General features: G+C 45.9%; 1 protein-coding gene across 2 annotated transcripts; it reads left to right on the top strand.

Moving 5' to 3' along the window:
* Nucleotides 1-37,178: 37,178 nt before the first annotated feature.
* TMEM74B (transmembrane protein 74B) lies at nt 37,179-85,007 on the top strand. 2 transcript variants are annotated; one of them, XM_085619569.1, is made up of 2 exons: nt 37,179-37,261; nt 80,773-85,007. In XM_085619569.1, the coding sequence occupies exon 2, from the start codon at nt 80,837-80,839 to the stop codon at nt 81,569-81,571; it is 735 nt and encodes a 244-aa protein (XP_085475695.1). In that variant the 5' UTR covers nt 37,179-37,261; nt 80,773-80,836; the 3' UTR covers nt 81,572-85,007. The 2 variants fall into 2 exon arrangements, with proteins under 2 accessions (XP_085475695.1, XP_085475694.1); XM_085619568.1 differs by having other exon boundaries at nt 37,203-37,261; nt 80,639-85,007.
* Nucleotides 85,008-129,455: the final 44,448 nt, after the last annotated feature.

Below are 129,455 nucleotides of genomic sequence, written 5' to 3'. Positions count from 1 at the left end.
CTATGCCAATGCTTGTTTTACTTACCTTGGACAAACTGCTTGCTTATGGAAGAATTTTTCACTTACTCCCAGGTACACTTGGGAATTTGGATTGCTTAATCAGGATTTAGTCTGCAAATCAGCTTTTATCAAATATCATTACCTTGGGATGTATGCAAAACCAAATTCATTAAAACCAATTTTTTAAACGATTTTTATGTACCATAACAATCCTTGGGCCTTCCCACTGCAAATAAAGATTTGAAGATCAACATGGTTATTGAAAATTAAATATCATTTGTTTAACTCTTATATGTCACATTAAAAAGCAAGTTAAAGATGCAGTTGCCAACATCTCGAGTAACAGATCTAGAAAAAATCCAGTTAACCAGTCATGCAGAACTAATTAGCAGCTCCTATAAAACACCTAATATGCAATACTATTTTACTAGAGTCAGTAACTAAGATTTGTAGGCCAAGTGAAGTCGATAAAACTTTATTCGGCCACGTTCTAGCAACAAAAGTACAATTACACAGGAAGAGAGCCATAGAAATAGAGTTAAAAACTACTATACATGTGCAAATATCAATACATAATTTGAAGGTTCATTATACAATTTAAAACATTTCTTGTTCAGCCTGATAAAACCTAAGTTATTACTATGGACAATCCATATTTTTCCTTTTACGTCCTGCACCCGACAAAAAGCTAGCAACCACATAGCATATCAGTGGGAATGAGAGCATTTGCAGATAGATCAGGGCTGGTCCTACTTGTGCAAATTGGCAATTTTTTAAAAGAGGTAAAATATGTTTAGATTGTAATTCATTATAAAACCCACCAAAAAATACAAAATGCACCAAATCTTGTTCTGAAAAATTATCAAGGCTTTAGTGTCCCTACCTTTGAGAAACCCTTGGGTACTGTAAGGAGCCAATGAACAAAATTAAATCTAAATATAGATAAAAGGAATGTAGATTATTGATAAAAGACCAAAATGGTTGATCTAAAAGCCCGGGACTTAAAGTCACATAATGTCTACACGTGGGCTTACTGAATTCATGTTTCCCTTTCCATTCCTCTGTTGGTTAGGAACTGATTTTTTTTATGTCTTTCACTCTTCAAACTGCAGCTATCTGGGTTGATTAAAAAGATTTGTAGGCAAAATATATTTAGGGCGCGCTGTATGGTTTTCCCTAATAAGGAGTGTAAAGGCAGATGGAAGAAATTCCTAAATGACCCACAACGTTGTAGAATTTGCAATCACAAGAAGGAATCTCCCTTGCATCTACTATCTACTTTGCTGTTGTCCCGAGTTTAACCAAGAAAGACACAACCTTCTTAAACCAGTGTTTTTAAAAAACTGAAATTTTACTTGTAATGACCCACTAAAAGTCAGTCTGGGCACTAGTAACATAACTGTGCATTTTTAAACATGGATTTTAAAAGAATGAATTTCAGTACCTAGCTAAATAATTTACAATGGAAATAAAAGCTTGCTTTCAGAGTAGGTTATTATGATACTTTCGTGTCATTTTTATGTCTACATTTGTATTAGTGGTGTAACAAATTGTAATGATTCTGTGTAATTATAAACAATAAGTATTAATTCATCCTATAATTCCATCATACACAATTTAGCACTCTGAGAAGGAGAACTGTGTGCCACTGTGGAGGCACAAATCTGCAACACAGCAGAGGGAAACAATTAGGCCTGGGTGTGAAATTCCGCTCTGCTCGCGGAGTTTGCAGTTTTTCCCACACCGCAGAGTTTGCAAAGTACCAAAGAACTGCGCGGAGCAGAGTTTTTTCCCCACTTGCGCTTGCCATCGTTAAGTTGACGAGGGCGAGTGAGGAAAATCTTACTTCAGACCACCTCCCATCAAGCTTTCTCAACGCATGCCGTTGCGGATGATCGCTGATTGCATTGAGAAACCTTCCGTTCACGTTGAGGAAGCTGCAGCTGAGTAGAACATCTAATCGAGCTGCAGAAAGAAGCAGCGGACTCTTGCGCTGCGCATGGTGCTGTTCGTGTTGATTTTACAGCGCGGGGAAACACCCAGTGCTAAAAATCAGCGCAAATGACATGACGTGATGCACTCTGCCACTTGCAGAGCTCTGCATAGCACAGCAGAGTATTTGGGTCACAGCGCAGAACTCCGCAAACTCCGCCCAGGCCTAGAAACAATATGACCCAGTGCTCTTTGGCTGGAAAAGGATATTAGGGACACAAAAAGGGAGAAACCACAGACAGTATACTGTTTGCTAATGGTTAGCCCAAGCAATTCTTGAGACTTCACACATCCCACTTCTTACTTGGTGGGACAGTCTTGATTGGGCTGGCTAGGAATGGCAGACATCGGGTCTTGGCTTTCTGTGTAAAATCAAGCTCTTCACAGCAGCACACTAGACAGCTAGATTCATGTTCTGAGCTGAAGTAAACCTGGTCCGCTGCACACCAAGCAGCCTATCTTCTTCTCTTCTTCAGGCAGCAGTAGAGCGACTTTTACTCAGCTGTCAATTATGTTGCTTACAGTGTCATCTTAAGGATTTTGGGGGCCCTGGGTAAGGCACAGTTTGGGGGCCCCTGTATCGAACGACTTTGAATCTTATTACACATTGTCTTCAAATTCAAACCGACATGATGACAGACAGTGCTAACTTATTTCAACCTTTAACAGGGTCACACAGAAACATGTGAAAATCCTTCAGATGACCCATCATAGACAGAAAAAGTCAGAGGTACAGGTAGGCAGAGAAGGGGCGAGAGGTTTAGACAGACCAATAGAATTGGCAGAGGTCAACCAGCGAGAAGTTTCATTTTTCCAAAGGGCCCCTTAGAGGGAGGGGAGCCTTGGGCAATTGCCCACTTTGACCATGCCTTAAAACTCTGGCTCCTTACTCCATCAGCAAAGGCGACCAAAGTTTCCTGACTTTGATCTCTGCCTTTCTTTGTACAGGTATGCAGAGCTCATCCAAGTAAAAATCTGAATCCTTAATAAACCACGGCGTCTAACTTATAACAAAATGACCACTTAGATTTGAAGTTGTTTGGTTCCAAACCCCACAGAGAGCCAACTATTCAAACATTAATTTCAGGCGTGCCCATGTCCAAACGAACTCTCGTATGCGGCATGAGGGAGGGGAGCATGCACATGATAGGAGGAGCACAGATTAGCAGGAAGCTGCTTGCCGTTCTAATTTTTGCGGCCTGCAACTTCATGCCATCGAGTCACTCACCTGACTTCTGGAATACCCTCCTGGTTCTCTGCGTTCTCCGTCGGTTCCTTCTCGTCTGGGCAGATTTAGTCCTTGGATCATTTGTATCACAGCTTATCCTGGTGCCTTCTTTGCCACTCAGCTACTGGATCGCTCGCTCCACACCTAAAAAAGAAGGAAAAATAAAGCAAAGAATCCGTTGCAACTGACTACGTTTGGGTAACGTGCTAGTGTGCCTCTGCATATATGTTTAAAGACAGCTAAGTCCAATACTTATCTGAGTTGTGCCTGTGCTGTTCCACTCCTATGCCTTGGAGAAAGCTTGTGCTTGATTATTCCTGTGGGGGACACATATGATACAAACTACATTAGTAATCAATAAGAACTGGGCTTTTGCATAAATATCTTGCTGAACTCTCTGCATACCTAATTGTTTCTAGGCTTGTATATTTTTAGGTCTTGCCAAGGCAGCGCTTGCGCTGTCTCTTCGAGACATGCTGTATCCAAGATATGGGCATGAAGCTCCGCCCACTTTCCACCCATCTTTTTAATTGGCAACTGTCGATGTCCTTTGTAAATGGTGGCTTTTCATTGATCAATAGGCTTAGTAGCCCCTTCTTAGTACCGCCTTTTCTCTTCTTGTAACCTCCCATGAGGATACCCCCTGTTAAATGTGTTGTTACTCTGTATGTTTTAATTACAGCCTACAAACAATATTTTCTTTAAGGGCTTTCTCCTGCCTGCTTTTGAAGGCAGGACACGCTCTCACGCAAAGCCTTTTTTAAAATTTATTCAGCGTGGCACCCCTCAGCACTAATAATGTCGGCTGCACTTTTCTTTTCTTACCTGTGATCGCCGAACGCGGTCGCATGCCTTTTTCTCAGTATGATGATTATTGCAGATCAGGGATCAAGTAGCTGGAGTTTCTCCCCATGCTGGTGTGACTCATGCGTCTAACAACATGGGAGGACAGCATCCATCTGCTGGTGCGACCATTAAATCAATCTAATAAGTTTCAGCTGTGCCCTAGGTCTGGACTGACGCGACATGTCCTGATGGGCAATCCAAGCCTCTCCTCTTGTCACCCACCAAAGGGATCCTTGGCCACCAGATGCATATCTCCACACTGCTAGGACAATGTCATTAAGGTGTGAACCAATCATGTACCCCCTCTTAGTCCATCAGGCCAGTTATGGCTGAGTATGTCATACTCCACTGCCTCCAGGAGGTGGATTCGATATGGCTGCCATGTACAATGCTTTTTTGTTCCATATGTCAGACTAGCATAGTATCGGTAGCACCCTTTGCACCTACACCATGCCCTCCCCAACTGCAATTTTTGAGGCCCGCTACCAGGCCGGAGCGACCATGACCACCTCATTGTCCTTGTATTGGCCACTGAGTCATATAAAAAAAAAAAGAGTTATTTTAACTATATCTCTGCCTGGAGCGCTTAGTGCAAACGTAATAAGTGATACAGCGTACTAGGAATTTTCAAAAAGTAGCTACAGTTATCTTTATGTACAATGTAGACATTTGATGATCTGCATGAATGCTTGGGGGCTAGACCCAGATCTGTAATAAATGACAAACTAACTGATAACCCCAATACTGAAATAGCCTTTACACCCAAGAATGTATTTGTTAGTAAAGTTAATGCATTGTAAATGAGCCTTTAAATCAACAGAGCCAAAGTCACACGATTAAAGAACTATATTTTGATATACCTCAGGGTATGAAAGGGCAGTATAGCTGGTATTTGATAATTAGCAAATGATTTCAGAGTTTGGTATTTCTGTGGAGATGCACAAGCTTGGTCACTATCGGGAATTAAACGAAGACACATTGTGGACTTTGATGGCGAAGACTTTCTACTGACATAAGAAACATCCTCCCTAATGTGTCAGCCTCATATTGAAATCCATTGAGGCCTTTTTTGAGTTTAAACCCTTAAGTGCTAGCTGACAGTAGCAGGTGTAAGGCCTTCTTCATGCATTTTCCTTCCACTTTTCCAAAGGCAGGACTGAAGTCTAAAATAAAAGCTGCACAGCCATAAAAGATGATTGATTTCATTTTTGTGCTCATAGATCTTGGTGAGAAGTTTATTTTCTCCTTCGAGTGAGATTACCATTTGAAAGTGCCTCTGAATAATACCTGAATCATAGCTGTGTTGATCCTCAGTGGGATAAGAGTGCAACAAGAAGCTGCCACATAAAGCTGTCTCTGGATGCCTATTCCATTCTGGTTCAAGAGTACCAGATCCTCAGCATAAAGTTAAATACTTGTATGAGAATCTCTCATTTTGAGAGAAAGGGTATTTGCCTTGGAATAAATCTATGGAAGATCTGCAAAAATAATAAAAACAATAATGGAGCAAGGACGCAGCCTTACTTAAGGCCATTTTAAGTCATTAATTTGTCAGACAAATCTTTCTTACTGTCCAACTGGTCCTTGGTCCATTTAAAGTAATGCAACACCTCAGCCAGGTAAAGAAGGGATTGCAGTATGCCATGCAGTTTTTGTGTTTGTTATTTATTAAACCCAAGCATTCACATAGTGGGTATCTTGGCTTCTTAAGTAGCTAATGCTAACTGAAAGATAATTAGCCAATATCACTTATTTATCAAAGATACAAGAGAGAAGCCAGGTCTTCAAAGCTTTCCTTAACTGGACCAAAATGTCAAAAGGTAAGTGCATACAGAGGAAATATAGATTTAGTATTCTTAACTCCACATCTACATATACCTTGAAGACATAAGTGCATACAGAGGAAATATAGATTTAGTATTCTTAACTCCACATCTACATATACCTTGAAGACATAAGTGCATACAGAGGAAATATAGATTTAGTATTCTTAACTCCACATCTACATATACCTTGAAAACATAAGTGCATACAGAGGAAATATAGATTGAGTATTCTTAACTCCACATCTACATATACCTTGAAGAAATATAAATTGTCAAGGTACATATATGTGGAGTTGGGTATAGAAAAACCCTTTGTGCTTCAATATTTTGTCTAGGATATTAAAGACCTACGATGTTTAATACTTGATATTAGGGGTACACACACCCCCTGCATAATATCTCCAGAGATCTTTAAAATGAGTTGTGTGTTGTCTGCATAAATAATCACGGAAAAGCCCAATGATTGGGTAATATACACCAAAGTAACCTTTAAAGATTGAAAACGAGTGGGGACAAAACTGAACCATGTGGAATGGTTTGGCTTTTGAGAGAAAAGGGGACAGAAATGCTTGCTGAGTTCTGTTTGTTACAAAATCATCAAGCCATACAAGGGCACCATCTCTTACATCAATGGCCTCCAGACAATACACGCGCCTGTTTGTCCACAGGGTCAAAGGCCACAGAGTTTGTCCACAGGGTCAAAGGCCACAGAGAGGTCCAGCAGAATAAAAGTGGCTGGAATATCCTTATCAGCAGACTGATTACTTTAAAGCACTTCTGTTTTAGAGCTGCACCTGGTCGGAAACTAGACTGCATTGGGTGAAACAAATTATTCATTGCCACATCTTTAGACAATTCGTTAAAAACTGCTATCTCAAATAGTTTAGCTACGTTTGGGAGTTGGGAAATCATTAAATAATTCGACTAGTTGTCTGGATCCAATACATTTGTGTAGCAATGGTATAGGACGAGCCATCTTAAAATTTACCTGAGTTGTGATATAGGGTAAAGAAGCATTTAGGAGAAATTTCATTAAAGTATGTTCTAACAGTAAAAGGTCTATGTGTAATCTAGCATGCAGGATATTACCTGAAGACCCAGGATGTTTACTGTTTTTCTTCAAAGAGATTAAATCCTCTCTTTCAAGAATGGAAAAGTGAGTCAGGAAGTGTCTGTAGGAATAGGTTGTGTACTGGATAGATGAAAGATTAAGATTAGCTTTGTGCTCAACTAGTCAAATTTGATTACAGATGTCTTATGCTCGAATACGTTTGTGAATCGCGTCAGAGACGAACTAGCAGTTTTTTGTAGATGGATTGGGGTCTTTAAGCTCCTTAATCCTTGAAATTGCTAGGAGTGGAGAAGATCTGAGAACAATAGATATATTTTGCTGCTTTAATGATCAGTTTGTAGCTACAACTAAATACATGCCTTTTAACTTTACTCACTGGTGAGTAATTACACCAACTATGGATATAGTGAATCTTTGGATGAATCAATATTGCCATAACATTAATCCATTGAAAACTGAAATAATGCCCACACACAGTGAAATCAATTTTGGAAAAAGCTCACTATAGCCCCCCTCCATGGGAGACTGCCCCAAAACTGTTTATGCGGTTAGAGATCTGGGCATAATACAGGCCTAAATAAGATAACCAAATCTCACAAGTCACCAAAACCTGCTTAAATCAGATTAGCACCCTATGAAGGATTTTTCTTTTTTTGGACTCTCCTCACAAGGTCATTGTTGCTAAAGTGCTCAGCCAATACAATACTGGCTCTGGCAACTCTGCTTATCGCTATTTCTATATTCTGCCCTCTAATTATTCTGTCACTAACTACCTTCGCCATTTACACTGGCTACCACTGGAAAAGTGCATCCTTTTCAAAGCAGCCTGTATCATGCATAGAATATACCATGACAGGTCTTACATTTCTAGCAGAGAAATTCCATAAATACGTGCCCACGCGTGATCTGAGATCTGGTGATAAAGCCATGTTAGCCATTCCGCCACCAGAGGACTCTAGATGGGGAAGAGAGCCTTTCGAATCCAGGGGTTTTCGCTGTGAAATGTATTTCCCCTGGAAATGCAGACTGAACCCACCCCAGGCAAATTTCGAAAAGCTCTGAAAACTTGGTTGTTTCACATATAAGCAGAGTATGAGTTATCCGCTGATAACTAGAGCCATTCATAAGCGCCAAGAGGATCCAGTTGAATGGAAAGTGTGCTTCGCAGATAGCCTTAAATAAGTCATCAAAATTATGCAAATACATTCCAGTAGATGAAGATTTGGCACATTTTAACCAAATCAGCCTTAAACCAATCATTGGTTGGTTTTGGCCATGTTTAGTGTCTGGCTCTTTTTCCGTAGTCTGCACCGGTCCACCTTGCGGAAAGCTGTTTGCAAGACACCAAAGCGGGCTTATGTTTTCCCCTCTCCACAGAGCCCTGCACAGGACTCCATAGAGCGAGCACCTGAAACAAACTACTAAGATATAGGCAGGCCCACTAGAATTATGCGATTTTGCGTCTGCTGTGGTTTTCGCATAACTATAGATCTTCCACATTTGCTGCATAATCTGCTGACTGTAAGAAAGGAAATGTGTTTCTAGCTCAAATGCTTCTCAAGTTACTAAAAACAAAGAATGCACGTGTTACCGCTCAGTGGAAGGCCTTTTGCAAAGGTTGACTGGTCACCTTTCTTTTGCTTATTGCAATAGTTGGGTATTAAACTGTTGCTAATAAGGTGCACTCAATGGCCAGACAGTGTAAACAAGTGTAAAAAGTTACAAATAATGAAGTAATACTATTAATTATTGTGCCACATTACGCCGCATAATTTGCCTTTTTTTGCCCCATTATTTACTCAACCCTGCCACATAATTTGGCCCTCTCCTGCCACACAATTTCAGTGGCCCTGGATATGGCTGAAAGCCTAAATGCCATGTGGGATTACCTGCAATCCATTGCCCTTTTCTCCAGACACTGGAGCCAGAGATTTGAAAATAAAATTAGAGAGAGATTTCAGGTGTGAAAAAAGTTTACAAGACCCTTGTTCGTTACTTTCTGCCTATTGATATATATTTGTTTTGTGTGCGAACCCACACCAGTTGGAGGGGATTTTACCGTTTAATCCAATATGTTTGAATAGGGTAAAGAATACAGATGCCCAGAATTCAAGAGTCCTTTTCCCACTAATGAACTAGACATTCCATCAGGACCGGAAGCTTTACTGGATTTTAGGGGTTAATTATATGGACCAGATTACAGTGATTTTATAAAAAAAAAAAATATGGACCAGATTACAGTGATTCTATAAAAAAAAAAAAAAAAAGGTGCTCACCAGAGCCAAGCTAATAAAGAGTATTCGCCTTTTGTTTAGAATCTGTAAACAGGCCACTAACAAACACATGCCAAGCCAGCTCCGCAGTGGTTTAGTGCTCGAAGCTTCAAATGTGGGTTTGGTGCCAGCGGCCACCAACGGCAAAAGGAACATGAATTGCGGGAGACCATATACTCTCCTTTAATTCCTTTCCTGTCCGTCAATCTGTTTTTTGGCCTAGATGCAACATTTAGAAGAGCAGTAGGGTTTGGCTCTGCGCTCTCGCTCTCATAGACGTCACTGCCTTTGCGACCCCTAGTGTCAGCAGTGGCAGGAACAGAAGTCCTTTTGAACATCGGTGGGGGCTTCAATCTTCTTGTTTATAATACTAGTATAGAATATTTTCACATTATTCACTATTAGTTCAATAAACAAGCATTTGCAATGCAATTGGTCTCGCCTTTAGGACCTTATATGTATTTAGCTATGCAGCACATTAGCCTGGGTGCTAAACCATCTACTGTTCTTTAACATTGAGGTAACGTAAGCACCCAACTGTTTGCCATGCCAGGTATGGAAACACATGGAGAGAAATATTGCCTTTCAGCGGGAAATGGTATAGACCAAAGCTCTGTTTTTAATATAAAATCAGGGCCTTCGGTGGTCATATTACTGAAGATAAAAGATTTGAAAACATTTTTATTGTCTACGGGTGCTCGTGGAAGACGATTTCAATAGACTGGAATCTAGAGAATGCCAAAGTGATTCTGGTATTTTACTGACCTCTGCTGGTCTTTTTTCTATCAAGAAAGTTAAATAGAGGCAGTTGCCAGAATTTTTTTTTTTTTAAATAAGTCCCTCAGCAGAAAGCAATTCTGGTATTTTACTGACCTCTGCTGGTTGTTTTCTATCAAGACAGTTAAATAGAGACATTTGAACATAAAAAACTCCCTAAGCGGAAGCAGACAAGTCCTAGGGCTGATCTCCAGAGCCCACAAAGTACATACACATATAAGTATATAATAATAAGTATATACTAAAGTATATACAAGAGGTCTCGAATGCTCGACCTAAAAATGGAGTACAGTTAGCTGGAATATGACTTTTCGTGGCAGCTGAGGTAAGTAAAAATAATGCTTCTAAATGTATGTATGTTGTGTGCGTGCTCGCAGTTTTGAGTGTGTATATGTGAATATGTGTAGGCAGAGGGAGTGTGTATGTGTGAGTGTTTGTCATCAGCCGCGGTCCGTGCAGGTAACACCGGTGGGGCTGGGATTTTGAGGGACGATGCAGAGGGAAAATTAATTATTTAATTTCCCCTTGCATCGTCCTTCGAACCCCTCCCCCAGCTTCACTGCCACACCGCAGTTACCGGCATGGACTGCTACTGGTGTGTATGTGTTAATGCGTGTGTATGTATATACGCATATACATGTGTGAGTGAAAGTGAAGGTCAAGGGGCATGTGAAGTCAGTTCCGCTACCCCTGGCCTGTTGGTGAATTGACGTCCATGGTCGCTCTATACTCTGTTGTGGGTCTGCTCTAAAGACAAGCCTGATCTCTCTGCGGAGATCCATTAAGCTTCCGTTCTTGGTCGCACACACACTCCTAATCTTCTAGGAGGCGCAGACAGGTCACATGTTATGACCGACCCCACTCTGTTACCATTGCACAAGTAACCCCTCCCTCAGTGGCGCATCAAAGGTGAGGTGGGCAGCGTCGTCCCCAGGGAGATACAGGCCTAAATGCAAAATCGGAAATTGGGCCCAAGTCCTCTGGTGTGTATTATAAATAAGGCAAAACCAAAGGGATGATGGACGGAGTGTTGAACATTGCAAGCACTCACCCCCAGTCAACTGATCTGGGTTTAATCCATCATCATTCTTTAGCTCACTCCGCCACCCCAGTTCAGACATGGCCATATGCAAATCAGTCTGACCCTGTGCCTCATGGGAACAGTCCAGCCCGAACTGCCAAGCCATGTCTTCCCTGGACCGGTGAAGACATGGCTTGGCAGTGGGCCCCTCACACTTCTGTGCCCCGTACCACTGCACCTGCTGCGGTATTGCTAGCTACCCCCGCTGACATAGAGAAATAGTCTGTTCCGACCCAAAGTTGGGTAGCGACAGAGACGTCATTGGGGGAGCAGTGGGCCCCTCGTGCTCCCGGGTCCCGCGCGCAGCCTGCTGCACTAATGCCAGCCACGCCCCTGTGCTCCCTGTCGCGTGCACTGTTGCCAGTGTGCAGCCACAGCAACGACTGTCAGAAGAGAGTCATCAGGGGGTGTGGTTCAACCACAACCGAGGTTCCCCTGCCAGCACTTAGAGGCCCGGGGGAACTATGATTCACACACGCACTCAACTAATTCACACAGTAAGTGACGCACATACGGCAGCGCAACACATGGACCACTGACACCCGGGAGGGCGCAGGTGAGGAAGGCGCTAGGCACCCTCCCCTGAGCCCCAGCTGGCGGCTGCTTCCAACCAGCAGAGGAGGCAGCGCGCCAAGAAGACGGCGATCGAGGGACTCGAGGAGTGGTTCTTGCCTCCCTCAGGTGATGCGTGTGCCTCAAAAACATCTTTGCGCTTCGAACTGCGACAAGCACGTTGAGCCTTAGTACCAAAAACACCACCCACGCCCCTCCTTATGGATATGCCCAGTCCCGGCTTCGGAAGCAGCTTTTTGAAACCAGGACATGGGACAGACCAGTGTCTCTTCCTGACCATGAGCAGACCAGCGACATTGCATGTCTCCAGGGCACGGTCAGTTTTGGCTGTGTTTACGAGTGTTGAACAGGTGTGTGTGGAAAGGCTGACCGGCATGCTTGTGTGGAATCGTTTTGTTGTGGCATGGGGTTTTCATTTCCATGGTTAGCTGTGGTTGCGATTAATCGGCTCTGTGTGTGGGGCTGTTAGTTAATATGTGTGAGAGGGTGTGAGTGTAGAAGGGTGCGTTTCTGGGCGTTGGTGGTCCTGGGTAACCCATGTATGGTGGGTATAGCGGAGGGATGTAGAGAGTGTGGATTTTCTTTGTGTGGCTTGTGGGTGTGTAAGTGAATAACACTGATTGGACCTAACTTACGTAGGATGTGTGAGTGTTTGGGTTTGTGGTTGACCATTCGTGGTTTGGATTTGTATTGTGTGGTTTAGATTTGTTTTATGTGTTTTTGCATGTATATAGTTTTCGGCGGGAGTCGCTTGGGGTGAGCTGACTTTGGATTGTTGGGTATTTTGGCGAGAGAGAGAGTAAGGGGGTGAAGGTGTTTCTAACCGAATTGGCTATAGTTTATGAAACAGACTTACATACATTACCCAACTCTTAATGTGTAAGCATTTGGCATGAAACGCGTACGCCTTTATTTCTGAGACTATTAGAGTACAAACATCACCGCAAAGAGGGCAGTATTTGTAGTCCAAATACTGGGTTTCCAGGACTTAACACAATAATAACACAAGTGCACATGAATTCTAATATGAGCAAATGACTAGGTTTCAGGATGTGACGCCAGCTGTCAGTGTATGAGATAAAACAAGTACTTTCAAATAATACTTGTTAGTAATATCTAACCACTCTGTACATGGTGCAGACATTTGTATGTCTATGAAAAAGATACTCTCCAAAACTCACCTCTGGAAAATTATAAATCGTGTCATCATGATGCTTCAAGTGACTCCATAAATGACAGCACTTTAGACCCACCTCCTTACTCTCTCAGAGGGACCTCCGGATCCCCATTCTAAATTCAGAAGAAGAAGAAGAATTTATTGTTAGTTAATTAAACCATAACAATATAACATTTGTTAACAGTGCATAATACCAATAAAATCAGTTAAAAAAGTATTATAAAACAGGTACTTTTTTCATTAAGTTTTGAGCCGTTTCCTTGTACAAATAGCCAATATGTCAATAAATTAGGCTATTACCTGAGATTAGTTCTGAAGTGCCGTCATGCTAATAACTTAATGTTAAAACATACACGTTTGCAGTTTGATTATAAATAATGTAAGTTATGTGCAAAAATTTAAGTTTAAAAGAGCATTTGTGTACAACAACAGAGGGGTGGCAGGCAAGTTCATTGTTCATTCAAAGGGGCTTTCTTGTGACTGAGGTTGTAACAAATCTTCCATGCCCCTCAACACTGTTTAATCTGATTCCAAGTGGGCGCTTGCTGTGGCATAATCCTGTTGTAAATAAATGATAATTCCTTGAGGTCTGACTGAGACGGATCCATGTCTCCTTCGGAGTATGGAGAAACGTTGATGATTTTTTGGTCAGTTACAAAGTTTTTTAGCCGTTTTTGTTCAGCAAGCGTTAAAAATTTTACTAGGCGGCAATTTAACTGAGTGTTTTCTGGATTGAAACATGCTAGTACCGCTTGTCTCCTAGTTCGGATACCCTTTATGTTGAATAGGTTTTTTAGGAGTTTCTGCCGGTCTTGAGCCATATTTTTGCATAGGCAGATTAAGTGTAAAATGTCACCTTGCTTAGCTTTGCACAGGCTACAGGAGTCTTGACCTATCCGCCGTTGCCATGGCGGAAGATGTTGGGCACAAGGCAGAAATCCCAATCTAAACCTCATAAAACTCATTTTTACTGCTTTAGAGTACCCCTGATTGAAGTATGTTTGTGGGGTCAAAGACTTATATGTGTTCAGAGTCATCCAGGCGTGGGCTCTATTAGAAAAGGTTGCCTTGTCTTCAATCAGTGACGCTTGTTTAATGACCTTCCAGGCTAGTTTTTTAAAAGCGTAGTATCCAATTTGGGCGTCCCAGAGTTCCTGTAGTTTAGTGTATTCCAGGGCTGACTGGAGGTAAGCTCTGGCTTGGGACGTGTCTCTGTGCTGCAGTTCTCGCCACAGCAAACTGTGAAGCATGTGGGACCGAGAGCTTTTGATCTTAAACCAACAGATGATGTATGCACCTTGTCTGGCAAGATCTTGTCGCAGGAGCCCGAACTCCAACCTAACCTGGGCTGGAGAGGTGTAGTTCGGAAGACAGAACATTTGTTTATAGGCTTTAACCTGAAGGTTGTCTAGTTGCTTAGCGTCTCTACCCAGCATTGCTTCACTACCGTATGCAATTGTGGGAAGAAGTTTCGCCTGGGCTACCCTTACTAAGGGGGGTCAGGAGCAGCCCCGTAAGTTTGTGCGCAAGATTTTTCAGAGTTATGGCCATTAACAGGCCCTTTCTTCTTTCCTCCTTCATCTGAGATTTAAACAAGCCTCCTTTGTCTATTATTACTCCTAAGTATCTATACTCGTCTGCCGCGTAAATGTTTCTATTACCGAAGAACCAATTTCTCTGGCGTATCATTTTGTTGTTTTGGATTGTCATCGTCCGTGTTTTTTGCAGGTTTATCCTTAGATTGTTCTCGTCGGCGTAGTTCTGCATTACCGTCCGGAGGTTCTGTAGTCCGACGTATGTGTGGCTAAGCAGGACTACGTCGTCTGCGTACATTAGGTTGGACAGTGCAATCCCACCTAATCGCGGGGAATGAGAGTTACAGGCATTAAGTACTTTTGGCAGATCAGCCAGATATAGATTAAACAGGGTTGGTGCAAGCACACAACCCTGTTTCAAGCCTTTTGAGGTGTAAATTTTCTTGAAGATGTGGCTACCATCGCCTAGTTTCACCTGCACCCAGGTATTTGTGTGTAAAAGCTTCAGCATATTTACCGTAGGTGCTGGTGCACCCCATTGATCCAGTTTCCTCCACAGTCTGCCTCTATCCACGCTGTCAAAGGCAGCACTAAAGTCAATATAGCACAGGTGTAATGGTTGCTTGGAGATTTTGTCTGCGTCGATTATTAGGGATATTGTAAAGATGTTAGTGGTGGTACTTGTTGATTTACGGAACCCAGTCTGATTCCACGGTATAGTTAGACTAGCCTCTGCCCAGCTTGTTAGTTCTTCAAGTATTTTGCCTGAAAAGTATTTAGCCTCATTGTCAATCAAAGCTATTAGGCGATAGTTGTTAGGATCAGCCTTATCCCCTTTTTTATGGATTGGTGCTATGATTGACCCTTTCCAAAGTTCTGGTATTATTTCCAACCGCCTGATGTCCATGAATAAAGAATGAAAAATATCCACCCAGGGGTCGGACTTAGCTTTGTAAAATGCCGGAGGAATGCCATTTGGGCCTGGTGCTCCTTCTTTCCTTCCTTTTACAATTTGTTTCCTTATTATTACCAGGGGGTGATGGCTGGCGACACCTAGTTGGCTGTTTTCGTTGTATCCAAGTTCTTGGTTGCTCGGGTAGATTGAGGTCTGGCTGATATGTACTTGCGGCGTAAAAATGCTTGTTTGATAATTGCCAGATATTTCAGTGGGGTTGTTAAAATGGCTTGACAGGTAGTTTATCCATGTTGATTCTGTTATGTTTGACCCAATTCCGGTGTGATGTGGACGGATGATTCCGTTAACTGTTTTCCAGAAGCGACTACTGTTGTTGCATTTTATGTCGCTTAGTAATTTTGCCCAGTGGTCATTCTCAGAGTCTCTTTTGATGTGCCATTTCAATTTCTTCAATTTTGCCCTTTGCTCTTTTAAGTTTATTCGAAGAAAAGTATTCCACGGTGAATGTCTTAGGTTGCGCAGGGCTGCATGAATTGTTTTTTTAAGAGACTTTATCTCTACTCGGGTTCTTTTCGAGATGTTGTTCTTATTTCGTATGGACTGTAGCTCCCGGTTGTTGTTGTTGTTTTTTGCTAATTGACTTATGAGTGTATCGGTGAATTTTTCCCAGATTTCTATTTGATTTCCTGGGCTTTCAGCTAGTTTGTTGAAAAGTTGAATTGCAGCATCAGCTTTAGTAGCTATATTTGTTGTTGTGCATTTAATCCTCCGTAGGTTAGAGGTATGAATAATCCCCTGGGTTGCTTCTGGCTTGATTGTTTTTGAGGCTATGCAGGTTATGTAGAATTCTTGTGGGCGATGGTCACTGTCTCCTTTATCCCCCATTCTGAACCCACCGATGTGTTCAAAAAGTGCAAGATTTACAAAGGTGTAATCCAAGATTGAACTAGTTGTTGAGGAGTAATATGAGGATACGGGTGGAATGTCGTCTGAGAATCTGCCGTTTAATGCACGCAGGGTTAAGTGTTCCAGATCATCTAGTAGATGGTTGTTGCACAGGTTCTTCTTCTTCTGCTGTGGAACATGTTGTTTTGGGATATTATAAAGGCCTGTTTGCAGCACTACCTCATATCCCTGAGCCGAGCCTATAAGATGTTGATTAAAATCCCCAGTCAAAATGATCAGAGGATTCTCTGGCGCCATATAAATTTCTGTCACATGTTTCACTAACTCTGTGGCATCTTTTATTTTGCGTTTAGGATGAATGTATGAGTTTATCCAGATCACCTCAGTTTCTTTATCCTCAATGTAAATTGGAGTTTTCACTGTTATAAATGTATTTGAGTTTAAATCCATCGTTGTTACTGATGATATACGGGTTGTTGACATTGTTTAAATTCAGGGATGGTTGTTTTTAACAAAAAGTATGGGAAATGTTTCTGTAACATTAAAAACAAATGGGCACTTTGGTCCCCATACCCCGGGCCAACTTCGACCTCTTTTTATATGCAGATGTCCTCTCAGGTGAGTTCAGAAGTGGCAGGGAGGATGCCAAAATTTAGAGCCCCGATCGCCTGGACCACTGGGGTCTCAGAATAATGACGCAGCAGAAAGGAGCGAAATCCATAAATAGAGTCAAAGAGGTGGCCTAGAGAAGGGAGTGCTATGTGGGGTCTAATTTTTCGTTTACAAATGGACAGACAGGGCTTCTCCACTTCCTCAGAGAGATGTCCTGAAGAAGCTGTTGAGAAATGCGCTCTCTTTTATTTTTATTTTCTTCAAAGGGCCACCACTACCATTAGTGCAGCAGGTGCTTTGGCACTGCAGCAATGATGTGGGGGCCACTGCACCCCCATTATGGAAGTGTTACTAGCACAAAGGGGTTGGGGAGCCATTTTCCTTGTTAACATTGGGTCCATGTCATGAGCAGGGCCACTGTAATTACGCAGCAGGGGAGAGCCAATTTATGCAGCAGGGTTGACTAAATCATGCACAAGGAAAGGCAAATTATGCAGCGCAGTTTGTGATAGCATTATTTCATTATTTTTACACTTATTAACACTGTCCAGGTATAGGTTGCACCTCATTAGTAGCATGTCAATACCTAAATTTTGCATTAAGCAGCAGACTGACTGGTCAACCCTCATAAAGGGCTTTCCACTGTGCGGCAACATGTTTGGAGCTAGAAACACGTTTTTTGTTAAAATCTACAGATAATGGATTATGCGGCAAATGTGGCAAAGCCATAATTATGCAAAAGCACTGCAGCCACAAAACTGCATAATTCCTGTGGCCCTGGTCATAAGCAACAAAGGGGCAAGATGTAGGTATTTACTCCCTTTTTTTACACAAAGAGGAAGACAGTCTGCTTTGGACCTTAGGCAGAGGAGTAGGTATCATTGATGCTACAGGTGCAGAGGCATTGGGGCCCAGGAGTGTGAGGGCCCAACTATACCCCGATTAGGGCTGTTGTACGATCATTCCTTGCTTGTATTGGGCTAAGTGCACCCTAGCTGGGCCAGTGTTGCTTTGGGCATCTGAATAATGGCCCAAGAGATGGTAACACTGAAGCAGAGGAGACACCTTAGCTTAGGCCTCAGAGCAGTGACAGAAAGGAGGACGGGGGAAGGGTGGTTTAATAAGGGGTAGAGGAGACTGCCCACTTCACAAGGCAATAGCTCTTATTATTAAGGCAGATGCAGTGGCACCAGGACCCGGGTGTGTGAATGACCCTCTGCACAGTTATGACTGCCTTGCTTTACAATAGAGGCCTGCAGCAGAGCACTAGTGCGAAGGGCACCCATGCTACAATAAGGGGGGCAGTACAAAAGGGGGTGGTGATGGACGGAGCATCAGAACCAATCAAACACTCACACCCAGTCAACAGATCCGGGTTTGATCCATCACCGTTCTTTAGCCCACTCTGCCACCCCAGTTCAGACATGGCCATATGCAAATCAGTCTGACCCTGTGCCTCATGGGAACAGTCCAGCCCGAACTGCCAAGCCATGTCTTCCCTGGACCGGAAACAAGCTTCCTAGGACCGGTTTCTGGCATTTCAGCCGTCTTCAGCCAGGCTTGCTTGAATCCAGTGGCAAAGTGAGCAAGGGACTCACGTCTGAGCATACCCTGCCAACTTATGGCGAACAAAGCAAAACCAAAGGGGATGATGGACGGAGTGTTGAACATTGCAAGCACTCACCCCCAGTCAACTGATCTGGGTTTAATCCATCACCGTTCTTTAGCCCACTCTGCCACCCCAGTTCAGACATGGTCATATGCAAATCAGTATGACCCTGTGCCTCATGGGAACAGTCCAGCCCGAACTGCCAAGCCATGCCTTCCCTGGACCGGACAAAATAAGGGGGGCAACATGTGGGAGCTCATTTTTTCTGAAAGGGACCGAAAGTCTGTTACAGAATTGGAGTGAATGCCAGCCTTGGTGGAGAAGGTGCAGTTGCATTGCGACCAAGGAGTGTGAGGGGCTCACAATACCACAATTAATGGGAGTAGAGTTTTTTGTATATTTCAGTTTTTTCTGTATTTGCTGTTTCAAAAGTCTCACATGTATTGTGAATTATGAGCTACTGAAAAAAAGTACCCCTAAATTGATCTCATAATCACCGAATTATATTTTTCAATACAAATGTAAAACTATGTATCCGAGTAAGTCACAGTTGTGCACACAGCTGGCTTCAAATTCTAGCCCCTAAACTCTGTGGAACAATCTTCTCACTTTTTTACAAGCCACCACTTTGCAACAGTCAGCTTGGGATCATCAGCAGATCGCAAAGCTCTTCGGTGGAAGTAAATATCTATCTATCGAAGGACTTCCAGCTCTACGAACAGCATTAATTCTCAATAACAAATAACCAATATCCTACTGTATTCTTCTTGTATTTCTGTTACTATGCATTTTCGCTTACTCCATATGTAACTCATGTAATTGCTGCTGTGCCAACTCTCTGTGTCCTCTTCTCCCCAATTATGTAACACCCTACCGTAACTACCTCCAAACTATTTGTCCACATTTCCTACCATGTATTGCATTCTATTTTTATATAGTGTCACTATATATTTTTATTTACTCCACATGTATCTCATGTAATCGATGCTGTGCTATCTCTGCAAAGCACACTGATACCTTTGGGTCTAGTGTGCACTATATAAAACTCGATAAATAAATAAATAGACATAAGACCCTAAAGATAACCTGGTCATTAATCTGAAGTTATCCTAACTAATGACGATGTATCGTAATTTGTTTTGTTTTTTTAGAGCAGAAATGGTTCTGATGACATGGTTTGGACAGCCTGGATTTGGTCCATAGAATGCTAGAATATGTTTCACTACAATGCCAGTAGAAGGTGAGCCTTCACTTCAGCTTCAGCCATCAGAGGTGAAGGTGGCAAGCATATAGCATTGAGACACTGAGTGTATGCTGCTCTGCATTTGAGACTGAGTTTGTGTTGCTCTGCATGTGAGACTCCAAGTGTATGTTGCTCTGTATTTGAGGCTGTGAGTGATTCAGTAATTAAGTTGGCAGAAGCGCAGAGAGGAGAAATGTGGCTTGTGACGGCTACCAATAACTATAATAAACAAAACAAGAGCCAGTGCTGCGTTTAACTCAGTGACGATTTTTGTGTGATGACCTGAATGAAAAAGTGTCTAAAAAAAAACACTTTTTCAGTTAGATTTAATAAAAAAAATCTTTTTCTTTTTCTTATTACATTTAGATTAATTCAATAATAGCAACATTTGTTCATACCAAAATAAGAACAACCAACATTACGACATGTAAAACATCAACATTTTTATACTGACTTTAAACATTTGTGTGACACCACTACATACACACTGCATTCACCCTCAAGTATACTATACAGACATCCTCAATTGACAACAGACATAGTGAAACTTTGATAAACACATACAGGCCATCAATAAACAGAAGCTTAACACAGTTTATAACACTACACTTTTTTTTATTTAAACAGATTGGCCGACAGCGGAAGGATCTACGCGTTTCGATTCCCTTTGTGTACAGGGATTCTCATCAGGACCAACACTTGCTTAATCTAAGTGTTTGAAGCACTGGGCTGCGACGTAATTTCTGAGAGAGCCCATAGCTTGTGAGGTTAAGGTGTAAAAGTCGACAACCGGAATATCCTTTACTCGCTGCGCTTATAGGGGATCGTACGTTGGTTTTGTGTCAAGTCGGGATATCTTTGCATGTCATTACGCAAACAAATTTTGCTATTATTGAATTAATCTAAATGTAATAAGAAAAAGAAAAAGAATTTTTTTGATTAAATCTAACTGAAAAAGTGTTTTTTTTGAGACACTGTTTCATTCAGGTCATCACACAAAAATCGTCACTGAGTTAAACGCAGCACTGGCTCTTGTTTTGTTTATTATTGAATCCCAGGCTTGGCCTTGCTGCCTTTGAGCCTAAACCCGATTTTGCTCTTCAGGCTACCAATAACTGGCAAGTGGGACAGAGTGGTCCTCAACCCAAGAGTGGTCCTCAACCACTCTTGAAACCTCCAAAATGATGATAGACCCCTAGTACGTTGATGTCCCAGAAGTGACTCTGGTTAAACACACTCCATGTACTGAGGACTGGGAGCACTCAAGACAAAAGACATGCGCCCACCCTAACACCGCCTGGTAAGGTATACTGGTGTAGACTCCCCCCTCCTCCCCCACCACCCCCACCACCCCTACCCACACTTCCGAAATTGTGCCCTAACTCTTGACTCAGAACTCGTCTCGGCCATTATTTCAGTTGGCATATGGTTAAAGCTGCAGGGTAAACACAAAGAGATGATGAACGGAGCACTGAAACTTTTCGGACACTCGCCCCCAGTCACAGATATGGGTTGAATCCATCATTGTTCTTTAGCTCACTTCGCCACCCAAGTTCAGACACAGCTATATGCAAATCAGTCTTGACCCTGTGCCTCATGGGAACAGTCCAGCCCGAACTGCCAAGCCATGTCTTCCCTGGACCGGAAACAAGCATCCTGGGACCGGTTTCGGGCTAACAGCCCTAATCAGTCAGGCTAGCTTGAATCCAGTAGCAAAGTGAGCAAGGGACCCACGTCTGGGCATACCCTGCCAACTTAGGGCAAACAAAGCAAACACAAAGAGATGATGGACGGAGCGCTGACACTTTTTAGACACTCGCCCCAGTCACAGATCTGGGTTGAATCCATCATTGTTCTTTAGCTCACTTCGGCACCCCAGTTCAGACACAGCTATATGAAAATCAGTCTTGACCCAGTGCCTCATAGGAACAGTCCCGCCTGAACTGCCAAGCCATGTCTTCCCTGGACCGGAAACAAGCATCCTGGGACTGGTTTCGGGCTAACAGCCCTCATCAGCCAGGCTAGCTTGAATCCAGTGGCAAAGTGAGCATGGGACCCACGTCTGGGCATACCCTACCAACTTAAGGCAAACAAAGCAAACGCAAAGAGAATTATGGACGGAGCGCTGAAACTTTTCAGAAGCTACAGGGTCCCACAGGGAATGGGGGCGGGGTGGTAAGAGGTAAGATTTGTTCCTGTTATTAGAAGAGAGGTATTATTGTTTATGTTTACATCTGTGTATACTGTGCTCAGTACCACTAGACAACGAAGATTGAAAAATGATCTCATCTTGCACTATGTCATATTCAGATGAATGTTTAATACATTTGCTATTCGTTTTAGTAATCACACTCCAGGAAGATGGATTACCAGTGTAACCAAAATGAATAAAAAAAATTTAAAAAGTTGGTGGGTAAAAAGTTGATGTAATTACTACTGCACATGTGTTTTTTGTTATGTGTAGTTATCTTATTTTAATCTAAGAGTGTCATATTGATGGGCAGATTTTTGGTATGCTGGTGGTAAATCACCTTACGTTATTAGTTAGTCATTATATAACAATGTATGATTTTAGCTTGAGTATTATACGCAGGGGTCATTAATGTTCATTAGAGCTTAATAAATCTGGAGCCATTGTTACTAACTTCCAGGGGCCGTTATTGCACAGGATATTAAAGCTCCTTAGTCGATGTGTCTATTTTCGCTTATTAATGGCCAAGATTTCTTACATGCTTAGCCCGTTGATACCGACTGCAACGATGCCATTAATGGTTATTTCTCCCTGGGGACCTAAAAGCTTCTTATTAGTTAAAGCAGTTCATGTTTATGTATGTTTGGTGCAATTATTGATGTTTATTAGTGTCAGGGCACATTACGGCTCATTACTCCCTGAGGATATTCTATCACAATATTGAGAATTTAATATTGTCTTGCAAATATATCGAGTGCAGGATATGGACCACCGAAATATCATCAAGTTAAGGACATATAATTTTGCATTCTTAACTACACATCTATATGCTTTGAAGAGATATATATATATATATACATACACACACACACACACACATACACTGTCGAAGTACTTAGAGGTGCAGTTAAGAAAAAAAACTACATTTACCTTTATATGCTTACCTAGATAGTATATTTATAGTCCATATACTGCATTTGATATTGTTGCAGGATACTTTGTCACCCGATAGTGTGGCATCCATAGAGCCATTAAAATTCATTCCTAGCAAAGAATATTCTTCTTAATTGGGCCTCTTTCCATAGCCCTAATGGGATTTGGTTCTGAAACATAAAAGAACAAGCATTTGCAATGCAGTAGGTCTCGCATTTGCAAGAGTTTGAGCTAGTGGCATTGTAAATGACAATGCCTTTTATTTATGTGTTTTGAAAACCTGCAAGCAGTGCGTAAACTCGCACTTTGTACATGTAGTCCTTGCAAGGCTGGCAGTAAAAGAGACGCAGTTACTGCCAGCCTTGCTTATCGTAAGCAACGACTATCAGTACAAAGTGCGTATTTACGCACCTTGTAAAACACATAATGGGAGACCTATTGAATTGCAAATACTTGTCTAATGTGATAGTTACTGGAAGGTATGTCAAAATAATTGACAATGGGCTAGGCATTTGAAAACCGGGCTGTTTTGGCAATATGGGTTAGAAGAACATTAGTAAAGGAATGACTAACATATATTTGTCAGAACTTGGAAGACAATAGTCTGTTTTGCCTTCAGGGTGAATACACTTTTTTTTATTTCTGCACAAGTTCTGTGCTGTGTAAATTATCCTGCATTGTGTGATTAATGGTGACCTTTGTTTATTATCCTTAGGAGACAGGATGTTTTTATTTTAACACACTTTTATTTGTTTTTTAGAATGAGTGCATTACTCCATAATTTAGAGACCTTATGATTATGCTGCTATTCTTAGAAGTGAGGTTTTTTAAAACATGAAGGGTTATTTGTAAAAACAAAAACGCAAAACAGGCATTAGAAAAATGCAAGTGAAACCAACAAATGCCAATTAAACAGACAGTGAATAATGCCTTGCAAGTAACGTATCATTGGCAAATTGAATGCGATCTAAAAGTTTGTTTTTTGTTTAAATACACACCTAAATACTCCCTGCTATTTATTTATTTTGTTTTACTTGTTGATAAGACGTCCCATTTGTGTTGCAACCAGAGGGATCTTTTCATCATTTCATTCTGGTAACTGCAGCATTTATTTGCTAACATAAAATAATGCGAATAACGCTCCTTTAAACAATGATTTGTAAAAAGGAAGCTTAGGGCAGGGAAAGGGCTGTCCTTATGAAGGAGACTATTCTGGTCACTTTAAAAAGTAGATAGAATCGAAATCCAGGGCGTGCTGAAGCTGTCGCATAACATTGGGCCACTTGCCAGTCACGTCAAATGGTACGATTTATATGTTATTGATGAATCTGACAGCGTGGGGGGGGGGGTTCAACTGGCAAAACAGTGGTGCGGCATAAAAAAGACATAACATTTGTCCACTATAGCACTTATGAGAACAAAGCCCACCGTTAGTGCAAATAAACAAAAGCAAATGGGCTACATTTCCAATTTCACCAATTGTGGAAATGAGATCTTCCCAAAGCTCCACCGTGGAATCCAAATTCTAAAGTAGACATGCTCACTGTGTACACTTCAACATACATAATGACCAATGTCTACGGTACTCACACTCTCTGACCCCCTGTACTCTTATAAAACGACTGTTGCACCGGAAGTGAAAGCAGGAAGGCCATAGACACTCTAGGTGAAAGGAGAGAGATGCAAAAGAAGAGATCTGCAGGGGTTTGTCTAAATATGTAGACAGAGACAAAGGACATAAAAAAAGCACCACAGCACGGTTCAAGCAGTGAAGGGACGTACAAGCCAACCCTGAAAATCAAATAACGGCACCTGGGAAACAGAGGAGAATGGGAAACGATAAAAGCCCATTGGAAATAACTTTGAAAAACGCATTTAAATATTTGTATTATATTCCTGCAGTTCTATTTTTACAGCTCATTGACCGAGAAGTGAGTGTAGCGCGCAGCTGCAGGTATGTCATAGGAGCAAGAAAACAAGTGAAAGAACTCTTCAGCCCCTGCTCTATGTTATCTGATGCACCCCTTTGCAATGTCCGGTCTGTCCACGCCCCCTCTGCAACACCACCATGCTACTAACCCATGAGGGAACTCTATCAATATTGGTTGTAATATTTGAATAAAGAGCCCTGATGACGTCCGGTATAGGATGAAACACGTAGGCTGAAAAGACTTCATGAATATGTGACATATTGATTCATCTGCAACAATTTTGGAATAAAAATTGGAATATTTTATTGGAACTTGGCCTGCTGACTGTTTGCTGAAGAAATACAATAATAAATTGTTGATATGGACATTACTATAAGACGTTCCTTTCCATTGTTGTGATTTAACTGGAGGTGATTCTGAATTACAGATGGACCTCGAGGATTAATATGTCAGAATCTTTACTAAAGGACGTCAGCATTGCTCAGGGTGATCTCACACTGTGAAATGGCTAAGACTGTGCAAAGCCTTTGTACCATCCTAAATAAAAAAACAATAGGTCCCTCTACACGGGCGGAGTCCTGGCTTCTTCCCAGTGGAGGCATTTAAACACTGAAATGGAAGGAATACCAAATGATGGCATTTTGGTATCTCATGATCTATTTGGCCAATGTATCACCTTCAAGATACTAATGAGAGAAATAGTGTTGCTCCCTTCCATCTTCATATCTTCCTTAGTCATTCATTTTAATATGTTTTAAGGTAACGGTGAAGTACCAATAAAGATTAAGAACTCAGTACTTTGAGACTGCAATGGAAAAGTTGAGACAATTCCAACACGAGAAGGGGTTGAGTGATCTTGACGCTCTGTACTGGTACAACTGCCTGTTGGAAAGGACAATTACTCCCTTTCAATGCTCGGTGCTTTATTACTTATCCTTCTCTTGTGAGAGCAAGAAAGGGAAACCGGGGGGTGGGAGGGGGAAGGACTGGTCTGATGCTGACTGTCTTTATCTTAAAAAGTAATTGGTGAAAGGTCTGTGTGCATTAAAATTAAATATTGGAATTGTTACCCTAAAAAAATTAAAAACTAAAGTACAGACAAATTTAGAAAAAAACATTATGTAATACTCTAAACATTTGGAAGCTATGCACAAGGCCATTAATTCTGGAGAGGGGTGATTTTTTTGGATCAGTAAATAATTGTTCAACAATACCTATTAGCCAATCATATAGCAGTTCCACGTGTAGTTTGGATCAGCTAGCTATCCGATATATGTGTGGGGCCGAAAGACTGCAGAGCTGAACACTCCTACTTGCTGGAAAAGTAGCAGCTACTGAGCAGATAAGTGATACATGTGAAAACAAATGTAATAAATTATGACCCTGAATCATACAGCAGGAACAGGTAATGTCCTAGTGGTGATCCTAGTAGTGATTAAATCCAGAGTGGGGTGGTCCTAGCTATATCCTTTTTATGTTGGGTAATAAAGAATGGACTCACACCAACTACTTGTTCCCGAGCAGTCATGAGGTCGGTTTTTCATGAAGGGCCCTAGGTCCAGCCCAGCTTGTCACTGTATTATTTCCTTAATGGATGTCTTTACAAAAATATTTCTGGATTGAGTTGGCTACATGTAAATGATTGGTCTTTTGCTTATAATATAGCCCCAATTGAGCAAGCAGTTCCCCACCTTGTGGTAGATTGCTTAAAGGGCCAGGTCACAGGTGGGAGGGTTGTACTGTTGCTATGTGAACTTCAAAGTGGCCTGTGACTTGATGGGCAGATGGTAACGGTGGCAGATACTCCAAGTTTGAAATGTACCCCGGTCATTTATTCATCGCACAAGTCCTGCATACCAACAATAATAATCCACATTTGTAAAGCGCGAACAATCACCCGTAAGGGTCTCTAGGCGCTGGGGGCCGTCGGGAAGATTAAGCAAACTATTGCCCAGAGTCATATGGTGCTGGGCTAATCTGCCACAGGCGCCGGGGATTGAACCGTGATCCCCGGATTCCGGCATCAGTCGCCCTGGCCGCGGCGCCACACCTCTTCCCTGGGACACGATGACGTATCCAAGCCCAGCAGGCTACCCAGTCAAGGTGAGCAATGGGGTAAACAATGCAGTGCACTTACCCCTGTCCTCTTTTGCCCTTTCCATGGTGACCTGTCTGGGGCGACTGAAGCTTTGTGCTGCTGTTCTCCAGAGGCTGTCGATAGGTATGTTGGCAGTTTCTAACATACTGATGACTTTGCTGTGTTGGATCACACTGCCCTCGGCTGGAGGAGGAAAGCAATGCCCTTCAAGAGTTAAGTCACACTAATAAATGAACAATAAATGATTTTGATCAAATTACAGAGGAAAGTGCTAAAATGAGCTCCCTTTCTCCCCAAGTTGCTTTTTTGTTGATGTTTTTTTAAGGGCGATCATACTAGAACTGGAACTCTGCTCCTGGGCTCTTTTGGCAAACACCAAAAACATATATTATTGAACGATTTAAGGAACATGCACTGAGTAAACTTTCTACCTAATGTTTGAAAATGCTGAGAGAGAACAGATAAAGATGGAAACTCTCCCACTATAAAGGAAATTATATGTTTGGTAAACTTACCAAAGGATTTTATAAGGTTGCTAAAAATTGTCTCTTGCGTAAAGAAATAATACATTTAAGCCCGTGTTAAGACAGCGAATTCACAAAAATAAAAAGCTATGTTACTGCTACATGAGAATATCTGGGACTTGTTTTTAATAGTTTAAATTATCTATCAGAATTCTCTTGTACGCTCAGATACGTACACATATTTTGAAATGGATAGCGAGTTTTCGTCCTGGACGAAATACACAAGGACTTAAACAAATTTCGAGGTTGGAAAAATAAATCTATATGTGAAATGTATTTGAAATACTCAACTCATTTAACTATTTGGATTGACCCTTATTTTAAACCCCTAATAATATGTATCTGTGTCCATTGCGTTCAAAATATAAAGTATAAAATCGCTCTGAAGTCTTAAATCTGTTAGCTCAAACGACATCTCGTGATAGAGCTGTTCGGCTAGGAATATTTTGCTACCAATAAGAAATGTAAAACGGGATTGCTTGAATTGAATCATTCAAATGTTTACAGTGCATCTTGTTGCATTTTTTGTATTGCGTGGTGTGGTTCTGTTGGGCTTTTAGGTTCAAAAAATAAAAACTTAAAACATAAACAATGGTTTTAAACGCTATAGTCCATGGCTCCATATATTAATGTTACTGATATTATAAATTGAGTTATGCGGTATTGTATGGCAAAATAACTTGTGATGTTGTAGATCATGGGTACTCACAAACTTTCTCTCGGGGGCCAAATTTACAGTGTGGTTTGTGGCCGAGGGCCGCACCGGTGGGGGCAGGGTCAGAGGGGGAGGGGAGGGGCTAAAGCAAAAACAATTGTGACCATGAGGTTGAACACAGGTCCCTGCAGCAGACGCCTTCGTTCACTGAGCCACCAGACCCAGCATACACAGATCTCTCTCTCTCTCTCCCTCCCTCTCCCCCCCTCTCTCTCTCTCTCTCTCTCTCTCTCTCTCTCCCTCCCTCTCCCTGTCTCTCTCCCCTGTCTCTCGTCCCCTGTCTCTCTTCCCCTGTCTCTCTCCTCCCTCTGTTGCCCTCCTCCCTCTGTTGCCCTCCTCCCTCTGTCGCCCTCCTCCCTCTGTCGCCCTCCTTCTGTCTCCCTCCTTCTGTCTCCCTCCTTCTGTCTCCCTCCCTCTGTCTCCCTCCCTCTCCCTCCGTCTCCCTCCCTGTCTCCCTCTCTCTCCCTCCGTATGTCTCCCTCCCTCTGTCTCCCTCCCTTTCTCCCTCTGTCTCCCTCTGTCTCTCTCCCTCTGTCTCCCTCCCTCCCTCTGTCTCCCTCCCTCTCCCTCCGTCTCCCTCCCTCCCTCCCTCTCCCTCCATCTCTCTCTACCTCCCTCCGTCTCCCTCTCTCCGTCTCCCTCTCCCTCCCTCCATCTCCCTCTCTCCGTCTCCCTCTCCCTCCTTCCGTCCCCCTCCATCTCCCTCCCTCCGTCTCCCTCCCTCCGTCTCCCTCCCTCTCCCTCCCTCTCCCTCCCTCCCTCTCTCTCCCTCTCCCTCCCTCCCTCTCCCTCCCTCTCTCTCTCTCCCTTTGTCTCTCTCCCTCTGTCTCTCTCCCTCTGTCTCTCTCCCTCTGTCTCCGTCTCCCCTCCGTCTCCCTCCCTCCCTCTCCCTCCCTCTGTCTCCCTCCATCTCCTTCCCTCTCCCTCCCTGTCTCCCTCTCTTTCCCTCCGTATGTCTCCCTCCCTCCGTCTCCCTCCCTGTCTCCCTCCCTCTGTCTCTCTCCCTCTGTCTCCCTCCCTCCCTCCGTCTCCCTCCCTCTCCCTCCGTCTCCCTCCCTCTGACTCCCTCCATCTCACTCTCCCTCTCTCCGTCTCCCTCTCCCTCCCTCCGTCTCCCTCTCCCTCCTTCCGTCCCCCTCCATCTCCCTCCCTCCATCTCCCTCCCTCCCTCTCCCTCCCTCTCCCTCCCTCTCCCTCCCTCCGTCTCCCTCCCTCCCTCTCCCTCCCTCTGTCTCTCTCCCTCTGTCTCTCTCCCTCTGTCTCTCTCCCTGTGTCTCCATCTCCCCTCTGTCTCCCTCCCTCCCTCTCCCTCCCTCTGTATCCCTCCCTCTGTCTCCCTCCATCTCCCTCCCTCTGTCTCCCTCCATCTCACTCTCCCTCTCTCCGTCTCCCTCTCCCTCCTTCCGTCCCTCTCCATCTCCCTCCCTCCATCTCCCTCCCTCTCCCTCCCTCCCTCTGTCTCTCTCCCTCTGTCTCTCTCCCTCTGTCTCTCTCCCTCTGTCTCTCTCCCTCTGTCTCTCTCCCTCTGTCTCCATCTCCCCTCCGTCTCCCTCCCTCCCTCTCCCTCCCTCTGTATCCCTCCCTCTGTCTCCCTCCATCTCCCTCCCTCTGTCTCCCTCCGTCTCCCTCCCTCCCTCCCTCTCTCTCTCTCTCTCTTCCTCCCTCTCTCTCCCTCCCTCTCACTCCCTCTCCCTCCCTCCCCCTCCTTCCGTCCCCCTCCATCTCCCGCCCTCCGTCTCCCTGCCTCCGTCTCCCTGCCCCCGTCTCTCTCCCTCCCTGTCTCCCTCCCTCCATCTCCCTCCGTCTCCCTCCATCTCCCTACTTCTCCCTCTGTCTCCCTCCCTGTCTCCCTCCGTCTCTCTCCCTCCCTCTCTCTCCCTCCCTCCCTCTCTCTCCCTCCCTCTCCCTCCTTCCGTCCCCCTCCATCTCCCGCCCTCCGTCTCCCTCCCTCTGTCTCCCTCCGTCTCCCTCCCTCTCCCTCCCTCTATCTCTCCCTGTCTCTCTCCCTGTCTCTCTCCCTGTCTCTGTCTCCCTCCCTCTCCCTCTGTCTCCCTCTCCCTCTCTCCGTCACCCTCTGTCATCTCACCCGTGTGTGTGTCAGCCCTCAGCCTGGGCTGAGACAGCTTCCCAGTGCACACACACAGCTGCCCTGAGACAGCTTCCCAGCACTCACACGCAGCCACACCAGAGTACTTCACAGGTCTTTAAAAGACCACTTACATGTTAATAAAGCTTTGTTGTATTTCACCTCTTAGGCCCCTGCATCTCCACTTTGACAATCACTGGAATCCCCCGGCCCCCACAGAGCAGAGTCTCAGCGTCTGGGCTGCTGCAACCAGCAGTGTTTACACTATTAATTTTTTTTTAAAATCACATGTAGGATGTCTGCAAGGTCCGCGGGCCGCCGAGGAAGGCTTGCCGGGCCGCTGGTGGCCCGCGGGCCGTACTATGAGTAACCCTGTTGTAGATAGTCTATGAAGGTGGCACCTAAGGTTACATTAGAACCTTAATTGTTCTAGTTCATGTGTTTTGGCTTTGTGATATAGCTTGTGTCTCCCATCAGCCTTAACCTGTAATATGCTATTTATTAACATTATTGAGTGGGGGGGTGTTAAGTAAGTCATGTTGCACTTCCCCTCCCTCGGCAATGGATCTGCGTACGCAGCTTATGCCATGACATTTTGTATGTGTATTTGTTTGAACACAAAGTATTTAACCAAAAGCAGGATGCAAGGGGTTAAATGTGTTCTGCAGGGTAAAATCACAATGAAGAGATATTATGACTATTAGAAGATGTCTGTCCCCTGTGTAAAGTAATTGTTACATGCAGTCTACAGGGCAGTAAAAATAGTTTCTCATGTAAATTTTGCTGTATTGTGGTAATATACTCAAATCTGAACCCTGCACTAAAGTATTAAATGTGTTAATATATGTATATTAGCACATGATAACATGAGCTATTGGACCGCTTTTATTTTCACTAACAGAGCATAAATATATGTTACATATGTGGGTGCTTTTATTGCACAAAATGCAGAGGTATGAAAGCCCATATTTCACAGCAATCCATGAAGTTTGTATTTTAACATCGATACAGCTCCCAAACCACTCTGCAGAGATTTATTTACCAACGTCAAGGATACTTGGATTGTGCGGTATGGAGGGCCAAAATGTGTTGCAAGGTTATCTAAATTATATGTCGGAAAAAGCAAATTCTTTGTGTGTGTGTGTAAGTATATAAAACAGACAGAAATTGCTTTTGTGTCTGATAATCGCGAAGCAGTCTGGGAAGGGGAAGGACGTCCATGCGGCTGAAGGTCTTAAGAGTACAGAGGTCGTTTCATGCAGTAGCAGTGGAAAAGGGTGAACTGAGGTCTGTGAGAGGTGCAGCGCCCTGTCTCGGCCGCTAGAGGGCGTCTAAATACCGTGAAATAAAGCAGTCACTGGCAGGGTCCTGCGTGTAGTTCTTTTGCATGCAATTCAGTAAACACGATCCCGCCACTTGCAGCATCTCTGCTGCCCTCCAGGGACCATCCACATGTTACTGCTACTGTAAGAGGCATATGTGTGCGTGCACAGTAAGTGGGGCACATTGGCGCGCTGCTACCCAGATCCAGAAGATGTAAACATGTAACACATAAGAGGCCCTCGTTTCTATCGCAGGAGACAGCTGCCTGGCGCTTGCTTGCATCATAGGACGGGGTGGTGACGGCCGGGGCCCTTTAAGGGCCCTCATGTGCTCATGCTGTCCCTTGGGGCTGGTGCACGCGAGGGAGGGGCGGGCTGGCTGCTTCTGCCCTGTACCCGTCGCGCTCCGCATTGATCGCCCTCATCGATTCCCAGCCCAGGGCTCGGCCTCGCTGCTTCTCCCCCACTCTCATCAGCAGGATATGGTGTCAGTACAGGGGCAGCCTGCCCTCCGGGGCCCTCGGCTGCTTCGTGTGGTGGGGGCTGAAGTGGGAGAGGGGTTTAGGGTCGGGAGAGAGGATTCGGGGGCTGAACACAATCAATGATCCGGGCAAACCGGGCCTATTTCCTGCCGCGTAGCATGTGTGTCATCATCACGGGCCTTGTGCATGGAAGGAAATAAAACCTCTTATTGCAGTTTCAATTATAAACTACTGCAATAGTCACGGTTGGTTGTATGATAAAGGCATGAATGGTTGAACCACACGTGCCTCTACCACGCAGCCCGAACCACAAATGCGTCTCAACAACGCGTTCCTTTACCACGCAATTTCGTGGTGAAGGGATGTGTAGTAGAGTACATGCCCCTTTCCCTCCATCTTGAGTTCTAAACTCCTGGCCACTGCCCTATAACCCAACCCCCAGCACTAAAAACGACCCCACCCCTAAAACCTTAAACTATCCTGACCCCCCTGCCCTAAAAACGTTCTCCTTGCCCTGGAAACTGCCCTGAGCCCTAAAACTCTGTCCCCCTACTTGAAACCTACCCCGAACCCCCCTTTGCCTTATGCCATAAAAACTGCCCCCCTGCCCTGGAAACTGCCAATTCCGCTCCCCCACGCCCTGAGCCCTAAAACTCTGCCACCTACCTTAACACCTACCCCGACCCCAGCCTCTCGCCCTGAGCCCTAAAATCGCCCCCCTCACTGAAAAACCTACCCCCCCCAGCCCAACTTACCTCATTGCATCCCCGTCCTCTGCGCAGGTCTTCCTTTCCGGTTCCCCTCCTTGCCAGCAGGCAGCTAGAACGCCGACTGCCCCCTCTCATATTTGCCATGCACCCATTAAATCCTGCGCTCAGTGGCTTCAGGCTAAGCCTGCCTGACTTGTCATGCACTTCAGCGACTGTGGTACACTGCACTGACCCCCACTGCCCCACCCCACACAGCTCTACCAAGCTCCTTACAACAGATAACACCCTCCATTCACAGTGCGCCTCTCACCGCTACAGATTCAGTGAATATGCTGCCTACAACCCACCTGTCCTCGCACAATCACTTCTCCTGTTTATACCCTACCCCTCCTGTCTACTGCCTGCCTCCCTGCAACCTACAATACCTCTGCTGTTTACACTCTCACTTCTACACTGGGCCACTTTTAGCGCTGGTGGCGCGCAGTGCAACAACCTTTACTGGTGCCCCACCCATGACCTCCTCCTCGGATTCCCTCACTATCACCCGGCAAAAGTGCCCCTCATCTCTCCTTAGCCCCTATCATGCATACATGTAATATGTTTTAAAGCGCTGGTAACGGCTGGATCTACTAATCCTCTCCAGTATCCACATAATATACAGATCTGTCCTTTGCAGCAGGCATATTAACCCTCTGCGCTACTTTATGGCGAGTCAAAACTGCCACTAGACAATACTCTGATCTCTGTCTCTCTAGCAAGAACCTTAATCACAAGAGTTATCATGACATTTTTATTGCTTGCTGAAAGCTGGAAGCATAAGAAACTTTGCAGTTGGTGCTTTTAAATTGTAAGGTATTGCTAAATTGCTAAACAGAGGGACTCCAGCCCCCCCACCCGAGGTTAGTGCCCCCCTTCAGGTCAGCGCCCAGTGCGGCCGCACAGGTCGCGCCGCCCTAAAGACGGCCCTCCTTCTACAGTCTACCTTGCCGCTCCCACTACAACCAATAGTACTTCTCCCATCTTCATCCTACAGTGCTTCTCCCCACCAAAGGTTGGGACCTTGCTACAACCATCAACACCTACAGTGCTTCTCCCCACCAAAGGTTGGGACCTTGCTACAACCATCAACACCTACAGTGCTTCTCCCCTCCAAAGGTTGGGACCCCGCTACAACCATCAACACCTACAGTGCTTCTCCCCTCCAAAGGTTGGGACCCCGCTTCAACCATCAACACCTACAGTGCTTCTCCCCTCCAAAGTTTGGGACCCCACTACAACCATCAACACCTACAGTGCTTCTCCCCTCCAAAGGTTGGGACCCCGCTACAACCATCAACACCTACAGTGCTTCTCCCCTCCAAAGGTTGGGACCCCGCTTCAACCATCAACACCTACAGTGCTTCTCCCCTCCAAAGTTTGGGACCCCGCTACAACCATCAACACCTACAGTGCTTCTCCCCTCCAAAGGTTGGGACCCCGCTACAACCATCAACACCTACAGTGCTTCTCCCCTCCAAAGGTTGGGACCCCGCTACAACCATCAACACCTACAGTGCTTCTCCCCTTCAAAGGTTGGGACCCTGCTACAACCATCAACACCTACAGTGCTTCTCCCCTCCAAAGGTTGGGACCCCGCTACAACCATCAACACCTACAGTGCTTCTCCCCTCTAGATCCACAGTGACTCTTGCTTCTACAGCCTCCTGTGCTGCTCCCTATACAGCCTACCGTGCTGCTCCCACTACAATCTAGTGCTTCTCCTTCACAGGTAGTGTGTCTTCTACAGCATACACTGTTTCTTCCGTCTACGACCTCCGGTGCTTCTCCCCTCTACAGCACACAGTGCTGCTCCAACTACAACCTACAGAGCTTTTCCCCCCTGCAATCTATGATGCCTCGTAACTTCTACAACCTACAGTGCTTCTCCCCTCTGCAAGCTACGGTGCCTCATAACTTCTACCACCTACAATGCTTCTCTCCTATGCAGGTTGTGTCGCCTCTACAGTGCGTCACTCTATTACAACCAACACTTCTTTTCCCCTCCACAACTTCCATAGCTTTTCCCTTCTGCAACTTTTAGTACCTCGGACTTCTACAACCTACCGTGCTTCTCCCCTCTACAGGCTGTGTCCCCTCTACTTCATGCTATGTTGTGCATCTGTAAATAACACTATCACCTCCGAGAGTGTCCTGGCGCTGAGCAGGTGTGTGTGCCTAGCCCTACCTATGGTAGGTTGGTTAATTGAAAAAAAGAGGTCTTCAGCTTCTTGCGGGATTCAAGAAGAGAAGAGGCTTGGATGTGGAGTGGGAGATTGTTACACAGTTTAGGAGCGATGCAAGAGAAAGTCTGTCCTCCTGATCTGGTTTTGTGTATGCGTGGGATGTGTGTGGAAAGGAGTCCCGGAGAGCGGAGGTGTCTGAGTGGTTGCTGGAAGGAGATGTGACTTGAGATAGGTGGGGCCTAAGTTGTGTAGTGCCTTGAATGTGTGTGCGAGGACTTTGAAATAAGCTGGTTTGTGCTTCGGGAGCCAGTGTTGCTCCCTGAGATGTGGTGTGATGTGAGTTCTGTGTGGGAGGTTGAGGATGAGTCTGGCTGCCGAGTTTTGGATCATTAGTTGTCTTCTACTAAGTTGCCTGTTGATCCTGGCGTAGAGGGTATTCCTGTAGTCTAGTTTGTTGGTGACAAGGGCATGAGTGACAATTTCTGCAGTGTTACTTGTGAGCCATTTGAAGATCTTCCTCTGCATCTTCAGGGTCTGCAAGCAGGATGCAATCATGGCGCTGACTTGTGCGATCATGGCCAGTTTGCTGTTGCTAATGACTCCAGAGTCCCTTGGTGAGGGGTTCTTGCCAAAGATCACTACTGCGGTCATGTTGGTGTTGAGCTTGACACAGTTGGCTTTCATCCAGTTAGTGACTTCGGTCATGCAGGTGGTTAACTTGTTTCTTGTGTTAGGGGTCTTATCTGAGCGCAAGAGTATGAGTTGCGTGTCTACATAGGAGAGGATGTTGATGTTATGTGCTCGTATGATGCTGGACAGCGGGATCATGTATGCATCGAAGACGGTGGGGCTGAACAATGAGCCTTCAGGCACTCTGCAGATGAGTTTGGAGGCTTCAGTGGAGTAAGATGTCTCACTGACAGCTTGTGCTCTCCCCTCTACAGTCTTCAGTGCTTCTCCTCTCTACAACAGAGGCGGCCGGCACAGGTAAGAGCGGGATACGTAATGTTGAATAAAAGAAAAAACACTTCCCTTGCACTCGGGCGAGCGCAAGATAAGTGGTTTATTAATGTTTTTATTTGATGTTACTTATCCTGTTATCTGTCGACCTGCCTGACCTCGCCTCGCCCCCACCCCGGCCCCTACCTATGCCGGACGCTACTGCTCTACAACCTACAGCGCTTCTGCCCTCTACAGACGCTTCCGGGTAGGTCCTTCGTCCACTGTACAAACTACATAACTCTTCCTTCCACAATGCGCCTCTATACGACCTAGGGCCTCTCTCCAGGATATCCTGCAGCGTCTCTACCTTCTATCACCTTAGTCTTCCCTCCACAATATACCTCGCTCCTCGAGAACAGACAATACCTCTCCCATCTACCTCTCCCTATAGCCGCCTGTCCTTTTGCCTCCCTACTTTAACTTCTATATGTTCCCTTTCCTGCCTTTTCTGTCCTCTTGTCACTGCCTCTCCACTGTCTCTGGTCACCCTGCCCTGTTTCTCCTCACCTGTCCTCTTCAGCTCATAAATCTTATCTTCCTTCCTCCCACCTCTAAGCAATAGGACATCAGTGTCTCTGTCACCTGGTGCATCCCCCAGACGGCCTTTGACGCCTCCTCTTCATACCTCTTCTTACCTTTCTATCCCTCTCTTCCCCCAGCTAGGGTTATTCTGCCCGTTTACCTCGCCCCCTCTCTTCACTGCATTTTCTGTCCTCTCTGTCCGCATGATATGTTAATTTTGTAGCGCAGGTGAATACCAAAAAGGCATCTTGTTTGGGTAAAGTAGCCTGCTACTCCTCGAAAAGCGCTTTGATGCCTCATAAGGGGTACCATGCGCTACATAAATGCAAACCCCTCACTTTTCTATACCACCGCTATCCAAATAACAGACTCACGTATCCACCGCTCACATACATTTCCCTTTACTAACTCACCACTAATCCTTTATGGGTTCCGGAGTAGCGTGCTACTTGCCGAAAGGCGCTTCAACGCCTCGTCAGGGGTAGGAAGCGCTATAAAATGCAATTACAATTGTCGTTGAACAGGCAAGCAGAACATTTAAACGGAGGAGCATAAGAGACAGATTTTTAGTTTCTTAAATTTCAGATTAGGTTGTGCGCTGAGACGGCCTCGCATCCTCTTTCAGCTTCCTTTGGCCTTTCTCCTCACCCCGCCTTCCCTCTGTATCTTTCTCCTCACCCGCCTTCCCTCTTTCGTTCCCTCCCCCTCTCCACACCTATCCTCATGTCCCCTCCCCTCTGCCCCCTCCTCTCTGCCGCTGTGCCGTAGGACTCCCTCCCTCGCCCCCTCCCCCGCGCTGGACCGGCCTCCGCAGGGCTCGGGAGATGCTGGGACGCCGATCACCGCCCTGCTCCCAGGTAGGAGCCTCTGCAGCCGGGCCCTGCGGCCGGTGTCTGCTCTCTGCGTCTCGGGGGTCGGGGGCCTGGGGGGGGGGCACAGGTGCAGTGCGTGCTTGCACCCCGTCATTTCCTGCCCTCCTTCTAGCTCGGAGGGCACAGGGAGGCTTGTGGGCGCAGGGCAGTGCCGCGGGTCCCCGTAAGAGGAGACTGGACCTCAGGTTCCCCGCTGAGCCGCTCGCGCCCCCTCCCTTCCCACGGTCCGCTGATGCGGGGGCATCCCTCGCCCAGCTGTGCCACCGTGGGTGGATGGCAGCAGGTGCGGCATGTCTGCGGGGAGCTCGGCTTGTGAATGTAGGGCAGTGTGTGTACTCATGTGCACACGCGGGAACTGGTGGCACGGGGTGCCCACACCGCCACCCTGCACCCCGGAGGATGCCCGTGCCGATGACACCAGCCTGCTTGGAGTTGCTTGTGTGTAACATATAATCCATGACCCATTCCGTAATCCCGCCTCTGGTATATTTATATTTACATAGAGACAGGGAGAGAGAGAGAGAGAGTATATGTGTGTGTGTGATAGAGGTGTGTGTGCGCGCGAGGAAGGGAGACTGTGGGTACGAGTGGTGCGCTCCACTGTAGTAGGAGGTAAACACTGCCTGTTGTATGGCTGAGGTTGGCTGTCTGGTGCACGGGGCGCCTAGAGCCGCCGTGGGAGATATCATACCGAGGGGACGGTGGTGAATGTGTCAGTGCGCGCGGATGTGTTTGCATGCATTTTGTGTGGGGTTTGAGCCAGTGCCTAGATAAGCAGATGTGAGTGTGTGCCTGCGGGGTATACGTGTGTCTGTGGGGATATGCGTGTATCACGCGCCCGTGCGTGTCCTTTTATATATATGTTTCCAAATGCGTGCGTGTCCTTGTGCATTGTATAAGGTGCCTGCCTATACGCCCGAGGGAGTTGTGCACTAGTGAACACGTTCGTGTCTGGGAGTCAAGTGTTGTACATCGACTCTATCTCAGTTTCGATGGACATGTGTCTGGGTGTGTGGTCACCTGTGGGTCCGCGTCATACCCGAGTGTGTCTGTCCGTCGGGGGTCCGCTCTGTCCTTAGTCCACTGCTGTGGCGGTGCTGAAAGGACAGCTCCCGCGGTCAGGCTCTGAGTGCTGTCAGGACTCCGCCCCCAGAGAAGTGGGGCGAGAGGAAGGATGACCTCTGCCCCCTCAGAACAGGCCCTGAAGTTCTACGGCTCGATGACGTCACGAGCGCAGCAGGTAAGTGACGGGAGCAGGGCAGTGGGAGACCGCAGCCCCAGAGGCCGCCCGGCCGCCTCTCCCTTAACTTCTACAGCTGACTGTCTCTGCTGGAGCCTCGCTACCCTCCCTTGAACCTATTTTACTGTCATGGCACCAGCGCTACCCACTGACTGCATCAGTGCTACCCACGGGCAGCAACCTCACTACCCATTAGTGCTACTCACTTACAGCATCAGTACTATCTACTGACAGCAGCAGTACTATCTACTGACGGCAGCAGTAGTACTACTCCACAGGGTTGGACTGGGGCAGAAAATGGGCCCAGCCACCGAAACAAAAGCTAACAAGCATTTGCAATGCAATAGGTCTCGCATCACTGAAAGTTTGAGCTATTGGTGTTGCAAATAATAATGCAATGCCAATAGCTCAAACTTTCAGTAATGTGAGACCTTTTGCATTGCATAAATGCTTGTTAGCATAGTACCCAGTATGATCCAGTTGGTCTATGTAGACATTTTCTTATAAATAACCAAAGTACGAAAGATACTCACACCCTCTCAGAATAACATTGATTCTAACAAACACCTCTGAGACGCAGGCTCAAATTCCACAAGAAAGTGTGAGTAAAGTTAGGATCTTATCCTGAAATTGATTTGAATTACAGTATAAAAGATTTTTCATGATGTGTAATGCATCTCCTTAAACTATATTAAAAGGGGCTAAATCCATCCTTTACAGTTTGAAATGCAGCATTCCCTTCAAAGCTGCAGATGCACAGGAAAACAAAATGCTTTCCGATACCTACAGGAAAATTACCGACTATTTAATAAATGATAAACCTGCATCTCCCAATCAATTAATCAATCATTTGTAAAGCACACTACATACCCGCAGGGGTCTCAAGGCGCTGGGGGGGGGGGGCGCTACTGATCGAACAGCTAGGTCTTGAGTATCCTCCTGAAGGTCAGTAGGTCTTGGGTCTGTCGTAGGTGGATGGGGAGGGTGTTCCATGTCTTGGCCGTGAGGTGGGAGAAGGATCTCCCACCAGTGGTTGTTCTTCGGATGCACGGCACGGTGGCGAGTGAGAGGTCGGCGGAGCGTAGCTGGCGGTTGGGGATGTAGAAGGAGAGCCGTCTGTTGAGGTAGGCTGGGCCGGTCTTGTGGAGTGCTTTGTGTGCATGGATGAGGAGCTTGAAGGATATCCTCTTGTTGACGGGGAGCCAGTGCATGTTTCTCAGGTGGGGGGTGATGTGGCCGTGTCGTGGTACGTCGGGGATCAGTCATGCCGAGGCATTTTGGATGCGTTGTAGTTGTTTGATGAGCTTGGTCGGGGCTCCTGCGTAGAGGGCATTTCCGTAGTCGAGTCTGCTGTTGACGACGGCCTGGGTGACTGCCTTTCTTGTATCTGTCGGGATCCATCTGTAGATCTTGCGGAGCATGCGGAGGGTGTTGAAGCAGGAGGAGGAGACGGCGTTGCCTTGCTTGGTCATTGAGAGCGTTGAGTCGAGGATGATTCCCAGGTTGCGTGCGTGGTCGGTTGGTGTCGGGGCTGCCCCCAGTGCTGTCAGCCACCAGGAGTCGTCCCAGGCTGAAGGGTTGGAGCTGAGGATGAGGACCTCCGTCTTGTCCGAGTTCAGCTTCAGACGGCTGATCTTCATCCAGTCGGCGATGGCCTTCATTCCTTTGTGGAGGTTGGCTTTGGCGGTGATGGGGTCCTTGGTGAGGGAGAGGATCAGTTGAGTGTCGTCGGCGTAGGAGATTATGTTGAGGTCGTGCTGTCGGGCAACGTGTGCGAGCGGGGCCATGTAAATGTTGAACAGTGTTGGGCTGAGGGAGGATCCCTGGGGTACGCCACAGATGATCTCGCAGGCTTTGGAATGGAATGGGGGGATGCAGACGCTCTGGGTTCTGCCGGAGAGGAAGGAGGTGGCCCATTCCAGAGCCTTGTCTCGGATTCCTGCCGCGTGGAGGCATGCGCGTAGTGTGCGGTGGTAGACGGTGTTGAAGGCGGCAGAGAGGTCTAGGAGGATGAGTGCTGTGGTCTCACCGTTGTCCAGCAGGGTCCTGATGTCGTCGGTGGCGGCGATGAGGGCAGTCTCGGTGCTTTGGTTGCTGCGGAACCCTGACTGGGAAGGGTCCAGGATTCTGTTTTCTTCGAGGAATCGGGTTAGCTGTCTGTTGACGATTTTCTCGATGACCTTGGCCGGGAAGGGGAGCAGAGAGATGGGCCGGAAGTTCTTGAGGTCTCTTGGGTCTGCCTTAGGTTTTTTGAGTAGGGCGTTTATCTCGGCGTGTTTCCAGCTCTCTGGGAAGGTCGCGGTCTCGAGGGAGAGGTTGATGATGTTGCGCAGGTGGGGTGCAATGGAGCTGCTTTCTTTGTTGAAGACGTGGTGCAGGAATGGGTCTGCCGGAGAGCCGGAGTGGATTGTGCTCATGGTCTTGATGGCGTCATCGATGCTCTCACGCTGGCCCAGGCTAGCAGGGGGTCGCGGTTGATGGTGTGCGGAGGGTCTGTTGTGTTGCTGTCTGTAGGGGCTGTCTGGGTGTTGATGCTGTTGTGGATGTCTGCTATCTTGCGGTGGCAGAAGGTGGCGAGGGAGTCGCACAGGGCTTGCGACGGTGGGATGTCGTTGGTGTTGGAGCTGGGGTTGGAGAGTTCCTTCACGATGTTGAAGAGCTCCTTGCTATTGTGTGCATTTTTGTCGAGGCGGGCTTTGAAGGAGGTCCTCTTGGCCGCCCCTGATGAGGTGGTGGTGGTTGCGGATGGCGTCCTTGTGTGCTGCGTGGCTGTCCGTAGTTTGTTCACTGTGCCATTCCTTCTCTAGTTTCCGGTAGGCTTGCTTGGAGGCAAGGAGTTCTGGGGTGAACCAGCTGGCCCTCTTGCTGGTGTCTCTGTGGGGGGAAGGGGGGGTTTCTTCAGGGGGCGAGGGTATTGGCGCAGTCCTCGATCCAGTGTCTGAGGCTGTGGGCAGCGTCGTCAGTGTTGGAGGGTTCGGTGGGTGGGCTGAGAGCGAGGTTTGCATGTAGTTGGTCTTCGATGATTTTGCTCCAGCAGCGGCGGGGGATCTGTTGGGTGCGGTGGTGTGTGGTGGGTTTCTGGAAGGTGAAGTGGATGCAGCGGTGGTCGGTCCAGAGGAGTTCGGTGGTGTGGCTGACGGAAATGTGCGGGCTTGAGGAGAAGACGGGGTCGAGCGTGTGGCTGGCGGAGTGGGTGGGCATTGTGACGAGTTGCTTCAGTCCGAGGTTGGCAAGGTTATCGATCAGGGTTGTGGAGTTGTTGTCGTTGTTGTTCTCAAGGTGAAAGTTCAGGTCTCCGAGGATGTAGTCGGTGGAGGTCAGGGCGTGCGTGCTGATGAAGTCGGCGATGGAGTAGCTGAACTGGGGACGGGGTCCGGGGGGTCGGTAGACGAGGGTGCCTCAGAGGGTGGAGTTAGGGTCTGTGTGGATCTGGAAGTGCATGTGTTCGGCGGTGCTGAGCGCATCGTCGGTGCTAGTCGAGACCCTGATGCTGTTCTTGTGGACGATGGTGATTCCTCCTCCAACTCCGTTGGTGCGGTCTCTGCGGGTGATCTTGTAGCCGTCTGGGATGGCTATGGCGATGTCGGGTGCGGAGGAGTCGTTCAGCCAGATCTCTGTCAGGAAGGCGACGTCCGGGGATGTTGTGTTGAGCAGGTCCCAGAGCTCGACGGCGTGTTTGCGTGCGGAGCGGGTGTTCAGTAGTATGCATCGGAGGTGGTTGGGGTCTTTCTTGGCGGGTGGTTCGTCGGCTCTGAGGCTGGTGTAGCTGCAGTTCCGGCAGGTGAAGGGACCATGTGTGCGTTTCGGGGCGGCCTTGAAGCAGGTGTGGGTCCGTCCGGAGTTGAGAGAGTGCAGAGTGCTGGCGTCGTAGTGGCGGTGGTCATCGTGGTGGGTGCGGGGGCCAGGGGTTCTGGCGCTGGGCGCGGTCCAGGCGCAGATGGGCTTGCCTTAGGCGCTCCTTTGGCGCGCCAGCGGCGCGGCCGCACTGCGGCTGCATATATGGGGAGGTGGGAGGGAGGAGCAGCTGGGAGGCGGGGGCAGCGAGTGGGCAGTCAGGGGGGCGGGGCCGCAGGGGACGCAGCGGCGGTGAGGGACGATGAAGGGAACAGAAGGCAAAAGGGCACAAAAAACGAGAGAAAACGAGTGGCACCGAAGGCAAAAAGGGCACAAAATCGAGGTAAAACGAGTGTCACAGAAGGCAAGAGGGCACAGAAATACAGGAAAAAAAACGAGTGGCACAGAAGGCAAAAAGGGCACAGAAATACAGGAAAAACAAGTGTCACAGAAGGCAAGAGGGCACAGAAATACAGGGAAAAAATGATGAAACAGAAATACAGGAAAAACGAGTGTCACAGAAGGCAAGAGGGCACAGAAATACATGGAAAAAACGAGTGGCACAGAAGGCAAAAAGAGCACAGAAATACAGGGAAAAAACGAGTGGCACAGAAGGCAAAAAGGGCACAGAAATACATGAAAAACGGATGTCACAGAAGGCAAACGGCACAAGAAATACAGAGGCAGCTGAGAAACAGAAGGCAAAAACGGGCTGATAGGCACGGGGGCAGCGAGGGGAACAGAAGGAAAAACCGGGCAGAGACACGGGGGCAGTAAGGGGTACAGAAGGAAAAACTGGGCTGAGAGACACGGGGATAGCGAGGGTAACAGAGGGAAGAAAACGGGCACGGACCACGAACAGGCAGCGGGGGAAGACAGAACAACAGCAGTCACAGACAGAACAATGAAATACAGGCAATACAATAAAACAATAGAGCGGAAGATGAACAAACCTACGGCCTACCACTGGCCACCAGGGATGAGGCGCAGGTGGTAGCCTGTGGGTGGTGGAGGGCCTCGAACTTCCCCAGCAGCAGTGGCAGCTGGGGCAGGGACACACAGGCGGACTTGACCTGACATCTTCGGGGCACCGGTCTCCGTTCCGGTGTTGACACTGTTCATAATTCAAAATCCTGGAAGAAGATGGTGTGCTTTATTCTCAGTTATTGAGTGGGAGCCCGTCTGTACCACCCACTGAGGACTAAAACATCTCATGGCACTGGGAAGAATGCTTTTGGAGATATATATATTTAGGGCGCAGTATTTCGGCTATTAGCTCTAAACGGGTGCCTGTGTGTTATAGGGGTATCTATGAGGTCATGGCAAGTTGGAGCCCTCAGGTTGGTGCAAAGTGACAAAAAGTTTGGAGTCCAGGCGGGAAATGAGAGTGAGGTGCTAAAGCCCACAGCACCTCATGACCTCACGTTAGAAGTACTTCATCCCACCACTGCTGGTACAGAAACTCCCTTCGCTGCTACCTGCGCCCTTGCCCCAGAAGTAAAAGCCCTTACGGTTCAGCATGGTATGTGAATCTCCAGCAGTAGAAAAAACGAGTATAAGTGACACTTTATCGAGAGCAAACGCAAGCAATTAACAGGACGGAAACAAAAATATCAGAAATCACACGTATTGGAACAACAAGACACTCTAAGGACTTGGAGCCGCAATAATAACAAGCGGCAGGGAAAGCGATCGCGAAAGTGAAAGCGATCTCTATTGGAAAACAAAAAAGCCCGCGAGTGGTGCGCGCGCGTCACAGCGAGCCAAGTGGTTTCAATTATCGCGCCCGCGTCTGGGCACGATAATTGAAACCACATGGCAGCGGTGCGCGTATTAGACACCAATAGGCCATGGGCGGAGCAATGCGCCCACCTTTAGCCAATTACGTGCTGTTTTTGAAAAAAAGACGCACGCAAAGCCCAATAGCGTGGGCCAAAAAAAAAAAAAGGACACGCACAAGCGTGTGCAATTCCTAGGTCTGTTTTCAAACCCCCTATATGAGGTCGCTCGCTGCGCGAGCAGTACTACGCACTTCAAGGCTAGGCGCGAGACCTAAAAAGTAGCCCATGTTTGCAAATTGGAGCAATTTTAAACTTGTAAAGACGCGCTGTATAAGTGTAAGTGTTTTGCAAGGTATGGAAGAATGCTTGGGTCTGAGCTTGTTGCAGACAATGTTTGTTTTTACTACCAGGGAAAGTAACAGTACAAACCGGGCAAGCAGACCGTAAAACAGGCCCACACACTCACCTGCCAGCTCAGCCGCAACCGCCAGATTGCCCAACAGGCCAGTGCAGTCCTGCTAGCTAACAGCATCTCTACCTACTGACAGCAGCAGTATTACTGTACAGGGTTGGACTGGGGCAGTATTGCACACTTACAGCTTCAGTACTACTCTGACAGCGTCAAAAGCTAACACTCAGCATCAGTACTCCCACGGCCAGCATGCACCCTATCCACTGACTGGATAAGTACTCCCTTAAGCTGCAAAAGTACCACCCATTGACAGCAGCAACACTACACACTGACAGCAGCAGTCCTACACACTGACAGCAACGCTGCTACTCATTCACAGCATCAGATCCTTCCAATGAGAGCATCAGGACAACCCATTAAAAGCAAAATACAACCCGTATTCTGTGGCAGCCGTAACAGGCACTGATCGCAGCAGAAGTACTGCTACCAATGATAAACATCGCCAGCAGTGCATTAATGCCACCCACTGACAGCAGCAATCCAACTCACTAACATCACCATTACTACCCACTGACACCAGCATTACTACTCACCAACAGCATCAGTACTACTCACTGATAGACAGCAGCATTACTACCCATTGATAGACAGCATCAGTATTACCCACTGATGAACAGCAGCAGTACTACTCACTGATAGACTTCAGTACTACCCACTGATAGAGAGCAGCAGTGGCCCCCCTATTGAACAGCAGCAGTACTTCCCGATGATAGCAGTAATATCCGCTGGTAGCAGCAGTACTGCTCACTGATAGCAGCATTACTACCCACTCATAGACAGCATCAGTAATACCGCTGGTAGCAGCAGTACTACTCACTGATAGCAGCATTACTACACACTAATGAACAGCAGCAGTACTACTCACTGATAGACAAGAGCAGTACTACCCACTGATAGACAGCATCAGTATTACCCACTGATGAACAGCAGCAGTACTACTCACTGATAGACAGCAGTACTACCCACTGATAGAGAGCAGCAGTGGTCCCCACTATTGAACAGCAGAAGTACTTCCCGATGATAGCAGCAATACCCACTGATAGACAGCAGCAATAATATCCGCTGGCAGCAGCAGTACTACCCACTGATAAACAGCAGCAGCACTTCTCGCTGATAAACCTCATTATTACTACCCACTGATAGAAAGCAGCAGTACTACACACAGATATACAGCAGCAATACCCATGAAAGCAGCAGTACTACTCACTGATGAACAGCAGCAGTACGTCTCACTGATAATCATCAGCATTCCTACCCACAGATGAAAAACAGCAGTACTACACACAGATACACTGCAGTAATACCCATGATAGCAGCAGTACTACTCACTGATAAACTGTAGCAGTACTACCTGCTGGTAGAAGCAGTACTACTCACTGATAGCAGTAGTACTGCCCACTGATGAACAGGAGCCATACTACTCACTGATAGCAGCAATACCACTCACTGATGTAGAGCAGCAGTACTACTCACTGTTAGACAACAGCAGTACTACACTCTGACAGCAGCAGTAATACCCATAATAGAGAGCAGCAGTACTACCCACTGATAGACAGCACCAGTAGTACCCTTCATAGACAGCAGCAGTACTACCCACTATAGCAGCAGCAGTACTACTCACTGATATACAGCATCGGTATTACCCACTGATAGCCAGCAGCAGTACTACTCACTGATAGACAGTAGCAGTACTACTCAATGATAGACATCAGCAGTGCTACTCACTAATGAACAGCAGCAGTACTTCTAACTGATAACTGGCAGGAGCAGTACTGCCCACTGATAGACAGCAGCAACACTACACACTGATAGACAGCAGTGTTATCCATGATAGACAGCAGCAGTACTACTCACTGATAGACCAGAGCAGTACTACCCGCTGGTAGGAGCAGTACTACCCACTGATATACAGCAGTACTACTCACTGATAGATAACAGCAGTACTTCCCGCTGATAGAGAGCAGAAGTGGTTCCCACTGATGAACAGCAGAGTAATACCCATTGATAACAGCAGTACTACCCCCTGGTAGCAGCAGTACTACTCACTGATAGCAGCAGTGCTACCCACTGATGAACAGCAGCAGGACTACCCACTTATAGACAGCAGCAGTATTACACACTAATAGACAGCAGTAATACCCATGTTAGTAGTAGGGCTACTCACTAATGAACAGCACCAGTACTACACTCTGATAGCAGCAGTAATACCCATCATAGACAGCAGCGGTAATACCCACTGACAGATAGCATCGGTACTACACACTGATAGACAGCAGTACTAATCACTGATAGACAGCAGTAGTACTACTCAGTGGTAGACAGCAGTAGTAGTACTCACTGATAGACAGCAGTACTACTCACTGATAGACAGCAGTACTACTCACTGATAGACAGCAGTAGTACTACTTACTGATAGATAGCATCAGTACTACTCACTGATAGACAGCAGTAGTACTACTCACCGATAGACGCTAGCAGTACTACCCACTGATAGATACGATCAGTACTACACACTGATAGACAGCAGTACTACTCACTGATAGACAGCAGTAATACCCATGATAGACAGCAGCAGTACTACCCGCTGATCGAGGGCACCAGCAGTACCCTTCATAGTCAGCAGCGGTGCTGTAGGTGTTGCAGTAGCAGCCATGGATGGCAGGAATGGTAAATATGGCCCAAAAGGCGTTTCTTGCTGGCCCAGGTTGATGCTAAACTAAGACTGAAGACTGCACTCACTCTCGAGTTCCTGCTTTGCTTCCTCTCCACCAGCACTCCACCCTGTCCAACCCAGACTTGCATTTATTCTGTTGCTGATTTTGCTGCAGCTCTGCTGTTGGGAGGAGGAACCAAACATCTTACACCCTTTCTGTGTAGAAGGTGTGAGCTCAAGGGGCGGCACAGACTGCACCCTTTCTTCTTTTCAGCCTAAGACTTAATTTGGCAATAAATACATTCAGATAACTGCACCAACCTGCCCTATTACCCAGCTTACCTCCTTTGAAATGAGGGCAAACCTTTGTAACATGTGGGTGCTTCCTCCAAGATTTGGCACTGTTAATAAATAAAGCGGATGCTTCCTTCCTTTCTAAGAAGACATTGTGGCCTCACAACTGTGGGAAATAGAGTAGCATGGTGTTTTATTTCCTCACTTACAAAAATCAAATGTTGCCACCATCGATGTCAGTCAGCCCTTTACTTGTAAAAGAATAAGTGCCAGGGCTCAAAGTTTTGCTCGGAAGCCCACAGACGGCACTACGAATATTGGGGTGCAAAATACCAAGCCTGCGTAGTCCTGATTCCACCTCATGCCTCTTTAATCCACCACCAGACACTCCCTCCATCTTTATCTCAGCCTTCAAGGTTCTTTTCATTCCCACCTTCTTCCTTTGTCGTATTTTTTGTGTCTCCCTATCAATCTTCATTTCCCGCAGTCTGTGCTTAATTTGTTAAAAACATAAGCACCAGGGCTCTGTCAGGAGGCCACTGCAACTTGCCCCGGCCATTGCCTCTGCTATGCTGCCAATGATAGTAACAACATAACTACCAACCATCACACTCCGACAAGTGTGACAATTCGGACTATTTCAGGCCCCCAAAGCCAGAAGAATGGCTTGGGCTACAGTTAATAGTCATTGTAATGTAATTTAATTAACAATTAACTGACGCTGTGGTCATTTTTGAATTGGCCACACAGCGCCACCTTGTGGCAGACTGTCAAAAGCACGGGTGCTGACAATTAAGTGCGGGTGCCGAGCACCGGAAATAACCGGCTCCAATTAAGCATTCAGTTTCCAAACACATCATGATTGAAACTTTTGAGCTTGTGCTTCTAAATAACTGGTAATATCATGAGGTGGGAATTCAATCGTTTTACGTTTGCTTGTGTCAATAGTGTCAGCTTTCTGTCCCCTGCTTCCAACTCGTAACAGAACTTCCATAACTACATGGAACATAAAAACTCAGTGCAGCTTCTATGTCATGTTGTGAGCACTACAGACATAGTAATTCCGAACCTGAAGAAGGCCGGCCTTAAATAATGAACAGACCAAAACACTGTCAATGCTCTAGATACTATTTTGTTTAGACCTCGTATAACAGAGTTCTTTCCCAAAACATTTACTCTTATTTACATTCCACATGACCCTTTGAGAAGCCACAACGTACGCCCTTGTAGTTATCGCAAACGCCAAGTACAGCTTTACTATCCAACATTGCACCTCTGCAAGCACCAACCAAACCTACTATACCATCTTACATAGCACCATCTGTCTGCCCTACCACACCGGTAATACCATCCAACATTGCACCCTCTGCAAGCACCAACCACACCTACTATACCATCTTACATAACAGCATCCGTTTGCCCTATCACACCGGTAATACCATCCAACATTTTACGCTCTGCAAGCACCAACCACACCTACTATACCATCTTAAATAGCACCATCTAACTGCCCTACCACACCGGTAATACCATCCAACATTGCACCCTCTGCCAGCACCAACCACACCTACTATACCATCTTACATAGCACCATCTGTCTGCCCTACCACACCGGTAATACCATCCAACATTTTACGCTCTACGAGCACCAACTACAACTACTATACCATCTTACATAGCAGCATCCGTCTGCCCTACCATACCGGTAATACCATCCAACATTGCACCCTCTTTGAGCACCAACCACACCTACTATACCATCTTACATAGCACCATCGATCTGCCCTACCACACCTTTAATACCATCCGACATTGCACCCTCGGCAACCACCAACCACACCTACTATACCATCTTACATAGCACCATCGGTCTGCCCTACCAGACCGGTAATACCATCCGACATTGCAGCCTCTGCGAGCACGAGCCACACCCACTATACCATCTTACATAGCACCATCCGTCTGCCCTACCAGACTGGTAATACCATCCGATATTGCAGCCTCTGCGAGCACCAACCACACCTACTATACCATCTTACATAGCACCATCCGTCTGCCCTACCAAACCGGTAATACCATCCGATATTGCACCCTCTGTGAGCACCAACCACACTTACTATACCATCTTACATAGCACCATCCATCTGCCCTACCAGACCGGTAATACCATCCGACATTGCAGCTTCTGCGAGCACCAACCACACCTACTATACCATTTTACATAGCACCATCCGTCTGCTCTACCACACCGGTAATACCATCCGACATTGCAGTCTCAGCGAGCACCAACCACACCTACTATACCATCTTACATAGCACCATCCATCTGCCCTACCACACCGGTAATACCATCGGACATTGCAGCCTCTGCGAGCACCAACCACACCTACTATACCATCTTACATAGCACCATCCGTCTGCCCTACCACACCGGTAATACCATCCGACGTTACACCCTCTGCAAGCACCAACCACACCTACTATACCATCTTACATAGCAGCATCTGTCTGCCCTATCACGCCGGTAATACCATCCAACGTTGCACCCTCTGCAAGCACCAACTACACCTACTATACCTTCTTACATAGCACCATCTGTCTGTCCTACCACATCAGCCACACATCTAACATTGCAACCTCTGCAAGCACCAACAACACACTATACCATCCAACAAGGCACTCAACCACACTGATCCTATTATTAGTCCCCTAGAAAGTGGAAGCCCCTTTCTTTATGTAGACTGCTGCTTTAATGGGAATAGCCCAACATCAGTTGTACTGTGCCTCCGGCCACGCAGTACTGACCCTAGTCAATTTGTGTCACACAGTGCATGAACACTAATCAGCCTGATCGCTGTTGCATACACATGTGTAGTCACATTTCTACAGTTTATACAATTCTCATTTATTAAACTTTGTGATGACTTGTAATTTCCATAAATTTAGAACATTTTCAAATGCTTTCAAATCTATATAAATCTCCAACGCATTTAAAATTTTGGTGAACTTTTCTTTAGGGATTACATGGAATTTTAAATCTATGGTATAAACAAAGGAAGTCTCGTTAATCATATATCTAAATGCGAATATAGTCACTTTATCTCACTGCTCTAATGTTTTCTCAATCATCATAAAAGATTCTACCCTACTCTTCGAGACTCTGAAAATAGAGTCCAAGTCATGCATTTGAATTCAAACATTTGTAGAAGCAACACTTCTCTTTTCATCTTAGTCATCAATTAATTTGAAAATAATCTGATAGGGTGCACTTTATATAAATGTATTTTCCTGTTTGTTGATTAAGTTCATTGAAACAGCAAGATGTATCCCCCGGCCATTTGTCAAAAGTTGCACATACTCATTTAAATTGCGAGCAAGGGGTAGTGCTTAATTTGAGCCGATGGTTTCCGGTGCCCAGTACCGGCACTTCTTGTCAGCACCGGCTCTAGTGGTAGATTACCACATGGTGGCGCTATCTGTCCAATTTTGAGATAAGCACAACAACAGTGTTTAATAAGTCAATATGCATAGAAGATTAACAATACCTGCAATCCAATACATTATTATAGCTTTGGGTGGCCTGAAATAGTCTGAATTGTCATACTTGCAGGCGTGTGATGGTTAGTAGTTTGGTTGGTTCTGTCATTGGCAGTGTTGGCAGGGGCAATGGGTGGTGCAGGCTGTAGTGACCTCCTGAGATGGGCCCTGATAAGGGGCCCAGTTGTCTGTGCACCTCGCCAGTAATGCACAGTACAGATTAAAATGGTTAAGTAGCTAATCTGAAAAGTAGAACAATTCCTGTTTTTTCACTTCAACCACAATGTCTGAGCACTAATCTTCTTGATGTAGCCGGTTACGGCATGTAGAAAATCTAGGCACTTTTCCAGTGGATTCCAACATGAGCACTAACGAGTTGGGAGAAAAGTTAGTAGACTTGCCCACTCTTCCTGCACTTTTTTGGAGGGGGGAGTTTTATTTAGCGCAAACTCGACCCAAAGGTATCAGAGCGCTTTGCATGGGCACCAGTTGCATTACAGATGGACATATTAATTTTGTTAGTCACAGGAAGATTAAGTGATTTGCCCAGAATCACAGGCTGTTGAGCATCCCTGCCGAGGCTCGAACCCGGCAGAGGTTGACTGCTCTACCCATTAGGCCACATTGGTAGATTTGCACACTCTTCCAGGACTCTTGGAGGGTCCATGTTTCCCACAAGGCGGATGTGGTCTGTAAGTATGCTAGAAACTAACTTGTGGTCTCCGCTGTCCCGTGAAGATCGATTGTTCAAGTTGTGTACACTTTATTTATTTTATAACAATGCTAGTGAGAATGCTGATGCTAGTCGACATCTTTAAGGGCATTCATTGTTGGTCTCCAATGTTGCTAGGCTTGTGTCAACAATCTTATTGTGGTGGGCGCCATGTTGAAGTGTTTCTTCAATGGCATTAAGATAATTTAATCGTAGAAGGATTCCCAGGTTAAAACAAGCTGATCTGCAGTGCCACAAGGAGAAAGATTATGTAACTTTCTCATTAGTTCAATGTCTCGAATTGTTATTCTTTACAAGTGAAGACTATAATCCAGTTTATCATTCAAACCCTTGGTGTACATGGTGTCCAGTTTTTATTCCAGAACAATTCCCTTTGTAGTAACTTCTTTGTTCGGTTACCCCCCTTGGGTTGAGTGTAATACATGTTCAATACTTGGAACCTGAGTTGTGAAACATTGTGTTTCACATTGAAGTTTTAAGTTACACTTAATTTTGTCTAGTTATTTCCTAACATACTCTTTTGTTCCGTATTGATTGATTTTATTTTTCCTTCTGTTTTGCCCACATAACCTTGTTTGCACCGGCATTTGATGACATAGATTAGGGGCCTCCAACCTTTTCTGTAGCAAGAGCTACTTATGTTCAATTAAAATCATCCCCAGCTACTAATATTATTAGTGTTGTAATTGTGACCATATAAGATCCAATTACATTAGTAGCTACTCCATGCAAGGTTGTCGGCGGTGATCACCTTAATGCATCATGCAGGACTTTTAACAGTAATGTAAAAAAGCCTTTCTCAATTTGGAATGCCTCTACATGAGTAATACAGAAGAGCCATAGCTGCAAAGCCCTGGGCATCAGGGCAATAATATGAGTAGTAGGTGTCCCTGACCCCACTTATTTTATCAGCTTTAAATATAGTTTTCAAAATCAACCATTTTTCTCCGAACATCAGCTTCTGAACAAAGTTCTAAAAAATACACATATTTTCATCTCCAATACACGCTTTTTAATTTTGGTAAACATGTATTAATTAAATCAAGCAAAACCTTCTGATTTAATAGGTTGACCTGCACAGAGGAGAGCTACTTACAGGTAGCCCGAGAGCTACCAGTAGCTCACGAGCTACTCGGAGAAGCCTGAGATAAATTGAGAACATTGTACCACGTGTGGATGTGTGTTTAAGTGGTATCTTCTTGCCCATACATTAGTGGTATACCATATTCCTTTTTATGATGTTATTGCAGGATGTTCAGTTAGGGCAATGAACATATAGAGAGTTAACTTTCTTTGTGCATAGTATGTATTGACTTTCTGAGATTTATTTGACTGCTTTAAGATTTTTGCAGGAAATAGCCTGTGTCTTTCACATACATATACATGGATTGCACTACAGGCAGAACATAGCAATCCAAGTATTTTCCTATGGGTTGGTGTAATAAGTCTACTGCTGAAACAATCGGTCTTATGGAAAAGTCCCTGGGTTCTTATGAATCTTGGGTAGCATATACATATGTGCCATTTCACATGTGGACACTCAAAGAAAATCTACCTTACTTCTAATTAATTAGTGCAAAACGAATAACATCTCCTCAGATAAATTCAGTGGAATTATAAGTAATATGTTAGAAAAGTTCCACGAAGGGAGTATCCCAAGCAAACCCCCACCCCAAAAGCGGGCTAGAGAATTGCCTTCACTGAACAGGACACATTACTAATTGAAAAACACAAGGAAAAGAACCTCAGACCAGTAATGATATGTAAATACTCACAACAAAGTAAAAAAAAATACAGAACATTACTGGCAAACACTGGACCATCATAGAAACTGATGAGAAATTCAATCAAATTCTAGGTGAGCCTCTGCTAATGTAACACGTCCACAGTAGGACGCTGAACAAAATTTGTAACAAAAAGATCATAGTTCCGGAAAGTACTCATAAAGTTACAGTACCATGTAATAGCTGTATGTACATCCTGCAATAACAATATGGAAGGTAATATGGTATACCACCGATGTACGGGTGATACCACTTAAGCACACATCCGCACGTGATACAATGTTCTTCATCTATTTCATCAAATGCCCCTGCAGATTAGGTTATGTGGGCACCACAGAACAAAAAATTAAAACAAGAATTACCAAACTCAAGAGTATGATAAGAATTAACAAAACAAAATCAAGTGTAGCATAACACTTCAATGAGGAACAACATCATGTTTCACAATTCAGGTTCCAAGTGTTATACTCGACCCAAGAGGCCAACAGAACTAGGAGGTTAATACAAGGGAATTATTGTGGATCAGAGAACTGGATACCATGAACCCTAATGGCATGAATGAGAATTTGGATTATAGTTGTCATCTGTAGAGTCTGAAGAGTTGAGACAATTGCAATCATGAGAAGGTTACATCATTTTTCTCATCATGGCACTACATGTAAGCCTGTTTTAAGATACCTTCAACGATGGTGTTATCCTCATACCAGTGATGAAATACATTCCATCTGGGTGCCCACCAGGATAAACATATTGATAAAACCCTAGCAAAACTAGAGACCAACAGTGAACACTTGTAAAGATGGCACACAGTATCAGCAACCTCATGTCTTTATCCCAGCATTGAGAAAAAAAGAAAGAAAGTGTACACAATTTGAATAACTGATTCCCATAGGGCAACAAAGAACCACGAGTTACTTTCCAGCACACCTAGTGACTGTATCCTCTCTGCAACACCACAGACCTTCCGAGATTTAATGAAAAGTGTGCAAATCTACTAACTTTGTTCACAATATGGGAGTACTAATGTTGGAGTCTAGGGAGATCATTCTGACAAACCCACCTGGTTATTACCTATGTTTGGGCGTCCGCAGTGGTGGGCAAGGGGGGCGCTTGCCCCCCGCCCGATTTTTTTACTTGCACTTTAATGACTATGCCCCTGCCCTTTAACATTGTTAAAAAGAATCGGAGGATGGATGACGTTAATATTATGCACCCCCGGAAAAAAAATTGCGAACGCCCATGCTTGCTACATGCCATAACCAGCGAGTTTGGCCACAGAACATTGTGTGAAGAACCAGGAATTTTCTCCTTTTCAGATTAGTTGCTTCTTAGCGATTTTGATCTGAATTGTGCAGTACATTCGAGGTGCACCAGCTACTGAGCCCCTAATTTAAATGAGTATGTGGAACGTTTGTCAAATGACTGGGGGGTGCATCTTGCTGTTATAGTGCGTTTATTGACCAAACAAGTAGAAATATTTGTATAAACAGTGCAGCCTATCAGAATGTTTAGGCATGATTTAAGGACCAAGATGAAAAGAGACGTGTTGCTTCTAGGAATACATGTGACTATGGACTCTATTTTCAGAGAGTCGAAGAGTAGTGTGGAATCCCTGGATAATGACTGAGATTACATTCGAGTAGTGAGGGAATGTGACTATATTCACATTTAGATATATGATTGGGCAGTCCACTTTTGTTTATACCATAGATTGTAAATTCCGGGTTCCCCCTGATGAGGAGTTCATTAAAACTCAAAATGCAGTGGGAAAAATGCTTAATATGTATGGAATTTACCAAACCTCAAGATATCGAATACATGACGACTGAGCGAACTGTAAAAGAGTTTTAGCAAATGTTTACGCCCCCGCGACCACGAAGATTCTTTACACCTGGAAGGGTCCTGTGTGGTGGTCGTCCTTAACACCAACGCGCTGGTCACACACACGTTGATCGTCCCACCACTGACCACTTTTTAAATAACATCAAATGAGCATCACTGCCTATTCTATCAAAGCTCTTCTTGACAATATGCTGACTGTAAAAAAATGGTCAATCCCTTAACACCTGTATGCAGATAAAAACCTGTATATTCTACAGACAGCTGTCACACCAACTAACATTGTACTTAATATTAGAGAAACCCTATTTTTCACCTTCGCTAGCACTTACCCTGCTATTGATCAAGGTAAGCACAGCTAAACTGGTTAGATTCAGTCTTGATAAAAACTGCTTGGTTTATGGGAAACCGAACAGAAGTTGTGACTCTACAAATACTCAGTGAAATAACCCCTCTGAAATGCCTCTTCTGTTTTCTAAACCTGATTTTAGTCCTCACTGCCCTTATTTGAATGGGGTCCATTTATCGTCCGCTCTGTGGAGTACTTCTATATGTGACCCCCTCCGCAGCCACAGGAATGCCAAATTGCTTAAATGCTATGATAGGTGGAAGTGACATCACGCACCCTTTCACCTCAGAAGGCACCATCAATTGTATACCTTTTTATACTCCTTTAACCACAATAGCCTTCTGTTTATTGGTGAATGGCTAGATGTGGGGCATGGATTGAAAACTACAGAACAAGCATGCCTGTAAGATTACTAATGTCTTTCTGTTCCTTCCACTGTCTTCGTGGCCCCTGGGGCCAGGGGTGACAACACCAGTGCCAATTGTACTGTTAGGTAAGTTAGTGGTAGCAGCTGCCACTCCTGCATGGCCTTTACTCACAGCTATGCCACAAAATCTAGTCTTAATTCATGACCTCCTGTTCCTCAAGTGGAACATGCTGGCCCCACCAATGTACTTACAGCCACTACTGTAGTCAGATCCTAGTGGTGTTTGGATGTCTCCAGCTCATTTCCTTGTCATGCAGGTTACACAGACTTATGTCGCTACATCTTTTTTAAAAGGTTTCTGATGTAGACTTTGCATCAACCTTGTAGCTGTTTCCTGCACGGTCTCTCATCCTTCTTCATTGTTACAGAAACATTGTCTCTAGAATTGGACTCAGTACTCCAGGTGTTACCGCAGCAAAGTGGTCTCAGTACTCCAGATGTGGACTACAGTACTGGACTCAATACTCGAGGGTTCGCCTCCCGAACTGGGCTTATGCAGGTGTTCCCAGCAAAACCTGTACTCCATACTCTAGATGGGACCTTCATCACTGGACTCACTACTCCAGGTGGGGCCCCAAGACCTGGAATCAATATTTCAAGTGTGGCTCCCGGAACTGCAGAATTGGACTGAGTGCTCCAGGGGTGAACGCTGAAACTGGGCTCAGTGCTCCAGGTGTGACTAATGAAAATTGACTCAGTGCTCCAGGCGTGACTGCTGAAACTGGACTGAGTTGTCCAGATGTGGCTGCTGAAACTGGACTCAGTGCTCCAGGCTTGACATCTAGAACTGGACTGAATGATCCAGGTCTAGTATCCAGAACTGCACTCACTGCTCCAGGTTTTTACCTCTCCAAAGTGGACGCAGTACTCCAGATGTCATCTCCATACCCCGGCTCTATACTCCATGTGCGGCCTCCAGAACCAGGCTCAGTACTATAGCTGAGGCTGCCTATTTTGGGCTCGGTATTTTAGATGTTCACTTCAGAAGCTGTACACCTTATTCTAGATGTGGGCTTCATAACTGGACTCACTACTCCAGGTATGGCCTCCAGACCTGGAAGCAATATTTAAGGTGTGACTCATAACTGGACTTAATGCTCCAGGTATGATTTCTGGGAACCAAGCACACTGCTCCGGGTGTAATATCCAGAACTGCACTCAATGCTACAGGTATGGCATCGGATCTGGACTATATACTCCAGAAGTAACATCAGGAACTGGACCAATAAATCTGATGTGGCCTAAAGAAATGGACTCAGTATGTTTTTTGCAGTTTTATATAGCGCAAACTCTACCCAAAGGTATTGCAGCGCTTTACATGACCACCAGTTGCATTACGCAAGGATACATTCCTTTTTGGTAGGCACGGGGAGATTACGTGATTTGCCCCGAATCACAGGATGTTGAGGGGATGCTGAGATTTGAACCTAAATCCCCAATTTCAAAGTCTGAAGCTCTGTCCCTTACGCCACATCCTCTCCTCAATATTTAAAATGTGGCCTTCATAACGGAATTCAGTACGCCTGATGTGGCCTCCAGAACATGACACATTGATTGTGGTGGCCTAGCAAATGAAACTTTCGAAATACAGAGTCGGCCTCTTGAAATGGACACAATATGTAGCCTCCATAATTTGACTTAACACTCTAGGCGTTGCCTCTAGAAATCAGCATAAGAGTCCAGTTATGCACTTCAGAACTGGATGCGACAGGGTCATGTGACAGAAAAGTTTCACTGGTGCAAAAAATCAAATACGCTATTGCATCTGAAAGATGCTATTGGCTGCATAGTAGGCGATGAGGCAAAAAGAATTTGCTACAGACTAAAGAGTTATATAAGGGAAAACACGGATCAAACTTATTTTAATAGTTTTTGTTGTGTTTACAAAATAAGAAATGGTGAAAACCTATGTATCCTCTTCCAAATGTAAAAGGCAGGACTGGGTTAGACGCAAAATCGTGTTCCATTTATTCTTACATATGCAGAAAATATGAGAGAATATTAGGCTATATTTAAAACATGCCTCTTATGGGCTAGCATGCCTATGTTAACTTCTCTGTTGCACATATCAACTATTTATAGGAAATAAATGCGCTAATTATGTTTACCAATTGAGCCAAAATCCCCTTGCTCAATGTTTGCACTGAAAAACTTTCTGCAATTCAGACAAGAGCAAAATACGTTTCCTAAATTCCATATTTAACAAGCAGTAACATAGTGCACCTTACATTTGATTTGTGGCAGCCGCGGCCGGTGCAGGTAAGAGCGGTTGGGCCGAGGGTGCTGACAGACGACGAGAAGGGAAAATAACATTAAAAAAAGAAAAACACTTACCTTGCGCTCGCCGAGTCGGCGTTGCAGCGACTACAAGGTAAGTGGTTTTCTTTTTTTTTCTTTTATATTCCCTACTTGTCGTCTGTCGACTCCCTCCAACACCACTCCCCACCGCTCTTACCTGCACCGGCTGATTTTTGTAGAAGTGCAATGTTTCTGTAATATAATCTCATGGTACAGGCTCTGTAGCTGGACTCGAATCGATAATGTATTCTATTTTTATTTTTATTTATTTATTATGTTTTGGCTCTCAAGAGGGCCACATAAACATATACAATACACAGCAACAAATACACAGAAAATACAAGAATTTAAAAACAAAATTCAATCCGCAATAGCTATACATCAGAAAATCAATCTAACAAGGCCGGACAGACAAAATATCACCAGGGATATTAATAAATAGCTAAAAAACCTTTAAAAAAGTTAAAAATATAAGAACAGAACATTTCGTTCGGAGGACAATAAAGTGCATGAAGGAAATCCTTTAAAGTGACAATGCTAAGGCGGATACAAATTATTTTTAGCCATCGATTGCGCAAATTACGTAACATAGGACAAATCAATAATACATGCATACAGTCCTGGGTGTTCAGTTTACATAAATTGCACAAAGCAGAAGTGCCATGCCATTTAGATAACAGTAGATTAAGTGGAATTAAATCATAGCGTAACAAAAACCAAAACCTACGTATCCCATGCGGTAGATTCCATAGGGCATAGGGTTGTGGCTGTTTCAACCTATAGGAGGAGATGAGAGGTTCCACATTCCTTTTATCACCAACTGATTTTTTATCGGAGAGGAAACAAAACTCCCACGAAGCCTCCTTGAGGACATGTTTTAACTGCGTGGAGGAGTAGGAGAATAGAACACTTTCATCAAGTTTCAGTATCTTTACAGCCCTTCTAAAATTGCTTACGAGTTTAGAGAACTCTTTAAAATTGCCCAAAAGTTCATTTTTGAGGAGAACTCGCAGGGTGCCATCTCCCGCTCTAGCCAAACTGGCCACCCATCTTATTAGGGCGCATAGACCCTGAACCCAGGAACTCCTGAGTCCAAAGTCAAGCCTACAGGCGGCTAGTGGGCAAGCATTGTTTAGAGTCGAGAGGGATCTTAAGAGTTTCCCCTCAATCTTATGGCAGAAGTCCCAGTTTTTCACCTCTATTAATTCAATACCATACAAGATAGTTGCGGGGATTTTTACTCTAAAAACTTCTAGAAGACTGGAAAAATGTCTTTTCCCCGTTGCCTGGTATAAGGACTTTAACCCATTGCCATGGGCAAGAGCTTTGCGGGAGCAGTGCTCTATATGGAGTTTCTCACTCATATTGGCCGAAAATATTTTTCCCAAAAAAGTATAGTAAGTTACGACCTCCAATCTATGCCCTCCAATAGCCCAACCGTAATTTGTCGAGCGGCACTTCTTCTTACCAGCTATACACATCACTTTACTTTTGGTAATGTTAATCTTCATGTAATGCTCACCAGCGAAGGCCTGTAGAGCCTGTAGCCGATTTGCAAGACCAATTGGAGTCAAGTCAAGAATCAGAACATCATCGGCATACATCAGGCAGGATATTGGAGTCCCTCCTATCATCGGGGCAATCCCCTCACTGGCAGACACGGCAGCAGGGAGGTCAGCCGTATATAAGGAGAACAAAAGGGGTGCCAATAAGCAGCCTTGTTTAAGGCCATTCCGAGATGGTATTTTGGCCGAAAGCCCCCTTTCGCCCCCCATTAAGACCCTGCACCAGGTCTCAGTGTTCAGAGCCCGCACCTGTTCCAACAGGGGGGTAGGGACACCAAGCGTCGCCAGCTTTCTCCACAGCGTTCCACGATCTACTTTATCGAACGCTGTGGAGAAATCAATGAAGGCGGCATATACCACTACTCCTCTCACCTGGTCATATTTATCTGTGATCACCTGAAGGGCGGTCAGGTTATCTAGCGTGCCATGCTCCCTTCGGAAACCAGTCTGTTCAAACGGCAAAATATTGCCGTCCTCGACCCAATCAGAAAGAGATCTAAGGAGACATTTCGCAAAGACCTTTCCGATGGAGTCGAGGAGTGCAATCAGGCGGTAATTACTAGGGCTATCCCTTATACCCTTTTTAAAGATAGGGACCAAAATACTTCCTCTCCAGGACGCAGGAACAAATTTGGAGAGATGGCACGCCTTAAACAAGGGGTACAAAATTTTGCTCCAACTTAAGGGATCTTGTTTGAGGACCGTCATAGGAAGCTCATCCGGTCCCATGGCCCCAGAGGGCCGCATATTTTTTATAGCCGTCTCGATTTCTTTCTCTGAGGGATGGAAAACCAGGTCTTCAGGGGCAGCATATATGGAATTATCAATACCTGTGGTCCCGTTCCCTGCATAGAGCTCTCGGATATGAGAGGACCATACCTCTTCTGGTATAGGAATGGGGGTGGGGGTATGGCGCGTACCACATCCCTTCCCAATTATTGCCCAAAAGTCTTTAATATTACCATGTACAGCAGATTCCCTTAGTTTAATCCAAACTTCATCCTCCCTTTCCTTTTTAATTTTTTGCTTGAGTCTGCTTCTCTTTCTTTTTAACCTGGCAATTTCTTTCCCACGTTCCAGAACCCTTTCTAAATACTGTTCGCGAACTAGTTTATTTATTTCCCTATTCAGGGTACGCAATGTATTGGGGACTACCTCTCCTTTCCTAGGGGGAACAGTTTTTTTTGCGTACAATAAAATCTTTCGCATAAATTCTTCAAAATAAACAAATTCGCTACCATTCCACTCGTTTATTACCATTAGGGTATCGGCCAATAGGTCCTGCACCCCATTAATGGCGGCAAAGTTCCAGAAGCACCTTCCAGAAGAGGCATGGAAGGTAGCCTCGTTGCCATTAAGCGACCAAGACGCCGTATTCAAAGAATTTAAAGACATTGTTAAAAACAATATACTATGATCGCTGAGTGACGTAGGTATAATCTTTAGGTCCAGAATATGGGGAAACAGGCCATAGTCTGCAATAGCATAGTCCAAAATTGACGACCCAAAGGGGGATTTATGAGTATAATTAGCGGGGACGTCAGATGGAATATGTATTCTATATTGACGTCACTTCCGGTGTGATGCTAGTAAGGTCCCACTCAATGCTCCTATTGAACCTCCTGCCTCCCTCCCGGTCTTGTAATACTGTTTTCAAATGATTTTTCTTTCAGGTCTGCCCCTGCACACATGGAATAGATTCACAAAGGCATTTTGGAGTACATAAAGTAATACTCCTGTATTACTCTTTTACGTACTGGTACGTGCCTTTGTGAGCTGGTCCCAAAACATCTTAAATGGGAATAAAATGGAAATATTCATATCCAAGTAGAAGTGTACCCTTTTAGCACTTTTACTAATAGGGTGTTGGAAATTTTGGGCGTAGTAATGAAGGCATGGAGGAGTATGTAAAAGAGAACTCCTGTAATACTCTTTTACGTACATGTACATGCCTTTGTGAATTGGCCCCAAAACATCTAAAATGAGAATATTCATATGCAAGTGGTACAAATAGAAGCGTGCCCTCTTAGCCCTTTTACTAATAGAGAGTTGGAAGTTTCAGGCGTAGAAAAGATGGCATGGAGTAGCAGTGGCGTAACGAAAGTTTAAGGCCCCCCCCATGCAATGTACACGCGGGGCCCCTGCTCCGGATTTAATCCAGAGCGCTCTCAGGTCCGAGTACTCTGCTGTGGGGGCCCCCTGCAGCTCGGGCCCCCCCTGCACCGTGGGGGATGCGGGGGCCTGTGTTACGTCCCTGTGGAGGAGTATGTAAAAGAGTACTCCTGTAATACTATTTTACGTACTTGTACATGCCTTTGTGAATTGGCCCCAAAACATCTAAAATGAGAATATTCATATGCAAGTGGTACAAATAGAAGCGCGTGCCCTCTTAGCCCTTTTACTAATAGAGAGTTGGAAGTTTCAGGCGTAGAAAAGATGGCATGGAGCAGCAGTGGCGTAACGAAAGTTTAAAGGGCCCCCCCTGCAATGTACACGGAGGGGCCCCTGATCCGGAATTAATCCAGAGCGCTCAGGTCCGAGTACTCTGCTGAGGGGGCCCCCTGCAGCTCAGGCCCCCCCCCGCACCCCGGGCGCCTGTGTTACGCCCCTGTGGAGGAGTATGTAAAAGAGTACTCCTGTAATACTATTTTACGTACTTGTACATGCCTTTGTGAATTGGACCCAAAACATCTAAAATGGAAATATTCATATGCAAGTAGAAGTGTGCCCTTTTAGCACTTTTACTAATAGGGAGTTGGGAATTTTGGGCTGAGTGTGTGAAAGAGTACTCCTGTAATACTCTTTTACGTACTTGTACATGCCTTTGTGAATTGGCCCCAAAACATCTCAAATGGGACTATTCACATACAAGTGGTACAAACAGAAGTGCGCCCTCTAAGCACTTTTACTAATAGGGAGTTGGAAGTTTTGGGCCTAGTAACGAAGTCATGAAGGAGTACGTAAAAGTGCTCCTTCCCGTATTCATAAATCGGCCCCGAGGCCTGGTGAGCAGACTTGTTGGCAGTGTTTTGATGCCCTTTCATGTTTTACTGCCCCCTCGTCTGCTCCCACGCCATCTCAGACAGACCGAGGAACCAGTGTGATGTGTCCCAGTAGGGTGACCATGTTAGCCCCGAGACAGTACTATTAATCAACAGCAGGTCTGTGGTATTACACGGGCCCCACCCCGCCCTCCACTCCCCACGCAATTACTTGCTTCCAATTGTTGTCTTCTATCACTTGATTACAACAGCAGCGTATGTCTGTCCGGATGTAATTACACAGAGTGTTCTGGGGCAGATTAATGCTGCCTGATACCTGATTTAACTCATTGGGCAGATTACGGGCTCGGGGAAGAAGGAAAGGTATTTACTGTGCCATGAATCCAGGTCAGCCAGAGCGACAGAGACTCTGAGGAGACAGGGCCCCCCTGATTAGACAGATACGCTGAAGATGTGACAGGGTCCTCCCTGAATAGACAGAGACTCTTAGGAGACAGGGCCCCCCTGAATAGACAGATACGCTGAAGATGTGACAGGGTCCTCCCTGAATAGACAGATACTCTGAAGATGTGACAGGGTCCCCCTGAATAGACAGAGACTCTGAAGATGTGACAGGGTCCTCCCTGAATAGACAGAGACTCTGAAGATGTGACAGGGTCCCCCTGAATAGACAGAGACTCTGAAGATGTGACAGGGTCCTCCCTGAATAGACAGAGACTCTTTGGAGACAGGGCCCCCCTGAATAGACAGAGACTCTGAAGATGTGACAGGGTCCCCCCTGAATAGACAGAGACTCTGAAGATGTGACATGGTCCTCCCTGAATAGACAGAGACTCTTTGGAGACAGGGCCCCCTGAATAGACAGATACTCTGAAGATGTGACAGGGTCCTCCCTGAATAGACAAAGACTCTTAGGAGACATGGCCCCCCTGAATAGACAGCTAGTCTGAAGAGACAGGGTTTCTGAGGTGACAGGGGCACTACGGAATAGACAGAGACTCTGAAGAGGTGACAGGGTCCCCTCTGAATAGACAGATACGCTGAAGATGTGACATGGTCCTCCCTGAGACAGAGACTCTTTGGAGACAGGGCCCCCTGAATAGACAGATACGCTGAAGATGTGACAGGGTCCTCCCTGAGACAGAGACTCTTAGGAGACAGGGCCCCCCTGAATAGACAGATACTCTGAAGAGACAGGGGCTCTGAGGTGACCGGTGACCCTCCTGAATAGACAATGTACTCAGAAGAGACAGTGGTTCGGAGGAGACAGGGTCCCCCCTGAATAGACAGCTACTCTGAGAGACAGTGGTTTCAGAAGAGACAGAGTGCCTTCAGAACAGGCAGCTACTCTGAAGAGACATAGTTTCTGAGGTGACAGGGGCACAACTGAATAGACGAGTACTCTGAAGAGACAGGGGCCCTCCTGAATAGACAGGGGTTCTGAGGAGACAGGGTCCCCCCAGAATAGACAGCTACTCTGAAGAGACAGGGGTTCTAAGGTGACCGGTGACCCTCCTGAATAAACAATGTACTCTGAAGAGACAGGCGATCTGAGGAGACAGGGTCCCCCCGTGAATAGACAGCTACTCTGCAGAGACAGGGGTTCTGAGGTGACAGGGGCACTACTGAATAGACAATTATTCTGAAGAGACAGAGGTTTCAGAAGAGACAGGGTCCCTCCTCAACAGGCAGCTACTTTGAAGAGACAAGGGTTCTGAGGTGACAGGGGTCCTCCTGAATAGAGAGCTACTCTGAAGAGACAGAGGCTTCAGAAGAGACAGGAACCCTCCAGAATAAAGAGCTCCTCTGAAGAGACAGTGGTTACAGAAGGGACAGGAGCACTCCTGATAAGAGAGCTACTCTGAAGAGACAGGCTTCAGAAGAGACAGGAGCCCTCCTGAATAGACAGCTACTTTGAAGAGACAGAGGTTCTAAAGAGACAGGGGACCTCCTGAATAGACAGCTACTTTGAAGAGACAGGGGTTCTGATGTGACAGGGGCCCTCCTGAATAGACGAGTACTCTGAAGAGACAGAGGTTTCAAAAGAGACAGGGCCCTCCTGAATAGACAAGTACTCTGAAAAGACAGTGGTTTCAGAAAGGACAGGGGCACTCCTGAATAGACAGCTACTTCGAGGTGACAGAGGTTCTGAAGAGACATGGTCTCTCCTGCATAGAGAACTACTTTGAAGAGACAGAGGTTCTGAGGAGGCAGGGGCCCTCCTAAAAAGACAGCTACTCTAATGAGACAGAGATTCTGAGGAGACAGGTGCCCTCCTGAATAGACATCTACTCTGAAGAGACAGGGGTTCTGAAGAGACAGGGGACCTCTTGAATAGAGAGCTGCTCTGAAGAGATGGAGGTTTCAAGGAGACAGGGTCCCTCCTGCATAGAGAGCTACTATGAAGAGACAAATGTTCTAAAGTGACAGGGTCCATCCTGCATAGAGAGCTACTCTAAAGAGACAGAGGTTCTGAAGAGACGGGTTCTGAGGAGACAGGGTCCCTCCTGCATAGAGAGATACTCTAAAGAGACAAAGGCTCTGAAGAGACGGGTTCTGAGGAGGCAGGGGCCCTCCTAAATAGACAGCCACTCTAAAGAGACAGAGATTCTGATGAGACAGGGACCCTCCTGAATAGACAGCTACTCTGAAGAGATAGGAATTCTGAGGAAACAAGGCCATCCTGAATAGACATATACTCTGAAGAGACAGAGGTTCAGAAGAGACATTGGTTCTGAGAAGACAGCTACTCTGAAGAGACAGACGTTCTGAAGGGACAGGGACCCTTCTGAATAGACAGCTACTTTGAAGAGACAGAGGTTCTAAAGAGACAGGGGACCTCCTAAATAGACAGCTACTTTGAAGAGACAGGGGTTCTGAGGCGACAGGGGCCCTCCTGAATAGACAAGTACTCTGAAGAGACAGAGGCTCTGAAGAGACAGGGGTCCTTATGAGACAGCTACTCTGAGGAGACAGAGGTTCTGAAGAGACACGGGCCCTCCTGAATAGATAACTACTCTGAAGAGACAGAGGCTCTGAAGAAACAGGGGTTCTTGTGAGACAGCTACTCTGAAGAGACAGAGGTTCTGAATTGGCAGATACTCTAAAGAGACGGATACTCCGAGGAAACAGGAGGCCCACTGAATAGCCAGCTACCCTGAAGAGACAGAGGTTCTGAAGAGACAGGGGCCCCCAGAATAGACAACTACTCTGAAGAAACAGAGATTCTGAGACAACAGATTCTGAGACAACAGCGGCCCTCCTGAATAGACAGCTACTCTGAAGAGACGGATAATCCAGGGAGACAGGAGGCCCTCTGAATAGACAGCTACTCTGAAGAGACAGAGGCTCTGAAGAAACGGGTTCTGAGGAGACAGCAACTTTGAAAAGACAGATTATGGGGTCGATGTTCCCTCACCTTGAAATACCAATGCTCTGTATTCTTTTGGTTTTTGGGGAACACTTGGCTGGTACGAGGTTGCCCCTGAAAAAAGGAAAAAGCCTGTGGGAATTGGTGTTTCCACACGAATTCCACATGTTATTCTACATGTAATAGCACAGCCTGTTCAGTAGTGGCCGTTCCAGTTTCCAGGCTGTTTTGAAGCCCATGTTTTATGGCTTGTGTGGTTTTAGGTCGAGCCTGGCCAGCGCATGCGCTGCTCTGCGATGCATGCTGTATTCAAGTATAGACTTGAAGCTCCGCCCACCTTTTCAATTGGCTCCTGTTACTGTTGTTTCTAAATGGTTGCTTTTGATTCATGAATAGGCTTGGTAGTCCCTCCTGTACCGCCTAGTCTGCATTTGTAACCTCCCATAAGGAATTTTTACTTGTGTTGTTACACGGTCTGTTTTATGTACAGTGTGTGAGCACTATTTTTAGGTCTCGCATAGAGCAGCGCATGCGCTGCCTCTCCGAGGCATCAAGTAATTAGTATGTTTGGTGAAACTCTGCCAGGTAATTTCTGTTGCTGCTTGCCATTAGTTTAACGTTGGCATAGCTGTTGTTATCTGGCTTTTTAGTGGCTGTTGATGTGATACTGACTTCCGTTTAGTCCGGAAGCAGCAGCGCCTAACTACTGTTTCGGTCCGCTTGTATGTTTAATGCGTTGCTGAGGAGAACTCTTTTATAGGATTGTTGCAGCGACGCTTTCAGACCCCTCCCGCCTCCCAACAGCATGGTGAAGCGCCTTTATTTATTTAAGACCAGCGGTGCCTTCAGATCCCCCCGTCGTGTGTGTCAGCCCGGGCTGAGACAGCTTCCCAGGCGCACACACAGACAGTTTTTAAGCTGCCAGCCGCACCCGAGTACTTCACAGGATCAGCGGTGCCTTCAGCCCTTCCCGCCTCCCAACACAGCATGCCGAAGCGCCTTTATTTATTTAAGATCAGCGGTGCTTTCAGACCCCTCCCGCCTCCTGCCCTTTCGGACTGGTTTGACCTACTAAATCGGTGACTAAATTTCTTGCTGAAACACAAGCAGCACACTACCAGTTATCGTATCTTTATTTTTAGTTACTTTTCTAAATTAATGGCAGTGACGTCACTTCTTCTATTTGAGTTACCGTGACTGGTCTCCATAACAACCAGGTCACACCAGCATTTGGACCAGGGGTCCTGGCTCAGATCAGGTCCTTGGCTCGCGCACTGAGGGCACCTTTGTGAGGGGCACCCACACTCCGTGGCACGCTGGGTGGGTCCACACAACACCGCCGTCTGGAGCACTGACCCATCCTGGTGATCATGAGCAGGGTAAGCGATGACGTGACATCAACCCAAGGGCAGCATCAAAGAGGGAAGGGGGGGGTGCCCCTAACCCCTTAGTGCGACCCAAAGCAGACAAGGAGACGCCTAGGGCCACGGGCAGTCGCCCTGAACACACCCCACACAGGTTTCAAACAACAGGTGGCTCTGTGGGAGCCCCACCCAAAAACAAAGAACCAACAGCACAGAAGGTGCATGGGGGCTCCCCCACAGACGAACACTTAGATAAACCGGGCAAGTCAGGTCACTAGAGTCGTGCAATACACCCTGGTGACAAAGAGGTGATGGTAAAGCACCCCCAGAAAGAAACATGCAACCGGAAACTGAAATCGAATGTCAACCCAACACAGCGTAAACATCTTCTGCTTGCTGAATTCCCCATTACATTTGTATGGCCACTGGCCAGGTGCCCCCCACGTTTGAAACGGGATCCCAATGTGCGTAAAACTGGAAGGCACCACCTCGATGCGGACTTGAGGCTTCCATTGACTTTATGGGACCAGTGATATCACGTCGAAGTCCGAGGACAAACCATTGTTTCCACGAATGCCAATCCAATGGGTGACGGTGAAATGAACCCAGACTACAACTCCCAGAATGCTTTAGGTTGTTGAAGGAACAGGCCAGTACTGGACAATGGTGCCACTAACGACACGCAGTGCTCTGCTACCCTTACTCGTAGATGCAAAGCGCCCACAATCCATGTGTGAGGTCTTTCCCTAATCCTGGCCTCTCTTAAACAGGCATTTTATAGGCTGAGACCTTTAGTTTCTCGTTGCAGATATGACCTAGAAACCCCATCATGCAAAGCGTTGCTGTGTAAATAGGACTGCAGAGAGTAGGGTAATTACAGGGCACAAGACACTTGGCAGTTGCACCGAGAGAAAACTGCATATGACCCCGCGAGGGATGCCACGCGCCCAAGTCTCAGTGTAAAGCTGTGCATCTTTGAAGGTGTGCAGACGTTAAGCCTGGTCAGAGGTCTGCAATAACCCTGCATGTCTTGGAAGGTGGGCAGTAGCTAGGCCCGGTCAGAGGTCTGCAATAACCCTGCCCGTCTTGGAAGGTGGGCAGTAGCTAGGCCTGGTCAGAGGTCTACAATAACCCTGCCCGTCTTGGAAGGTGGGCAGAAGCTAGGCCCGGTCAGAGGTACGCAATATCCCTGTCAGTCTTGGAAATTGTGCAGCATTTCTGCCCGGTCAGAGGAGCACAATATCTCTACTTTTCTTTGATGGCGTGAAGCAGTTAGGCGCAGAGGTGTGCAATATCCCGGCCAGTCTTGCAAGGTGTGCAGCAGTTAGGCCCGGTCAGAGGTGTGAATTATGCCCAACATGGAAGGTGTACAGCAGTTAGGCCCGGTCAGAGGTGTGAATTATGCCCACCCTGGAAGGTGTACAGCAGTTAGGCCCGGTCAGAGGTGTGAATTATGCCCACCCTGGAAGGTGTACAGTAGTTAGGCCCGGTCAGAGGTTTAAATTATGTCCACCCTGGAAGGTGTGCAGCAGTTAGGCCCGGTCAGAGGTGTGAATTATCTCTGCCCACGCTGGAAGGTGTGCAGAAGCTAGGCCCGATCCGAGGTGTGAATTATCTCTGCCCATGCTGGAAGGTGTGCAGCAGTTAGGCCCGGTCAGAGGTGTGAATTATCTCTGCCCACGCTGGAAGGTGTGTAGAAATTAGGCCCGGGCCGATGCATGCAATATCCCTGCTCATCTTTGAAGGCGTGCTGCAGTTAGGCCCAGACTTCAGAGGTGTGTAATATCCCTGCCTGTCTTGGAAGATGTGAAGCAGTTCGGTTCAGAGGTGGTAGTATCCCATTCCCTGCCCGTCTAGGAAGGTGTGCGGCAGTGAGACCCGGAGATGTGCAGCATCCCTGCCCATCTTGTAAGGTGTGCATCAGTGGGGCCTTTTCAGAGCTGTGCAACATCCCTGCTCAGTCTCAGCTACGCCGAGACCCACCCATTGTCAGATATTCGGAATTGTGCACCCTTGTGGGTGCAGAACATAGATGTGAACTGTCCCAAACACCAGCCCTGGTATTTCACCACCACAAAGCATGCTGGGACCTGTGCTTTAACTCTCCATGTAGCAAGCGGGCGATGCAAGTCCCAGCATGCTGCCTGCTTTTGGCTGAAAAGGAGGATTGCTTGACTGAACCTAGCGCTTGTGACACACGGCCAAGGCGCACGACGCAGAGGCCATCGGTCGACGCAGGAAGGGTACACTTGTTTATGTTGGCAGCCCCTCTATTGGAAGGTCGCTGTAAATGAAGAATGACCGGAACCTGCCCCCACACGAGACTTCGTGTCACAAAAAGAGCTGAGGCTGCCAGTCCTTCCGTGAGGTGCTGTTTTCACCAAAGGGTCCCAGGGAGGGCACTCACTGACCGTGAGCCCCGCAGGACTAGCCTCGGCCCGTGGACACTGAAAATGATGCTGAATCCCAGCGCGCCCTCTCTGACCTGTAGGATCCTGGCCAATTCATCTCAGAGGTGCTTTCGCCGTGTGTGCCCTCGGAGGAGTGGGCACAGCGCAGCCTCGCCCTCTGATCCGAAGGCATTATCACTTTTAGGGGCTTCAGCGTTCGCTCCATGGTGCGGAGGGTGTTTCGGAGGGGAGAGAGGGTCAGAGAGGGGTGCTAACCTTGCCTAGGACGGGGGGTGGAGTGCAAATATCCCATTTACATCCCCATTCTTAACTTAAAAAGGTGCACGTGAATGGACTTGGATACACGCCAAGCTCTTTACGGGTGCCACCTCTCTCTACGTCATCGCAGGCACTGTTTCCGGTCCTGAACCTTTCCTCCACAAGTCATTCAGAGGGGCTGGTCCAATGAGTTCTATAGAAGCAAAACAAGACTACGACTTCCATAATGCATTAGGCTATAGCTTGGAAGTCCAGGACTGAACTCAATACTCATAATGACTTGGAGGTGTGTGGCTACTGTAACTGTCGGGACGGGAATGGCCACTACACGGTGTACGGTCGTGGTCCCTACCCCGAGTGACCAATTTGCATGCACCTGTGATCTTGGCGTTTGATTTTTGAACATCTCACCTACTAACCCTGTGTTCACAGGCTCACCTAGGCCCTGTGTTTGAAGATAACACGTTCTGGGCCTTGCTCACCCTCATGACGACAGAGCACTACCATCCCTGTCACAGGTTTCACGCAAGGAGTGAGGTGGTCATATAGCATGTTTGGTGAAATATAGTGAAAGGAAACGTTACCTGTGACACATGCATGTGCACATACAGGTATTCTTTCTACAGTTCTGCTGCTCAAGATGAACCCTGAACACAAACATCCTGTGTGTTGTGTGTGTGTGTGTGCATTGCACGTATGTGCTAGGTTTGGTAGCATGCCATGCATGCGTGATACAGACCCGCGAGCTCCAATCTGGAAGCCCACAGCCTAGACCAGAATACAAGATGGAGGAGCGGTTGCTTCCCTCTGATAGCATATATGCATTGCTGGCCTCTCCATACATGCCAACATTTTGATACTAGAAAGAGGGGGCTTTTGAAATAATAAGGGAGGGGGACCTAATTTTTCCTCATTGACATACATTGAAGCAATGGTGATTTTAGCTGGGAGATAGCTAAAATTAAGACTTTTTGGCTTAAAAAAACTTGACTCTCCCGTCTATATCGGGTGTTTTGGCATGTATGCAGGGCACAAGTCGGGGGTATATGCAGGTACTCAAAGTCCACCCACTATTTTCACAGGGTGAATGCCGTCCACCCTGCCAGGAACCTGGGCCCCACAATAATATACTGAACCTGTCCTGGTGTCACTTTCAGACACTGGGACATGTTCAGCAGTGCCTGTATTTTGTCTGCTTTCCCTTCCCAGCAGCAATGTGTTGGCATCGAGGGACATTTTTTCAGGTCGAGCGCTGCTTGCTCTGCGTGGCATGCTGTATTGGAGTATGCACTGGAAGCCCCGCCCACTCTCTGCCCATATTTGTCATTGTCCTCCATAAACGCTGGCTTCCGAGTTGTTATTAGACTTGTTAGTCCCTCCTTGGTACCGCCTTGTCTGCATTTGTTACCTCTCATAATGACTGTACCTTTTACTGGTGTTGTTACACGGTCTGCATTATAAGTCGCTGAGCACTATTTTGTTTATTGACACTAATAGGGACAATGGCGGCTACTTTTTGTATTTGCAGCACACCCAGACAGGACAATGGCGGCTGCTTTTCTTATGGAGCGCTATGCAGCTCTAACTTGCATACTGAGTGCAGCGCCCGCTTTAGGGACACCGCGCTGAGTTTAAATTTTTTTAAAAACGTTCATGTTGAGCGCAGCGCCCACTTCAGGGACACCAAGCTATGTTTATTTTTAATTTTTTTTAAACTTTAATCTTGAGTGCGCCACCCGCTTCACAGACACCGCGCTCTGCAATACAATAGGTATCGCTTTTGCCAAAGTTTGAACTATTGGTATTGTAAATGACAATGCCTTTTTATTTTATAAAAGGCATTGCCATTCACAGTGCCAATAGCTCAAAATCTCACAAATGCGAGACCTATTGCATTGTAAATGCTTGTATTGCCCTGTCACTAAAGTTATTGTTTTATGTTCAGATTGCGCGGCCCTGTAGCCTTTCATTTTCTGCTTGCTTTTATGGACTAATAACTCATTCATGGGTGCCGTTGCCATGATCAGTCCCCGTAACACGGTGAGGCTTGATTTATGCATGGTTTTTCTTTCCGTGATCTTTTTTTGATTAAGAATATTTACTTCCTGACCTGCTTGAATATGGGATAGATGTTTCTAACTAGCCTTTGGCGGTTTCTGGTGACGGGCTGAGGGGTCACGCCCCTCCAACTTTACAAGCCTTTTGGATGGTAATTGCAACAAGCATTTGCAATGCAATAGGTCTCGCATTTGTTAAAGTTGGAGCTGTTGGCGTTAAAAATAACAATGTTTTTTACTTTTGCTTTTTTATGCCAATAGCGCCATGCAAATATAATAACTCCACTGAAAATAAAAAAACAAATATAAATAACATTTCCATTTTCAACGCCAACAGCTCTAACTTTATCAAATGCGAGACCTATTGCATTGCAAATGCTTGTCTTTAATGATGTTCCCCTATTCCAGGCATGAAGTGCTTTCCTGCAAAGATGTCTGCTTTGCCTCCTGGGCCGTGCTACAGATTCAGCACGGCGACCGTTTTTACATTTTTATTAGCAATAAGGCCAACTTGACAAACAAATGCTTTTTTTTGTAAAAGCGCCCCATTCCGCGCTTTCACTTTAATGGGAGCTGCGCACCATCCTTTAGACGAGCCGCGTCTAAAGAAAGGGGCGTGACCGCCATTAAAGTGAAAGCGTGGCATGGGGTGCTTTTACACACAAAAAATACATGTTTGTCAACTTGACAAATGCTTCTTTTTTTATTTTTTTAAACTGCCCCATACCACGCTTTCACTTTCATGACAGCCAAGCACCTTTCTTTAGACGTGGCTCATCTGAAGAAAGGGGCGAGGCTACCATTAAAGTGAAAGCGTGGCATGGGGCACTTTTACAAGCATTTGCAATGCAATAGGTCTCGCATTTGCGAGAGTTTAAGCTATTGGCATTGTAAATGACAATGCCTTTTATTTATGTGTTGTTTTTTAAAACATAAAATAAAAGGCATTGTCATTTACAATGGCAATAGCTTAAATTCTCGTAAATGCGAGACCTATTACATTGCAAATGCTAGTTTTTGGTGACATGCAATAGTACTCTTTCTTCCACTTTCTGCTATTTCAGGCAGGATGTGGCATCGATTTCTCCGTCAGTTTCACCAGTGAAGAATTCTTTTTCTTTGCAAACTGTGACAAAGTAGATGTTCATATCCTGAGTGTCTCTGTAACCACGGCACTGATAGAAGAAAGTCTTTTTCATTTTAAGTTTCCCCCATGCCACACTTGCTGAATTCTATAGTTTCAAGATTTTTGATTTGATCTGTGTTGCCCAGTCTCTCTTTCTAGTGTACGTTTGCTCTGTCAGTGTTTGGCGAGAATTTGTCTAGACTTTGGGCTTTTTATCCCAGTGAGATATCTCGCAAAATTAAGGCTTCTTTGAGTGCTCCTTAAAATTTGAGCTTGTAATGATTTCTCAAGTGTGTCTCATACATAAGTTAGTCTGCAATGCTTCACAGTCCAATTTAAGAATGGGGCATTCCAATAGTTTATGATAGCCACAGTAACGTTTTGCTATATTGTATTAACCCTCCTGATCGCGGATTAGTGAAATTATTCTGGCTGAGACTTTTTGAATAACGAATGGTGTCCAGGGGTGTGGCTTGGTCAGTAAAATTGGGGGTGGGGGCGGGAAGGGGGGTGACCTTCAAATTTCCCAACCATCATGCTGACATATTATGGTAAAATACACTATTTGAGAAGCAGAGCAGGAGGGGGCTTAACAGGCGGTAGGAAGGGATAGCAGTGCAGATTGTTGGGGTTTGCTTAAAATACAATATGTTGTAAAATAACCAACAGTTTGAGAATTTCAAAACAGAGAGGAGCGTGTGTGTGTGAGTTTTTGTCTGTGTGCATGTAAAAATCCTAGGTGAAATCCAACAGCCCTTTCACCAAATCTGACTGAAAGCACATGTACAGTGGCGGCTGTCAATCCAGAGAGTGGTAGGCAGGCAAAAGGGTGGTGGGTAAGTACAATCACATGCAGTAAAATAAAAAGACACCTACCCCAGCGCAGCAGATAACACGTCCTCCTCGCTCCGGTCCTCTTCTCTTGTGGAGACTTCAGCGCGGGCCCCAGCCTACTCCCTTAACCAATCCTGGTGCTGCTCTCACGCTGTTAACCAGCATGAGAGAAGTGCCAGAATTGAAGGAAGAAGTCTCTCTCAACGCTGCCCAGCGCACTGGAGGCCTGTGCTTGCTCTCAATACAGCTGGGTTGGGAGGTTTAAAGTGTGCATGTCTGGCTGGCCATCGTGAGACTGCCGGCCAAAGAGATATGCACACTTTAAACTAGTGCACAGGCAGCCCACCTCTCCTCTCTGCTGCTGCCACTCAGCAGGCCCCACCCCATCCTGATACTCGGTTCAGGATGGGTTGATGAAAAATAAAATGGTAATAAATTAACTTTATTGCCAATTTATATGTCCTCCCTGGGGACATTTAAGTTAGTGAGGCGACGCTCCTCCACTATAATGGAGGAGCCGCCCCTGCACCTGTACCCAACTATTTACTAGAAAATACATTTATCGGGGTGATGTAACACCCCCAAACACCTCCCCACTGATGGTGCCACTGAAAGATCTCTATAGCTTCAACACAAGGCACATTCTACTGAGATGTGATCAATGTTAATGCAGTTCAGATCAAAAGTATACTTTTGTTTATATGAAGCATATGTGACTAGTTGTTAATGTCTATGGAGTTCATATTGGCTCAAACAAACTGAAAAAAAGAGATGGGTGAATGTTGTAAATGAAGATACAGAGTCCATCTGTACATGTAGGATGTTCCTTTATTAGTGGCTTGGTTCTAGCATATATGATCAGGATAAGAAGAGTAGATAGATGGTACAAAGACAACCCCACCAGGAGCAGGCTCCCAACAGCTCAGCCTGAGCAGTAAATAATTAAGCAGAACGTACAAGAAACCAACACATTCACTGAACCAATGGCCTGTCCTGCATGCAGCTTTACCAAACAAACACAGTAATTGCCGATTTCCACACCAGTTGAATAAAAGTTGCTCACTGCAGGATGCTCAGACTGTCCCAGGAAGTTTCCCTTCCATTTTAAAATACACTGCTGCTCTCACAATAAGACTTACTTTGAACTTCGATAGCCCTTTGGTGGCAATTCACTGAGAGCGCAGACAAGACACAACACTTCCAGGCAGACTGAAGACTCAAATACCGCAGGCTTGTTGTCAGAGAGATTGTACGCTCTTAAAGTCTTAAAGGTGACAGCAGACTCCTTAGAAGACAAACGCCCAGGTTGCAGGCTGTCCAGATGGTACAGGACACTGGTGGGGCTGTCCAGGGCGTTACCTCTCAGTTTCAATTTACGTTTTGAAAGTCCTGAAGGTGTTTAACTGCTTGTCCTTCAGTTCCTTGATTGACCTTACTCCTTACTACACACGTAGGTTCAAAATCGTCGCCAAAGATTGTTGTAAATGAGGATACAGAGTCCATCTGTACATGTAGGATGTTCCTTTATTAGTGGCTTGGTTCTAGCATATATGATCAGGATAAGAAGAGTAGATAGATGGTACAAAGACAACCCCACCAGGAGCAGGCTCCCAACAGCTCAGCCTGAGTTGACCAACTGCCACTGTAAGCCCAGAGAGACACCCAGGCATTCCATGATGTCATGAAACATTCTACAGAGCTATGCAGTGGAGAATAGTAGGGAAGTGATTTACTACAGTGAACCCCTCTTTAATGGGATTAAAATGACCAAAGACAGTCACGAAAAATTCACAGATACCCTTGAGGTCTACATATTGACAGGGATGTCAGCAAAATGGATTGTACTACTGAGTATCGACAACAACAATATTGTGGTACAAGATTATCCAGGAAAGAATATTGGGGGCTTAATCTTGAAAGGTAAATACATATGGGGAAATATATATTTACTATTCCTCATGACATACGTACCTTGAAAGTATATGTACCACATATATGTGAAGTTACGTGTACAAAATCTAGACAAGCTCCTCTAATTTCTGCTCAATATTTAATTGAGATGGGGGTGTAGACATTTTAATTTAGTATCTAGGATTAAGGCTAAGTTCCTTTCTCTTTCCCCTTTTTTTTTTTAGTTGTAAAGAATTACTTCTGTAAGTGTGGGTAAAGGGTTAACAGAAGGATCCTACCGAGTAAAAACGCTGTTCCGAATGAAAAGAGGCTTAATTGGGTAAATGCGTCGATATGGGGGCTTCAGAGTAAACTCTATCGAGTGAACAGATGATTTGTGAGGAAGATCGTTAATGTGATTACCAGCGTCTTGAATTTGACAGTTGTGTTTATCCCAATCTGTCAAAATGTCCTCCGTATGTATAATTATAGTGCGAACCCAAGCAGGTAAAATGGCCGTCACGCACGTAGTCAAGCGTGCGTGACTGGCTGCTAATGTACTTTCCTCTAATTCAGTGTGACTCCCTTAGTGCGTATTAGAGCATCGGTATTGGGGGTAGAAATGGGTCGCTTCACGTTTAGGAAGCAGGAGCCGGAGTATAAGGAAGATCGGGGGCCCCAGGGGATCCGTTGAAGGACCGGATGTTGACGGGCAGAGAAGCAAGGGGGAGCGCTCGTGCGTGCGCGTGTAAAAGCCGGTTCGAAATACAACCGGACAGAGGGGGGAAAGGTGGATATGGAAGGGGTACCAAGACCCATAGTAAAGGGTTCAGGTATACAAAAACGTTAAGTTAAAAAGGCACAAAAGTATAATTACGAGTTGTAGAGATAACTATCAAGCATACAAGGTCAAGATAAATCATTCATTGGCAACAAGTGCTTAAAACACACTAGTCATACAACAAACAGAATATTAAGTAATCAAATAATGTAAAAAAAATTCTAAGCTTGTAAAGGTAGTACTTATCTTTCTGAGCAGCAGCAACAAAGAAGGAAGATGGCTGATCATAGGGGGACTTTATATCTCATTGGAATGTTCATTGAAGTTCTATGTTCTTCAATTGTTGCTGTGGAGCTGTGGCAATAAAGGAGATTTGCATAATACGGCCTCCGTGTCGTGCCATAAAATCTAAACGTACCTGTCGATATTCATATTTTTTTGATATTTTGACCTGAATATTATGTCCCATCAATATTGTGAGTTCAATAGTCAGGGTGCAAACCAGCAAAATATAAATCAAGTTTCTGTTCTCTGGATAGAACAAGAGACCAAATTCAAGATGTGGTTGCTTTACTCAAGGTAGCAACAACCGTTTCAACGTTTGGGTGTTTACAACACACATTTCTTAATGTTTATGAGCTTCTGGACAGCAATAGCAGCAGGATCCCGTATAGATTTAGGGTCTATCTTCTGTGATAACTTGCACATTAACATGTTGGGACAGAATAATGTGATTAATGTTGTGAGCATGACCAGGAAACTACTTGCCATTTAAGAGCACAGCTTAATGGCAGGGTAAATAAGTAGCAGGCACATAATATGGCTTACAATGTGGTGTTAGTGCGGATTTTTCTTTGTACACATTGTAGATAATATAGATTCGCCAAGTTCTAAGCACCTCTGAAATTAGGACAGAATTTCAGAGGCTGAATTCTTTGTACCTTAAGAAGCTAAGCGTGAAAGGGTCACACTGCAAAGGGTAGAGCGTGGGTTTGTTGACACTTGGCGGATGGTACTGGGGTCTCGTTTTGGGTGCACACTCTTCAAGCATTTCATTAAAAAGACGTCTTAACTTATCCTCAAGACTAGGCCTACCAATTACACCTACCCTACACACATACCCGTAACATTACCCGCCAACTCAACCCTAACTCTATGGCTAACTCCAACCAGAACCTTCCCCTAAACCTTTCGAACCCTTACACTATCCCTTTGTCTTCCCTTAACAAATATCATAACCTCCAACCCTAACAATGTCAATAATGAGATGTGGATTTGCCTTGATGTAATGGGGTTTATTTCAGTGTGCATAGGTGTAGTGAAATTGATGTGGTCTTTATTGTGTCTGGTGAGGCAGTTGTGGCATTGAGGGTGAGGAGCCCACATTCAATGGGTCCATCACAATGCCAAGAGATGGTGTAATCCATAAAGTTGTTATATAAAATGTATAATTCATTCGCTCAAGGAAGCAGCCATTTTGTACAACAAAGCGCTAGTTACCATCTTATGGGCAGTGAAAGGATGCCTTCCCTAATGGAGTCCAGACATACTGTGGACACAATTAAATGAGTAAAAACAGACCAGGTTGTCTAAAGTTAGCAGGAAATCAAACAAATGTCCAGTTTCTACATAATGTAAAGCCCCACGCACATGGGACGAAAGAAGGAGGTCAAAGACCAGACAGACCCCACCCCACAAAACACAAGTAGCACAACAAAAGCAATGTTTAAATAATTACCCTACATGCTGAAAAAGCCCAACGCGTATTGACTACGCAGAACTTAAGGGGTGTCCGAATTGTGTTGTTTCTTGAAAGGAAGAGGGACTCAAGACGATAGGGTCTCAGACAGGGAGTGTGATGTGAGGTAGAGACTTTGAGGAAATGGACTCTGAGACTGGAAGACAGAATAGACGGGTGATATATGGACTCTGAGGGGCAGGTTTTCAGATAGGGGCTATGAGAGGATGGGGTCTGAGATAGGGACCTAGAGTAGACGGCTCTGAGACCGGAAGACTGAGGAGATGGGCTCTGAGATAGGGACTCTGAGAGGGAGCAAGCATTCAGCTAAGGGCAGAAAGACCACAAGTTCTGAGATGGCGAAATAGAAAAGAAGGGCTCTGAAAGTGGAAGACTGAGAAGATCGGGGGTGAAAGTGGTAGACATAGAAGAAGGGCTCTGAAAGTGGAAGACAGGAAAAAAGGGCTCTGAAAGTGGAAGACAGAGAAGAATGGCTCTGAAAGTGGAAGACAGAGAAGAATGGCTCTTAAAGAAGAAGACAGAGAAGAAGGGCTCTGAGATAGGGACTCTGAGGGAGCAGGCATTCAGATAAGGGCTCAAAAACCACAAGTTCTGAGATGGCGAAATAGAGAAGAAGGGCTCTGAAAGTGGAAGACTGAGAAGATGGGGGCTGAAAGTGGAAGACAGAGAAGAAGGGCTCTGAAAGTGGAAGACAGAGACGAAGGGCTCTGAAAGTGGAAGACAGAGACGAAGGTCTCTGAAAGTAGAAGACAGAGAAGAAGGTCTCTGAAAGTAGAAGACAGAGAAGAAGGTCTCTGAAAGTAGAAGACAGAGAAGAATGGCTCTGAAAGTGGAAGACCGAGAAGAATGGCTCTGAAAGAGGAAGACCGAGAAGAAGGGCTCTGAAATTGGGAGACAGAGAAGAAGGGCTCTGAAAGTGGAAGACAGGGAAGAAGGGCTCTGAGATAGAGACTCTGAGGGGGCAGACATTCAGATAGGGGCTCAAAGAGCATAGGTTCTGGGATGGTGAAACGGAAAAGAAGGACGCTGAAAATGGAAGACAGAGAAGAAGGGCTCAGTAGGTGAAAGACAGAGAAGATAGGCTCTGGGTCAGGGATTCGAAAGAGATGGGCTCTGTGACGGGCACACCGAGCAGACTGGCTCGTAGATAGGGACACTTAGGGAACAGGCTCTCAAATAGAGCCTCAAGGGGAACCGGCTCGGAGATAGGGACTCCGAAAAGGTGAGCCCAGAGACTGGGGAGACTGAATAGACGGGCTCTGAGAGAGGGCTACGGATAAGATGGGCTCTGAGACAAGGACTCTGAGAATATGGGTACAGAGATATATACTGCGAAGAGGAATTTTATCTGAGACGGTACGGTCTAAAGAGGCATGCATTCAAAAGTCTGCGAAGAGAGAGAGTGGAAATAAGGGCTGAGAATCCTCAAGGGCACAAGTTATGGGAATTCTGAAAAAAAGGGTCTTCGGAGCAATAGGAACTCTACAGAAACAAAAATACTACTAAATGGGAGTTGTAAGACGATCCTAGCTAATATGATAAACAACAGTTTTCATGGCCTAGTAATTAGTGATTTACTTTTATTATTTAACAAGTTTTGCTGCTTTGCCATTGATCAAATGTTTCTTTTCTTTCTCCTTTCCAACTTCATTACCACTTGCCTTTCACTACCCATTTTCTTTCTCTCCACCACCGACTCCTCAGTATTCTTCCAATTCCTTTGCCCCCCTCACACTTCTTACACCATCCAAGTCTTTTTTTCTCCAATGCACCACTTTCTCACTGCATCCCCCTCTCTGCTCCTCTTTTGCCCATGCCTGTCCTGTTCTCACTTTCAGGGCTCCCGCTACTGTTGGCTTGGCCTTGTGATCCAGTGATGAAGAGTAGGAGCGCAGTCCTTCAATGGCGTCTTCACACCCCCTGGAACTGAAACCCCTTGGAAGGGCACAGGGGCCGACCAAGAAGTCTCCTCCGGGGATCGAGGAAAGGTCTTCGGCACTGACGGCTGGTTCCAGGGCTGGCATTGATAATGCCTCCTTCAATGCAGAAGAGCAGGAGACCAGCTTCAGGAGCCAGGAAGAGACTGGACATGTCCCATCAGGCAGCTCTGCAGGAGGACATGAAGCCAGGGGCCTCCCTGTGGCCAGCAGGATCCCTAGAGAAGACTTGTCCCCAAGGTCCGAGGATGGGCGCGGGGCAGAGCCCCCGGGTCACTCTGTGGACTACGGCTTCATATGTGCTCTGATATTTCTGGTGAGTGGGATTGTCCTGGTGGTGGTTGCCTACACCATACCCAGGGAAGCGCGGGTGAACCCTGATACTGTGAGTGCCAGGGAGATGGAGAGGCTGGAACTTTACTACGCCCGCCTGGGCTCCCATCTGGACAAGTGTATCATCGCGGGACTTGGGCTCCTGACCTTGGGGGGCATGCTTCTGTCTATGATGCTTATGGTATCCATCTGCAAAGGGGAGCTGTACAGGAGAAGGACCTTCACTGCCTCTAGAGGACCCATAAAGACGTACGGGTCCATTAACCTGCGAATGAGACAACTCAATGGGGACGGGGGCCAGGTCTTAGTGGAGAACGAAGTCATCCAGGTGGCAGAATCCAACCCAAACAGCCATCCAAGGTCCTAACGCCCCCTCACAACAGTTCAGCTCACCTGCACTCTCAAAGAGACATGTCTTGTCAACAGAAAGCCTACGTCTGTTGAACAGGACACATATTGTTGATATGAGCTACCATGTGTATTGTTTTTAATTTAAACACTTCTGTAGTAGCCTTATTTCTTTAAAATTGTGAAAGGCAGAAACTCTAAAGTTTGTCCTTGGAACCGTCTTGACGAGTTCCTTGATGCATTGTGGGTAGTTGTGACGTCATTCGCTGCGGCCTGCAGGCATTTTGGCCGTGAACAACCCTATGCAGCGGTTTCCATTTGAACTGTTGCCCGTGTTGACACCTTTAGACAATCCACGGCACATTCTCGTGTTGCTGCTGTCGCAGCTCCAGCCAAGATAACATCACAGATATCCCGCAATGCCTCGAGGAGCGCCTCAAGATGGCGCTGGAGTTGAACAGACCGCACGAGCTACTTCCTGGTTTTCAGAATTCTAAAGCTGAAAGGACCACACGTGGGACGTCAATTCAACACTTGCAATAGAATTAGGCTTTATGAGCAAGAACTCCCTTTAGGTTAAAGCGGTGCCGGTTTTTGTAACATTACACGGATCTAGAGATCCCCAGCAGACCATTAATATTTAGCCACGGAGTTTCAGAACCATGAGGTTTGTCACTTGTGTCCTTGAAAGCACCGAGTACTTATTAAATAGCCACAGCAATAGCACAAACAGAACCTTTCAACTTACTACACTCAAAAAGCAAGCAGCAGAACAATGGTGTTCAAGGTGTGTCTTTTTTTTTTAACCAACTTTAATGTTGTACAAATGACTTCACATACAGTGTCTAAAATTCGAGGCCAGCTTCAAGGTTACGGGTGTTCCTCATCTGCATTAAAATGGCGGTTGTGGGGAGGTTTGTTCCTAAACCTGTTGAAAATGGAGAGCTTTGAGTGTAAGAGCCTGAAAGCACCATTTGAGGCACCGTTTGTTATAGTGTTGTCAATATTCTCTCCATTAGGCAAATGGAACTGATGTTATACAGATTTCCGCTCCATCACCACCGGGTTTAAATCAAAGCACAAGGAAAGTAAGGGTTTAAATCTGTTAAAGTTTAAACGAGTAAATTTGCCCGGTATTTTATTGAGAAATAGCATCCTACCAGGGTTTATCCATGGAGGCCAAGGAGCGTCTTCTGACACTGGGAGCAGCAGGGAAGGTGGCATCGAGAATGTAGGTGCTTACTCACTGTGCAAGTGCCAGAGAAAACAGGCCAGAAGAGATCCCGTGCCCCCCTCCAGCATTGAGTATAAACAGACTGTCGATCTACCAAAGGCAGCCAAAGGATCCGTGTAAATCCGGCCAGAGGCAGAAGAGCGCTTCACATGAGCACCAGAATATGTTACACATTTTTTAGGCACAGAGGGATTAAGGGGCATATCATCAAGGCGGCGCTATAAAATTATCGCCGTTTTTGCGTCCGTTTTCGGCCGAAATGCGGCGATAATTTTATCACATTATCAGCAAGGTCACGCTATCGCGTGAATTCTTGCCTTAGCGCCCTTCCCCTTAACGCCCAGCTTTGCATCACTAATGAGATGCAAAGTGGGTGTTCCTTCCCAAAAGAACATGCGAAATGTCGCTAACCGACATTTCTCCTATTAACTAGCCTCACGCTAACCTGCAGAGCGATAAGAAAAGTAGCGCTAACCGCAGTTATCGCTACTTTCCTTACGCCTGCTTTTCATCTGACTTAGCCATGATATCCTATGGAAGGTGGATATCATGGCTGAGTCTGCCCTGCCCTATCAACAAGCTATCGCTAAATGTTGTGCGATTATCGCTGGATTTCCAGCGATAATCACACATTTGGCAGCTTGCGCCTGGAATTTTATCGTTGTTTAGATAAGCGTTGCTGATAGCATGCTATCTCAGCGATAAAATTCAGCGTTAGCCGGCGATAATTATCTTCGCGTTGAGCGATAATTATCGCCGGCCCTTGCTGATATGCCTCTAAGTGATTTGCCCAGAATCACAGAAAATTGAGCTGAGGCCGGGACGCTAGCCTGATTCTCCAGATGCAAAATCGGCAGCTATTGTGGCAATGCCACATCTTCTGTCCCACATAGGCGCCATCTTTTCTGCCCAGATGCGGGCGCTATGGTGATGGACGCTTATGCTGGGCAGTAGCAAAGTAGGGCTAGATCTTCAAAATAAAACAGAGCACAATTTGTTACAAAAAGCACAGTCCGTGATTAGGGGACTAATCCTGGTCTGCAAACCTTTAAATAAGGATTGTAAGGTATAGATGTTTGCAAAGCGCACATTCACCCAGAAGGGTTTCATAGAGCTGAAATAACAGATGTATTGTTACCGGAGGGTACGCATTTTATTGAGCTAGTAGAATGAATGGCTGAGTGGACCCACTGGCATTCAAATCTTTGACCAAGAGGTCAAACAGAGATCCCTGCCATGGATGCCTTAGTTCACTGACCACAAGATTCAGGTAGTGAAGAAGAAAGATTAAGCTTACATAACTAAGGCAACAAAGCCTAATCAGATAAGGAGGATTGACACATGTCATGGTTCCTGTCAATCACAGTCTGTAAGAAGCCAATCACCAGCCACATACAGCCTGAGCGGCATCACTTCCTGCCTGTGCAGATTTGATGCTCATTGGTGGAATGTATAAGATGCTGTCACTTGCGGGTGGTGTGGTGGACTGGCACTGTTAGGGAGTCTTAGGAGTAGGCATTATGGATACTGTGAGGAGCTGGCTGCAGGGACAGGACAAGGAGCTGCACTTTGAGCAGTGTGCAGAGCTGGCTCTGATGAAGTGTGAGGAGAGGTCAGTGGTGGGCAGTGTGAGAAATGTGCAAGGAGAGGCAATCTGAAAAGCTGATCCGGGTGGACGATGCGAGAAGCTGGCATTAGATCCATTTGAAAGAAATCTGATCTACTCTAAGAACATTTCTAGCCTCAGCGTTGCCAATCTGGCACTTTCTCCTAAGCACTTAGCATGAAAACATGGTGTGCGATACACACCAATAATAACTCACTCCTTGAATTCAGTGAGCACTAACAAGCTGAGTAGGAAGTAGAGAGCACATCACAAGTCACTGCCACGTCAGTGTCCATTCCTGTGTCAAGATAAGTTAACAATTACACTATATTACCAGAGTTTGACCGCTTCACTTCACTATCTTGGTTGCAGTGCTTAATTTGTGCCTATGTTTGCCGGTGCTCAGCACCGGCACCTATTTCCAAACATCAGCACTTAATTATGACTGTCTACCACATGGTGGCGCTGTCTGTCTTTTTTAAGGCCAGAAAACTGTTTCACACTTCCATATACTTAAAAACCATAATGAACTAGTACTTTTAGTCTAGCCTGATCACTCGAGGTGACCTGGAATAGTTCAAACTGTCTGGTAGAAATGAAATTCCCGTGGTACAATTTAATCTAAAAATTAATAATGTTGGGAAACCAACTTATTGTATTCAAATACACAGTATTAAGCCCATGTGCTAGGATATGTCTAGTTAATATAAATCATACCATTATACAATTCAGTAAAAACATAGTGTTTTATTAAAAACCAGTTAAAAACAGACAAAAGCAGTTTATGATCCTGTCATAAATGTGTCTAAGACATACAAATGTAATATATACTTGAAACAAATTCCTCTAAGTTCAGGGGCACAACTATTACCCCTTATAAAAATGCAGTTTTCGGACCCTACAAAACACAATAGCTACATCTAGCAGTTAACAATCCCACAAATTTAAAACAGAGAGACAAAGACAGACAGTATAATTTGTCATTTAAGTAACACATCCGTTAATAAATTTCAAAAGGCTTTTCATACACACAATCTGAAAATACAGTGTCTACAAGAAAAGCTGTTCCCACAGATTGTGTTGTAGTGCTGCGTCGACGCGTTTCGATGGTTTGAATTAATTATCCATCTTTTTCAAGACAAAAAATATTTCATCGTCTCTCTTATTGTAGGCACTGTTTGGTTGCCGTTGTAAAAAACTCCTATTGGCAAATATATAAATGTTACAAGGTTATGTCTATAACAACCGCTAATTTTTACATTACACCTTCATCGTGTATTCTTAAAAGTCATCCTGTGGTAAACATATTGTTATCTGTACATATGGCCATGTTCCAGATAACCTCTGATTGGCCCATTGAAAAATTGAATGATTTCAATCAGGTGTACTCATTCAATTTTTCAATGGGCCAATCAGAGGTTATCTATTTGGGTATTTATATAGGGCATGATAAGGATTTGCCGAATGCGGGCAGTTACGAGGACAAGAGGAACCCATTGGAAACGATACAGGATTACCGAGACGGTGAGGCTAACGGGTCGGGTTTCGCTTTACTATCAGGCTACAATTTTAGTCATAACCTTTATGCCGTATACAAACTAACTACAGGTTACGGCACTCTAATTCATTTATACCACGGTATTCTGTGTATTTTGCAGGCACTGTTGTGGCCAAATAAAGAAGCTAATACCGTAACTAGGCAACGATACGGGTCCGTTTTACACTGCAACTTCATAATAACACGCCAAGCGGTTTTCTGCAAATAAGACGGTAGGCATTTTAACTCGTATGCTTTGGAATAATATGTAGTAATGAAAAAATAATACTTAGTTTCACTTAAATGGTCCATTTTTAGGTAAAATTACTAAAGACAAATTGAGGACGAGTTAACAAGCAAGAATCATTTTGCCTCACATTGAGAAGACGAAGGATAAGTGTCTCGGAACATAATAAACTCCATCGCTGAATAAGGTGATTAGATGTGACAATGTATAGCAATTGATGAAAAAATTCTGGAATAACAAATACCATAACTTGATAATCTATTGACTCTGTGCGTAAAAATTAAGGAGGGACATCTGTCGCCTTTCGCCATAAGGGGCTTACTAGTGTTAAATGAATGAGGTTTACCCAACCTACGATACCAGGCGGTTCTTAAAGCAAAATAAGAGGCACAAGTACCGCAATAATATATGACTTTAATTTTATTGTAAGGCAATAGCCTGATTGATATATTATTATATTGTCAGATGGTCTTGAGACAAATCATAGAGAATAAATAGATAATAGACGAATCCGAGGAGATCGAGATATGTTATAAGGTATTTTCCAATTCCAAATTTTCATACCCAATATGTAGAATAACTTAAGCTATTCTGGCCTGAGCAGCCCATTTGACAGGATATAACAAGTAAAAGGTTGATGTGTATGTAGATATTATCTCCATGACAATACGATTGGCATTGTCCCAGCTAAAGTTGAATTATTGAAATAAAGATGAAGTAAATTTAGAACATGGCCATATGTACAGATAACAATATGTTTACCACAGGATGACTTAAGAATACACGATGAAGGTGTAATGTAAAAATTAGCGGTTGTTATAAACATAACCTTGTAACATTGATATATTTGCCAACAGGAGTTTTTTACAACGGCAACCAAACAGTGCCTACAATAAGAGAGACGATGAAATATTTTTTGTCTTGAAAAAGATGGATAATTAATTCAAACCATCGAAACGCGTCGACGCAGCACTACAACACAATCTGTGGGAACAGCTTTTCTTGTAGACACTGTATTTTCAGATTGTGTGTATGAAAAGCCTTTTGAAATTTATTAACGGATGTGTTACTTAAATGACAAATTATACTGTCTGTCTTTGTCTCTCTGTTTTAAATTTGTGGGATTGTTAACTGCTAGATGTAGCTATTGTGTTTTGTAGGGTCCGAAAACTGCATTTTTATAAGGGGTAATAGTTGTGCCCCTGAATTTAGAGGAATTTGTTTCAAGTATATATTACATTTGTATGTCTTAGACACATTTATGACAGGATCATAAACTGCTTTTGTCTGTTTTTAACTGGTTTTTAATAAAACACTATGTTTTTACTGAATTGTATAATGGTATGATTTATATTAACTATACATATCCTAGCACATGGGCTTAATACTGTGTATTTGAATACAATAATTTGGTTTCCCAACATTATTAATTTTTAGATTAAGTTGTACCACGGGAATTTCATTTCTACCAGACAGTAGTACCCTATTCCCCTGGTTGGTCAAAGGGGTCTCTCTCACTTCTATTCTAAAAAAAAAAATAGTTCAAACTGTCACACTTGTGTGAGTTGGGCCCGACACCTACCTTTTTACAAATGAACCACTGCTTAGTTGTATGTGCAGCTGTCTCCAGGTCAGTTATGTACAGCGTATTGTGCCTCACTTGCACAGGTAAGGACGAGGAAGAGCAGGTTGGAGGAGCAGGGACTAAGGTTTTCACGGGAAACGGCCAAAACAATACAAGAACTGCCTCCCTAGAATCTCCTTCTTCAGCCCAGTCAGGATTCTCTAACCACATACAAAGTGCTTATGGAGTGTTATTTGCACCAGTGAAACAAATGTCTTTTTAACATGGCGCCCAAGACGACCCTCACCACACGGGATGCCACACTGCAGCAATGACGCGGGCCTGGAGGCACTGGCGGAAGAGCCCCTGATCTTCTGCTGGGCCATGCGTGACACATGCAAGCTGCCTTTAAATGTCCAGAAAGAATGTACGTTTAAAAACATGTAATACAATAATAAAGACTGTTATGTCAACACAAACCTTATGGTACAAATGCTAAGTGTGGGTTTCGACTTCTGTCCGGCAGCTTGAAGGTTTAAACCCAGGATTTCATAGCCAAATGGAGGGGCATTTAGTGGAAAGAGATGATATTAAGTTTTAGGTCTAAAAACTTTATTGGAAACTTTTCATGCACAATTAATCTGTAAGAAAACATTTAGTTTGAAAAAAACATTTAAATTCCAATTTTGACCATAACGACAATTTAGCAATATCAAGACCTGGCTATAAAGTCCAAATGTGTTTTGGCTCTTACTGGTGTCAGAATAAATAATCTGCCCCTTTGAAGAAATTAAAATAGAAAGTAATATCCAAAGTCAGAGTTGTGGCCCAGTCAAAAGTGTAATCATTAAAGCAGCTTCTTTTAAATATATTTTGACACTAAATTAAATGATATTTTTTTAACAAAATGTTTTCAAACTAAAAGTAGAAACCTACAGTTAACAATGTGAAACTTAATGTTTTGGACAAAGAATGATTAGTATAGGGTGGGGTTATAGGCAAACTCTTTTTTTCCTCGTAGATGACCAGAGACTTCAGCATGCAATGTAGATTTCCTTTAGCCAGTGTCCTCTTTGAGGTGCTTTTGCTGACTTGGGGCACATTGCATCACTTTGTAAAGTTGGCTCAAGGCAAACTCTGCTTCTTGTTTCACCGAGTGGACCAAGAATGATTAGCATAGGGTCAGGTTATAGGTTTATGCGTCGTAGTATGCCTTTAGCCAAGTCCCTCAAGAGCTGCTTTTGCTTACATGAGGCTGCTTTTGGCTAGTTGGTTCGTGGCATTTCTTTCCCTTTTAATTTAACTAGAAATCTGAAAAGTTTCAGAGACATTAGCATAGGGCCAGGTTCAGCTAAACTCTAGTGCCTTCCTGTAGGTGGTCCAGAAACCTTTGCAGCCTTCATACACATACGCATGGGATCAGGTTATAGACTCATGTTTGCCTTATCATAATAAACTCCTTGAGTCACTTATATAGTTAGATTCTTGTGTCTGGAGGCAGTAACTCTGATGATAACCAATCTCTATTCAACCTCAATCATTCTTCGCCAAACCCACCACGGCACTCCACTCTAGAAACCTCATACCTATCTTTCTGTCCAACAGCATGTCTAATCTGTTCAATAGTAGACCTTGCACCCCATCAATAACACCATCCTTATCTCCATAGTTACAGAAGTTGGTATTTCAGGATCAGTCTTAGAATGGATGTAATCCTACTTGAGTGAAATATGTCAGTCAATTAGGCTTCCCTTGTTCAGCTCGGTACCAAAAATGATTAGCTGTGGAGTACCACAGGGATCCAAATGATTTCCCCTTTTATTCATCATCTACATTCGCCTTCTAGCCAAACTGCTCCAGCTGGTAGGTGCCTGCCTCTATATGTGCAACAAAGATACACAGCTAATCTTTGGGTGGGAAGGTTCGCACGGGTCATTGGAAGGGATATTCGACAAGCCAACATGAAAGACTGCCTGACCACCCATTGGTAAATCATGGATTTAACTTCAATGAAGTTGTGAAACTTCTGTGAAGTGGAGTCCTTCAAAGCATGAGGTCCTTATCACATATGTGACCTCAATGACTAAACCACATTCACTTGACCATCTGGCATTGACCTAACATCTCTAGCGTCTTAGATTGTGCACAATCTGGGCACTCGGTTTGATGCTACCCTCTTGTTTGAAGCTGGATTGCAATGGTTTCTAGCAGTTGCTTGATGCAAATAAAATCACTTAGAAGAATACTTCCTCATATCCAACTCTGCCATCTCCTAACTGTAGTGGATGCACCAATACCGACTAGATTGCACTACCCTTGCTCAGTTAGGTGAGTTTTTGAGGCTAAAAAGATGAGGTTAATTTCTGGACAGAATTCAACTGACCCAGAACTCGAGAGCCTGGTTGTAAATAGGCCTGTCCATTCATGACAAGGATAGTGCCATTATGCAGCTCTCTGTTGGCTTCCTGTGGGCCTTAGATTGCTCTTTAAAGCCATAGTAAATCCCAAAGAACTATTCATGTCTGTGGTCAAGACTGCATCACGCTCACATTTAGGAGACTCACCCAGGGCCATCATCTTAATTTTGCACACCTTACTGTCTTCTCTTGTCCAATAGGAAGAACGGTGACATTTGGAGAGCTGTCTTCCTCTGTAGCACCATAAAAGGGCATGAAGCTCCATCCCTTCTATTCTAAGGGCTTTGTATTAAAAAGTCAAAAGGTGTAATGGCATGACCTTGATACCAATTTGACCAAGGAAACCGGAAGTGCTTATCAGAAGGATTCCAATATCCCCCTCATACAATTAGATAAAGCAATAACATAATAAATACCCGACAACCCCGGAAGAAAAAGTTAGTTACCTTCACTAATAATATTTCTGGTGGATACATAATCTTCCTGCAGATTCCTCCCCTTATGGATACTCCTTCCGTGTTCCAGAATGGCCTAGTAAGTTTTTTTCCAAGCAATGACTCTTCAGTGCCTTCAAATCCCACTGAGGAACAATAAACGGAGTGGGAGGAAACACATGATCAATCCTTTGAGAAAACATGCCACTAGCGGTGACTTAAACAAGAAAGGTTCATCATGCAGGCCCATTAATCAGACAGGGCTGCTAGAAAGCCCTTTACTGTAGTCACAACCAGGCCCTGCTGAGCCAGCGGGCAATTCAAATTGAAAGACAACAGTATGGTGAGTTTTAAAGGGGTTGATGCCTTCCGACTCACACCAATAAAAAAACGTAGTCAGTGGTCTGCATGGATGGATTTTGTAGAAGGCTCACTAGTTAACATACAGTAGTCTGTGATCTCGTTAAGAAGGCAAAAAAGACCCTAACTGACACACCTCAATTTCCATGCATAAACCGCATCATAGTGGGTGGAGATCTTGCTGCAGGAGAGAAAGGAGAGGCCGAATACTGAGTGCCAACAGATCAGTGTGCCAGAGTCTCCAGGCCCAGTCTGAGACCATTAGAATCAGCTGTCCTCGATCCACCTGCATCTTCTGTAGTACTTTTCACAGAAGCCGGAGACCATTGAACTTGAAAGCATCCCTCTGGGAACCATTCACAGGGAAGTATATAGCAAAAATAAAAGGATACTTCCTGTCTGGGCTGTGGTGACGAGATCCACACATGAAAATGCTAATCTGGGGAAGATCTGTCCGTGTGGAGTGTAACTACCACTCATGGACCTCAAATGAGAGATGACAAAGAGAGTGCATCCTCACGCTGAGAGAGACTGCTAAGTGAGCCGCAACCCAGTCACTGCACCCACTTTCACAGGTGTATTTCTTTTCAACATAATGTTCAACATCCCATTCCCGCCCTGTCTGTTGATATAATGGACTGTGGTGGTGTTTTCTGAGAGAATCTATACATTGCCCCTAAAAGGCAATGGAGAAAATCCTTCTGGGAAAGAAGAACCGCATGGAGTTAAAGCACATTTATGTCCATATGATGTTCTGACATGGACCAAAGGTCCAGCAACACCGTGTCACCCAGATGAATACCCCAGCCCCGCAAGGAGGCTACCGTGACCACGGTTGTCTGATCGTGCGGCAGCTGAATGGGAGACCCCCTCAGAAGGTTGTCGAGGTCCATACATAGGTGCAGATTCTGATGCACCTCCTGGAAAATCTGAACCAAGAGACTTCTTTGGTGTTGAAGCCACTGTATCCTCAGACATCACTTGAGAGCTCTCATCTGCCATCTGGTGTGAGGCATTAACTGGATATACAAGGCCATGAGGCCTAACAGAGCAAGATTTGCAAGACCGGGAACCAAGTTTGAGTCATACACACCAACATCATGCCAAATATCCATGATTCTCTTAGGAGGGGAAAGACCTTCATAAGGGTTGTATGGATTCCCAATAAAATAAGAGTCTCTGTGCTAAAAAGAGGTGATACCTATGCACGTTGATGGTAAAGTCCAAGTCGTGGAGAAGAGTCATCGCTGTATAAAGATATTCCTGGACAATCACTGAGGACTTTGCCTTCATTAGTCGATCTTCCAAGTCAATAAATATATGGACTTCCAACTTATGCAGCACAGCTGCCAAGACCATCTGCACCTTTGTAAAGATTCATGAGACTGTCATCAGTCTGAATGGAGTGACTGCTAACTGATAGTTTTGGGACCCTGCTATGCACCTCAAATATCGCATGTGGGTGGGAAGAATTGGAAGATAAAAATAGGTGTCCTGGAGACCCAAAGACACCAACCAGTTTCCCAAGTTCAAGGCGAGCAGACCTGGTTCAGAGACAGCATTTTGAACATGTACGGATGAACAGGTTCAGAATGTAGAGAGCCAGGAGAGCTCTCCATCCTTCTTGTGGACCAAGAAGTAAACAGATTAAAATGTTGTGTCCTTCTCTTCCAGAGACACCACTTCTATGGACCTTTTTCCAGCGAGACAAGGGCTGCCACTTACCGATCCAAGCTTGACCCTTTGTGCACGCTCTGGAAGAATGGGGGTGGTTTGTTGGAGAGGATACAAAGAGAAGAGTGTAGTCCTGGTAGACCAGCTGAATCACGCAGTGGTCTATGATTATCACCTCCCAGTGAGTGATAAAATTGGAGACCCTCCTTTCACCAAAAGATGATGTTTTGAGGGGGAAATCAGGGTTTTTGAAGTGACATAGCCTGCAGAGGGGACTGTACCTAATGTCGCTGTCGTTGATACCGCCTAGCTCCACCCCTTCTCCAAATAAAGTGACACATTTGCTGTGGACTGGCTGAGATGGCTGCCATTGTCAAGACTGCGCAGCCCTAAAATAACCCTCAAACTTTTCATACTGTTGGCAAAATTGTACCCACAGACCAAGCAACGGTGTCTGTAAAGTCAAAGCCACATTTCAGGATCTGTTTTGATGCATCCAGGTCCACCCTCATCAGGTCAGAGAATAGCTTCTTCATGTGCTCTGGCAGGTTAATAATCATAAGATTCATCAGTTCCCATAAGGCATGGAAATAGCCCAAAAAAATACAAGCAGCATTAACTTTGCAGATAGACAAGCTGCAGGAGTCAAAACCTTGTTCAGGGGAGCCATACAGAATGTGCTTAGGTTCTGTTTCAAAGACAATGTTTGAACCACCCGACTCTAGTGACCAGTGGGAGAAAAAGAAGTGCATGTAACCCAGAGCAGGCTTATGACATTCGATGATTTGCAGTTGGGCTGCTTTGCCCAAAAAGGTCTCCTCCCATGCGGCCATTATCGGGCTTTGGAGAGCTGCATTAAATGAAAACTAAGGTCAGCAGAACCAGTAAAGGGTTGTAATATTTCCAAATTTCCATCAGAATGTTAAACTTAATTTCTGCAGGATGCAAAGTCAGGTCCCAGGTCTTCGTTATCCTCCAAATGACTGCTGTAAAAGATGAGACCTCCTCCAAACCAGGGCCACTGGGGTAGGAAATATTCTCTTCTGGTGCAGTACTAAGCTACTGGTATTTTGCAAGTCAAAGTAAATACAAGCATCAGTGTTGTAAGTTAGCCGGAGATGATCAACTCCTAAATTGACATCGTCCCTGAGGCTTCATAATCTAAACTAAAAATCTCCTCCAAGCAGGTGAGGGAGCTGCTTCGTAATCCCTAAATATAAAAGTTTGCCCTGACTTTCTCCTCACCACACTGATTCGGCTCCAGAATTATTACAAGCACCGGGGAGGCGAGACCCCCTGACATCGAGGAAGAGGTTGTTGTTGGGGAATGGTGTTGAGAATCTGAATGGTCCAGGAATGTGACAGCTTCTGTTAAGAAAAGAAGAGTTTTCCTCCTATGGCACTTTTGATGTTTTTTGTAGTAAGATATTTTAAGAGAGCGCTCCTTAGAAAGTCACTTACCTTTTAGGGAGGTAGTCTGTTTGGGTGTCTCCCTGAGGACCGTAGCCAAAACTTATATGACATCCCACTCCCTGACGGCCTATGAGTGCATGGAGGGGGAAGAGTCACAGGCCATGGAATTATGTCAGGACCATAGACACTACATACACATTGAGGCGGTCCGAAAGGGACATCTTCTTGTGGCACAATCTGCAAGGCTTCAAGCCATAAATCCTTTGAAGAGACATTTGACCTAATCACGGACAAATAGTTGAGGAATTGGACAGTGAGATATCAAGAGAGGGCTTCATACCACATCAGTGAGAAGTGGAAAACAGGAACTGACACCCCACGCACCAGTTAGCACATATTACGACCCAGTGGTATTAATACCAGGGGTGGAGAGGTAGCTGGAGCTGGTGGCGCCACTGGGCAGGGCTGGAGACTCCTTGCTGGGGACAAAGTTTTCCAGACCAATTTAAATCTGGTAGCAGTATTCATAATGTGAGGCATCTGCGAGTAAATGTCTATATCAAAATAGCTTATTTGTAGGTGAAATGTTACAACTAATTCCATTTGAGCAGTGGACTTGGTAGTAGACACGATGAACTTTTCAATGATACCTCACATCGGAATAGTAGTTTCACGGTCATTGTAACACGACCATGGTACACTACCAGGTGCTACTATGGTCAAAGATCAAATACCAGGATTTTCAAGAACAGAGCAGAAGTTTCCCAAAAAATGCCTCCCTATTACCCATAAGAAGTTCTCTTTTTAAAATAATTCAACAGATTCCAATTAAAAGGCTGAGGTTTTGCCAACAGACAAAGGAGCTCTTGGCCACTTTCATTTACATATGAGGTGCTGAGAAACAGCAATATTTTATATTTACTTTTCCGTCATAGTAGCGCTTTCCTAAACATACATTTTACTATTGTGAATCAATTCGATTTGACTGACACCAAAATCTAATTCTGTCGCTTTACACCTGCTTCCAGAAAAACCACTGCTTTTTATATTGTTCTACAAGTGCAGTCGTTGATACATTGAATTTTAGAAGCAATTTTCAGCCATCCTGGATTGTGTCATATCACTTCTAGGTGTGAAATTAATTTGTGTTTTATTTAAAAATTGATGGGGAAAAAATACTGAAACCACAAATATATTTTCCCCACACCAACAGATTTTGTAAGCTCCTTGATTGAATTGATTTTGTCTCCTATTTTTTCACCTTCTCTTTTTATCACATTAAATGACTTCAATATGTGAACTGATGCCTATACTACTTCCCAACTATGAACTTACTTGATTCTATGGAGGCAGTTAGCCTCTCACAGTTGGTAGAGGGCCTACTCAAAAAGATGGCCCTACTATTGATTTAATTTTTGCTCCCGAATGCCTAATAACTGTAGCAAAAAATTCTTCCTCGGGTATGAACAGACCATTCCTTTATCCTTTTTCAAATTGGGTCTGCACTTCCACGATTTAATACAAACACAAGAAGATGATGGGCGGAGCACTGAAACTTTTCAGATACTCACCCCCAGTCACAGATCTGGGTTGAATCCATCATCGTTCTTTAGCTCACTTCACCTCCTCAGTTCAGACCCAGCTATATGCAACTCAGTCTTGACCCTGTGCCTCATGGGAACAGTCCAGCTCGAACTGTCAAGCCAGGTCTTCCCCGAAACGGAAACAAACATCCTGGGACCGGTTTTGGGGTAACACCTCTCATCAGTCAGGCTAGTTTGAATCCAGTGGCAAAGTGAGCAAGGGACCCACGTCTGGGCATACCCTGCCAACTTAGGGCAAACAAAGCAAACACAAGGAGATGATGGGCGGAGCGCTGAAACTTTTCAGAAACTCACCCCCAGTCACAGATCTGGGTTGAATCCATCATCGTTCTTTAGTTCACTTCACCACCTCAGTTCAGACCCAGCTATATGCAAATCAGACTGTTCCCATTGGGTCAAGACTGATTTGCATATGGCTGGGTTCAAAGTTGAATGGCATTGGGAGCAAAAAATACGATGGATTTAGGCCCAGATTTCTGTACAGGGGTAAATGTACGACATTGTGCTGCATTCTGTCCATCAATTGTTCTTTTTGCACCTACCACGATTTAATGGCACGCCCAAACAGAAACCTATCATGTCCCGCCCTTGCGCTAGACTTTCCAGTGATAAACTATCAGCTACTCTTTCTGCAACTCTTAATCCGCAAATTGACCATTTAGTTGAGGCAGAGGACTCTGCGCCTTGCCCTTCTACTAACACCATAATGTAGGAGGCATCACCTCCGATTAGAGTTGAATTAAGTAGGCCCATCACATTGTTCTTCTGATAACGAAATCCAGCCTTGTGCGTCGCCCTCTGCACCTTGGCACAGAGACCCTTAGACTAGCAAACCCTGAATGTAAAAACAATTTGAGAAACATTAGCAAGTGAATTATTCCCCAAAGCTTGGACTTAAACTAAAAACAAAAAACTGACACCTACAAGCAACGCCTTCATTCTGCGAAACCGAATTACTATGCTAAATCAATTCTCAAGCAGCATTTCTCAGAAACCACAATATTGATTTAATGTTTGTCATTAGTAAACCCTCTTGCTATTTGAACTTGTTAGAACATGCACATCTACTTTGCAAATATTTTTACCTTCACTTCTTAAAGTGGAAAATGTTGTCTCCAGCCTCGAACACCCAAAAACATCCCTATACAATCTGGATATGCTTTCCAATACTAAATCACCCGGCAAGGCATAGTTGGTGATAAAACATCACCAAATGTTGTCAATCTGGGCTTGCTGAAGATAGCCATGTTCCTGAGTCTTGCTTACTTGATCACACCAGGATGACTCTTAAATCCTTTACTCCCAAGTTTCTGGAAACAGGCATCAAGCTGCCTTGCCACACCTGTGCAATCCTTATGTAACCGCTCACTATAAATGGAAGTGGTATCTTCAGACTAGAAAAAAGCAAAGGTGCACCCGCTGCATAAAAAAAAAAACAGCCCACACAGTCTTAAGGAATTTCAGGTTTATATGGGTCACATGTATCAACATTTGTAATAGTGATTACATAATTGCAATTTTCTATGAATCGCAATTAGGTAATCACTATTACAAATGTATGAAACTCCAAGAGTTTCATATAGTGATTCATAGGGGGTCGCATATCAATCTACCTCATTAATATTAATGAGGTAAGTCACAATTTGCGACCCCCAAGGAATCGCTAAAATCACGGGGATGGTGGTATGCTGGGGTCAGCAGACCAACATGTCCGTAATTGCTTTTAAATAAAGCAATTTTCTTTTTAATGCAGCCAGTTTTCCTTAAAGGAAAACGGGTTGCGTTTAGAAAAAAAAAGAAAAGTTTTCTTTACATTTTTTAAGGGTAGGCAGTGGTCCATGAGACCTGCCTGCTCTTAAAAAAAGTTTTTGCATACAATCACAAAGGGGAAGGAGTCTCTTGGGGACACCTTCCCATTTGCGAATGGGTTACCACCTATTTGAAGTAGGTAGTAAAATGCGAATGTTTTGTGACCGCATTTCAGTCACAAAACAGTCCTACATACTGATGTGATTCGATATTAGGAAGGGACGCCCTAAACAAGCCCCTCCCTAATAGCGAATCGCGAGCCCATTTTGCGATTCGGTAATAGGTTACCGAATCACAAAATAGGGTTTGGTACATTGGGAAAGCCTTTCTTCCTGTCGCAATCGGACCGGTTCTGCAAATCGGTCGGTTTGCGATCTTAAAAAAGGTACATACATGTGGTACTATATATCTACACCCTTTTCCAGGCACGTAGCTTAGTCCGTGAGATTTGGGGGTGGGGGGAATTGCTAATTTCCCATCTAAAAAACAGTATGGTGACGGGATGAGATGAACAAGGTCTGGGATAAACAGGTTCTTTATTGATTTTTATTAGGTGGGCCTCTGTCTATGTTCCTGATAAAAAAATTAACAAGTTAAAATCTTTTACTCAAATAAGGACGAAGAGAAAAACCAAAGCAGGCACAAGACACACAAATCAGGGCCCCCATACCCAAATGGATTTATTTGGGGGGTGTCACACCCCAAACAATCCCCCTGAAGCTATGCCCCTGCCTTTTCCCAGGGGAAATCGTGGACAAATATGTTAATAAAAGCTGTTCTGAATTTCTCGAAGCCAATGATTTACTTGACCCTGCTTTGTTGAGCTGAAACCCGACGCACAGCATAGAATGAGCATTGGTTGTTGTGCTTGATGACCTCACATTTGCAGCAGCTAAAGGTAACTTTGTAGCCCAGGTGTTTTCCTACTTCACTCATGTAAATATGCTTTCATCCACCTGATTTTCTCTAATGTGGTTTCTCCCCAAAACGTTGCCATTGCTAACACATCAATACTGTCCTTTGGTAGTTCAGTCGTCGATCCTAAGCTTACCTGACCATTTCACCTATGTTTTTAGGTGCGCCTGACCGAGTCGGACTGGGCCAAAAAATAGGCCCAGACACAAAAATAAAAGCAGCCCCCCCCCCCATTAGTGAAGCAGATGGCTAAAAGAAGTGGTAATATCAGGGAAATCAACAGTAAAAACAGTCTCACCAGGCCATATAATCAGCCCACGCACTGATTTGCCAGACCAGCCCATCAGACACTGCCTGATTGCCCTATAGGCCAGTCCAACCCTGTCGCCTGACATCCTATCTAGCATCTGAGTGATATTCAAACGACTGTGGCGAAGTTAGCCCTGTTTCGTTCCCACTTTCCGTTCTCATCTGCTGCCCTGAAGACATTCAACTGGTTACCAGTGTCAAAAAAGGTTACATAATTCTCCTAATTCAATTAGGCCCTGATTTCTGCAAACGGGATTCAACCACTACAATCCTACTCGTCTGCTTCGCACGGCCAGCTCCAGTATGCTAGCTCCCAACACTATTTCTGTGTAGGCCACAGAGTTATGGAATTATCCCCCCCTTCAATTGCATTCTACTAATAAATCGGTTATCCTTCAGGAAGCTATAGCAAAATCTTGTTATAGACTCTTTAGCTGTTTTGCTCCTGGCATGTCCTTTCTTTTACTGTTAAACATCTACAAGTTTATCAGCGCCAGAACACCTTTTTGGTAACAGTTGCGCTCTACAAATGGAAATCATAATAACATTATAAACCCTACAGCCTATTGAAGAAAGGAACTTCAAAGAGCCAACAAATTACTTTATGCTGGGGGATTTTCAAGGGGGACTAATAAGGTTAACAGAATCTCCAGTATACATTGAGAAGATTATCTGCTCCATCTGGATGAGCTCTCCATTGGAAATGTAGAGGGACCAATCTTGTTCGCATTGAGTAAGGAGAAATCCATTTGATGCACTACGGCAGCTGAGATAAAAAACAATAGATTTCTCCAGCACTATACCTGTAAATGTACATGTTTTTTAAATATCCCCTTTACCAAAGTGAGAATCCTTGGTAAAAATAGTTATTAGAGGTGCCTAAAGCCCTGCAGGGTTTCTCTTCAAATTTCCTAGCAAGGAATCCTTTCCCACTGTCTTGCCTATAGATAGGTTGTTTGTTAGAGAATTCTCTATGGGGCGCTATAGGTAGGTAAGAGTGCAATTTCATATTTGTATTGAAGAACCTACCAAAGAAAGGAGCCAGTGCCATTTAAAAATTTGCAGGGTGTGTCGTCAGCATGGATGTATCTCGGAGGGAGAACCAATCAATGGTGTCCACAGAATATGCCTTTTGAGTATAACAAATATGTTAAGACCTTCCATAGGGCTAGCCCATGCTCTACAATACCTCTTCATTCCCCTTAATTTGTTTGTGGACCTTTAATAGAGCATCAAAAAGCGGAAGTTATGAACGTTGTATTTGTTGTGGTAGAGCCAGAGCTCTTAGCTAGATCAAGTACAAACCCTCTGCCTTCTACATGGGTCTCACAGCAAAAGGCCTCCAAGACAATTAGCAAACACTCTGGAGAGGAACACATGATCTGCCTGCGTCAGTCTTCCATGCATTATCGTAAATGCACTCCTCAATACTTCCTGTCAATCAAGTGTTTACACCCAGTGTGGACACAGCTAGTGCTTGATGTTATTGGCAGTGGCAGCTCCTCCACTAAGGCAGAGGAGCGTCGCCCCACTGCTTTTCATATAATCAATTTATTTACTAAATCACAAAATAGGGTTTGGTACATTGGGAAAGCCTTGTTTGTGACCTTAAAAGAATAGAGCAAGAAGTGGAATAGAACTCTATTGGATCCCTCTATAACCTTGCATCACCTGCTAAGTCTGATGCATCACCCACAAAGTATGTCTGTCAAGCCCTCTACTGTATCTGTCAAGCCCTCTACTGTATCGGTCAAGCTAGGTCAAGATCTCCAGTGGGCTAGGTCACATTCGCTAAAGTAAACCTAATCACAAAGGAACTTCCTCTTCCTGAAACATGTAATTTACCTGATGGACCTCAGCTTCTAATCCCCTTTGTTCACATGTATGTTGTCATTTATCTCCCTATTCTTTACTTCTTCCTTCCTTCCTTTCTTTGGCTCTCTGTTGTTTGAGCTGGTTTTACACTATACAAATACCAAACATACATACATCTGTTTCTGTTAAGAATGGAAACAGATTTTAAATCTTCCCTATAGCAGTCTTGTATCGCGCCAGATGGTTGAAACTTTGCATATTTTGGGTTTCGGAGTAGTGGGCTACTTGCTGAAAAGCACTTCAACACCTCATCAGGGGGCAGCAAGGGCTATATAAATGCAAGCCCTTCTCTCCACTATCCTTTTCAATCCAAATAACTGAGTAAGATGTCCACCGCTAAAATTAATTTAATATTTCACTATACTAATTCACCACTAATCCTTTATGGGTTCTGAAGTAGCGTGCTACTCGCCGAACAAGCTAGTCGATGCCCCATCAGGGGTTGTAAGCGCTATATATAATTGCAATTACAATACAATACAAGATGAATGGCAAGTATGGCTGCCTTGTGAGGTGCTGATTTGGAGCATCTTAACCTTGAACTTACCACATGGGAAACTGAACAGGAAGAAAGGAATAAAGTAAGACATGGTTAAGATGAACGCCATGTGGGCATAAAAACATACATGTTTCCTTGAGTATCAAAAAGTCAAATCAAATTCACTGAGGAAGATAAAGTAAAATATAGTCAGTTGGCCAGGCAGCTTAACATAACTTACTTACTGACGGTTATGCTGACTGGCTTGTGAGGCGCCAATGAAGGACGTCCCCATTTGTCGGTCTTGGGCAGGTTTCTATAATTAATTGTGTGCATGCTGGTAGTATGAATCAGCATGCTCTTTGTAGAGTAGTGAAAGGGAACTGTTATGCTGCCTCAAGCTTGTACAACAAACAGAATTCCAGTAGTAAAGGCCCACTTTGAGAGAACAAGTTTCATTGACTCAAAAAAACAATCTTTGGGCATCAATTCTACTGCAAAGCAATGGGGCAATATATATGATGGGCATTCAACAGACTCCAACAATATTGAGGTTATGAGTATGTTTTTAAAATATAGAAGAATAAGAGGATATTACATCCTTCGAAAGCTATGGAAGAGTTATCAGGTCTGTTTCCAGTCTCTTCTCTTAAATTGTCTGTACATAAACAAAAACAGATTCATAAAGGCTAAAACAAATTAATAATATGGAAGTCTGTCGTGTAACCGAAAGGGCGGAAATTGATTCAAGGGTTGGCTATTTTATCAGCCAGAGACAAAGTATTGTATGACAGTTTGCGGTACGGATGTTTAATGATATCTGGTCCTCATTAGAACTACAATGTTGGGAATTGTTATGCTCAAGGTGTCTTTATATGTGGGTTTTCTGTTCAGAATTTTGTTACCGGTTACTTTATGAGTTAGATGTGCTTCTGAGTGTATTTCTCTAGAAACGAAAAGTTAGATTGGCTTAATTTCTAAACCGCAACAAATTTTATTCATTAAGTGTTATATATAATTCTGCTGTATTGCTCTTTGAAGGCAATTATTATTTGCAGTGTGTTTTAACTTATTGAAGGTCCATTTTCTCTTATTAAAATATTTCAACTTTAGAATATTCTCTCATGGCAAGAATAACTCTACCTTCTACACCAGTGCTGTCAGAAGAGACCATTAATTCAATATAGATGATACTGGCGTTACAAGAGGGTAACGCGGAATATTGTCATCTTGCATTTCAAGTTTAGGTTTAATGTTATCTGAGTATGAACACAAAGTAGAAGATGGATAATTAATTCATTACAGGACCCTTAAGAAGAGGAGCACCACGACAGGATGAAAACCTTGTACTGTCACAACCAGATAAGCACCAGGACTTACTTCCTTCAGACAAGGGGGGACCTTTGTGCACAATTACATCACCCCTAAGAAGGTTCTATTTCTGCTCTCTAAAGTACTCAACAACAGAAAGCTTCTTGACACTATGGAAGTAAACAAAATGAGTAATACTGGTGTTGAGTGGCCTTAAAGATTGTCTGAGGAAAGATGGACTCCTTCCAGTAGCCGTGGTGGCACCTGGCAGAGAACACTATGCATGAAAGGTGACAGGTGTCTCTTTCAAAGGGCCACATTTAGGAGGAAAAACACAAAGGTGGAAAAACCTACTCTGGCAATCTATGTTATTTATTTATTTATTATTTATTTAAGAAGTTTTTTATAGCGCTGGCCAGACCCTAGGGTATCGGAGCGCTTTACAGCGGGAAACATTGCATAGATTCAACAAGACAAACAGTAGAGTGACAGAACAATAGTGCAAGACAGTCTGAGTCATTGTAGTCCTTCGGAGCCTTGGCGTAGGAGCAGAGCGCAGTGTCAGCTCGCTGCTCCGTATTGGAGCGCTTTACAGCGGGAAACATTGCATAGATTCAACAACACAAAACAGTAGAGTGTCAGAATAACAGTGCAAGACAGACTGAGTCTTTGTAGTCCTTCGGGGCCTTGGCGTTTGAGCAGAGCGCAGTGTCGGCTCGCTGCTCCGATTGATTCTATCCATTCCCTAGGGAACGGTTGAGAAACAAGATTTTGAGCTGGCTTTTGAATTTTGCAAAGGAGGGGATGGTTCTGATGTGAGGTGGAATAGAGTCCCAGATTTTTGGAGCGCTACCGGCGAAGGACCGATCTGCAGTTTTTTGTTTTCGAGTTTTTGGTGGGATGAGTAGAAGTGAGTTTGAGCTTCTGAGATTCCTAGCCTGACCGGCTTTTTTGAGTTTTTTTGCCAGATATTCGGGTTTGCCGGTGTGTAGTGCTTTATGAGTGAGGCAGGCTGTTCTGAAGCTAATCCGCATTTCGACCGGAAGCCACTTAAGTTCCCTGAGTGCAGGAGAAATATGGTCAAATTTCTTGATACCGGTGATCATTCTGGCTGCCGCATGCAACGTCGTTTTGAGGGGAGCCAGGTGCGATTTTGGAATTCCAGATAGGACTGCGTTCCCATAGTCCAGTCTTGACAGTATCAGAGTTTGGGTGGCCTGTTTGAGATCGGTGGGAGGAATGAGGGGTTTTATTTTGTTCAGTAGTCGGAGGTTAAGGAAAGCACTCTTTGCCGAATTTTTGATATGTCTGGTCATGTTCAGTTTCGGGTCTAGAGTGATGCCTAGTGATTTGACAGAATCTGCAAGAGTGAGATTTCCTTTGAGCGCATCGACAGCCTTTAGCCATTCGGCAATTTGGGGGTTTTCTTCCTTATTCGAGATGAGGAGTGTCTCAGTTTTGTCCGGGTTTAGTTTAAGGTGGTTGCAAGATAGCCAGTGTTGAACATCACTCAGTACGTCATTGAGTCTTTGAATGTCTTTGAGGGAGGTAGTTTCCAAATATATCTGAGTATCATCAGCGTAGAGATGGAAGCGGACGTTGGCTTTTTTGAGTAGTTTAGCGAGAGGCTCCATGTAGATGTTGAAGAGTTGTGGGGATAGCACTGAGCCTTGCGGGACACCCTTGTTGACTTGGTGGAGGTCGGAAGTGAAGTTTTTGATTTTAATTTTTTGCATGTGGTTGTGCAGGAAGGAGGAGAACCATTGGAGGACCACTTCGCCAAGGCCGGCTCTTTCTTGGAGGCAGCATTGGTCAGAGTCGAGTGATCTGTGGATATCGTCAATGATGTTGAGGATCGCGGTTTCTGTGCTACAGCCTTTTCTGAAGCCTGATTGGTGGGAGTCCAGTAGGTTGATGTTTTTCAGGTGTTGGGTTAGTTGTTGGAGCACGCATCTTTCTAGGGTTTTGGACAGAAGAGGGAGATTCGAAACAGGTCTGAAGTTATTGAGTTCCGTAGTGTCAAGGCCGGGTTTTTTCAGCAGAGGTGTGACTTGTCCCATTTTAAGGCAGTCTGGAACGACTCCATTTTTTAAGGAACTGTTTATGATTGTGCACCAAAGAGGGGCTAGGGTGTGCTTCAGTTTTATGGTCAATAGGGGAGGAATGGGGTCTAGGTCATGTGCTGATGGTTTGGAGGAGGAGATCAGCGTGACAATCTCGGATTCTTGTATGAGGCGGAAGCTGAGCCAGGAATTGGCGGGGGTATCGGGAGAGAAGTCGAGCGACCCGGACGTGATGCTTCTTGAAGGGTGTGTATTGGGGGTGTCGAGTGCAAGTTCGATCTTATTGATTTTATCCCTGAAGAAGTTGGCGAAGTTGTTGCAGAGTTCTTTGGACGCCTGTATAGAGGAGTTCACGGGATTGGAGGTTTGTTTCCTGATGATGCTATAGAGCTCTTTAGGTCTATTTTTTGCGCTGTCGAGCGCTGAGCGGAAAAAGCTGGATTTTTTTTTTTATGTGGTTGTTGTACTTCCTGCGGGCTGTTTTGAGTTGTTCGCGGAGGATGGAGGTAGGGTTATTCCTCCAGCTTCTTTCTTTGGCTCTTAGTTTTCTCCTTTCAGAATTCAGGTCAGAGTTGAACCAAGACCTGGATGGGATTGCTCTGCTTTTTTTCAGTTTTAGGGGAGCAAGCTGATCAAGCATGGTCACTAGCTTTGCGTTGTAACGATCGGTGAGTTCAGCTGTGGAGAGAAGGTCATTGGTTTGGGGAAGAAGCGAGTTTATCCTGTCTTCAAGGATTTCCATGGGAATCTGAGAGAAGTTTCTAATCCATTTGGAAGGGGCTTGCCTAGGCGGTTGGGAGACAGTTTGTTGGTTGATGTGGAATAGGATCAAGTGGTGGTCCGACCAGTCCACGGGGAGTATGTGGTTGATTGTAATTGCGTTTCGTTGAGCAATGATGGCGTCCAGGATGGCTCCTTTGTAGTGTGTCTCCTCCGCGCAGTGTTGGATTAAATTGTTGTCATGGAGGAGATTGGATAGCGTTTGAATTAGCGGGTTGGTAGTTTCATTCCACCACAGGTTAAGGTCACCAAGGATTAGGTAGTTGGCATCTCCTAGTGCACATTGAGCTATCAGGTCAGATAGATGCTCACCGAATACGGAGGTATTGCCTGGTGGATGGTAAAGAAGGTGGCAGAGCAGAGTACCATTATCTTTGGTCTTTATGTTGGTTGAGAGACATTCAAATGTGTTGTATTTGCAGGATTCTATTACCGAGATGACCATGTTTTCTTTATGAATGATAGCTACCCCTCCCCCTCGTTGGTCTTTTCTGTCTTTGTTGATAATGGAAAAGCCTGGTGGCACAAGCATGTCTAAGCATGGTGAGGAGAGCTCGTTGAGCCAGGTCTCCGTGATGAATGCAATGTCGATGTCCTGTGAGAGGATGGCTTCTGCTAGTGCCGTAGCATGCATAGCATGTTGAGCTTGCCTGATGATGCAGACTGCACTTGTGAAGTTACAAAGGCACCAATCTAACCCTGACATCAGGGGGGAGAAAAGAGCCAAGTAGGATATTAGCGCCAGAGTCGGATGAATAACAAGGAAGTTTGGCCAAGCACTACTTGAGGAAAGATGTCAATAATATGAGCACCACCAAGACAACAAATGAGGATAATTTACAAGAAAAGATCCAATCTGCTGAAAAAAATCAACAGCAAAAAAAGTATAGCAAGTGGGTAAAAACGCAATGAAAAATATCAGGGAACAAATATTTTGCAAAGCATCTTGCCTTTTCAAGCACTGTCTTTTGAATGCCTGAAAACGGAACTGACCTTTTACGAAAAATCTCTGCTGCACTCTGGATTGGGAAGTTCCCATCACTTCCAATGGAAAAACCACCATCTTTGAACAGGTACTTCATATGTCCAAAATCTTCCTTCAACAGGTCACTCATTGCGTCCAGGATTTCATCTCCCCATCACACAAGGAACACTTTCATCAGGCTAGAATTTGGGCTTGTACAGCAAAATCTGGAAAATTTGGCAGCTCTTGCTAAATACTAATTTCAGGCAATGGCCACTTCCTCCAACACCGTGAAGGCCTTAATAAAAATAATTTTAACAAGTGCTAACAATCCCTGATCCACAAATCTTGCTGTAGCCAAGGAACATCTGCAATTCGAGGTAGAGAACTGGGACACAAATATGATCAGTTATTCCTACATCAAATCTGCAATAAGAAAACAGTTGTACCACAGCTCACGAGAATTGGACATGGAAGCTTAGAAGCGAAGGCCCTCCATGAGTCTCTAACAGTACCACTACTAAAAGACTCAGACAAATCTCATCTCCGCCAGGCAGTGGGAAAACTCACATCAAAACAAATTTTATCAGCAAGGTTGGTCCTGCTCCCAATCAGAGAATTGAATCCATTGTGGAGATTCCTTGGAAACATCCCTTCTATACTGTCTGGAAACAGTGGCTGAAATGGCAAAGGTTGGGAAATTCATAATGAAAGCCCGTAACTTGTTAAAGAATGTGAACTGCAAACAGACTCCGCAGTAAAACTGGCCAGCTTCCATCGCAGTGAGGGCCGGTGTTAGATTGTTGTATTAATGCAATAACCTCTTATTAACCCTACCGACTGATTCCCCACAGATTGAAGTATCTTGTATTGGGAACGCCATTGTTCTCAGTTTGGCATATATAACCTGCATTGATTTTTGGGTGGTCTTTAGATCTTAATTTGGCATCTATAACCTGCATTGATGTTTGGGTGGTCTTTAGATATTAATTTGGCATATATAACCTACATTGATTTTTGGGTGGTCTTTAGATCTTAATTTGGCATCTATAACCTGCATTGATTTTTGGGTGGTCTTTAGATCTTAATTTGGCATATATAACCTGCATTGATCTTTTGGTGGTCTTTAGATCTTAATTTGACATATATAACCTGCATTGATTTTTGGGTGGTCTTTAGACCTTAATTTGGCATATATAACCTGCATTGATTTTTGGGTGGTCTTTAGACCTTAATTTGGCATATATAACCTGCATTGATTTTGGGGTGGTCTTTCGATCTTAATTTGGCATATATAACCTGCATTGATTTTTGGGTGGTCTTTAGATCTTAATTTGGCATATATATAGCCTGCATTGATTTTTGGGTGGTCTATAGATCTTAATTTGGCATATATAACCTGCATTTACTTTCCAGCTGCACTTTAAGTGCCAAATAAGCCCAGTTCGACCCGAGTAGAACCTGTATACGAACCTGTTTGCAAATGAAAAGTCAGACACCGTTTGTGACTTAACAACGCACTTTAAATTCTTATCTTGAATTGTCGGCACTTTAAAAGTAACACCCCGTCTGTGACTTAACTTTGCACTTTAAATCCATGGCCTGCTTTGTCTGCACTTTAAAGGCCACACACTGTCTGGAACTTAACTCTGCACACTTATCAGTGTACTATTCCCGAAGGCACTTTAACCTTATGGCCTATGCCTTGTCCAGCATGATCTTCTTGTGCCGTTCTGCTGACTTCTTAACACGTCGTCTGCACTTTACATGTCGCACGCCCTTTGGCACTGCATTCTACATTTTACCGTCATAAATTAGTTACGGTTTAGAAGTTATTTTTTACTGCACGGTCGTGACACATATTGCCATGTATTTTATTATCATGGATTTTAAAATGACAATGTGTCTTTTACAGCAAAATATCTTGTCTTCACACAAGATTTACATTTTCTACTGTGACTGTAATACACGCTTCCGCACAGAGAAAATGACTTTGTTTAACTTTGTTCTCCCCTTTGATCACGGTGTACATCTTTACTACAACATTTGTGTTTTATGCAACTTGGAATGATTTTAAGTACTCACACAATAAACTTGAACTGAGCATCCGTGATTCAACTAGGAAGCCCACATTTGACATTCCACATACTATGCAATAATCTGTAGGACTGCCCCCAACAACTACACTCTATGAAATCCACAGCTCCCATGAGACACCTCTAGGTCTCCCTCAGGATAGAGGTGCTGAAGCAACTTTAACCATCAGAAGGAACTGCTTCCAACATGGTAATTGTGCAGCAACGTGCTAAACAGAAGCGTGGTGGAGTTGTCTTCTCCTTCCAGAACTTCTTGAACTTGGGTATCCTATGAGCTCTTGCTGACATCTAATGCTGAACATGACATTACACATATGATGCTCTGGATGTTGGTGGAAAAAATATGACAGGCCATCACAGGAACCTGAACAAAGAAGCATCCTCCCAGGAGTGCTCACTTAGAGGATAGCCTTTTCACTGGATCAGAAACTGAAGCTTTCTTTGAAATTTCTCAGAATCACAAATCTCTCAAAATTTATAATCAGGTTGACCTTCACCCTATTCACCGTTGATAAGGTACATATGACTTCAAATGAGAGGAATGTAAATAGAATTAAAACAAGAAAGCTTCAACCGAAAAGCCACAGGAGTAACATGACGGGTTATAACATATGTTCCAAAAATCGTACTCACAACTTTACTGGCAGATTATGAACTGGAAGTAAGTGAACAGATATTTGAACATTGGAATTTTGAGCACTCCATTGTAGACAACGGAGTGCTCCGGGCTTCTACTGGCCGGTAGAAGTCCGGAGACCAACATTCCAATGTTGTTTTCCTTTCACAGCTGCTGCTGTGAACAAAGGCCTCTCGGAATCCGAGGGGATTTAAACCCCCTCGGGCTCCGAAAGGCTTTTTTTTACTAATTTGAACATTTAGCCGGTGCCCGGAGCTTCTGTGCCAGACGACACTTGTAGATATACCGCGGCCTTCTGAAGGGACAGCGCGAATCGACGGCTCCCCCACACTTAGTGCCACCCTGTCCCAGGCCCAATCACCGGAGACCCACAGAAACGAGGGCTGTCATATAACTCCTGGCTTGCGATCACTCCCCAACCACCTTCTACGCCTTCGTGCGCAGGGATGGCCTCAGCCCGAGCAAGAAGGGAGAAGTCCCTTAAAGAACTACTATTCAAACAGCCCAGGGGCCCAGAGACATCCCAGGGAGCGTCAAAGGAGCAGGGGCACACAGACTCAATCGACGGGGCAGATGGCCCGACCATGAAGGCCTTCATGCTGGAACTGTTCTCCACCATTAAGGAAGACATCCTTGAGTTGAAGGGCCAGCTCGCGTCAGATCTCAAGGAAGTGCACTGAGATGACGATGAGGTGGGCGAAAGAGTAGTCGTCCTGGAAGAGCATGAATTAACGAGAGAGGACGATTTGCACCAACTGCAGCAGGAGGTCCTCCGTCTGAGAGACCACAATCTAGACCTCCAGGCCCATGCGGAAGACTTGGAGAACCGATCACAGAGAAATAACATCCGAATCCGCGCAGTGCCCTGAAAGGCAGAAGGTGATAATCTCGTAGGTTATGTCCTGTCCCTCTTCCAGAAAATTCTGGGTGACGACGGCACACAGGAAATCCAAATGGACCGCGTACACCGGGTTGGCCTACCCAGAGGCGGAAAGGCACCGCGCCCGATGTGCTGGTTTGTTTGCACGACTTTCAGCTTAAATAACAGATCTTACGCAAGGTGAGGGCGGCCCAACCTATCCAGTTCCATGGGCACACACCGGCCCTCTTCCAGGACTTAGCAGCGTCTACTCTAGCTAAACGGAGAGAATTCCGAGTGGTCACGTCCTACCTTCGAGACAAAGGGATCCCGTATTCATGGGGCCACCCCTTCCGTATTATCTTTAAACATCAAGGGAAGTTGAGACAGATGCGCTTCCTCGCAGAGACCCTGGATCTTCTGGGCATGGATGCTGACATGAGCTCGGGACCGAAGGACAGCCCCCCCCCAACCGGGTCATGCGAAAACTTCCCCGATGGCAGACTATTTGCAAACTATTGGCTTCCACCAAACCGGACCTGGAGGAGATGGCAAAAGAACGTGAGGCAGTGCTTTCAACCCTGTCTCAATCCCAAGACCGCCCGTGTTCCCCTTGACGCATCTCAACGTACATCAAAGGGAAGGCAGTAACATCACGGAGCAGGAAGGGCACAGGAGTGGACCGCCTTTCCTGACTCCCTGGACTTCCCTTTGCGGCCCTTAGGCCGCCAGGTACTTTGTTTTGAAACATTTTGCCAAGGCCACGTTCCTCCTTGATCTTTACACCAGACAGACTTTGGTCTCTTGTTTTTCTATTGTTCCCCACATGCGCTACAGATGCTTCCCGCGCCAATTCTGGTCTTCTGGGGTGGCGTAAAAGAATGGGGTAGCTATTTTGTTGGGGGCTAAATTCGAAGGCAAGGTCCGGTCTACCTTCTATGAATCCAAGGGGAGGGTGTTAGCCCTTAGGATTCAGTGGGGCTCCACTGTTTTCACCCTGCTCAACATTTATGCTCCCAATGCACAGCAGGAGGCTTTCATCCGCAGACATAACGGAGGGGCTGGCTTCCCCGGACTCCACGCTGGTAGTGGGTGGGGACTTCAACCTGGTTATGGATAACGACAGGGATCGTCAGAGCAGCGTTACACGCAGGTGGGAGCCCTCTCCCCCGAAGGGAAACACTGGCTGGCAGAGAATGGCCTGCACGATGTTTGGCGCCTCCGACATGCAGATGCATGCGATTATACCCACTACTCGGCAGCACACAAAACCAACGCGCGACTAAACATGCTTCTGGTTTCTAATACGCTCCTCCCCAGGGTGCAAAACGCCTCCATAGCCACGTGCTCCCTTTCTGACCACGCACATATCTCCCTCTCCCTGCGTTCCGATGGGATTGGTCATGCCCCTGCTAGATGGCGGCTGCGCGTTGGCCTCTTACACTCCCCTGATGTTGTGAAAGAAGTGCGTGCCAAGATTGTGAATTACCTACAACTTAACAACACTGGTGAGACTTCCCTAGCTACGGTCTGGGATGCTCTCAAAGCGATCTTGCACAGGGAATTTATGGCTATCTCCTCTGCTGAGGCCCGTAGACGTAGGGAAGCCCGCTTAGCTCTTGAACAGGAGGTGGCAAAACTAGATGAGATACATAAGCGCACAGGAGCCCCGCGGGTTTGACGCGCAATGTAAAAGAAACAAACTCCCCTCAAACGCCTAGACCTTGAAAGGGCCGAATACGCCTTGATCCGCCTCCGGCACAAGTTCTATCTGGGGGGTGACAGATGTGGGAAGGTGCTAGCACAGGAGCTGCGCGCCAGAGGGGAACATCCCTTTCCTTAAACACTCCACGGGAGAGGAACTCAATCTGGACTCCCAGATTGTCAAAGAGTTGCGCTGCTTCTACCGCACCCTATATAGCCCCAACAACCAAGACATCCCTGAGGCCCGGGACTACCTAGCGTCTAGCAATTTCACCCGTCTCCCGAAAGCAGAGGCAGCCCCTCTAGAAGACCCTATACGATTAGAGGAGGTTATCTCCGCCATCGCTAAAGTGAAGCTAGATAAATCGCCCGGCCCCAATGGCTACCCTGCCCTGTTCTACAAAACGTTTTGTCATGAACTGGCTCCCCTTCTCACCCGCCTATTCAACTCCTTCCAAGATAGTGGGGCTCTGACGGACTCGATGGGAGAGGCGGCAATCTCTGTCATCCTTAAACCCAATAAGGACCCAGGTCACTGCGGTTCGTATCGCCCAATTTCGCTACTCAACATCGATGCAAAACTTTTCACGGGCATTTTTGCGTCACGGCTGAATCCCCTAATGGCAGGTCTCATAGATCCTGACCAGGCTGGGTTCATCTGCACCCGGCAGGGAAGCGACAACACCAAACACCTTCTCCATCTCATCGATAGTGTTCACTGCTCTCTGGTAGGCGCTGTGCTCTTTTCGGTCGACGCGGAGAAAGCGTTCGACAGTGTGCTGGGCATACCTTTGACGTCCTTCGAAGCTTCGGGTTCGGCCCCCATTTTCTCAAATGGGTAAAGTGCATGTATCAGGCCCCCCGGGCATTTGTTATGGTTAACGGGGTCTCCACATCCCTCTTTGAGATTGCCCGAGGCACTAGACAAGGTTGCCCCCTTTCGCCCCTTTTATTTGCCCTTTACATGGAACCCTTCGCACAGAAAATCCGTGACCATCCGGGCTTTCAGGGCCTCAAGTTCGGAGGTGACTTCCACAAGGTCAGCCTGTATGCAGATGATATTATCTTGTCCCTCGCACAGCCACTTTCCTCGCTTCCCACGCCGGTAGACAAACTCTAGGTCTTTGGCCGGTTCTCGGGTTTCAGGGTGAATCTTAGCAAGTCTCAGGTCCTTAACCTGTCCCTTCCACAACTACAAGTCGAGGCCCTCCAACAGTCTCTCCCGCTGCACTGGTCCCGCGAGCCCGTCCCCTACCTAGGCATCCTCCTGACCTCCTCTCTCCCACGCACGTTGGGGGTGAACTATACAGCTCTGGTGGCGCAGACACGAAGAGCGCTAGACGGATGGGCTAAACACACGTTATCATGGTTTGGGCGCATTGCGGCGGTCAAGATGACGATTCTGCCACGCATCCTGTATCTATTCTAGACCCTCCCGTTAACTCCGCTGCCTAATGCCGTGCGGGCGCTGCAGCTGGCTTTGAATAACTTCATTTGGGGTAATAAGAAGGCGTGTCTTTTGATGGTGCAACTTTCGAGCTCCAGGGACGACGGAGGGGGTGAGGCTACCCCTCATTCACAGATATTTGCAGGCTGCACACCTGCAGTATGTGCTTGAATGGAACCGCCCGCTATCGGAGAAACACTGGACCTTCATGGACCAGGCGGTGGCGGGTGCGAATGTTTGGCATGGAATCTGGCGTCACCACCGCCTGCGCTCATGGGGCCTTTATTCTTCTCCAGCCACCATGAAGGTTTGGGATAAGGTTGCACTCGCAAAAGGCCTCACTACCTTCTCCTCCCCGATGACTCCTCTAGTGGACAACCCGGATTTCCCCCCGGGTGTCAAGTCCGCTGTTGCCCAGAGATGGAGAGAAGCGAGCTGCAAGCGCTTGGGCCACCTTTTTGACCTCAATGGCATCATACCGTTTAGTCGCGTGTGCCTCGATCTTGATCTCCCCCGCTTGGATGAATTTTATTATTTACAAAACAAGACACTGGGCCACCTCTCGGGCCTGCCTCCCTTACCCCTTTTGAGCAATGGATAGCGAAGAAAACAGACGATAAGCACTTCATAGCGGAACTATATGAACTCCTTACTCAAAACCAGAAAGGGACTCGCACTCGCGGACAACTCAGGTGGGAGGCGGAGCTGGGTAGGGCCCTCACGGATAAGGGGTCGGACAACATCCATTACAGAGCACATCACACAGCATATAGCGCGGCAGGGACTGAATCCGCGTTTAAGGTTGCATCGTATTGATTAGGATTCACCAATGGAACAAAAGCCATACCGGGGAATGTTGGCGCGGCTGCAGTATGTCAGGCTCCCTAGCGCATCTTTTGTGGCATTGCCCGAGGCTGGAGCGATTCTGGGAGCAGGTTCTAAATGATATTGATGAAGCTTTTGACACTGAGATACCCCGCTTCCCGGCCTACACACTCCTAGGGTTATCGAACCCCCTCACCTTCCCTTTGCGGTCGCTACGCGGCAGACAGATGGCATTGGCTCTACTTGCAGCGCGACAGGCGATTCGAATACACTGGGGTACTACTACAGAGCCTGATCACTCGGCATGGCTCCATAGGCTTTGGATGACCCTGGCATTGGAACGGCTCTCGCTAATCCAAAATCAGAAAGGCGAGAAATATGCTGAACTTTGAGCTCCTTTTATTGCAATGTTATCGAAAGATCTTCGTGAGGTCACTTGCCCCAAACTCCTGCAAGTACTACATTTGATACCTCCTACAATGGACTGAGATGAACCCCAGATAAATAAGCACATGGGAGCGGGTGGGCCCGGGGCGTAGGGTCCCTATGCAGCTCTTGATATTTAGATACGGATTCCCCCTTTTACTTTATGTTCTTCTTTATTATTGGGATTGGGAAAGTTTTTCTATTGCTGACCCCCCGCCACCCCCCCAGGTGGACTCGTTTCGGACCGACATGGCTATCTTAATATACATGCCGCTTTGATATATTAGCCTCAATTCTACTTGATGCCAGCCTCCGGGATGTAGGCCTTATCAAAGTAACTCATGTACACCCTTAAAGCTTTGTATGTAGCCGCCAGCCCCTGTGGTTCTAGGCATACTGCTGTGTGCAACTAACGAGTCACATACTAAATTACAGAATAAACAGATTTGTTCCATAAAATAAGACAAAGTTCCCCATCCTTCTTGGGCACCGGGAAGTAGTGGGAATAGCAACCACAACCTACTTGCGATTTGAGCACCTTCTCTGTAGCTCCCTTGGCCAATAGAGCCAATACCTCCTAACGAAGCAAGTAGGTGAACCTCAATCAACTTGTCGAAAGCAGGTGGCGTGGGTGGGTGGTCATAAAGGGGAGGAAGTAGTCCTTTTGGGCGAGCTGCAAAACACAAGAGTTAGAAGATATTGACCTTTAGTGGTGAAGGTGATGGCGTATCTTGCCTGCCACTTTATGCCAGCTGTGCAGCAAGGAGGAGTGGGGGGTGAGGGCACTCCGCCCCGGGTGGCACGTTTTTTGGGGATGCCCCACCCTTAAACACAGCCGCAGGGTGGTAAATGCAGGGGCCGCCATGGGCGGCCATAGTTCTAGCTAAGCCACTGCTGGATATCCATAAACACTAAAGGGGTTTGGACACTATGGCTGCTGGGGGGGGGGGGGGGCGGTGAACTGGCTTGACCTCTGGCTACCTATCCAACGAGGTCTGTGGGAATCACATCTTCAGCCACAGAAGGACTGTGAGCGTTGCTGGCTGGAGTGGCTGGGCGTGTACAGAGGTAGTTGGAAGCCCCTTCCGTAGCAACAAAAGGGGCAGAAGGCGGACTGGGGTAAGTGTGGGGCCATGGAAAGGTCCAAGGACCTGGCCATAATTCTGCTGTCCTTAAACCGCTCAAGAGCTGAGTCCACCTTGTGTTCAAACAACTGAGAGCCATCAAAGGGCATGTCCATGAGCAAGGCCTGGACATCCCCCCCAAAAATCCAGTGGTTCTCAGCCAGGCATGGTGCCGAAGGGCTACCGATGATGAAATCGCTCTGCCCAGCAAGTCAGTCAAATCCAGTCCACATCGTATGGTGAACTTGGCTGCGTTCCTCCCATCAGCAATTGGTTGAGAGGGTATGGCTAGGGCCTCCTCCAAGACCATGGCCTGCACTTGCGCAACAGAGTCCCAGATGGTATGGGAGTATCCGTGCCAGAAGGATGGGGTGTTCACAGACCGCAGTACCAGGCTTGCGGAAAAGAACATCCTTTCATCCCAAGGTATCTAGCTTTTTGGATTCCCCATCCAGTGAAGTGGTAGGGAATGCGCCAGGGTTCATTTTGGAGGTGTAACGCCCTGAACGTCTCAGGATCGTTTAACAGACACGATAATGAGAACGCAACCACTTGTGAAGGTTTAGTTATTTAATGAAGGCAAAAATATACAAGGAATAAACAAAGGTTATAGTCACTGGAATCCTCCAGGCTAAGTACGTTACCAGCCCACAGCACGGATGGTCCTAACCGTCCTCTGCATATACGCCGATCCCGGCGTATGCCAACAGAGGGCAGAAATGAAATGGCCGACAATGCCAATCGGTAGGCTGTGAGGGGCACGAAGAGTGTTGGGGAGAATCGAGGAGTCAGGGAAACACCCAGCCGGGGTCTCTACCTGAAGGGAGCAGCCGCTCAACCTCTTCCTCAGACTGCACCGGGACGCGGAGTCACCTCCTGGTGATGCGTCACCGATACCCCAATCACAAGCAAAGAAGACTGAACCGAGAGCAGCCGCTCGATCGATCCTGTGGACTTCCGAGTCTGTAACGCGGCAAACACCTCCTGGTGTGCGTTACAGCTGGCAGTCCCTGTATCTCTGGTCGGGCTGGGAGTTACGACTCCAACCAGCAAAAGCGCCACTGCGCTTTGACTCAGCCGAGTCAAAAAGCGAAGCTCAATGGTTATCCGGTAGAGCTTCCGGGTCCTTCACAGGTGACGATGGGGCAAGACACGGCCCAGGGAGTAACGACTCGACCTACCTCCGTTCTTGCCTTACTGGAGCACCACTCCGGAACACTGCTCTTCACTAAGCAGGTACGTCGGTGTAAACACAATATCCGACAGCGTTGTACCTCCCGGTTCCTCCCTTTATAGGGCGTGTTTTCCTTGAGTTATGTAACAGCTCTCCTGTTTACATAAGGGCGTGTTTTCCTTGAGTTATGTAACAGCTCTCCTGTTTACATAAGGGCGTGTTTTCCTTGAGTTATGTAACAGCTCTCCTGTTTACATAAGGGCGTGTTTTCCTTGAGTGATGTAACAGCTCTCCTGTTTACATAAGGGCGTGTTTTCCTTGAGTTATGTAACAGCTCTCCTGTTTACATAACCTCTCAACCGCTAAGCATCCTGGGAGATGTAGTCCGTTTTCGCTGGTTACCGTTTTCCTCCCCTCGCATGACAGGAATTCTTGACAGTACATCCTCCCTCTCAGCAGCTCCCCCCGGGTCCAGCGCTGGCAGGAAAACGCCGATGGAACAAGGAGACCAAGCGCGGAGCATGAACCCCTTCAGCCGGTTCCCATGACTGCTCCTCCGGGCCATAGCCTTTCCACGCAACCAGGTACCACAGCTTCCCCCTGCGCCATTTGGACGCCCGTATGCCCGACACTTCATACTCCACCTCCGACTCCACGCATACCGGCCTAGGTGTCCCAGACGGCTTGGAGGGTGCTGGTTTGAGCAATGATACATGAAAGACAGGGTGTATCCGCAATGACTGGGGCAAGCACACCTTCACGTTCACGGGACCCATACACTTGGTAATTCGATAGGGGCCCATGTACTTGGGATGGAACACACTGTTCTTTCGAAACCTCATGTTTCTTGTGGATATCCAGACGTAGTCTCCAGTGCGGTACAGTGGCCCGGGCCTTCTCTTCCTGTCTGCCGCAGCCTTGTATCTTCTCTTGGCCTCTATTAGGACAGCCCTTGAGCGCATCAACGTGTCTTTTATGTGTGCCACCCTGTCCGCTGTGGCGGGAATCCTGTCCTCTCTGAACGGATGTAGAAATGGCAAGAACCTGGGATGTTGGCCATAGTTGCTATAGAACGGAGATGATTGTGTGGAGCTGTGAGTGGCGTTGTTATAGGCTATCTCTGCAACCCATAGCAAGTCGACCCATTCTTCCCTGCCCTGGTCCACAAAACATAGTAGATACTGTTTGAGCGTTTGGTTCAGACGCTCGGTTTGGCCGTCCGTTTGAGGGTGGTAGCTGGTGGACAGGGCGGTCTTAACATGCAGCGCAGTGCACCAAGTCTTCCAGAATTGCGCAGTAAACTGCGACCCCCGGTCCGACACGATCACCCCAGGTAATCCATGCAGTCGTACCACATTCTTTAGGAGTAGTGACGCCAATTCCCCGGCCGTAGGGACTCTCTTGCAGGGGATGAAGTGCCCCATTTTCGTCAAGTAATCCACCACCACCAGTATTGCCGTCATCCCCTGGTCTACCGGTAGGCCCACCACGAAGTCCAGAGATATGCTATCCCATGGTCTATCCGGGGTCGGAAGTGGATGTAAGAGCCCTTGGGTTCGGCCATGGTCGGCCTTCATGGTAGCACACGTAGGACACTCCTGTCCCCACCTCCTGACATCCACTCTCATGGTTGGCCACCAGAAATGCCGTCCCATGCTAGCCACCGTTTTTTCAAAGCCCAAATGACCTGCGCATGGAGAGTCATGGCACCAGATGAATGCTTGTTTCCTTAGCCTAGGCGTGGGTATCAATAGGCACCTGCCCTTCAGGGGTATCCCGTCCTTCAGCTGCCATTCTCTGTGACTGAGGAGCCACCTCCGCCATGCGAATGACCTGATCCCTCTCTTTATTCCCCTCAGGAAAGTATCCGGTTGGATAACCCCCAATACCATCCTCGGGGAAATGATGGAATGCTCGGTCGCAGGCAATGGTTCCTTAACTGCAGATTGACGGGACAGGGCGTCCGCCTTCCGGCTTTCCGTCCCCGGCCGATATGTGATGCGGAAGTTGAACCCCGCAAAGAAGATCATCCACCGCAGCTGTCTGGGAGAAAGGTGTCTTGTGGCCGTCATGAACTGTAGGTTCCGATGGTCCGTGTACACCGATACCACATGTCTTGCCCCCATCAACCAATGCCTCCATTCGGTGAAGGCGTCCTTGATTGCGAGAAGCTCCTTCTCCGCAATATGGTAGTTGCGTTCAGCGTCGTTGAGTTTGCGGGACATGTACGCAACGGGATGAAGCACCCCTGTGTCGTGGTTGCGTTGGGACAAGATAGCCCCCAGCGCCACATCCGATGCGTCCGCTTCCACCACGTAGGGGAGATCCGGATCGGGGTGAGCCAACACCGGCGCCTTACCAAAGGCGCTTTTCAGGGCCTCAAAGGCTGTGTTCGCTTCAGGGGACCAGACAAACTCCTTGGACTTCCTCAGTAGCTGTGTGATTGGGGCCACCAATCCTGAAAATCCATCTATAAACCGCCTGTAAAAGTTGGCGAAGCCAATGAAACTTTGGACGTCCTTCACGCTTTGGGGCACCGGCCATTCTTTCACCGTCTTGATCTTTCGTTCTGCCATCTCCTGTCCCTCTGGACTCAGCATCACTCCGAGGAATTCCACGGATGTGACGTGGAAGTCACACTTGCTGAGTTTACAAAACAGCATGTTTTCCCTCAGCTTTTGGAGCACAGCTTTGACGTGGTGTACGTGCTCCTCCACACTGGACGAATAGATGAGGATGTCGTCGATATATACGACCACGTAGATATCCAACTCCTCTCTGAATACCTCATTCAAAAAGTACTGAAAGGCTGCCGGGGCGTTGCACAGACCGAACGGCATGACGAGGTACTCAAACAGGCCGAACCTGGTCTTAAAGGCGGTCTTCCACTCGTCTCCGTCCCTCATGCGCACCAGATGGTATGCCCCTTTCAAATCCAACTTGGTGTAGATACGAGCTTTCTTGACCTGTTCCAGAAGTACACTGATGAGAGGCAAGGGGTACCGATTCTTTACGGTTATCGCATTCAATGCCCTAAAGTCCACACAGGCTCTCAGCTCCCCATTAGCCTTCGGGATGAAGAAGAGTGGCGAGGCGGCCGGAGACTTGGACGGGCGGATGAATCCTAGCTTGAGGAGTTTATCCAGGTACCCCCGGAGAGGCACGTTTTCAGGCTCCGTCAGGGCATACAGCCTGCCGCTGGGAACGCTGGCCCCTGGCACCAGGTCGATCTGGCAGTCAAACTGTCTATGTGGTGGTAGCACTTCCGCCTTCACCTCATCAAATACATCCTCAAAACTGTGATAAGCCTGGGGGAGAGCCACATCTTTTTCTGCCGCTGTAGCCACCGTCTGACTCCCGCTCTCATCTGCGTCAAGGGATTCCGTTCTTATACCACAATGCAGGATGCAATACGGTGACGTCAGTTCGATGCGATGTGTTGGCCAATCCACAGAGGGGTTGTGTTTCTGTAGCCACGGCAATCCCAATATGACGCCATATTGGGGCGCTCGGATGATGTTAAAATCGATTTGTTCCAAATGGTTCCTCCCACATCTCATCGGAAGGACCCCCGTGTGCTGCCCGATGGGCCCCGTCACCAATCGCCTTCCGTCTACAGCATAGACGTCTTCGGGTACAGCTTTGGGAAGAAGCACTAGCCCTAGCCTGCATGCCTCGTTGTGGTCCATAAACATGCCAGTGGCCCCTGAATCCACCATGGCCACAACGGGTATCCACTGGTCATGCACTCCCACGTGCACCGTGAGAAACAGGTGTCGTTGTCCCTTAGTGACAGAGTTGGAAAGTGAAGGGATGGATGAGTGACTCCGAGATGCCCCTTCTTTGGTCTGGGAGTCCTCTAGTTTTCCGCCGGTACGTCCACCACGGCTGTTACCGACCGGTTGGCCCGATAACGTGACGTCTTCGGTTTGGCAGGGCATTCACGTGCGTAGTGGCCTTTTTTGCCACAATATAGGCACAATCCTTGTTTACGGCGTGACTCTTTCTCCGTGGCTGTGAGGCTCGCTCGTATTGCGCCGATGTCCATGGGTTCTCCCTTGGATGCGGTGGCAGTTTCAGGACTTCCCACTGTCACATAGGATGGAAGGGATTTTCCTTTTCTCCCATGATCCCCCTTTCTTTCACTTAGCCTATGTTCCAGCCGTAACACCAGGTTGATAAGGCCCTCACATGTCTTGGGTTGTGGGTCAATATGAGCCACGGCGTCCTTGAGCTCCTCGCACAGCCCGTGATGGAAGAGCGCCGTCTGTTTAGCAACAGGCCACTTGGTTTCCGCAACCAGCCTTCGGAACGCGTTGAGATACTGCACCAGGTCGTTGGATCCCTGTCTCAACTCAAGCATTTCACGGTCCGCCGTGTACGAGTCAGCCCTTCTGTCGAAGACCTTCAGGAATTCCTCGCGAAAAGCACCCCAATCACATAAGATGGGGTCGTCCCTGCTCACCAGAGGTACGGCCCATTGTGCCGCGTTTCCAGACAAATAGGATATAAGGAAAGCCACACGAGCCTGACTCGTGGGGAACGCCCTTGGTTTGCACGATAAATGTAGCGCCACTTGTGTGAGGAATACCTGCACTGTGTTAGGATCCCCACTGTACCTCTCTGGTGTTGCCAAGGGGACGGCTACCGGCATTTCCACTACTACCGCAGGGGTCTGGTTCGTGAGGGAGGTGCTGGGCGTGAGCGGGTCCAATTGGATAGCATCCAGTCTGGCTTTTACATCGGCTGTTTCTTGCCTGGAGGCAGCCAATTCAATTTGCACGGTCGCTAAAGCAGCCAGCACATCATCAAGTGTTGCCATGTCTGTTATCGACCGGGAGACAGTTAGTGTTATTAAGGTCGGATATTTTGTAACGCCCTGAACGTCTCCGGATCGTTTAACAGACACGATAATGAGAACGCAACCACTTGTGAAGGTTTAGTTATTTAATGAAGGCAAAAATATACAAGGAATAAACAAAGGTTATAGTCACTGGAATCCTCCAGGCTAAGTACGTTACCAGCCCACAGCACGGATGGTCCTAACCGTCCTCTGCATATACGCCGATCCCGGCGTATGCCAACAGAGGGCAGAAATGAAATGGCCGACAATGCCAATCGGTAGGCGGTGAGGGGCACGAAGAGTGTTGGGGAGAATCGAGGAGTCAGGGAAACACCCAGCCGGGGTCTCTACCTGAAGGGAGCAGCCGCTCAACCTCTTCCTCAGACTGCACCGGGACGCGGAGTCACCTCCTGGTGATGCGTCACCGATACCCCAATCACAAGCAAAGAAGACTGAACCGAGAGCAGCCGCTCGATCGATCCTGTGGACTTCCGAGTCTGTAACGCGGCAAACACCTCCTGGTGTGCGTTACAGCTGGCAGTCCCTGTATCTCTGGTCGGGCTGGGAGTTACGACTCCAACCAGCAAAAGCGCCACTGCGCTTTGACTCAGCCGAGTCAAAAAGCGAAGCTCAATGTTTATCCGGTAGAGCTTCCGGGTCCTTCACAGGTGACGATGGGGCAAGACACGGCCCAGGGAGTAACGACTCGACCTACCTCCGTTCTTGCCTTACTGGAGCACCACTCCGGAACACTGCTCTTCACTAAGCAGGTACGTCGGTGTAAACACAATATCCGACAGCGTTGTACCTCCCGGTTCCTCCCTTTATAGGGCGTGTTTTCCTTGAGTTATGTAACAGCTCTCCTGTTTACATAAGGGCGTGTTTTCCTTGAGTGATGTAACAGCTCTCCTGTTTACATAAGGGCGTGTTTTCCTTGAGTTATGTAACAGCTCTCCTGTTTACATAACCTCTCAACCGCTAAGCATCCTGGGAGATGTAGTCCGTTTTCGCTGGTTACCGTTTTCCTCCCCTCGCATGACAGGAATTCTTGACAGGAGGCAAAAGCCTGGACCGCCAAGCTCTCCAGGGTGAGGTGCTGGGTAAGGAAACTGGAGTCACCTGGGCATGGTGAGGGCAGCGAGCAATTGTCCTATGCACAGGAGGACCTCTGCAAGCCTTGGACCAGGCCCCAAGTAGGACATCCGTAAGGGCTTCATTAAGGGGGAGTAATGGATCTGTGGGGGCACCTCCCGGTTGAAGTACCTCCACCAAGATGTGTTTGTCTTGACTGCCAATAAGTGCAGCGTAAGGTCCAGGAACTCAGCCGCCCTTCGCACCACCATTGCAAAAGAGGCACTCTCCTCCATAGCTGCGGTAGGAGGAGTTACCAGGCCAGCATCTGGGAGGTGTCCAGTCCACTAGCATCCGCTAGATCCTCGTACCAGTTGTACTTTGTCTCTTCTAACTGGTATCTATAAGGGTCCACAGACCCCTCCCATTCCACTCCACTCCACTCCACTCCACTCCACTCTAATCCTGGCCTCTCATACGAATAAGGCACTGGCTCTGCCAAGGGTGGTCTGCCCCCCCCCCCCATCCCCCTCCCCCCTTTGTTGGCACCGGAGCCAGCGTCCGCCGACACCCGTCCGCCTCCATGTCAGAGTCAGGGATAACGATGGGGAAGGCATCGCCACGGGGCACTGACACTGGAGCCGGGAAGGTCGAGGTGGCTGGCGGAAGACCAGTAGGGGTCCTTCCCAAGAGAGTGGGGCTCGAAGGCGTACCAGCAGGAATGGGCCACCCAAATAGGAGGTGCATTGCCTCAAAAGATTTGCGTGCCAGGGTGGGGGGTCCTGGAAACTGAAAGGTGCGGAATCGGCCCAGACGCAGGCTCCACCGCAGAGCTAGGTCTCAAGTGCCGACACTTCCTGGTTTCGTCAAATAACTTTGACGAATCTGGCGAAGTCGAAGAACTCTTCGACTTCTCGTTCTTATGTTTGTGGGACTTACCCGATGTGATTGTGAGCATCACAGCAGCGAGCGTGTCGGCACTTGTGCCAGCGCCGGGGAAGGTCAAGGTGGCTCGACCTGTGCCGCTACAGATCAATCAAGGGATCCAAGCAGCCCTGTGGCACCGGAGTGAACCCACCGGCAGAAGACCAGTAGGGACCCCTCCCGAGCCCACAGGGCCAAAAATCGGTCAAGCTGGAACGATTCGCCCAAATATGAGGTGCATGGCCTCATCAAATTTGCGTAACTGGGTGGTCGTGGCTACGGCTCCTGGAAACTCAGGAAGGTGCAGAGTCGGCCCCGGCACCACCACAAAGCTAGGCCTCTAATGCCGACACTCCCTTTTTTCATCAGATGATTTTGATAGACATGGCAAAGTCGAATATCTCTTCGACTTTTTGTTCTTATGTTTGTGGGACCTACCCAGTTTGCTCGCGAGCATCGCACATCATGGACCTGGAAGGACCACTCCTTACTGGCGAGCAGGGCAACATTTTCCAGATTCAGTCTGATGCCTGTGAATTATTCTTTGGTAATGAATCTGCGGCTAGAAGTCTCTATCGGAGCTTTTATGTTGTTATATTGTGCTTCACTTGAAACCTTTCATTTAAACTCATTACAATGTGTTATTAAAAAAGGAGAACTGGAACATTTACTAGATGAAACTAATTTCTAAACTTTTAAGGCACCAAAATGGTTCAGTAAGTTGATTGGAGGGGGGAATGGAAATTTCAGGGAGAGATTGTGACATGGAAAAGCACTCCATTATTGAGGCTCGAATAGAAGCAATCTTAATGTTAAAAAAAAGAAAAGAAAGGCAATTAAGATTACATTTGTCACCTGGGATAGATAAATCTTTTGTTTTTGGTGGGTTCAGTAAATCATTAATAACGGACAAAATTGTGACTGTTAAATTAGGGACACAGAATTTTACTGGAACAGTGTGACTGTTTTGTTTTCTAATCATGCATGTATACATTTAGCAGTCTTTCTGCCATTCCAGTTTAATAATAAGATCATAATTTTAAGCGTCTAGGTAAGAAAACACTTAAATATGACTCCGGTGTAAATGCGCTGCTAGTACAGTAAGACGTTTGGTATATCCTGTTGTAACCCAAGAGATAGTACTTCGATAATCAACCCCACTTATCACGAACCTGAGGTAAAGGCAAATGAGGAGGATGGATACATATATGGAAGTAGGCATCCTTGTTGTAGAGAGTCGCCATCTTGGTGCAGTGGAAGGACTGCTCCTTTTGAAGTGATTCGGTGTGAAGTAGTGGTAGAGAGCAGTTGAGAACTTGAAGGTCAAGTACTGGCTGCAATCTTCTTTTTCACAAGTGTAAGAAAGTCCAGGGAATTCGATCTCTTTTCACTTTGTGTAACTAGTTCGACCGCTTCCATTTAAGAGTTTGCAATGCTCCTTGATACCGTTGTGTGGAGTGCTGTGAACTTCTAAGCAGTAACCAGAGGTAATGGTGGAAAGTACCTTCTGGTCCGAAATGATTGCCCTTGTGCATATCTACCTTCAGCCCATCGTCAGCTATGAAGCCATCTCTTGGAGGCGGTTCTTGTTTCAACATTGCAGACATTCCTGAAAAGGTTACTGGAGTTGAAATTGCTGCTGGTTGGAGGATGATTTGCTGGTGCTTTTGACAGATGGCTACAAAAACCTTGCTTTTGCTGATGATGCACTCAAGTGCCCATGGCTTTGGCAATGTCAGAAACTTAGATTCCTAAAGTATCTCATCAACTTGTTGGGTGGAACAGATGCTTGCAACCAAACAGAGCTTATGTGATGTTGCTGCACTTCTAAATGAAAACCTGTGACTGAGCAATGCATCGCACCTGAGCAGTATGGGGGGGGGGGGGGGGGGTGTACTTGCCTAGACGCTGTACGGGCGGCATCTAGGGCAGAGGGTCTAACAGAATTGGAGATAACTTCACCCTTCTGCACTATCTACTTAGACCTTTTCCGGTGGGCATCAAGGAAGTGTTGCGACAGTGCCTCCATCATTTCCAGACGATACCAATTGATTGCTGCTCCCAATGCCATGTCCTTTCCTGCTGCATGGGTGAGTTTATTCTCTTTATCTGGTGGCATGGAGACACTAGTACTCGGCATCAGGGCCCTTTTGCTTTCTTGTGGACTACAAGTGACTCAAACTATGGATCTGGAGGTGCAATATTGATTTGCTTTCTCTTTTCTGGGTGTTACTTCCTTAATTCCAAAGAGTCTGTAAAGTTCTCTGTTGAGCATTTCAGCATGGTTTTCAATACGAGAAGAAATTGAGAGGCACTTTTTGCCTTTAATTGGGATTCAATAATGAGCTCCCTTTCTACTTCACCCAAGTGTTTGTTATGCTACTGTGCTGCCTTAGGTATATCTGCAGGATATACCTAAGGCATTCTTTTGATCAAGGTTTGTTTCTTTTCGAGGTCGAGGGTGTTGCCCTCTGTCTTCCCCCAAACTACAATGAGCCTTTCTAGCCCTGTGAGGTATTCCAGGTTTTGGTGGTGGCCCTGGAAATAACTCATCACAGGAGTTGGAATAATGAGAAGAAACATACACTGCTCTCCTGAGGATCATCTGGATTACTGAATGGACCCACCCTTTCATCATTTTAATTGCATTTTTCGACATCCTCGGTGAGTGTAGCACATTAAGATTCGGTAGGGCCCTGCCCCTCAATCATAAGTAATCAGCCCATTGTCTGTCACTTTAATGTTTAATGGTAATTTTTGCTCTACAGGTGTTGTATGCTTAACATGCGGCCTTGTGTTAACTAAGGAGAGGGAGGTTACAACCCCAATGGGGGTATGGCCATGAGAATCTGGTGTTGCATTAAAGAAAATAATTAAAAGATGTGTTCTTCATACCCTCCCCCAACAGGAGTCATTCAATATGACCTGACCCTAGGCGCATCACCCAACTTGGTTTAGACATGATCGCAACAGTGATGCCTTTCAGTGGCGGCTGGCATGGCTCGTGGGTGGTGCGTCGGGTGTTGGGGAAGAATGGCGCGCAGGGGGTGAACAATGTAAAAAGAATTAAACACTTACCTATCGTCGGGTCCCGCGTCACTGCTCCTGCACTCTTAGTCGGCCTTGAGGAACAGGAAGCACAGTCAGGCTCCCCTGACCACTCGCACCCTGGGTCGATGCTAAGCCAGGGAATGGGGGCCTGGGCATGTGCTCTAAGCAGGCTGTAATGCAGCCTGCATGGAGATCAGAGAAAGTGCGATGACTGTTTTGGGCAGCCCGAGAGGGCCAGCCAAACAGTCATGTGCACTTAGGAGTAGGCAAACCACTCCTCCCCTGCGAGGAGAGGAGAGCAGCCCCACCCATCTGCAAACATAAAATGATAATAACTTTGAGTTATCATTTTATGTTTCCTTTACTTTGCTCTGCTTAAAAGCAGTAGGGTGGCGCTCCTCCGCCATAGCAGGGTAGCCGCCACTGCCTTTTTGACGTTTCATCCAGATTGCTCAATGTCCCGTGAATGACAGTGCTCTGGTTATCCGTCGGCGAGTTCAATGGTTTTCGGTGCGTTGCACAGAGGTGGAAATACAAATGAAGTCAAGGGCAGAAACAGTCTTAGGTGGAGTCTGTGCACTGGTGCATTGTGGGTTGATGGGGAGATATTACAAGTCATTTTGATACTGAAACCCCTTTGCAAATATGTATGTAGGTATATGGCACTTCTATAGAGCAAACCTACTCAAAATGCAGTCGAACGCTGTACAGGGGGAACGACAAGCATAAAGCCAAGGAATGATCACAGAAGGAGCTGGTTTGTGAGCTGTTAACACATTTTGATGTCTTGCCATTTATAGAGGTGCGTTTTCAACTCTTTCCTAAATTGGAGCAGCGTTGGGCCGATCTTGATAGATTCAGGAACATTGTCCAGATCCTGGGTACATTGATGGAAAAGGCCCGCTAGCTTGTTCTTTTCTTTTCCTTCGTCTGCAGTCTGGTGGTGTCCTAGCCGAGGAGCTGTGCCAAGAATCACCAGATATGGGGAGCTTGTTTGCAAGATAAGCCGGGTAATGATCAAGATGGATTTGTAAACGATACCGCTGGTTTGGAGATGGTGTGAGCCGCCAAGGAGAGCCAATGGAGTTCCATAAGTGTGGAGGTGATGTAATCACATATCTTCTGGCCCTGGATGAGACCTGCTGCAGGGTGTTGGATGCTCTTAAGGGTACCAATGTGAAGACAGGGAGGCCAGGGAGCAGCGTGTTACAACAGTTCTGAAGTTGCATTCTGTTTTTGGCAATGTTCTTTGTGGGCGAGGTTGGAGTAAAGCTAATTGACCTGGCACTGAGTGAGGGTTGGGGGTTGAAGTCGCAAACATTTATGTCACTAGGCCATATTTGTACTGTTCCATGTTTGTTGTTTTTAGCAAATAACATGAATCATGTCTTGTTTGCATTACGCTTTGAAGAAAAACATCTTGCAATGTCCAAGGCCAATACTATATGGTAGGGGTGTGCCCAGCATATGGTCTATAGTGGTCTATGGTGGTACATGCTGCACAAACACACGGTTCAAAGGTGGCTGTGCAGACACTTTTAAATTCCTTCCAGGTGCAAAAGTAGATTGTGAATCACAAAGTTCACCCACAAGGAGATGTCTCAAACTTCAGCAATGCAGCCAGGGTCCCCGAAAGAGGCACAGTCTAAATACATACCCTGCCATACACAAAGTTCTATGGATCAAACACATGACAAAACTCTCACCAAGAGATCAAGCATGTGCATAGATGAGCTCTTGAGAGTAAATGGCTTATACGAGTAACCGAATGCGAGCAGATTCAGCTGAGCAAACTGATTCACAATCTTGTGTTTTGTGTGCCAAAATATAGTGCAATTAAAGAGAAGAGATAGACACAACCGGTAGCCTAATCTAGAATGAACATGAAACATGGCTGCAGGTTACAGTTACACTAAACAGGGCAATGCATGTAAGCTCTTTCACACAGTCAACATTCCAGAATCCAACCTGCAGACATAAAATTTCTTAGCAGACTATGATCAGGCTGTTTTAGCAGTTGTGATTAACCGCCTTTAAGACAAATGTGCCTGTCGTGGAGGGGGGGCATGGGGGGATTATTTGCCTGATTGTCTCCTTTCCTGTTCAGCTGTCAATACAAGTTTAAATATTTTTTAAATGCTCATCTTGGATCTTTACACCCTCTCCTTGGCCTTAGACAAATGAGTTGGTTCAAAGAAAGCAAGCGGGGTACATATGCTTAGATAGAAATGATAGTTCGAATACTGCCAACACTAAGGAAACCGACACAGCCTAGGACATGATCTTCTCTCTGGGAGGTCACATCACAAGAAACATTAATTATAGGTATTTAACTTACAGCTCTGTAGGGGGTTCAACCTGAGGAGGCAGTAACTGATCAGCACCTAACTGAAGTCCTCTGTACAGATATAGATGGTATGGGAAGATTATATACCTGAAGTCCTAATTCTGCATCATGGGCATCTTCATTGAAGTCATAAACCCTAAATAATTCTCCGCTGCTTCCACGGACCCTGGAAAACCTTTAAATATATTGTCATTCAAGAAAATTGACGAAAGCAACAGGAACAAATGATGGACGGAATGCTAAACAATGCAAACATTCACCCCCAGTTACAAAGATCTGGTTTTAATCCATCGTACTTTTGCTCATCACGCCACCCCAGCTTGGACCCAGCTATATGCAAATCAGTCTTGACCCGGTGCCTCATGGGAACAGTCCAGCCCGAACTGCCAAGCCAGTTCCTCCCTGAAACGGAAACAAGCATTCTGGGACCGGTTTCAGGGCATCACCCCATATCAGCCAGTCTAGCTTGAATCCAGTGGCGCAGGAAGGACCTGGCCTGGCAGTTCAGGCTGGACTGGTCCCATTGGGCATAGGGTCAGGACTGATTTCCTTATGGCTGAGTTCAAGCTCGATTGGCATAGGGGATTGGCATAGGGAGCAAAAAAGATGGATTTAGGCCCAGATCACTGTGCTGGGGTGAATGTATAACACTGTTCTGCATTCAGCCCATCAATTGTTCTTTTTGCATTAATGAAATTAACAACATTGTAGAATGTTCTAAATCCAAGTTAATTTTCATTCAGCGTTTATGTCTATCAATGAGGATCTTCGGATGCAGAAG

The sequence above is a fragment of the Triturus cristatus genome, chromosome 7, assembly GCF_964204655.1.
Source record: "Triturus cristatus chromosome 7, aTriCri1.1, whole genome shotgun sequence".
Taxonomy (NCBI): Eukaryota; Metazoa; Chordata; class Amphibia; order Caudata; family Salamandridae; genus Triturus; species Triturus cristatus.
This window is presented reverse-complemented; position numbering and strand designations above follow the sequence as displayed.

What these genes read in the sequence shown, in the direction of transcription:
- TMEM74B (XM_085619569.1), top strand. Translation starts at nt 80,837, where the DNA reads ATGGCGTCTTCACACCCCCTGGAACTGAAACCCCTTGGAAGGGCACAG.